Genomic DNA, 134,459 nt, shown 5'->3' on the forward strand with positions numbered 1-134,459 from the left:
ATTAGAACATACACCAAGTTTTTTTTACGCGGATTTTCCAATAAACGCGGCACCGCGTAAAAAAAGACCAGAGCAATATTACATCTCTCACTCCACATTTCAACGTAACTTAGCGCTTATGACGGAAATTAGAGCCGCACAATATTCTAGAATACGAAAAAAGGCACTTGTCCAAAAAAGTTACTCCTATACTCGCGTCGGTGTGTCAGACCGAAAGTGTTAAAAAAGTGGCACACGTCCCCATTGTACCAACACATGCGATACGCTAAACGATGACGAACGACGAATAACGAAACTTGAGAGAATCGCAAAGTCGCAGTGTTGATATTTTCTGAGAAATGAACGAATTATTGATTTCTCGATCTAACAGACCTATGCGCGAGTATAGGAGTGTTAAGCCTTGTCTATTACCTGCTTCAACGTTTTGAGGAAATTGGAGCATCAAATCATTAGAGTTTGGTAGTTTGACGAAATTTCGAGGGTTTGTCAAGGCCGCATTTATGTTTCACGAGTTCAATATGGAAGTCACGACACATCGATTTGAAGGTCAATTTTCTAGCTGCATCCAATCCTTTTCCAGCTTCTTCTGCTTCCTCAGAAAGTCTTTCACATCAAGACCAGTATCTGCGAATCGTTGCACTTGCAAACAACATGTTTCTCCGTTACATGGAATAAATGTTTGATACAGAAAATATGATAAAATAAAGACAGACCCCTCCCCTCTTCTCCCCTTAGACAGGGGGGGAGGAGTGTCTATTCACCATAGAAACGTATCGTGCCCCCTAAAATCTTCACATGCCAAATTTGGCTCCATGTGCTTGATTAGTTTTCGAGTTATGCAGAAATTTGTTTTTCATTTGTATGACAGCCCACCCTAAGAGAGGGGGAGGAGTGTTGAACCACCATAGAAACATTTATTGCATCCTAAAACCTCCACATGCCAAATTTGGTTTCGTTTGCTTGATTAGTTCTCGAGTTATGCAGAAATTTGCGTTCCAATTGTATGGAGGCCCCTTTAGAGAGAGGGGGGAGGAGTGTCGAATCGCCCTAGAAATGTTTCTTCCCCATAAAACCTTCACATGCCAAATTTAGTTCCGTTTGCTTGATTAGTTCTTGAATTATGCGGAAATGTATGCTCCATTTGTATGGCAGCCCCCCTCTCCCATCAGAGAGATGGGAGGAGTGTCTATTCGCCATAGAAACGTTTTGTATCCCCTAAAACCTTCGCATGCCAAATTTGGTATTTTCTTGATTAGTTTTCGAGTCATGCAGGAAATGCAGGAAACCACCGTAAAAACATTTATTGCGCCCTAAAACCTCCATATACCAAATTTGGTTTCGTTTGCTTGATTAATTCTCGAATAATGCAGAAATTTGTGTTTCATTTGTATGGCAGACCTCCCCCCCAAGAGAGGAGGGAGGAGTATTTAACCACCATAGAATCATTTGTTGCACCCTATACATGCCAAATTTCATTTCATTTGCTTGATTAATTCTCGAGTAACGCAGAAATTTGTGTTTCATTTGTATGGCAGCCCCTCCTTAGAAAGGGGGAGGGGTCTGATACTATCACGAAAACCTTCCCTGGCCCTAAAAACCCCTACATACCAATTTTCATGTAGTTCAGTAGTTTGCGAGTCCATGAGAATCGGATAGACAGAAATCCATTTATATATATATATATAGATATCAATTATGGGTGGGACGAAGTTCGCCGGGTCAGCTAGTTTGTTGATAAAAACGAATTTTGTTTCAAATGTTGGACATTTGCGGATATCTTATATTGTCAGTCTCCTCCCTTTCAAAAATTTCCACGTGGTATGTTCGACCATAACACCCACTCTTCTCCATCCATTAAAGCCATAGAACACCCCCCCCCCTCCTGCCTACTGGACGGTGCCTACACTCTTTGGTAATGATGCTTCTCCCACTTCTGATGATAAATCATTTATTTTTGGTATAAGTTATCTCAGAAGTTCAATTCAAGTGCGCACCTTTGCCCCCACTATGGGGAAAAGGTGCGCATTTGTCTTTTTGTATTAAAACAGGTATTTGTACAATCACAAACACAACTCGAGAAATGCTTGTACTACGTTTCGAAGGTAATATGGTCGGTGTTAAGTCAGAGGGGACCAAGTCGCAAAAATGAAAATTTCGAGTTATTGATTACATTTGGTTAAGCATTATGTAAGCTACATACCACATTTATCAGATTTGGAAAATCACGCATACAGCAGGAATAACGGATCGAAATTGTTATGATTGATCAACGAAAATCCCCCATAGTATGCAGTCAGAGCGGACCATGTACCATTTACCATGGCGAAATGGCTCTATATCATGTGCAGACAGAGTGGACCATGTGACAATCATTTTTAGTTTGAATTTAAACAATATCCAAGCACCGAATTCAAACCAAATTTCCTTGAAGCTTACAGATACCTTGTCGAAATGTGCTCGAACCCGTTAGTGTCAGATGTGCACATTCTGAGTATATTAAAAAATAAACTTGGTCCATTCCGATTGAACGGATCAGTGAAGAATGCTGGTCTTCAGTGTGAATGATCGCAAAATGTACTATTTCAGAGTACTATGTAGTGATTACAGTGAATTCAAATTTGACGATTCTATTGGCGAATACTGTCTAAGATGATTGAAAACTGGAAGTTTAGGCTTAACATGTTTGCCGTGCAATCATATTCATGCCAGCAGTAGATGGCAGAGACTATTATGCTGAACGCAGACAAATGTTTATGCAGTTCCAAACTCACAATCCTTCTCACTCTAATTTTCGTAGCAGCATGGCACACTTTGACTCACAACTGTTAATTGATTGAGAAATATTTCGAAATTGTTCAGTCAAAGTGAACCAACCCTTAAAAAATGCTTAATTTGGTTCAGTCAGAGTAGACCATGCACGTATAGGCAGCCAAATAACTGCCTTTTTTGGCATGATACTTGATGTTTTTTTACAACTATCATACATTGAAGTATTGCCAGAGAGTAGCTAACATTTCTGAGAACAATATTGCACGAAAAAGTTAAATGCTTCGAAAATTGCAGAGCATTAAATTTTATGTTCGTTTTTCTCAAAATTATAAAAATGTCACATGGTCCGGTCTGACTTAACACCGACCATATATAGTTACAATTTGGTAAGCAAACGGAATTCTATTTGCTTCTATTTCAAGAGTTATTGGACGACAACAGTTGGGTGCGCACCTTTGCCCCGCATTACTCTACTGAATGAGGTTTCTTTCGAAGCGTTTAAAACGCACGTTTTCGTGAGTTATCACAAATCGTTGCATTTTAATATTGATAATAAACAGTAAACCGCGTCTTTTTTGCATAAAATAAAAAAAAACTAATTTACACACCAACTATATCAAGTCCATGCGTAATAGTAAAGCAAAACTTGACGCTACCCGATGTTGATCTAATACTGCAGAAGATGAACCGTGTTAACATGCCGACGAAGGGTTGCCTTATGTTTGAACTGTGACAGACACTCCTGGCATTGGTAGGGAAAATCCTCCGCATGGATTTTGATGTGCTCCACCCAATGGTCCTGCTCGGGGAAGCTTTCGCTGCAAACCCGGCAGCGGTATTTTGTGAAAGTGAAACACGTCCTATTTCGGATGTGTCTCGCTAGCGACGGACCATGCTGGAACTGTTCCAGACAGTTCGGACACCGGTGGGGTCGACTGTGAGCGCGTGAATGCTCCTTCAAGGCACCCGTTGTTTTGAATGACTTTGGGCAGTAGCGACATTTGTGCATTCCGGTGCAGCCGCCAACGCCGATTCTTGGCACGAGTGGGGCAAGATTTGGGCGTTTTTGAGCGCTTGGTTGCTTTTTACCAAACCCGCCATCGGTGCCTGCATTTTTGGTGCATGGTTCTACTTGTTTGGTCTCCCCTATCTCGATTGCAGCATCAACTAACCTTCCATCGGTTGTCGTCGATTCGATTAGTTTCGACTTGATCAACTCGTCAACGCGCTTAGCTTGGAAGCGAAATCGATAAATCTCCGCCAGTGCTCGTTGACAATGCTGACAGATGGCACAGCCAGGTTCATTTTCTAGGGAGAGCTGAAACAATTAACACAAGCCGAACTTTAATTCGTGATTCATTTTCATTCTTGGGAAAAAATGAAACATGCACAGTTAGGGTAAGAAAATCGAGACAAATGGACAAGATAGTTGGGTATCTTAGATTAACATATGTAAAGAAAAGTTCAAACAAAAGTAATGTGAACAAATTTTCATACGAAAAAACAAATCAAATATCGAAAAACAAACAAACAACTCCAGTTGTGGATATGTTCCCCTACTAGAAATGGTGAGCAAATTGTGGCATCATCATTGTCGAACGCGCGTACGATAGTATCCGCGTGACCATGTGTAGGAGTGGATAAACACATGCGACATGACTTACCCTAACGTTAGTGCACTCAAATATCAGCTCCACGAACTGCGAAGCTCGTTGTTTGCAGCTTGCTTCGGCAGGGTCATCCTCAATGCTGCCATTCTCATCTGGCACCAGCTCAATCAGATTGTTCTTGGCCAAACAGAGCCGGCAGAATAACGTTGCTTCCGAAGGCCTGCAAATGATGAAAAACCAATCGATATCGATTTGATGATCCACTTAAAAACTAATCTCACAGTTCTAATTGTTCTAGCAAGTGCACACCATTCTGGAACATCTTATCAAGTGCAAAAAAATACGATGAAACGAAAAAACCGGCCGCTTTCAGTGATGGGTTTGCCTGTACACAAGACGGGTTTCACAATTCTACTAAGCTAGCAACAAAAGTACCGTCCGCTTCATCACTTCCTTTTCGGCGTTTTTGCTGATGTTGGTGGTGGCGTATGAGGCGCTTGTTTTCTGTGCCAGCCAGTCTCTGGTTTGTGTTTGTTTCTCGTTGATGTTTGTATACAAGCGACACCCCCTTGCCAGAACGCTCCACCGCCTACTTCGCATGTGTATGGCGGCCCACTGTCCTTTCAGCGGTTGTGATAAACAGCTGTACGCAGAACGCAGACAGATGGAGCGAAATGGGCACATGTTTGGTTTTTTTATATGTAGGATTACGTCTTTCGGGAACATATTTGGGGTACAAATTGAAAAACGAAAATCGATCGCATCGTGAAAAATGTCCAATTTCAAACGCTTATTGCTCAGTCAATTCGTGATAGATTGAAGAGATTTTTGTGTCAATCGATTTCGGCACTCCATAGCCATTTTTTACATTGAATAAAATAATGTAACTAAATATCGAACAATTGAAAATTTCTCAACCCCTATTCAAACGAAAATGCTGGTTTTGATTGGTGGAAATCGAAGGTACAAGTTTCCTGTGGTACTTACAATTATTGTTCGGTCGTATCTTGATAAATTCATGGGATTTTCGCATTAAACGATTTGGCAATCCATAATAATTCATTAGTGAAAATAAACAAAATTATATATTTTATGAAACTACACACTTCAAAATCAAGTTGCCTAGAGAAATCGGCATTGTAAATACATGGAAGTAGGGGGAGTTTTTGTTCCCAACGAAATGTGTTCCCTTACAGAGATTTCAAAAACAAGGTGCCTGGGGAAAATTTGCATTGTAAGGGAATCGTGGGTAATACGGACAGTGGGGGTAATATGGACAGGTGGTTGATTTGTATAGTTACATTTTGAATTTCAGATTTCTGTTAATGAGAACACCTTCTACATGTTATTCTATAATATTTAAGTCACCCTATGGCAATGAACACTGATCAAAAGTGGCAAAGGGAAACAAAAACCGCAAATCATACATGATTCCGCGTGTGGATGTAATTTTAGCTGCTTCGATAATTAAGCATTTTGAGTGGTGTAATATCAAAATTCAATTCGCTGATAGTTATATTTCGGTTTGTGAGTTAACAGAGAAGCGATATTGGGTATGTGCAGGAAAAGTAAATTCATTTTTTTGGGGGGAAAATTTAAATTATTGAAATAATTGTACTGGTGGGGTAAAACGGACAGTTGCCAGTGGGAGTGAGATAGACTGTAAAAAGTCTGTTTAATCTATTCCTAAGGAATGCCCTGCATCTATAAACGGAAATCAAATCGCCAAAGGTGGACTGTTTAGAAACTGACTGGAACCAAAAGCAAAATAGTTGAGGGTCTGTCCGTTTATACCGCTGAAAAGCACTTCTAGGTGAATTAATTCGATTTTTTCATCATTTAACGGACATTCGTGACGAGTTCAGACCTTGGTTGAATAAAATTATTCCTTTCGCGATCGATAAACCTTTACGCTTCATATCCTATAAACCTGTCGATTAGGGTGCCAATGAATGTATGGGAAAAATCGACCCTTAAATTTCAAAAAGTTACCCTATACAAATTGACACCACCTCGAAAAAAAATTAGTGGGTTATATCTATGATATAACCGCAAGGTTCACGTGGAACTACCTTAGCTTAGCAATCATTCGTTTGTATTGATTAAATTCTTGATTGAATGAAACAGTTTCCAAATTCAATTGAGTTCAATATATTTGCTCTGTGAGTGAAAAAAATGAAGAAATGCCGTGTAAAGTCAATTCATTTATTGTGATTGATTGTTCTTCGTTACAAGTAAATTTAATGACGGACCTTTTACGTTTGGTATGATGACTAGAACAAAATATATGTACGGAAGAATTATCAAACGTTTGATGAACCAGCCTAAGGCTGAAAATCTTTCCAATAAAGACAACAACAAAAATTATCAAACGATTATTTTATTTTACATTTCCTTCTGAAGTTTACATCCCAAAAGTGTACATACTTCTCGAATCTCGAATTTGCTTGAAACTGGGAAGTTCATTCGCTTCTATTGGCTGCACGATTTTCCCAGGTTCCTAAGTTTAGAAGATCATGTTAGGACAGACATATTCCACTCTGCACAAAGGCAAGCGAGGACAAAAGTACTCGCAGTTTGCATTTATTTGCAGAGCCGATTTCCCCAGAAACCTCGGTTTTGAAGTCTGTGTTAGGGAAACACATTTCAATCGGAACAAAAATACTCCCGATTTGTATGAATTCGCAATGCCGATTTCCCCACGCTTCATGGATTTGAAGTCTGTGTTAGGGAAACACATTCCAGTCGGAACAAAAATACCCCCGACTTGCATGAATTTGAAATACCGATTTCTCCAGGCACCTTGGTTTAGAAATCTCTATTAGGGAACACATTTCGGTGGGAACAAAAGCTCCCCCTACTTTCGTGTGTTCTTTTTCTTCTTTTTGGCTTTAAGAGGGTTTAAACTTTTCAGTTCACTCGCCTCTAGGCTCTTTCGTGTGCTTGCAATGCCGATTTCGCTGCTTGGTTTTAAAGTCTGTGTTAGGGAACATTTTTCGATGAGAACAAAAGTCCCCCTACTTTCATGTATTTGCAATGCCGATTTCCCCAAGGCTGCTTGGTTTTGATGGCTGTGTTAGGGAAACCGTAAATCGGGCCAATCAAAACGATGCAGTTAGGGCGTTTAGATAACGCCTAATATTTTACATTTATTCAATTGTTTATCTAATGAAAAACAACATTTTGTTAGTTGCGATAGATGCGTAGAAATATTCCCTATCAAGTGATGCAAACATCTCTCCTATCCAGTACGAAATGTTCGAGCTATAAGCATTCGAAATCTTTCATTTTTTTCTGCATGTTCTGTGTTTAGGTTTTCATTTTACCCTCCATATATTCCGGTTAGACGTAGTCCCACGTCAAAACACCCTATGCAAAATACCAGCTCAATAGGATTTAAGGGAGAGTGGCGCAAAGCGGTCAAAGTTAGAGTTTTTTGAAATTCGAAATCAGGAAATCAGAGTTTTCGACAAAAAAATGTTGATGCCAAATGTCTTAAAATGGTATGAATGGTATCGAGATCTAGTGTCATCTCAAAATTTGTTTTTTTCAAAAATCGGCACTCTGGGACTTTTCCGGAGTACGAAGTGAAAAGTATGGTTTTGGGTGCCAATAAAAATAGTTATTTCGATTTTTCATTCGGAAATTGCTACGAAATATTGATTAGCACGATATAACCCTATGCAAAATATTAGCTTCATTTTTTTTTTTTTTTATCTTCGCTTATTTTTTCGTCGGCCTATTTCCGCCACTTCAGTGCCAATCACCGACATCAGGGAGGCGACTCCACCTGTTCCTACCTATCAGACTCAACAACTCATGAGCCGGGCCAACTTCTTTTACTTCCCCTCCGAAGGAAGACGTAACCAGAGATTTTTCGCCTCAGAAAATCCCAACGACGCCAGCTGGGATTGAACCCGGGCCGATCGGATTGTGAGGCTGTTACGCTAACCACACAACCACTGGCGCCGTCTTAGCTTCATTTACTGGTGTCGTAGATGTTAAAATTTGAGTTTTTTGAAAAACGAAAAATCACCAGAAATAGGGGTTTAAAAAAATTGATGCCAAATGTCTCAAAATTGCATGACACGTCGAGATTTACAGTTATCTAAAAAAAATTTTTGTCAAAAATCGATTTTTCGACCAAAAAAACGACCAAGTGCCAAAAAAACATTTTTTTGACAAAAAAAAATTTCGAGATAACTGTAAATCTCGACTATTAATCGTCGATTAATTTAAATTAAAATTAAATAGAAATCATTAACCTGAACTGACCAGAGGTCCGTCCGGCGTTACGCGGGACAGTTCCGCATTTCAACAAAGTGTTCCGCGTTAGATTACGTCCTGCGAAACGTCCCGCATTTGGCAAAACAATTTCAGTATTACAATTTGATCATGTTGATTTTCTTAAATGGGTGAACCTCAAAAAAAATTTTATTTGGTAAACTGTTCAAGAGTGCTTCCAAAACATCCGAAGATTAACACGTTGAGGTGGTTTCATCGCGTCGACAGTGGACTTTTTGTTTAGAGAATTTCAACTGGGAACGACAGCAACAAAATTGAAAAATTATCTTTATAAAAGTCCCTATTGAACAAGAGACCGACGTGAGTCAGACGAAAAATCCGTTTTCGGTACCCTAGCTAGGTCGGAGCTCAACGATAAACCGGAAGAACTAGTGTATGCCGGACAGGAAGAGGCAAAGTGGTTTGATGAAGTATCGTAAATGAAGTGTCGGACGGCCTTACGGAAGTTGGTCGGAACATCAACCATGGTCGATGAAAAGATGGGTGTCTTCATGTGCTAATTCTTGAAAGAAATCTTCCAAAATTTTCTATCGTTCGCAGCTGGGGGATGTTGGGAAGGTTGGCGGTCTTCACTACAATGTTTATCTCCAGCTGATCCATCCTCCAGTGATGTTTTGGCATAGAGAGCTGCTGCCAGGTTCGGTCTAAAGACCACATCCCCTTTGCGTGATACTTCTTGATGAAAGTGGCATTTCATACTGTATATATTCGTTCACCTTTAGACACAAAGGAGGGGCGGCTTGAAGTTCGCCATCCAAAATTAGTACATTTGCGAATGGCATACGTTAACACTAAAATTGTTGGAAAAAGGATTGGAATTTTCGAGCATTCCATTCGGTAATTTGAAGAAAATGGTAGAACTCGAATCGTGACGCTCTAACTGAACGAAATTTTTCAGGCGTAAACAAAATCTGGACCACCGAAAAATCACAACTAATAATACAGATCAGGTTTAGTTGCAAGGACAAATTGTTAAGAAATTTCACGAAACATGAGACCATCTGGTCACTTTACATTAAACTATCCATATGTAAGGTCGTGTACATCAGTGGTCAGATAATTTGAAAGCCATGAAAAAAAACTAAATAGCAAGTGCCTGCCTCTCATTGACGAATTTCGGGAAGCTTTAGAGAATTACTACGAAAATCGCTTTCGCGGATCAACGGCTCGCCGATAATCGGAGTTCTACTGTGATTTAATAAAATCATGATAACCATACGATTAACCATTAGAAAAATATGCAAATTAAATAACCTAGGTTTTGACGTAGAACTATAACGAAATAAAGTAAACGTTAATAACTATTTTCACTGCGAACGAATTTTCATGATTTGCATACCAATCGATTTGGAAATTCTCTAAGATTTGTTTGATATGCTATTACAATTCGCTAATCTCCCTAATTGCCAAGTTTTGATTGGCCTGATTTACGGTTTCCCCATCACAGACTTCAAAATCGATGTATCTGTGGAAATCCGCTTTGCAAATATACATACAAGCCAGAGGTATTTTTGTTCCCACCGAGCTATGTTTCCCTAACACGGACCTCAAAATCAATGTGCCTGGGGGAATCCGCTTTGTCAAAACATGCAAGTCGGGGGTATTTTTGTTCCCACCGAGCTGTGTTCCGGGGGAATCCACTTTGCAAATACATCCAAGTCGGGGGTATTTTTGGTGTTGACTTTCGTGGTTCGAGAACTACGTAAACATAAGATGTGCAATAAATTCAGAGGGAAATGTAAAATACAAAGATCGTTTGACAATTCTTCCGTTCACATATTAGACTGTCAAAAAAGTCCTGCGATATTTCCGCGAGGTGTCGTTGTAAGCGCGTAGTTCTAGTTGTATTCATTGTATCGAGTCATACTATAGCTTGTTGGAAAGATATTTTTGCGCGCTATAATATAGTCCTTGACAGTGTTTTGTTTGGTTAAGTCGTTCGTGAGTTATAGTGTTGCAAATATGGAGCAAAATAAAGAGAAAATCCGACATACTTTACAGTACTACTATGACAAAGGCAAAAATGCATCTCAAGCTGCCAATAAAATTTGTGCAGTTTATGGACCCGATACAGTTTCCATTTCCACCGCACAACGATGGTTTCGTTCGTTTTCGTTTTCGTTCTGGTGTAGAGGTCGTCGAAGATGCGCCACGCTCCGGAAGGCCTGTCGTCGAAAAAATCGCTGAATTAGCCGAGAAAGACCGGCATAGTAGCAGCCGTAGCATCGGCCAAGAGCTGGGGATAAGTCATCAAACCGTTATTAACCATTTGAAGTAGCTTGGATTCACAAAGAAGCTCGATGTATGGGTGCCACACACGTTGACGCAAAAAAACATCTTTGACCGTATCGACGCATGTGAATCGCTGCTGAATCGCAACAAAATTGACCCGTTTCTGAAGCGGATGGTGACTGGCGATGAAAAGTGGGTCACTTACGACAACGTGAAGCGCAAACGGTCGTGGTCGAAGCCCGCTGAAGCGGCTCAGACGGTGGCCAAGCCCTCATTAACGGCCAGGAAGGTTCTGCTGTGTTTGGTGGGATTGTCAAGGAATAATCTATTATGAGCTGCTTCCCTATGGCCAAACGCTCAATTCGGACCTGTACTGCCAACAACTGGACCGCTTGAGGGTAGCACTCATGAAGAAGAGGCCATCTTTGATAAACAGAGGCCGCATTGTCTTCCATCAGGACAACGCCAGGCCACACACTTCTTTGGTGACGCGCCAGAAGCTCCGGGAGCTCGGATGGGAGGTTCTTTTGCATCCGCCGTATAGTCCGGACCTTGCACCAAGTGACTACCACCTGTTTTTGTCCATGGCGAACGAGCTAGGTAGTCAGAAGTCACAAAAGAGGCCTGTAAAAATTGGCTATCCGAGTTTTTTGCCAATAAGGAAGCGAGCTTCTATAACAGGGGTATTATGAAGTTGGCATCTCGTTGGGAACAAGTCATCGAACAAAACGGCGCATATTTGACTTAAAACAGATGATTGTAACTAATTTTATGAACGAATGAAAATTCAAAAAAAATACCGCATGACTTTTTTGAAAGCCTAATATTTTGGTATCCAGAATTTTGGGATATAGATGTACACAGCATTTATTTAGATACAACGTATATTTCATGGAAGTATGCTTTCAAACCCCCGTAGAATAGCTTACTGTTGCATGTTGTGGGGTTCGATTCTTATTGTAGCTTCGAGTGAAAAACGACTTGATTGTTTGACAACGCTCGATTCCAGGTAGGCTTGAAACAGCATGTGATCTCGAATCTTGATTTCCCAAACTTCCAGTTCTGGAACTTGACGTAGCCATTTCGAATCTTCAAAGCTTCAGAAAAAAAACAGCGATGAATAGGCCCATAACCTATTGTAGCTTCGAGTGAAAAACGACTTGATTGTTTGACGGTAACTAACGGAATGAAAATTTTATTTTCCTATATTGAGTCATGGCTTACTACACTACAATAATTCTATCTCAAGCGGAATATAGGAGCATAAGTGTTTATAGTTTGTGATCGATATTTGAGTGGCAGTACGAAATTCTGTTGCGGGTTGGCAGCGCTGTTCAATCGTATATTAATATATTATATATCTAATATGTAAATCTGCAGTCTGGTAGCGATATCCATATTATTCTCTATCAGTTTACCAGGTCAGGCCTACCAGTTTGCAATTGTTCGAAATTTTAAATGAAAAGTTTTACTACTGGATTAGTAACAACAACAAAAAAAGTTATTTCAAAAATGGTGGATTGCAAAATATAATTGCGTAGTTCTACGTCCAAAACGCGGTCGTGTCCTAGATACAATCCTTTTTTTTATCCCATCTGTTTATTTTTAATATTAGGCTCATCTAGCAATTGAGCTGTAACAGAGCCGAATTCATCGTGTACATTTTTCCCATGTTGTATATTACGCAGTAGCCATTTAGGCGTAAGAGTATTCCTATCTCATCGATACACATTTTTATCTATTACGCATTAGCCATTTAGGCGTTAGAGTATTTTGATTCATGAACGTAGTAGCTAGAATAACACACAAAGATGGCCAGTTGAGGGCCTTGAGTTATAAGCTCATGATTGTTCGCTTAGTAGCGAACACGCAAACAAATAGGCTACGAAGACCCCCAAAATAACCTAGGTTGAAAACTCCCCTTAAAATTCATCATGTTGCTAAAACTCGCACAAAGGATGTTCACAAAAATGTCCTGTTATTCGTGTCGCATCACTGGTCTGTCCAATTAGCTAGATGACGAGTTAGAGGCGAATCTCTGTATTTAGAATTCTTCCTGAATCAAATAAATTTTCTCTCATGACAAAACAAATTTGAGTCACCCCTCGTTCCAATGTTGTCATTTGGTTCGACATCTGTTTATCTGCTGCCAGATCAATATTTACAGTAACCGATTTCAAAGATATCGTTGGTCTTCGTATCTTTTCGGTATTCCTGGATCCGATGTCCTCCAGCAGAAGACGTGTGTTGGATCTTTACAAGCGGGTACGCGTATACTTTCTTCGATTGTCAGCCACACTTAACGCACAAAAGAACTATTATTACGATTCATCTTCTAGTTGCAATATCTCGGCCGTGAATATCCTGGGGGAGCGGATAAATTCCGACAGAAGTGCTATAATGCATTCAAACGACAGAGCACAGAAACCAACCCGGAAAAGATCGAAAAGGCAATCGGGCTTGGCGAATACGTGATTAAGGAAATCGAAGCGTTGTATAGTTTGAGAAAATATCGCGCTATGAAGAAACGATACTATGACCGTTGATGACGTGACCTTTGACGCCCTTTGGGGATATGATTGTGTTGTTGAGAATATTAATTTGGAAAATATATGAAAATCTACCTCTTTGATCGTTACCACGATTTTCCCATCTTTTATGACGCATCGAATTGCGGAAACGTATTGGGGAACTGGTACGAAGCACATCAAGAAAGGGTACTCTACTCGATTCACTCAAAGAATTTCGGCACAAAATATTCTTTCTATACTTCATTTTTCTAGAAGCCTCTACCGTTTATTCATCTAGCCGTAAAGCTGTATCTATCCACTAATATAGCGTATCTGTTACTTTCCCAATTGCTCTTACTTGATAGAGGGAGGTTGTTTTACAAATGGCAATTTCTTTCTATGGAAGTGTGTGGCGCAAAATGGACGACTCTGGCCAGCCAGAGTCGTACCACATATTGTGATTGTTGTATGAATCCCAAGTTTTTTCACCATCCCCCCAAACAAAAGAAAAAAAACTGCAGTTACAATGGATAAAAGTTTCAACTCTGTTACGTTTTCATCGCACTGTGTGTTTGTATCATGATAATAATCTCAGGTACTTCGATACGCCAAGTCGAGAGGAGCAGATCCAGTGTCCCTGTTGATTTTATGACTTCTCCTCAAATCACCTATATATAGACCGACCACAATTGGCCCACTTGAGATGGCTATCTTGATCTGTGTTTAAGGAAAATGGTAAAATTAAGCTACTTAACGATAACCAAACTGAGTAAAACAAAGATCACCAACTCAATCGTCAGAACAACCGAGAACGTAAAAACTAAATGGCAAATCAATTGTCTAACCTATCCAAATATCAACGCTAAACACAAACTCGAGACATGCAATTGCAATTTCAGAGAGCCCTTCTCATTTCGAAAACACACAAAACCTCAACTTAATTGCTCTCCATACTGCTGGTGCTGTCGCAGGAATTGCTGCTCGAGCTACACAAATCTGGAACCTCCGGCAGGAAACGATTGTAGCTAGCCTCTCGGTTGCGTGTTGTCTTCTGCACGAACGAACTCGAGCCCCTTCTGGCCTCCGGTGGTCGCTGCTGTCGAATCGAACCTCCCGTTGACTGGGGAAGAACCGATAGCAAATCCAATACGTTCTCCACCACAAAGTCCGGTCGAATGTGCTCGTCCAGGTCGTCGAGGGTTTTGTCGTGCATGAGCTGGAGATCCTTCGGTAGGGGTAGCCAAATAGTTGCACCCATTTTGGACTCAACGCCACCCTGGGTTGGACCATTTACAATTGTGTTTATGGGAAAAGGGAAAGAAAAAAAGCGAGAAAAAGACAGAAACGACCATTTTTGCAGGCCGGAAAAGAAAAAATTCACATTATACGCACGAATCTGGTAGAGTTTGGATTTGTATAACACACTGAATTAGGTGAATATAATATGATATTTCCTATGCTTTCATCCAAACGAGTATATTGAACGTTGAATTTTGGGTAAATGCGCAGGATTGAAACTTTCGTGATTATTATTCGAACCGTGCGCATTCCTACCAGTAGATGTTCAAATTTCAACATATGATGGAATCAAGGATTGTTATTACAACAGCACTCACTTACCACTACCGGCAAGAATCCTTCTAACGGGTGTGCGATCGCAAGCGTGTTCCGGTCGCATGATCCGTTTGTCTTCGATTTCTTCTACTCTAACAACTTTCAATTTTTAGCTTTTTTTTTTGTTGTTGTTTCTAACCACAACCTTTCAAACATGGATACATTTTTCTCGAATATGTGTGTGTTCAAGCTTTGCGTATGAGAGCGCTCGATGATTATTAAACGCACATATCACATGCTCAACTTTTGTCCATTTTCGACTCACCTGCACATCGGTTTCCAGCTTGTCACCGATCATGGCGCACTCCTCCGGCTGCACCCCTAGGTAGTGGCAGGCGGCGTTGAAGATGTTCCGATCGGGTTTGGCCCAGGGCAGATCGGCGGAAACTAGAATACAATCGAAAAAACGACTCAAAGCCAACCTGTCGATCTTCTCCCATTGGCCCGCCGAGGATCCATTGGAGATGATCCCTAGCAGATAGCGGTGTCGCAGGGTCTGCAGCATTGAGATGATGTCCGCACTGGGGGCGAGATATCGAGTGCGATAGTCGGTCCATCGGGAGTACAGCTGAAGAGCTAGATGCTTGTGGCTGACTGGTAGCGCATCCTTCCACATCTGGGTGCGCCACTGCGTGAGCGGAACGTCCGGATTGTCCGGACAACGTCGGTAGGAAGCTAGAAAAGTGGTGGAGCTTTCGGTTGCCAGCTCGCGGGGTAATCCGTGCTCGTTGTGAAGCAGGTCTGCAATCTGGTGAGAAATGGAAAATGAAGAAAAAAAATAGGTCTTCTAATAATTATTATTTCTGAGCATCCAAGCTCCAAGTATTACAATTCAATTTCATTGAACAAAGACAACCTAATGAACATAAACCGTGCACACGAGTGTGAAACGGCTGCGTTTAGGAATCAATTTTGCATACCAAATCCTAGTAAGCTTTGCCCGTCAAACGTCATTTGCATTGATATCGTTGAAATGTGATATCGTAATGCATCCGGACCAGTCTTGGTAATGGTTACCATCGTATCACTTATTATGGAGACGTATGTGCTGTGTCATTAATGAACATCATAACATGAACAGTCCGAGTACCGTCGACCTAAAAATGCCATATGACATTTCGGTTTTTTTTCCGTCTTATTGATTAGCTGTTCATCGTCCCGTATTTAAACAACAGTGTTCACGGGGAACGTTCACCGCTTGAAACGTTCATTCAACACATTCGCACTTGAAAGGGAATAGTTTGTCGGTTGCTTTGATCTAAACAATCCGTCTATATTTCATCCATCGTGTATGGATGTATAAGTGAGAAGGTAGATGTATGTGTGCAGCTACGCTTGAATGCAGAATAAAGAGAGAAGAAGAATGCATACCAACTGCAGTTTTAATGTCAAATGACATTAAAACTACAGTCAAAGTAGCCGGAATTAAAGGATGGTTATGGGCACGAATGGTAGAATGGAAATAGCATATTTTCACCGCTCTTCTGGGTACGTTCGCCAGAAAGAGAGAATATATAAACGTTCAATTGATTGTCGTGTTTGCGGATGTGCGTTTATTTCAGAGGTGACTGTTGGAACCGAGCAATGCTTTCTTGGTCACATTCGCAATACATATTGAGCTGTGACTCTCGCGCAAGAGCAGTATGTGATGGTTGAGAGAAATGTCGACCGTTTACAACACTGATCCGGACACTTAAGGGGCTGCCCACATATCACATGGACTACTTTATGAGGATAGGGGTTACGACTGGGAATAATGTCCACGTTGGCACGTAAATTTTCAAAAAGAATGCATTCACATCTACATTCAAAAATAATAAAAATCTGTTCTGGGTTTTCAAGAAATTTCTCACTTTTTCACACGCTCGCCTTCACCTATTCTATTATCAATATAAACCAATCTGAAAAGGACTGATTGTGTCATAGACATAGATAGACATTTTGTCAAGAAGATTTCCAACCCGAAAAAATCCTTGACCGATCGGGAATTGAACCCATTACTGTAACGATATTACTTCATTGAACGGTAAACAGTGTGTGCGAGAGACAGAACGATGGTATTGATAGATGACAAGTAAAGATACGCTTGGTGTATGTATTGCTGTACGATGCGGAGTTCATGCATGTCAACCCGGTCGAAGCAAATTAGTTACAGTCGAGCGAGCGATACGTTCGGACGCGAGTGCGAGAGTGCGGTTATTGAGTACGGTAGTGTACGGTGAACACAGAGTTTACAATTACCTATGTCCGTATCAGCCGTGAATTTACAAGAAATTTACAAGAAACATCCCGCCTTACGGGATTCTCAACTCGCATTCAGATCTGATGCAACTCATAAAAAATTATTTAACAAAGGATTTTACGAGTATTCCGATTGGGCTATCCCCAGCTACATTCCACTTCCAATTTGTAATCTCTTGTAATGAGGTTCATCTTAAATTGTTCATGTCTGTTTACGCGCGCGATACCCAAACTGTTGTAGACTTCGCAATTATTTTTTTAAATCTAATATCGACAATCTAACTATCTAATAAAACTGAAAACAAACTGAATACCATCATTATTATCTCTAGACAAAACAAAAAACAAGTAACAGAAAGCATTCAACATAAAAAGACAATAATATACCCGTCATAACTTCGTCAACATGCATACATTTATACTAACGTCAATTAACGAACAGTTCGCAAATCCGAATCATTCTTTAAAAATTCTCTACATATGTTTCGGAATATGCAGTATTTAATATACTGGCCGACTGACATTCATTGTAGGCATTCTTACATAAATCCTGGTGGAGTTAGTCTATCGCATCTCAATATCAGGCGCATGAATTCGTTCAGTAAAATTTGCATTCGTTGCAACTGTCTTTTGTTTGCTAGGAACACGGATCCACAATAATCAAAATGTGGAGCAATCAATGCAATCGTCAGCTTACTCTCAAAGGTCAAAAATCGATTTATCCTACAAAGCACTCCATATTGTTGGGCTGCTTTCTTTAATATATCTGTAATTAATATGTTCGTCAAAGTGCAGCATTTGGTCCAAAACAACGCCAAGATATTTGATTGATGATGCCCTTTACACAGATTCTCCATCTATATTTATATCAAATAGAACCAAATAGTACTTAACTTAACTTCCTTTTAAGGATGGCGTGAAATAAACGAAAAAGTACGTTTTTTTTATCCCATTTATTTATTTTAGGCTCATTAGCATTTTAGCGGTAACAGAGCCAAATTTTAATCGTGTACATGTCACATGGTTATCATATCTATAATTAGTACATTACACGGTTGCCATTCGCCAGTATTCCTTCTATACCATTACATATGGTACATTTACACAGTAGCCATTTAGGCGTAAGAGTTTTGTATCTGTTCTTCCATTATCCAAGTTAGACCGGACAGCGGAGACAGTTAATTGATCATTTTGTTATTTATAGAACAGTAGCCCGATGTTTCTTGCAGAGCAGAGCAGTTGTATGGATGAATCGATCTTATTTCGACCGTGGATCGATCTCCATCGCTGATGATTGTTGCGTGGACGTAGTTATTCTGTAACAACACAAAAATGGTCAATGAGGGCCCTGACATTTGAACTCACGATCGATCGCTTACTAAGCGAACGCGCAACCAATGTGGCTACGGAGACCCCCTAAAAAAGTACATTATTCACCATAGATCATGTTACACCACATAGGGGTTAAAAAAAACGCAAAAATTTCTTATTCCATATCCTATACAATATTTGCCAGCTGGTTATTTGGTTTGGGTTTCGTAAACAATCGACGCCATATTCAAATGGAAGATTTGCTGTGAGGGGCATTCGAATGTAATTTGAAATGTTATGAAAATTGACATGATTTTCGCCTGACAAAAACATTGATTAAATTACAGTAAAATAATTTCCTCAAATTATATTTCATACCTGTTGTCGCACTCAATGCGAAACTTCCAATGGAATCCTTTTCTTTATCCAATTTCATGATCAACGAGAATCGAACAATTCATTGAAGTTCCCCTCGGTTTTACTTGACGTTTTACATGCCGGGCCAGTTAAAACGCGAACGTCGATAACTGGTCTACCCTTTTCGCCCAGTTAGCGAATGTTTACTACTAGGAAATTTATAGTAAAAGGAAAATGTAAAAGATTAAGTAGGAGATCAATTGGACCCATAAACGTTCACTTAGCAAGAAAACGTGAATGTTTGAAGGTATTGATAACAAAACAAATCCATTTTGGGCGGAACGAAGTTTGCCGGGTCAACTAGTTATCAATACAAATAACAACAATAATACTTTCTACTAGAATATAAGTCATTCTTCTAACAAGTTGGTTCACGTAACACGACTTGTGCAGTTGCTTTTCAGGCCTCGTCAGCCCCCAAAATCAGTTTATGTCGACCTCTGGGAAACCGATATCAACCCCAAGGAGTCCTTTCTGAATAGCTTTTCCGATCTTATGAAGAATTCTAAAATTGACTTGATAATTGAATCGCTTCAAAACAACTATGCTTCGACGAGCGTGGAATCCGTGTATTGCCTTAAAGGTAGGCCAAGACCGTGGCTTCCGATGAAGCATATTTTTCATAGTATTGCAGTAAGTTTTATGTTTCAAACCAGTGTCTTTTCGTCAAGATAAAAGTAGATAATCTTCTGAGGCATGCAATCACAACAAAAAATGTAAACCACAGCACCTGCTTAGTTGGCCCAAAAGTGCAATTAAGGAACCTACGAATTTTGAGCAAAAATAGAAACAAAATCCTGGGGCGTGGGCGAACAAATATGAATGCGCTTGATTTTCTCCATACCAATGAAAATAAAACGATGACAAAACTTGTTTTTTGATCGCGTAGTCATCACACATTCGCAGTTCCTCTCATGCAACCAAGTACCCATTTCGCGTAGGAACGGATGCTCTTGTTTACTTGCTTTGTTCGTCCGTGGTCCGATTTTTCCACATGACAATTTGTTCTATTTCTGGTCATAACGCTCAGAGTCTAAAGATGATCTGTTTCTCTGATACATAGTTGGAGAGAGTGGTGTCCTCATTCTTTTCACCACCATAAAGATTTGACACGCGATGGAGGCAAATTGATCGTCGGTTCATCTCGCAGATAGCAGAATTCACTCGTGTTACTTACCACAACATGTTTCTCTTGATTTTTCGTGCGTCTTAGGAACTGTTCTGAGTGAAGATTAAAAATAGCATTTTCTCGGAGCATTGCGCTCCACACTTTTGCCGGCAAAACAACTATTGCTTGTTGCGCGCAAGATTTGTTATGTAGCGTTCGGGTAACTCCCTTAAGCGTTGCACACTTCCACGTCATGTGAAATGCACTAGCAGACTGCATGGTATGAATCTATGCGGAGCTTTGGTTTCCAATCCTAATCATATTGCCTTGATTTTCAGAATTTTAGCAACACAATTGTAAATAAAAACGATGAAGCGCAGTATATATAATGCGCTGCAGTCATACTTCGTAGTTTGTATATTTGCCCAAATAATCCAAGAGATTTAGTCTACAAATAACAACATGAAACACCCACCATTCATTTTATATCGACCGTCGCGCGGAGGCAGGAAAAAAGATGATCCCAAATAAAGCCGACTTAACTCAACCGAATGCATGATCCGCATGGCCCCCTTTTGCTATTAAGCCATGAACACAATTCGTGTGCAACATGGCGTAGGTGCCGTTGCTATTTTCCTTCTCCAAAAAAACAAACATTGGAGCAAAATACGGCATTCCGCCAAGCCAAAGTACGTGGGACAAGCAATAAAACCAACCCAAACGGAGTGAAGATCGGGAACGGGAAGCAAATGTGAACCATTTAAACCGAACCAACCTCGATTCGGCCTATTCGATGGAACGAGAGAAATTTTCTAAATATAACCCACCACACGACCGTCCCAAAGTTGGTTCATTCTTTAGTTGGAGCAGGAAAAATAAAACACAGGAAAAACGTGCATTTCGAAATGGGATGAGTGCGGTAAACACGCGCAGCGATTTGGGACGATTCGGACTGATTTCCAGTTCGGGATCGTGGTTGAAATTTCCCACAAAGAAAAACACACATACTTTTGAAATTGCTACCAGCTTTCCTGCTTTATTACATCCAAATACATTCACAAAAAAAACTTTGTATTGTTCACCACGCCCAGCGGTGTCGCGTGGATCCACTCAGTCGCACCAGAATCAGAAGAATATTATTTTAACAGACTATGTTTTAATCGCCAAACAGCTTCTTGCCGAGCTCCATCATCCGATGGTTGCGACAAACCTTGAGGGCATCCGCTTTCTTCAACACTGCAGCAACCGATGGGTTGGCATCCACCAGCTGCGACAGAAAGTCTTCGTAGGCCAATTTGACGTTCGGTGGTAGCGTACCGATTTTAACCTTCCGCAGCGTCTCGACTATTCCCTCTGCCCAGCCCGACTCGATGGCAAACTCGGATATCCATGGGATCAGCTTTATAATGCCGCTCATGGTTTGCATTCCCAGGAACCAAAGCTCCATCACCTCGAACCAGTACTCCTTGTAGGACATGGCCACGACCAACGCTTGGGGATCGTTCGATTCGTCGATACTGTACGCATCCCAGAGGAAGCGAATTGTCGTTTGGATGTAGCGACAGATGGAGAAATCGTTTTTCTTCACTTTGGTGGATTGCTGCTTGAGTAGAAGCAATCCCAGCACGGCCAGGTTCCCATGCATCACCAGATTTTCCGGGATGTCCTTCAACTCGGGTAAATTCTCGAAAATGAACCGAATCAGCTGATCGAAAACGGGACTCTCGTCGACCACTTTTGGCTCCAGTACGGTAATGTTCATGAAAATGTTGCACAACGAGACAATAGCTGTTCGGGAGTCTTTCATCTCTTCGAGCTGTTGTGGGGTCAACTCTGGATCGGGTTCATTCATGCGCCTGAGACGTTCCGCACGAGGAATGGGAGGTTTTTTGTAGTGAGCAATTGACCAGTGGAACAGCAGACAATCGTACAAGACCTGCTCTTCTTTCTCCTTGAGGAAAATTTTACGTGCATCCTCTTCCACCACGAGATGACACATTGCAGGTAAAGTGACACGGAGAACGTCGGCCGGGGCTTGCTCCAGTGTTGGTTCGGTTCTGGCCTTAATTCGATGATCGCGGGACTCGTAGAAGGAGCTATTCGCCAGCTGGAAGATAAATGGCAACAGTTTGAAGACCTGAGTTTTCAGCGCAGAGGTTTCCTGAGCCATCCAGGCACACAGAACTCGAACCATGGCACAGGCGAATGCTTTTTCCTTCGGTTGGAGCTTATCTTTTTTGGTGTCATTCGAAAGTTTAGTGAAAACAGACAAAACCGCAGTGAAGGCTCCCTTCAGTCCGGTGTATACTTGCTGCTTATCCTTCTGGTCCAACTCCAGCTGGTCGGTTGTCATGTAATTTATTGACAGTTCGAGAATGATGAAGCAAGCGGTGATGAGGTCCCCCTGAACTAGAACCTGGTTAAAACTCTTGTTGTCCATCTGCATGCGAACTTCGATGGCAGCTAGCTGCAGCAACAGAAGGAACATTTTCTTCGGGTTCTCCGTATCACTCAACACCCATTCTATGCCCAAAATTTCCAAAATATGAGCTGTCAATTTCAAGGTAGGATCACGTTGAGCCTTTCCAATCTTGCTTTTCAACACATCACTCACGCCCTTGTACAAACATTCAGGCCATATTTCACCCTCCACGGTTTTCGAGATCAGCTCCTTTCTGCACGTGAACAACAGCACCGAAATCATCTCTGCCAGCTCGAATTTCCGCTCGGCGTGATCTGTTTCAAAATCCAGCGAAACACGCTGCATCAACGCATGAAACAGCTTTGGATCTTCCTCCCAAGAACCCGGTCCAAACTGAGCGACCAGAGTTACGATCAGCGTCAGAGCTTCGTCAATCTGGAAACTCTGCTGGGTATAAATCTCAGCCATCTTCTTAATAACCCCATGTTCCTTCAGCGCCAGACGTCCAACCTCACTCCCAGCGATACTCTGCAGACAGTGGTACGCCTCGTTAATCACGATGAGATTGTCGTCGTACTCGTCATCATCACAAGTGGAGGCGATCTCCAGAAAAACCGGAATACTATCAAGCATGTCCTTGTGTGTCGCTAGCTCCTCATCTTCGCAGAAGCAGCTCAGTATCGAGAGCGCCACGCTTTGGTAGGCGGATGCATCCGGGCCATCCTTGCTTGTGAGCAGTCGTCGAACAAAGTCGAAGCCTATCGAATCGAACAGCAGCTTCTTGCCGGCTGCGTTACAATCTTTCCCCTTGATCAGCTTCGTAACCATAAACAGGGCGGCAAACTTCTCCGAATCATTTTTCGCTCCCTTCAGTATGATGGCACACTTCCGGATCGGATCACTTATTTGGTCCGACATTTCCACTTCCTTATATGGGACTTTTTCCGAATCAGTTCAGTTCTCCCAAAACGCTCGCAGTGTTCTGTGTGCCGCAAACCGTTCCGAATGCTTCCGCGAACAAATCTTGACTAATTTGCTCAGCTCACGTTCGAACGGTTGGGAGCAAATTTTCATCAGGCGGATGGAAAATGTTTTCCCTCTCCCACTGGCGGCAACTTGCACGAGCGAAAGCTTTCCCGCGGGAAGATGACTTTTTTCGATGTCCAGTCAAGAACGATTTCCGGTCAACTTAATTTTCTAGAATCTATCTCTCTTTGCGCGTGCACTTCTGCAATTTATAGTCGGGTGGATTTCTAATGAATGTGTGCATTTAAAAACGTTCCGGGAGCAATTTTGGTTTACAACGCACTTAGCCGGAAAAATCTTTGACACACGGCATGTGTTTTGGTTCAGAAATTTTGACATTTCTCCGCAGTGAGAATCGTGAGAATACGATTGCACTAACACTTCTATGTACTTCGTTCGTCAAGGTTCACGAATAGGATTGGGCGATCTTGGTTCGATTTTCAGAAGATCGATCTTTTCCATTTCGATTTTCGATTTTTTGGATCGATTCATTGTACCCTAAAAAATCGTAAAGATCGATCTTTTTCCTTCGATTTTTTCGATCTTAGAGTTTTTTTTGTTCAATGTACATCGATTTTAATCTCACCACCTGACAAATTTTAAAAACATGATTTGAACATTTGGATAGCTTTCGAGGATGCCAAAGTAGTGACAGTGAATAGCATCGGGCGAACTTGGATCGATATTTTGACGATCGATCTTTTCCTCCCCGATTTCCAATGGCATCTTTCCTATCTTTTTGATCGTAGGAAAAAAAATTGTAAATTTGTTTTTCAGTTTTTGATTCTCACCAAAAACCACAATTTCATAAACATCTTCCAAGGTTGTCAAATCACTGGTCGTAAATTTAGGAGAAGCAGTTTTGAAAGTTTGGTCATTAGAATACAAGTGTTCACAAGTTATATTTACACCATTAAATTCACTATATTGCCAGTGAAAATTGTGTCAAGATAGAATGGTTGACATCGGGTCCAGCTGAAGCGCTCTTTTCTAGAACTGAGACTACTTTCGACTAAATGCTAAATGGAGTATTGTCAGCGGAGATGAATATCAGTTGTTGAATTTCTAATAATAATTTTCAATTAATTTATTTAATTAAATGATGACGGTTCAGAATGAATGCATGGAAAATACAATTTTTCTGGGCTTTCAAACTTTTGTTTTTGACCTTCATTCTGAGAATCAAATTGAAATGCCTTTGGTGTTTGAATAGAAATGTGAAATGTTCATTTCACGTTTAAAGAAAATATAATACTTATATAAAACAAGTGAATAAATTGGAAAAAAGGCATTCGATTTTTCAAAAAATCAATTCAGCAAAGATCGATTCTTTGGTACCGATTTAATCAGTGAATCGATCCCTGCGCCGTTTAGAAAATCGATCCAGCAAGATCGATCTTTTTCTAAAGATCGCCCAATCCTATTCACGAATGTGCACGTGTAGGAAAATCAAACGAAAAAGAGCAGAAAAAATATTGTACCACAGAGAAAGACAAAATGGGTAAATAAATTTTGATTTTATGACCTTCCAAGAATTGTGAGTCTCTTTCTAATCGAAGGCAGATTGACAGTGGCTGTACTTGCCGTGAATGCTAAGTCGTTCAGAGCATACGAATTATTTAGAAAGAATCATCAACAGATAGCTTCCGATTGTCTCTGTACACAATTTTGCTATATGAATCATACCAGGAAAACGCTCAGAACATACCCAGAGCTATTTATAGGTATTTAATGCGCGACACATTCGAGTCGTTATCAGTCGCATGCCGTAGGAAGGAAAAAAAGTGGAAAAACTCACCTTGCTGCAGGCTTTTGCATCTCCTTTCCGAGTGGGTATAAGCGTATTGTCCAGGTCGAAGAAAATCGTCGTAATAGGTTTGTTGCACCTCTGGGGAGCGGTGCTGCTACCGAAGAGCTGCAATCCACCGTCCGCGATTCGTGACCCGAAAAGGGTCTTGCCGTATCTTTCGATCGTTTGTTTCGTTACCTCGTACTTGGTCGTCATTTTTGGCCGAAATTGTTGACTTCTAGAGCAAGAATGTAAATATAAAATCGTACTTTTCACAGCACCGAGCGTTTGATAGCGATTGTTATCAAATAGAAAGTGAGACTGTCTGCCAGTCTGCCGAGAGGAGGAGATAACTGTTGCCAGTTTGTTAAGGACCAGCTAGTGCTATTGCGCTATCTGTGAGCCAGATTTGGAACCACATATGAAATTGCAGTTTGGGTACCGCTGTATTAAAATTTGGTTTAAAAAATAATCTCAAACAATCTGCTCATATGTTTATTCGGAAAGGAGCTCCGTTTTAGTTTTTTTTTAAATTGGAAGACGATCTGAAAAAAATATGATTATGTTCCCCTACAAAGGTTTGTTACAATACGCGAGCTTGCTGATTCTATGGTATGTCAAATAGATTTCCAAGCCGAAAAAATCATTGTCCGCTCAGGATTGAACCCAATAATTATTTACTAGATCCTACCAAGGCGCGTAGCAGTATATCCTAAGGTGGGCCAACTTGCTAAAACCACTCTTCAGCCATCTTGGAAGTCTACTGTGTTTTGTTTGTAAACAAAACACAATACGTTTGTGCCCAAGCTCGCTCGTGATCAGTCTGTCTCTTTCACACTTCAAGGAAAAAATTCCCCTTCTGCTTTCTTCCGTACTGTTTTCATATACCGCTCCCCTAACCAACTTAGTGACGAAACGGCCTCACCTAGTACCATAGACCCGTCTTGGATCCTACTACACTCTCCCGAAAAATTGGTGGCATCGTCAACTCCAGATAGCAAAACCCCTCGTGCCATAATTTTATGGAACGATGGAATGAGCATTGCACTAAAATTCGGAGTCTAATTAATTTAAAAAAGTCACAAGAGGGTTGTGTCCGAGACACGACCACATAGTTGACGTAGGATTCCGTTAGGCTATCTGTTGATTTTGGATATGTTTTATGAATTACATCGTTAAACTCTTTGATAATGATTTGTGGCCCTGAAAAGGACCGTTTTGTTTGGTTGTTGGGTATTGTTTGTTCACTCCACCAGTGTTTACCGAGTGTTGATGACAGAAGGATGATAGACAGTCATTAGATGGTGCGTATCAGATAAAAGATACTGCCCTCTGTGATCCTAGACGAGATGCCTCCTGTGCTATATATGGATGAAATAAAAAATTTTAGATGTCTCTGTTAGGGAATACATTTCGGTAGGAACAAAAGCTGTCCCTACTTTCATGTATTTGCAATGCCGGTTTTCCCCAGGCAGCTTGGTTTTGATGGCTCTATTGAAAACATTTCGGTAGGAACAAAAGTTCCCCCTACTTTCATGAATTTGCAATGCCGTAGGCCCCAGGCAGCTTGGCTTTGATGTCTCTGTTAGGAAATACATTTCGGTAGGAACAAAAGCTCCCCCTACTTTCATGTATTTGCAATGTCGATTTCAGGCAATTTGGTTTTCATGTCTATGTTAGGGATTCGCCGCATGTGTCGTCAATTTCAACCAATCAGAAGTAACTATTTCCGTTAGCATAGGGATTAAGATTTTTCAATTGTTCGATAGTTAGTCTCATGACCTATATTATTTTCTTCAATATAAAAAATTGTTATGGAGTGCCATCAATCCATCATGAAATGACTGAGCAATAAGCGTTTGAAATTGGTCAATTTTCACGATGTGCTTGATTTTCGATTCTCAATTTTTACCCCAATATGTTCCCGGAATATGTAATCTCTACGTAATCGTAGCAACCGTGAATTTTGATAAATTGCTAGATCATTCTATAAGAAAAAAAAACGAAGAGAGCAGACAGAAAATTGAAGAGCTGAACAAATCTATAATTTTCAAGGGAGAAAAAACTGGATTTAATTAATTGTTCATGATTACAACTAAAATTGAATATTTTGAACTTTAGAAAAGTAATAGTCTGTGACAAGGAGAAATATCAGGAATTGTTTTATATCATACTAATTTAATAAAATTAGCTGAAAGCTGTTCACTGGAAAAAACTGCTTTGGGTCCAGTAACTAATCATCCGAATAGGTTTTTTTTTTTGGCAGACTTATCTCACTTCTTAACTAGGCGAACCTAGCCAGAATTTTCACCTGCCCCCGGGTTTCTGAATGCCAAAGGCGGACTAGGCTCTGCGGAATGCACGTATCTGCATGCTCGTGCTGTTTTAATCCTGACCGAGGAATTGTCGGACAATCGCGCAGGTGCTAAGGATGACCGACTTTTGGATGCCGGCCAATTCCTTCTCCATATTCAACACCTTCAGCGCTTCCAGAAGTGTCTTCGGGACAATTCCAGTTCCAGAGAGAACGACTGAAACAATTCTTGGGACCTCCCTTAGCCCCCACAGTTCCTTGAGCTCCACGGCCAATGGTCGGTACTTGCAGATTTTGCAACCTCCAGATTCTGGTTCAGTGGAATAGCGACATCGATGATGGTGACTTTGCGGTCACTCTTGTCGTAAACCATTATATCTGGGCGGTTGTGGTGGATCGAGAGGTCGGTCAGAACAGTGCGATCCCAGTACAGCTTGAAACGGTCATTTTCCAGGACAGGTGCAGGCAGGTACCGGTAGTTTGGTACGTTGTCTTCCAGTAGAGCACATTGGAGCGCCAGTTGTCGATGAACAATACGGGCCACGTTGTTGTGGCGCTCGGTGTTGGCTGTAGGCTGTAGTTGGCTAAAACGAGACAGCCTCCCATAATGTGCTCTATGTTTTCACCTGGTTGATGGCACATCCGGCAAATGTCATCAACGTCTTGATGCCAGACGTACCGCCTGCAGTTTCTCGTCGGCATTATCCTGTCCTGGATGGCTATCATGCCGACTTCTACTACTGAAGAGAGTTTACCACGCGTTAGCCACAGATTAGATGCGGCCTTGTCGACGTGTGGCCGGTCCAGTTGATGGGGGTGGGCACCATGCACTGAATTCTGCTTCCAAGCTGCAATCTTCTCTTCCACTGTCTGGATCGCCTCCTCATCAGAATAGGTATACATGCAGAATTTTTTGGTTAATATTACCAATGATTAGTTATACGGCGAAATATTAGTAAAATGTAAAAAGTTCCGGGGACCCTGAAATGATTGCATGGCTTGCAATACCAAGATGCAATGCCAGATGCACTTCAAGTGGAATATTGAGGGGAGGAAAGGAGAGAGATGCAATATAAATAAGCGCTTGCGACAGCTAACTTACTATGCAAGAGTGCAGTTTACTTCGCAAATATTCTTTTCTTGCTATCCTCCTTCGTTGTTTCTATTCTAGCGGCTGCATAAGTTGCCCGTTATTGGCAGCTCCGTTCGAGAAAACACAAAAATGGACAGAACAAATGTATGGGGAAATGGGAATGCCTCCAATTTTCATCAATTTAAACCTTATACAGACTATGGGATTGTAATGTATAGTACAGGGTTTTCCAACTTTAAATTCCGAAAGTAAATTGAAATAAAACACACTTAGAATCCGAATTTCGATGAAACTTTTATTTCAAATTAAAGTTTGGTTTATGCCATTATGTGTGAAATACAACATCATTCAAATGTCCACCTAGGGCTTCCTCGCACACCTTGATCCGGAACAGGTAATTTTCGATGACTTTTCGGCACATATGGGGCGGTATCTCGGTCATAACTTCACGAATGTTGTCTTTCAAATGTTCAAGAGTTTGCGGAGAGTTGGCATAGACACGGTCTTTCGCATAACCCCACAAAAAAAAGTCTAGCGGGTTCAAATCGCATGACGGCCAATTGGCATCACCAAAACGCGAAATTATGCGTCCCTCAAATTCGTTCGCAATATGGCCATGTTCGGTCGTGTTGTGTGGCACGTGGCGGTGTCCTGCTGAAACCACATGTCATCCGTATCCATATCTTCAATTTGTGGCAAAAAAAATCGGTTAACATGCGGCCATAGCGCTCACCATTCACAGTTACCGTCTCGCCGTCCTCATTTTCAAAAAAATATGGCCCGATGACTCCACCAGACCATAATGGGCACCAAACAGTGACTTTTGGCGGATGCAATGGCCTCTCAACAATCACGTGTGGATTTTCTGAGCCCCATATACGGAAATTTTGGGTGTTCACATTGCCACCGAGCTCGAAATGTGCCTCATCGCTGAAGAAAATTTGATGCGAAAATTCAGCATTTTGCTGCTGTTGTTCGTTTACCCAATCGACGTATGCCCGACGCATTCCATGGTCACCACGCTCTAATTTTTGTACCAGTTTGACTTTATATGGATGTAGGTGCAAGTCCAAATGCAAAATTCGCCACAATGATGTGTTTGACAAGCCCAATTGCTGAGCACACCGTGAACATTCTGGCCGTGAACATTCTGGTCATCCTCTACACTGGCAGCAACAGCAGCAATATTTTCGGCCGAACGCACATTACGATGATGCACAGGTTTCACAATATCCGCTACGGATCCAGTTTGTTCGAATTTACGCACTACATTAGCGATTGTGTGCTCTGTAGGCCGTCCATGACGACCAAAATCCGTCCGTAATGCTCGAAAAACATTTGCCGGTTTTTCATCATTACATTAGTATAGTTTAACAAAATTAACACGTTGTGCGATGCTAAAACGATCCAGCATCCAAAATGGCAGACATTCAACTAACGATATGACGCTTTGGTTGACAGCTATGTCAAACGGTTGTCAGCGCAGGGCTATATACTTTCGGAAGCCCGAAATGGAAAACCCTGTATATAAAACAAATCTTAGAAAATTTCCGATTCGATTGGTATGCAAATCATTAAAATCCGTTCGCAGCAAAAATAGTGATTAACGTTTACTTTATTTCATATAAACGTAACCTGTTTTCTGATTTGGCACCCTTAATGTAAGACGTAGTACTATATCAAAACACAATCATTACTACAAACAGCTACGATACACTACACAATTCTCACCATTATTCTCTTCCAGAACCAGCGTGTAAATACCTCTCCACCAAACACATTCAGGAAATACCACAAAGATGACTAGAGGCGAATGAACTGCAAAGTTTAAAGCCTCTTAAAAACAAAGAATCAATCAATCAACAAAGCTGACGAAGCCAAGGCGGCATTAAGGAAGTAGTACACTATGAACACCACCCTTAGAAAAATCCTCGGTCGAAAACTACCAAATACATTTGGTAATGCAAACAACACGCAGTATTTAACGAGAGGCATCTTCCGTGCATCACCATTCAACAAGCATCAAATACGCCTCTAACCGATGCACTCAGTTGCAGTCATACAAATGAAACAACGCGAGAATGACCGTTTATGAAAAAAAATATTGTTTCGGGCACAGAAAGATTCTGAAAATTTTACTCAGAGGAGATGCAATACTTATACGCTAGCGACAGCTAACTTACTATGCAAGAACGAAGTTTACTTCGCAAATATTCTCTTTTCGCTATCCTCCTTCGTTATTTCTATTCTAGCGGCTGCATAAGTTGCCCGTTATTGACAGCTCTGTTCGGGAAAGCACACAAATGTACAGAAGAAATGTGTCGGGAAATGGGAATGCTTGCAATTGAATAATCAATCAATTTAAACCATATAAGAACTATGGGAATGTAATATATAGCATATCAAACAAATCTCAGAAAATTTCCGATTCGATTGGTATGCAAATCGTTAAAATCCGTTCGCATAAAAAATAGTTCTCCTTCTTCTTGTATGGCGTTAACGTTCCCAGTGGAACTTTTACCGTCTCAATGTATACATTAAGTAGCGTCATTTATTAAAACTTAGTTGAGATTTCTTAAGCCGCCTTAAATGTATTCTGAGGGGCAAGCTCTAGAACACGCGTGACCACAGTGCAAGTCGGAGGAAATTTCTTCGACGAAAAATTCCCCCGACCAGAACGGGAATCGAACCCGAATACCCGACATCATAATGTGAGACGCTAACCACTCGGCCACGGGTGCACATCAAAAATAGTTACTAACGTTAACTTTATTTCATAAAAACTTGTTTTCTGATTTGACACCCTTAATGTAAGACGTAGTCCTACGTCAACATAGTCCCGGAACTTTTTGAATGCACTGTGTATGTCCATTGGACTAGCAATCAAACCTTAAGTAACTCAGAAAAATCCCGGTATAACCATCTATTGAACAAATAAATTTCCGAGTTATGTGCGATTCACATAGAACGTTACGGAAAAGAACTTCCACGTCTCTATCAATTCACATATGCAGTCTATGCTTGCAGCAGCACCGTCGCGTCAAATGTCAAACGAATTGTTCATTCATTATTTGTTTGACTCTTAATACGTAAGGAATACAAAAATACGTTATGGAGGGAGATAGAGGATACGTTTTGCGTTACGTAATCTATGAGAAGTACATGGTAATACGGGGCTTTGCCTACAACTCAGCTTAGTGTTCTTGGTGCACTTCAACAGTTCTTAATTGAGGGCTAATTATACCTTTCCGAAGCATCCAATCGTGCATTGTGTAGCAGGGCAAGCACAACGATACGCTTATTGATCCAGGGCTGCCGAAAGAATTTTCAACCACAAAAAGAAGTTAGACGGTGACGAGATTTGAACCTTTCCTTCCTATTTTTGTATGCCATTCATTACTTAGATTCATTACTTGCCCTTTTCATGGCTTCCGCTTTGTATTCCGCTGAACACCACGTTTACATTTCGGGGTCGTGTCCGGGTCGCAATCCGAATCAAAAGACATTCCGATTATGTTGAGTTGGGCATGCTTCTTGCGGCATCGATAACAATGAATGAAATTGTATACTTGTCGCAGTTCCACCCGTGGTGATAATTTGAAAAATTTGGGCTCATGGGGTATTTTCCCCTGTTGGGTGTGAACCACTGCGTCCATTACTTTGAACTATTGTGGTATACCCCATTTTTTTATACTACACTTCACGCTCATATACTGCTTATCGATGAAGGATTAGACTGAAAGTTATGGCGAGTTAGGTGTCAATCAGGAATACTCTGTTTGATAAAATATATAATACTGATCGGCGACGCAGACCAAATTTCCTTGGGCTCTAAAATAGCAAGGTGATGGAGTCTGCGTCTTGTTAGAGCTCAGCAGTCTGTGCCAGAGCATCCGCGGGATAATCGGAGACCGCCCGAAGACGAACGGTGACTGCCTGCTGATAAGCTGGCGGAAAATGTGCCGAGTGCTCAGCCCACTTGATCGTTAAACTGACGATTTCCGTGTTGCCAGAACTGAGCATGTCACACACGCAGTTACAGAGCAAATGTTCCGAGGTTTCGCTTTCGGTATTACAAAAGTGACAAATATCATCTTGGGCTAAACCTATATTTTTAAGATGGTATTTGCTCGGACAGTGTCCTGTTATAAGACCAGTGAATGTGCTGATTTCTTTCTTACTAAGGCTCAGCAATTGTTGAGTAATTTCAATAGTCGGCGTGTTAATTTTTTTCCTGATTAAGTTGTACATCCATCCAATTGGCAATCACTTCGCGGTCATCCCATTTCTTCAGCTTACACAGTCAGAAATTCCACAGCCCAGTGGAGGGTGTGAAAGGTGAAGGGTGAGCTTGAGCCGTTCCTGGCAAGTTGATCTGTTCGCTCGTTTCCCTCTTTACCGCAATGGTCAGGAATCCAGTACAGTTGTACCGAACTTATCTGACTTAATCGACAGACAATTTTTGAAGAACATATAAAAGCGTTTAGAACTTTAAGTGTCGCTTGATTGTCTGAGAATATGCAGATGTTAGCATATCTGTATTTTCTTCTGAGGCAGATATTTAAACATTCTATTATTGAAGCTATTTCTGCCTGAAAAACTGTTGGCCAGCTTCCCATAGCCACAGACATTTTTGTTCTGGGACCATGTACTCCGGCACCTGCTCTGTTCCCATTTTCGTGGGTTCCCATCAGTGTAGAACATGATTCATACATTACGAACACTGGACCCACCTTCATCCCATACTGAACAGGAAGGTTCGATTACATTATACAGAATGTCGTAATTTGTCCTAGGTTCCATCCAATCGCTCCTCAATAAATCGCTAACATATGTGGTTTCTCATACAAACGACTATCTGAAACCCCAATAAATGGGGTTCGTAGAACTTTTTTTTTTTAAATTTTGATAGTAGTTGTAGGTACCCCCATGGACTCAAAAACTGCCAAAAAGTCGATTTTGATAAAATAGGCGTTCATGGGGTTTCTGAAACAAACGATTCAAATACTTTAGGTAGAGAAACATACGTTGGCATGTTAGTAATATAGAATAGCGCGTAATTTTTGTAACTATTTCACTAAAATAATTATTTAAAATGAAGCTCGATATTGTCGATCCATATAATTCCTATGCAACTATCAATTTTGCTTGACCAACAGATTACTGATACATATGCGCTCTGCAAGTGCCCTATCGTGATTTAATCAACTATTCACGCCTACACATTCTTATCAGGCTGGTATCAACACAAAAATGTATGTTATTTGTATTTTTCACGCTAATAATAACACGCTACAGATGTTTATTGTTGTCGTTAGAAAGATATTTGAGTCGGTCGTGCCGTGCTGCCATTCTTCGAACCTTATCTTGAACAACTATAACAGCGGAACGAAGATCCGCAATTTTTTTCTAGACTATGAGCAAGTCCACGCTACCTGAGGAACACAGGGTACCCTGGCATCTCTGATTAAAGTGCGGAACAAAAACGAAATGAACTGGAAAATGTGTGAATTTTCGAACGACAAACAAAAAACATAAGAAAATAAGCTTCACTACACTATCGGTGCATCAGTCGTATCGTGCCAGTCAGACGAACACAACAACTCAGCTTCATCTCAGCACGCAGCTCCTCTCGTCATGGTGACAACGGACAGTGCTTCAAGTAAACAGAGCATACGTTTTTCTTCTCTTTTTGCTACTACTAGCGGAGGAAAGCATAGGCCGAGAATCAATTTTCGTCGAGTTATGCCCACGTTTGCCGAAATCCGAGTACACGTGCGCGTACGCATAAACGTTTAGTGCAGTACGAATATTTTTCGGACCATAGCAAAACTTTTGCCTGGTAGCATTCTTTTGGGAAACTTGCCTGTGTCGGGACAGATTGTTCAAGAGAGGTAAACGTGTGTCAGCTGAGCCGATAGAAAAACATATTGTCAGTGGATTGCAATCGTACCCGCTTGGTGAAGTTAGTAGTCGAAAGAGGATAACGAACAATTAAAAAAATCCATTGCTACTCGTAAGCAACTTTCCCTATTGACCGGTTGCCGACGGAGTCATGGTCAGCTGTGATTGGTTTCGTTACCACGGAACCTTACTGCTGCTTCAACAATCTCCGCCTTGAGTTTCTGCATGCCTCAAAAAGCTGGAAACCATGACCTATTTTCTGCACGCGTGTACATTTTCGCCGGTGCTCAGGAAGTGTTTATCATATCGTATTACAATCGTTCCGCGAGCGGATTGAATTTCATCTCTGATTAGATAACAGCAGCAAATGTGTGTTGATGATATGATAGCAGTGACGAAATTTTCACTTTTTGCGGTGAAATAATTTTCAAAGCATAGCGTTCATTTAACACATACAACGCAGATTCTTGGCAGTTAACAGTTTGTGAGCCAATAAAGCCGTTTGTATGTTTACCGTGGTGTTAGTCATACATGATGCAGTGACCACTCTGGGATATTTCGGATGTAAAATAATGATGCAACACATACAACATTTACAGATTCTCTCAGCGCGATGGATACCACCGATAAGGCCGTCTCCACGAATTCCATGGAATCTAGCGAGGATGATAAAGGTCTCGTGATGCGTCTAAACAACGCCGTAGCATTATCCAATACTTCGCCAAAAGTGGGCTCTTCTACCAATATGAACGGAAATGCTCCGTTCACCGGTTCGCCCTGGAAACGCAAACAACTTGTGGATGTTCATCCGAGTGGAAATCTGGATCTGAAGAAGTTGGGGATGCGTCGAAACTCCAGCTATGGAAAAATACCCTCCGAGAATCCAGAGGCGAAAGTACTTGTTCTCTACACCGGTGGAACGATTGGGATGATGCGCAACGAGAAGAATGGTAGGTGGTCGGTCCTGTTTGCACGAAGGTGATAAATAACCCAGAAAAATATTTACCCCTCATTTATGACGCTTTTGACGCGATTTTAAATTAGTAATAACGTATCGATAGCACGAACAGTCAACTGGTTCACCTCAAACTAAATGGAAATCTATTCGCATCTATTTTAGCACTCGAGCCACGTTCCAATGAATTCGTTCGCAAAATACGCACATACCCAAATATGCACGATGACGCGTACGCAACCAAACGCTACGGACCCGCAAAGAGTCTGGCACCACTCATATTACCTTACGTCGAAGGTCAACATCGACGGGTACTATATCAGATCTCGGAGTTCGAACCGCTGCTGGATTCTTCCAACATGGGAGTGTCCGATTGGGTTCGCATTGCCACCGATATTCAGCAGTCGTACGAGTTTTTCGATGGTTTCGTGATCCTTCACGGGACAGACACTCTGTCCTACACGGCGGCGGCGCTTTCCTTCATGTTTGAGAACCTCGGCAAGACTGTCATAATTACTGGTTCCCAAATTCCGATTTTTGAAACTCGAACCGATGGACAAGACAACTTTACCTCTGCCTTGATCCTGGCGGGAAATTATGTAATTCCAGAGGTTTGTGTTTTCTTCAACAGTCGTCTGTTCCGAGGCAATCGCACGATCAAGGTGAGCAGCGAATCGTTGGATGCTTTCAACTCGCCGAATGCGGCTCCACTGGCAAAGATGGGAATCAATGTGGAGGTCGATTATCGACTAATTTTCCGACCATGCACGGTTGAGAAGTTTAGTGTGCACACTCGGATGGATGAACATGTGGGCTTGTTGCGTCTGTTTCCAAGCATATCGACATCCACTGTGAAGGCATTTTTGCAGCCTCCGATGAGAGGAGTGGTTCTACAAACCTATGGCTCGGGAAACATCCCCACGAATCGGGCCGATTTAGTACAAGCGCTACGAGAGGCAACTGATCGCGGGGTACTGATTGTGAACTGCACCCAATGCAATGAGGGAGCGGTTTCTGGATTGTATGAAACCGGAAGGCAGCTGGAAGAAATCAACGTATTCCCAGGGTTCGATATGACGCCTGAGGCAGCGCTGGTCAAGCTGGCATATGTGCTGAGTAAGGAAGAATGGAATCACGAAAATAAGAAAACGGTACGTTGTCCAAACAGTAACTCAAACTCGTAATCGTACAACACCATGCAGATCTCTTTTCCGTTCTTTTGAAAGTCGAAAACAAGCTTTGAGGACATTATATTCAGATAAAATCATAGTGTCACATGAGACTTAAAAGGATTACTATCTGTTTTCAGAATAATGGTTTTTATTTCTCCAAGAATGGCGAATGTATGTGGTAATGTATGAAAATTAATTGGAACTCATATTCAGATTTCGAAGGCGTTGACCAATTTTTAAATTCCATTATTAGTATGCAACTATCTTTAGCCGACTTTTGGTCATTATCCACGTATTTTTTTGTGTATTCTGAAGGAATATTCATCCATTTTTCCATCAAGTGGTTTTTAAAATCGTTATTTTTATAAATTTGATGGTTTTTAAATTTTGTACAAAGATAACTTCCTTAGTTTTTTACTGGGATTGATGTCGAGAGATTGTGGAGGAATATCAATAACTTTTGGGCAATTGTAATGTAACCATATGCGAACTTTATATGCTTTGTGCTCTGAGTCATTGCCTTAGTAAAACTTGAATTCTCGATTACATCCCATTTTGTTGACACTTTGCTTCATATTCTATCAGGATGGTCAAGTAAACATTCTGATTCTATACACCATCGATGATAACTAAATTGCCCATACATGCACCTGTTGGATTAATCCGAATCAAGAAAAAGTATTTTACACCACAAAGTAAACTAGAAAAACTAATATCGAATTTATTCACGTGCGTTTCTCACTGTATCTATAGCGTGAATGAATTTAAGGTGAAGGTGGAAGCTAGCCACAAATGGCTGCCACAATGGCGCTCATTTCTTTCATCTCCCTCCCTCACCTCTCGCCCGAAAATCAATAATTTTGCGAAACAGTGTGAAGAAAATGATCGTTTTCGCACACTTCCCATCAAGTAATACCAACCAAACTCTAATCGATTACTCACAAGATATTAAATTTTCATCTGCTTTCGCACCGTATAGTGAAGAACGTCGGAAAACTCGAGCAAGTGCTCTGAAAGTTAAATTTTCGTTTTTCAATCTTCTGCAATGGTTTTGTTTGTATTGGTGGAAGCATCGTTATTTTTTCGACACTGATGCCAAACAACATCATCGAAACAGCTATAAAAACCTCTCAATAAAATGTTATTCCTGAGTCATAGCGTCCCATGTCATGAAAATCAATAGAATAAAATTGTGTTGATATCAATACAATTATTATTTTTACGTTTAATGGGTCTATAATGTAAGTTTTAGCAACTTTAACATTGGGTAAGAAAATTGTATTGCAGAGCTCGGAACACTGCCACGGCTGCCTATGCTTTCAAAAACAGTAAACGGAAAAGTATTAAATTCAATCTAAATGCCTCGGCCAACGAAGAGAAGGGTTAAGGCTTTCCAACGTGAATATGTGAAAACAATACGATCAACGAAGGAAAATATTAAGGAATTATCAACATCGAGTTACTATGCGGAAGAACTTGTTAATACCAAAAGAGCCCCAATTCGCATGTGTTATAAATTTGCTCATGTTACGCTCGCGTATCATCAGAATCATATGCAAATGCACCTTCTATATATATTTATATTTGCAATTGTTCATCGGAATATATCGTTCATACATTTTACTTTAGTATTGAATTGTTATTTGTTTTTTTTTTCAAATGTATTCAAAGACTCGTGTCAATGAAGCGCCACACAGTCTGATAAGTGAATTGATCTATTTACGTGTGCTTTGCTCTTCTCTCACAAACACTATTATCCCATTTTTACACGAGGGTTTACCTATACTACTACAATGGCTAGCTTCCACCTTCACCTTAACAAAGGAAAAGTCTTGATTCCAATGTATGTGTTATGACAGCGTTGCCGTTATTGCTGATGCACGGGGGTCGCACTGCTAATTTCTACACTCCTCCTCAGTGTGTACTCTTTCAATCCCTGGCTGCATTCCCAGCATTTCTGCAAAATGTCGAAGTTTCTGAGCCGCCAAAGGCTAGTTTAGTTAGTAAGTATATATGCCGCCATCGTGTCTGTTGAGCAGTATCTGATCTCGGCCTTCTTTTCTTCGCATGAATTTTTCACGAACTGTATTAATATGCTTGGATTTCCTTGTAACTCGCTCCGATTTAATCAAAGCGATGCAACTTTGGTTGTCCTCATGAAACACCGTCGCATTATGCTGCTCCTCGCCCAAGTTCTTTAGCAATGTTCTCAGACATATAACATCCTGCCATGCTACGCATAAAAAGACGTATCCCGCTTCCATTGAAGAGAGAATCACTGAACACTGTTTTCGATTTATCCACGAAATAGTCGCTCCACCAAACAGGAATGCAAAACCGGAAGTAGATTTTCGACTTGATATTTCGCCTGCCCAGTCCGCATCTGTGTAGCCAATCAGCTCTCCTACCTCACCGATTATTTTCAAAACTTGGCGCCAAGTAAGTAGCGTACTACCCTATTTAGCAGCCAGCCGGTCTATCTGTGAAGGACTGCTTACTCGTCTGCCTAATATAGAAGTGCTCACAGATATATCCAGCTGTGCATGTACTGCGCACCTACTAAGCTCCTATACTCTGATAGATCTTCAAATTTATCGATATATTCCTGCTTCAAGAATCCTTCATCCATTAGTGGTTTTGAAAATTTAGCGTTGATCATTCCAAATCGAGCAGCTATCTTTTCGATGTAGCCACTCAAGCTCTAACTGTAGTTTCATTTTTCTCGTATTATTTCCATGATCAAGAGATATTTCAATTCGCCAACATTCGTAATATCCAATTGTTCTTCTAATCCTTTCAAAATTAAACGAGTGGCTGTTTCATCGACACAGCCAAGAACGATGTCGTCGACATACACTAATAGATAGGCCATCTTGCCATTCATGGCTTTTGTATACAAATACGCGTCTGCCGTACTCTGGTGAAATCCCATTTGAATATGTTGTGTAGTCGATTATTTCGGCATCTGGCACTTTGTTTCAGGCCATAAATGCTACGCTTGAGTCGGCAAACTTGGGTCTCCTTTCCTTGTATCTCGAAGTTTGGAAGTTGATTCATATACATCTCCTCCTGGAGCTCGCCGCGTAAATATACAGCTTTCACGTCAAGATGTATAAGTGGAATGTTGTGCAAACTCGCAACTGCAAGTAACGCAAGGAAAGAGATTTTGCTTGTAACCGGGGCATACACTTCCTCGTAATCCACCCCGTGCTGCTGCGAGTAGCCTTGCGCTACCAGACGAGTCCTGTACTTTACTGCTTCTCCGAACCCATCACATTTTACCTTATACACTCATCTACTGTCTATTGCTTTTCTTCCGACAGGCAACTCTGTCAATTCCCACGTTCCATTTGTATCGTGGCCTGTAACTACGTTCCGTGGATTCTCCTTAACAAGACACACAACATTGGCTTCTAAATCGAAACGATTTGGCTTTTTGCCCTTATTGATTCGCGATGAATGACGCAATTTCGGAAGAAATCCTTCAAACACTATTTCACCGGATGCATCACCAAAAAAATCGTTCTCCGAAGCAGTATCATAGCTTCGTATCTGCAGCATTAGGTTGTAATGTTGCATCCAACGCATTTTGATCCTAGTTCAAACAATGAGCTTCATCATCTTGTTGATTTGGTGTTACAATGTCAATCATTTGAATTCTCGAGCGTAAATGAACTTATGTCTTCTAGATACAATATGTATTCAGGCCACTTGAAATTCTCCAAAATTTGAAGTTAAAGTCGCTTTGTTGATGAATTCATTCTATTTGAAAAAAGCAAGTGAATGATAGTTAAAAATTCATGGAAATATTATATCTCAAAAACCCACGTGCGCTATCATATGTCTTCACACATTTCATAATGTCTTCAAAATGTCTTCACAAAATCGAATGTCTTCACAATAAGTCAAATGTCTTCAAAATGAAGACATGCCTCAAACCTGGCACCTCTGGTCAACACGATGTGATGGAATCGAGTATTCAAGTTTTACCAAGACAGTGACCCAGAGCACAAAATATATGAAGTTCGCACATGGTTACATTACAATTGCTCAAAAGTTATTGATATTCCTCCACAATCTTCCGACATCAATCCCAGTAAAAAAAACTAACGAAGTTATCTGTGTATGAAATTTAGAAACCATCAAATTTCTGAAAATAACGATTTTAAAAAGCACTTGATAAAAAAAATGGATGAATATTCCTTCCGAATACACCATAAAACTCGTAGATAATGGCTAAAGACAGCTAAAGATAGTTGAAATGAACTAGGGATACCATACTAATGATTGCATTCTGACATTGATCAACGCCTTCGAAATCGAGTTGAGATGTCAACCAACGTACGAATATGAGTTTGAGTCAGTTTTCATACATTAGCACATACATTCGCCATTCTTAGAGAAATAAAAACCATTATTCTGAAAACAGATAGTGATCCTTTTAAGTCTCATGTGACACTAAGATTTTATCTGAATGAAATGTTCCGAAAGTTTGTTTTCGACTTTCAAAAGAAGGGAAAAGAGATCTGCATGGTGGCGTACGATTACGAGTTTGAGTCACTGTATATATGCCTTGTCCCTATCAGTTGGTCAAATCTGGTTTTTTGTTTGTTTGTAGTTGATGAAAAGCAATCTCCGTGGAGAGTTGACTCACGAGAAGACCCCTGAAATGCAAGAGTACGATTTGATTGATGCTGTCGCCAGAACGTTACATCTAAATTCAGTGAAGGAACTCAGTCAACTGAAGTCTTCCCTTTTTCCGGCGATGGTGAACTCAGCTGTTGTCTCTGGAGATATTGTTAAGGTTTGACAATCATTTTTTTTTCAAGCATCAAATACACTAAAATTAACACCTCTCAATAGCTCAATAATTTGAAAGGGTACGGTGCAAATCTGTCCGCGGAAAATTATGACCACAGAACAGCGCTCCACGTGGCTTGCTGTGAAGGAAACCTGGATGTCGTTCAGTTTCTTCTGCAGAACGGAGCCGCTGTGCATATTCGCGATCGCTATGAGCGGACTCCGCTGATGGACGCAATCCTGAACGATCACCATCAGATCATACGATTGCTGGTCAAATGTGGCGCTCATCTGACCGGCTCGATACGATCAATCGGTGATAGTCTGTGCAATGCAGCTGCCAGGCATTTGCTAACGCGGCTAGAGTCGTACCGAATCGCTGGTGCGGATTTATCCCAGGAGGATGCAAGTGGACGAACAGCTTTACACGTGGGCGCTATGTATGGAAATCTTGAAATCGTGCAATATCTAATCAAAAACTACGCTGACATTGATGCCGTGGATTACCTTGGGTTCACACCGCTGGACTATGCTGTGAAACTTAACTCACAACCTGTGATAGATTTTCTCCTGGCGAAGAATGCTAAGCTGGGTGAAGAACTGGCCGAAGAGACTAGACGACCCGTCCTCCACGATTCGATCGATGATTAGACTATAAAATTATCTATTTAACAATAAAATTATGTTATGTAAATCTACAATACAATTATGATTATCTACAACTACAACACAAATAATTGTTGCTCTCATGGAGTGATAACTAATTTTCAGGTTTCAATCCATTACCTAGAAATTGCTGCACAATTTGTGGACCGATCCGGCACGATGGAAACGATTGTTCACAGTTATAGTTCCTCCGGCCAGCGTTGATGGCATCTTCAATGGCCGTTCCATTCACAAAACTTAGCGCCCAATTTGCACTGCTCAGCCCGTTGATCACAACATCCATTCCGCTAGCTTTTTTCTCGTCCACATTACTCTTCGCTTCCTTAACGTACCAACAAATTGTGCGCTGGGTACAAGCGGTTGTATCGATGTCGAATTTGGAAAGACTTTGCTCAACCCCATCCCAGAGCGTCCAAATGACGTTCTCTGTGGGAATCGTTATTGTTGAAATTTAACCCGTCAAGCGAATATCTACTAACACTTACTTCGTTCTGCTCCTGGCCGTTCAGTGTTCTCCGTTCGCCCAAAATTGAACGGTCCGAAGGAAGTCGCCGGATTTTGACCGCTGAACGTTCGAGCAAAGCTTCCAATGAAAGCGCCTCCGATTGCCATGATTCCTGCTAAAGCAACAGCGCCTAGATTTACATTGACAAGTGGTCCCTGAAAACGATTTTTTTTTTCAATCGTGTGTTGCAGTAGATCGTAGAAATATATTTTTACCTTTATAAAAGAGCTCACTCCGTCCACCGATTTCTTCACCGGAATCGATAGGAAGGGAATGTTGAAGTCGATTTCGATCTATAATTTCCGGAAAACATTATGATCTCTTTCCATTTGTCCTCATTTTTCAACTATGTTCCTTCAAAACACAATACTGTACCTCAATATGATCATCTTTGGTTTGGAAGCTGATGAACTTTGGTTCTCGATTTCTCCTTCTGGAGCTCCTTACGAGCCGATCATGTGATCGACGATCTTCGCTGAGTGTGAGGAAATCGGCTCCACTGTCCACCGACATTGGCAGTTGGGAGCGATAGGACGTTTGCTCGTAACGATAATAATTGGAAGTAGAATTCCCGGTTGCCGCTGGTCCTGAAACGGTTTCGGAAAGGGCCACCAGTAGCCCAAACAGAATTACAACTCGGGCGGACACTTTACCTGTGAGCAACATGTTGTTAACAGTTGTAATGCATTTGCTAAACTGAGCGAAACGAAAACATGTTCCTGGGCTTGCCAATCCAATTCCGACCGACATTTCGGATTGGTGGAGAGGTGGCAGCTCGAGATGATGGATTTCGGATTGGAAGGATGTCGACATTAACCGTTGGTAACGTTCGATTTCGCGGCATGGAAGTGCAGAAGCGTAAGAACTGAACAAACTGTGTGCTCTAATTTGCAACGGTAGATTTATTTCCCTGACGTTGCATGCATTGTCTGTTGCATTGCAGTGAGCGTTTAAAATTATGTAATTGAATTTTGTCACTACAGGGAAACCCCCAAGGAGGAGACAACATTGGCTGACAATAGTATTGTTGCAAAATTGAGCGAAATGTGTTTCGTCGTTATGTTGATCTGTCCCTGTGCACATGTTTCGCACGCTTCACATTTGCGGAACCGTCGTCCGCGTTGAGACGTCTCGTAGAGTAAGATTGACGCCGACCGTTAAATTGGATGTGAAAATGTGATTATCTCATAGTCTAATTTGTGAAAACTGTCTTCGTATTAGAGATAAAGCGCTTATGATAATAGGATATGAATTATACACCATTCAGTGTAAAGCAAATTCAATTAAGTTTCAAAGAGAAATAGTGGCTTAAACTTAGCACGAGGTAAACTAAATGAAGTTTTTGCATCGACATAAGCGAAGTCAAAAACAATTTTGGGAAAACTTTCTATCTTTTCTATCGTTCTCGTATTCTCTTTAGGACTGAAACCATAGATGTGGGTAACTCAATAACCAATAGATGTCACCACCTTGTGCTGTCGCATATCAATGACATATACGTAATTGTCAGAAAGTACCAGGAATTTTTAAATAAACCAAAAAAGAGTTAAATTTCAGGCAAATTCATTGTATCGCCTTCAAAATATGATCCATCTGAAGCAATACACATGTGCCAACCCAGTTTTCCTTGCATCCCTGGTAGGCCGACGAAGGGATCGTCTTTAGTATCATCGTCTTATTCTTTCTGATCTCCTCGATCGACTAAAATGTCTTTCCACGAAGTGCACCTTCAACTTGGGCAAAAAAAAAAGTCGCACGGGGCCATATCAGGTGGATACGGTGCTTGTTCGATGGTTTTTATTTGATGCCCCTTGCGACGTCAGGCAGACACTAATGATCGGATGGCACTAAACCCTGACAGATGTCCGTTTTAAGGTAGTACCAACATAAAAAAAAAAATAAACCGGTTCCCACATGCACGGTACGTTTAAATAAAAAAAATCCCGATATTTTCTAATCACAGTGAATGTCATCTGAAATCAAATTGATTTGAAATTTGATCATGTATTGGAACTGCTTCCGAAGAATAGTATATGTTGCAATCGAATAACATTCATAGGGCGATCTTGGTCATAATATCGATATTTAGAAGATAGATCTTTTCCTCTCCGATTTCCGATTTTTTTATCGATTCATTATACTCCGAAAAATAGCGAAAATCGATCTTTTCTTTTAGATCTTTCCGATATTTTTGATCATAGATTTCTGACATAGGACTATGTCTTTGATTTCTATATAGGGGAGTCACTCTACGAAAAATGTAACGATTTATTAAGAGTTTTCAAACGCATATTACTCAAAATGGTTATTGCGACATATGTTGTGTTATATATCATTAGACAGGAAATTTATCCACAATTTTCTTTGCTTGAAACATGAACAGTGAATATAGTAAAAAAGTTAACAATTAAACGATTTAATTGGGTATGTTTTCTTTCGATTGTACTATCCACTCGCTTCCTCCCCGACGCAACGAGAAATCTTTTTGCTTGAATTCGGGCGTTAGCTCATAATGTGAGTTGATGCGTAAAATGAATTATTCTCCATTTACCGATAATAGGCATCCATTTTATATTTTATACCCTAAGGTAACAACATTCATATTCATGTTTTTATCGTGTTGGTCTCACTACTAACAATTTGTGTAATTGTGGTCCAACATGTCATAATATCGAATATGTTGTTTGGTTATGTAAAAATGCAATAAATGAATTTAAATGGCTGCTGATTTAGAAGATCGGAAGGGTATACCCACGTAAATCAGATTATGATTATGAGTAGTCGCGATCTTATAGGGTTATAAAGTTATTACCAACAATGTTCCGGACAACGTGGTAACGAAGGAGATAATGCTATTTTTATCTATAATATATTTTTGTACTCATAAGTTGATTTGACTCAGTCTTATATTTATGTAGGTCTTAACTATTTAGACTTGTGTTTAAAAATTATACATGGTGACTCTTTGTCTTCTTCTGCATGATTGAATAAACAGAAGGAAAGGGTAGTAGTGGCTTTAATGGTATTTTTGTGTACATTTTTGAACGATGCTGTCGGTAGATCATCAAAGCAGCAGACGGGCCGTTGTCCGTTCGAGCGAAACGTCTCCGAAAAATTTCTTGCAGTCGGTAGCAGATTACAGCATGTAGGTATATTTCACTTATTTTCCCTTTTTATTTCAGGTCATCAGAAAACCAAAACGTTCAGGTAGGTATTCAGACGCAATGTCGTATGCGGAAACGATGAAACGTCAGCCAGACGCGAGACAAACACATAATAATAACAAACGCATGTCTGACGAACGAGGGGTTTTTCGTTGTTGTAGTTCCTCCATTCTCAGATAGTTGGCGCTCCTTCGTGTTGTCACGAACAGATGCTATTCCGAATTCTACCACGTTAAGTCATCTAACCCGTTTAAAGGATACAAATACATACAGGAAACGGTTTTTCCAGGGCATCCATTTGATGTGTCAGAAGAGAAAAAAATACAGATTTGAACAATGAAAAACTCAATTTAAATGCAATTACTACACACAATCACAGTCCTATGTCAAGATCCCGTCCGTGTCCATAGGCGTAGTCCCATCATTTTTTTTGTAAATTTATTTTTCAGTGAACAATTATTTTAATCTCACCACAAACCATCAAATTTCATGAACATTGGATCCCTTTCAATGTTTCCAAATTAGTGGTCGTTAATTTAGAAGAAGCAATTTGTATGTTTGGTCATTACAAAACAAGTGATCACAAGTTATATGTACACCATCATATCCACTGGGCTGGCAGTGACAATTGTCACAAATAGGATGGTGACACCAGGTCTCGCTAGAGCGTTTTTTTTTCTAGAACTGGAACTACTAAAAAGATTTCGACAAAATGCCAAACGTATGTCACGGTTGGATTTTTTGGGAATAATGTCAACGGAGTTCTCGATGAATATCATTTGGTGAAATTCTAATAATAATTTTCAGATAATTTAATTAATTTAATTAATTTAATAATTCCATATCAGTACAAGATGAATGCTTACAAATACAAATACTAATTTTCTGGGCTTTAAAATTGATTTCATCTTTATGTTGAGAATCAAAATAAAATGTCTTTGATGTTAAAAATGTGAAACGTTTATTCCATGTTTAATGAAAGGACAACACATGACGTCTAGCCTCTTGCTGTAATCTACTTGACTATCACAAAGCACCATCTTTTAATGGATACGTGTCAAAATTTGACAGCAATTGGTCGATTGGTTCGTGAGTTTGTAACGTTTGGTGGAAAAAAATATGTTGAGAAAAAAAAATAATAAAAAAATAATTCAAAATTCAAAACATGCCATAAAAGATGTGGAGTTCCCAATTGAGGGTGGTCTTTGAATATGGCGAGAGTCACAGACTCGCTTGCAGAGGGCTCTGAATTCCGGAAAATGTCTACTGTATTACAATAGGTATTACGGGCGAATTCTAATTACAGCCACCTAGGCATACTCAGAGGTATGATCAAACCGAATTTGGAGTTCTTCGAGCATTTCTTTTGGGGAGCGGTTGGTTAACGGAACGTGCCTTGGTGATCATCGGTAGTTTAAAAAAAAACAGCTTAAAGTGTTCCGTTCGCGATTACGTTTAAGGATAATCAAGGAAAGCCTGTTCATCAGGCGGCTTATCTAGGACCTTGCTGTGGGCCGTCCGACCGATACTCGGTGCAACCGCAGTATCCCGCGGTCACATGATATCACATGATAAAGTGAAAGCAAAGGGGAAGGGAGAGAAGAAAGATAGAATATTGTAGAAAGTGTGGAAAATGTAAAGAAAATAGAAAGAAGTCAATTAGTCGAAATAGGGGTTTTCTAGTTGGAGAATCACGTTGATTAAATTTCCGTTTTACCGAAACAATCCCTTATCCGTTCGGAAGCTGGAATTCGGTTTTGGTTCGCGGTTGTCGGAAAAAAAATATAAAGGTGCTGACCATTCTGGTACATCCAGACACCGAAGGTTTCTGTAGTCCGAAGGTGGCAGTCCTGAAGGCCTGAACCGTTCGGGACCGTTTGATAGAGGGGCTCTACCATAGCCGGGCATTTAAAGCGACGGTGGTCTCTCTTCGGTGAGTGGCGTAAAAGCCACCTGGTTTTTAACCCCTCAACAAAAAAAAGGTTCGCCGACGGTTACAAGTTACAGCATTGAAAGTGAAGCAACTTTTGATATTGTGAAAAAAATGGAAAAATCACAAATCAATGAAAACGATGGCAAAATTGCATGAATTGAGCTTCGAATTGCTTCCGCATCCACTGTATTCTCCAGATCAGGCCCCCTGCGACTATTTTCTGTTCGCAGACCTGAAGAGAATGCTCGCTGGCAAGAAATTTAAGACCGATGTTTGTTTGCAGACGGACGATGTAGTGGCAAAATTATAATCCCCAGTTGCCGACCGACCGTTGAACATGTTGACATTTGTTTGAGGTGGGTATCAAAACAAACTTAAAGACAAAGGTAATGGACCCCTCTACTTGGCCGCAAGGGATTGAATTTCGCAAATTTGAGGACAATGGGACCTCACGGTATTTTCGGAACCAACGCCAATATCGTTAGCAAAAGAAACACAAATTTCTGCATATTTCGAGAACTAATCAAGCAAATGGAACTAAATTTGGAATATGGAGGTTTTAGGGGGCAATAAAAGTTTCTATGATGATTAGAACTGCAACCCCCCACCCCCCCGCCAAAGGGGGAATGGGGGTCTCTGGTTTTTATAACTCAAGAACTAATCAAATAAACGGAATCAAATTTGGCATGTGGAGGTTTTAGGGAGCATGAAATGTAAAAGGGGCTGCCATACACATGAAACTCTAATTTTTGCAAAACTTGAGAACTAATCAAACAAATGGAATTAAAATTGAAATGTGAGGATTTTACAGTACAAAAAATATTCCTATGATGGTATGACACTGCTCCCTTCCGTGGAAGGGGAAGGGGGGTCCCATAAAAATATCATACACATTTCAACCAACCATATTTGAACCAAACATGACAAATGGAAATTTTCGGAAAACACTGAAGGAAGATGGGAAAATGCGGAAAATTTAATTCCCATATGTATATCGTGATAAGCGTTGTTAGTCCATTTGATGTTTGATTTCCATATAAATAAAAATATATCGCCAAATGTGTTGGTAAGCGCAAAACTCGAGAAAGGAATCGTCCGGTTTGAGCTATCTTTATTTTATTACATTTTTATATCAAGCATGTATTTCATGAAACGAAGAAACATGTCATTTGCAAGAATCTTGAAGAATCTTGAACGAGAAATGTGAATGTTGTAATAACGAGTTTTGTTAGAAGTACTAGGAAACTTTTAGACAGGTTTTTTTACTGTTTCAGTCGGGCACTTGTTTGAGATATTTTTTCCTATTAATATTTTGAACGCGCATTTTATTCGTATGTTAATAATTGAACACGCAAAAATCTGGACATAAAAATTTTGTTGGGGTTTACGAATGCCTCCTATTTTCCATAGTTCAATGTAACAGGTATATATTAATGGGTATTATGATTTTTGTGAGGACATTGTTTCAGTACTCCGTCTAGGCCATTGCTCAAACTTTTCTTCACACACGGTCCATCATCTTTGCACAAGCCCTATTCCTAGTTGTTTGATTACCGAATTCCATTCCCGCTTGAATTCCTTCATATCAATTGCAGCACCACCATCTTTCTTCAGTATGTACATCGCATTTGATCCGGAGAAATTATCTTCTTGGGTACCACTGCAACGTAATTTTCGCCCTCATTCGTTGGAATTGGAGCAGTGGCAACTTGTCAAATCCGGTCAGAATAGGCAATCCACTTCATGCTGTTCCAGAAAAGCCAGTAGTCTTTTTCGAAGGCACTCCTGTTGGTAAATTTGCTGGTTCATGGTCCCAGAAGGAACAAAAGTTTCAAATTTCAGTCCTCAACTGCCTATTGCTTGCCATACAAAGGCTTTTCTGGAGAATTTTGACTTCTTGAACTTACATTCTTCTGGGGCACTCTTCCGGTCAACCGAGATATGAAATTTATGCCCAGGAATTTGATCGGAAATTGCCAGACAGAAGTTTCGTCGTCCATAAACACGCAATCATATTTTGTAAACAGATTATCGTACAATCCTCTCGAGCGCTTCTATATCTCCAAATTTCCAATTCAGTGCTATTCCTCCCTGTCTGGACGTAGAATTACTAATCATTTACCTTTTTCGTCGCTTCCCTCGATAACAGCTTCAGGTTCCGCTTGAAAAGACCCACTACTTTCGCATGTGTCTTAGAATGCACTGATTTGCCACGTCCAGGTTTCTGGGTGATAGGCTTACTTTCCAAAAAAGTTTTACTAGCTCTCGATCGGATAGACTGGGATTTTTGTTTCGAGAGTGTAGAATCGAACAGCGACGCGCTTGCTTCGGTGAAGCCATGATGTAAACAAATGAAATTATCCCAACAACCAATGCATACTTGGATTCCATACTCTTTCGGTTTGTTTCAGTGAGTTTTGAAGATTCAAAATATGCCTTTTTTGCTAATTCAGGCGTCCATTATGAGTGTTTAGTACATGGTCTAACTGTTAATTCAGACCTCTACTGTTCACAATTGGATAGAATACATGAAGCAATAAGGGAAAATAGCAGAATTCCATCATCTTCCATCATTGCAACGCAGGATCACAAACATATTTGACGACACGCCAAAAATTTAAGGAGCTTGATTGGGAAGTTTTGATGCATTCACCATATAGCCCGGACCTTACATCGACCAAATACTACCACCCGAAAAAGGCGAAATGTTATTCATAATTATGATATGATATTGGTCATTAGACGTGATTCAAATTGATTTTCGACATAGGAAAATTTCATTAAAACATATCAAAAAGTTGCAGGTACTCTTTGATTTACGAAATGAACTAAGAATTATGGTTTAAAACCCTAAAAAGTTCGACCAAGATTCCAAGATTGAAATTTAGTCAAGAAAAAGAATTATTAGATGATTATTAAATACCCCAACAGTAACACATTACGTATTGTCGCCTTGCCTTCAAATAGCTGATTTCCGAGCTGAAAAAGCAAAAGAGCAAAGCTTCTGAGCGAAAATAACACCCATCCAAAAGCAGAAACCCTAACTATTTCGTCATACCAGCAGCAGAAGCAGCAGCAATACCCAGTAACAATGCAAGAAGCAACAATACAACATTTTACACAACTTGAGGAAAATTGTCAACTCCCGCTAACAATCGCTTCGGGCGGGAGGGCGTAATTTAAATTAAACACTCACGTGGTTACGCTGTCCCCAACCAAACACGATATAAGTGCTGGTCGATTTCACGCAAGAAGGATTTTCTTGCTGTGTTGCTGCGGAGAGCTGCGAGCAAAACTTGCACTTTTGAGATAGTTCCTGAGAACACACACACACACACGCACATGCGTTAGTCCCACGAGGAAAACACAACATCAACAACATGCCTTTGCTGATGGACCTATTGTTCGGGCGTCACGATGTATGACATGATTTCCATATAAAACATGACTTGATTAGGAAGTTGAACTCATTCAAGTTAGTGCATTCCGTGTGTTTAAACATCATCTTTCGAGCGGTTCTGAGTGCAAGGATAAAGTATGCGAACGGATTTGGGGATTAGTTGTTAGAGACACTCTAACAAAAGTGCTTGATTTTTGTTCTATTCTAGAGAAGTGACCATGTTCAGGAAGATGTCAGTTTTGGTGGCAATCGCTCTCACTGGGCTACATTGTGCCTTCGCTCAAAGGTACTGATAAGTGATGTTTTAGTATGAACAATTCTCTAGAAAAATCAATTTAAGACATCTTCTAATAAGTAAAACTAACTTCGCTTTTCCAGTAATAACTGGCGTCGACCCAATGATACATATCAAGAGGCGACGGGAAACGATCGCACCCAAAGGCTTGGGTTGACAACCGGCTATGGAGGAGTTAATGGGTACGGTTACTCCAGTTCGGGAGTGGGTGGCTACGCTCCGCTGAAGATCGACCTCGGAGGTGTTGTCCTTGGTACACTGGTCGGCATCGGTGCCCTTCTGATTCTGCCTAAATTGGTGAACGTATTCGGAGGAGGGTATGGCGGGCACTATCGCAGTGCTGATAGCGATCTTACCGGTGTAACCGACATGCTGAACAAGGTGGACGACTTTCTGGCACAGAATAATATCGATTCGGGATCGTGCATGCAGAAAGCTATTTGCAGCTACGTAAGGTCGTCCGATTATCACGTGCAGGTTGGAACAGCTGACCAGATTGAGCACATGATTTTGGCTCTCTCAGAGTGAGTTTGCATAGATTCTATAAAACATTTTCCTTTGATATTTGGTTACTTTTCGACAGGAATTCTCTGGTTGATTACATGATCGATGGAACCGCCGTCAAGGATGCCATCAAGAACGGGAAGCAGCAATCAACGCGCTCTTGTGATGAATTGTACAAAACGTGTCCCTTGGATAGGCAATCCGCACTACAAGTGTTCAAGAAGATGTTTCCGCTGGGATCACAATAAACTCAGGCACAATTTCTTAAGAAAGACTTCTCCAACACCAATATCGTTTAATGATTGTGCCGTATGCAAATCCTCATCGAGAGATAAGAGACATCAAATTATTGAATTAAGCAGTTAACACCGGAGGAAAAAAATAAATGATACACAGCAACTCATTATGAATTAGCGCCATGCCTATTAAAAAACGAACAAACGGATAATACTGAAATTACACAACTGCTATAGAATTCTGTTCTCCACAAAGTCCCACTATCCTGAGGATGGTAAAATCAACACAAATCTCCCGCATCACTCGCGCAAAACAATTTCACCTTCACTAAGATGACTCACCTGCACGGCACGACGACACAAGCACCTTCCCGCTCCCCCGGATTGACCCTGGTCAACGGCCGAACACGAGTCCAAAATTTGTAAATTCTAAAATTAGAAAATTCCATCGCGCGCCAGTGTGTACATGATGAGGCGTATCCTAAACGGCGAAGAAAGCGAAAAATAAATCTAGTGAACAACAAAGAACGCATTAATTAGGACACTCACGTTTCGATGTTTTAAAATGTCGTCCAATTAATGGAATGCGTCCTCCTTTTAAAATTATAATTGAATACCGCCGCCAGGTGTTCTTGTTCCTATTACAAAAGGGACAATTTGAACTGAACTATTGAATGCTGCTATGCTTTATAGATTGATAGTTTCAACTCTCTTCAAACTATTATTTGCTTGTTTTGAATTGAAATGTTACCAACACAGTTGTCACGACACACATAACTAGTTCTTACAGTAAGTCAAACTGTTCATAATTAAATCCTTCTGTTGTAAATATTCAAAATTTGACAAATAAATGACAACCAAATTTAGATTTGAAGTGAAGTTTATTTGCGAATACGAAACTGCATTTGTGCGTAAAGCGAATAGGTGATTACATTTTAGAGAGAAATAAACACATAAAATATAAAAATAATGATCCATGATTAAAATTTCCGTTTGAAATGGATGTTATTTAACACGTTAAGCCCCGATTTTTTCTTGCTCCTCTTTCCATTCTGTATGCATCAAGAGCGTTTGCACAATATCAGTGTCGGTCCCAGTTCCCAAAAATACTTATTGTATTAATAGAAAATAATCAGCAATCCGACTAGAAAGTAGTCAAATTTTGTAAAACATCCGAAAACAAACCGTATATAGTTTTATTTTATTATTCTATGACAGTCAGTCCCAGTCAGTCAGCACTTTTCTACCAAAAAGCCCAACGTTGGCCCCTAGGGACCGACACTGGGCTAAACGTGTTAAAAGAGTTTAAAGTTTTCTGCAAGAAATCTTCAACAGTTTTTTTGCTGATAAGAATTCAACTACTTAGAAGAAGATCCAAATTACCTCATTGCAAACTTTTTTAGACTCAAGGTTCAGTTCCGACTATTTAGAAGATCCAGAAACAGACTTGTGCTCCCGTGGCCGAGTGGTTAGCGTCATAACTAACATGCCGGGTGTTCGGGTTCGATTCCCGTTCTGGTCGGGGGAATTTTTCGTCAAAGAAATTTCCTCCGACTTGCACTGTGATCACGCGTATTCTAGAGCTTGCCACTCAGAATGCATTCAAGGCGTGTTATTTGGCATAGAAATCTCAACTAAGTACTAATAAAAATGACGCAAGTAATACTACGTTGAGACGGTGAAGTTCCTCTAGGAACGTTAGTGTCATTGAAGAAGAAGAAGAAGAAACAGACTTGCTAGATATCTTATTGGAGTATATAAAATATGCTGCGACAGTCCGGAGCTAAAGAAGAGCGGCTTTGACATCCCCTTCTCGCTGATTATCAGTCACAGCAGCCTCTTCTTGGGGAACTTGGTGTGTGAAATAAACTTCACTTCGGAGCTCACTTCCTTCGTGAGGGAAGTAAAGTATGATGTGCCCGGCCAGTCGTTGCCATCTAAGATGAGATAGGTCTCGTCGTCCATCACAACCATCACGTAGCGATCCGCCGGGAAAATCGACTTGACCATCTTACTTTTTCACTGTTTGGCCGGTTTCACCGACCTCCCGGCCAAGCGCACGCAGCGATGTAGCCTCTTTTCCCTCGATCTTCCTCTTCACTATCCTTTGGAGCTTTTTCTCGCTCAGGGTTATCGGCCGTCCGGAACCGGGCTTTTTTTCGATGCTCTGATTGTTGTCGAATAGTGCCAAGATGTTATAAATGTCGGAACGGGCGTATCCGGCGTTCACAAAGTCCGTTTTCGATGCGGCGGGGTATCGTGCTTCGAACGCTCACACTTCTGAACGGAGTAGCTTCACTGTTTTCGTCATCATGGTTAGAGTTCGACTGATAGAGCTGCCATTTTTTTCCACTGACTCATGAGTTACTACAGTACGTGTGAAGGTAAACCCATGAAAAATCGGTAATATTTGTCCATTTTCTTAATGCAAACGTTATTAACGCTCAAATGAGGAATCGATTCGTTCTCGGAAATACCCAGCACAAATTATATCGCCTCTCCAACTCCCGACCATTTGAATAATCGATCGATAGAGGTATTAGTGAGGATTCGATAATAAAACTGCTGATATGTAGATATGGTTTAATGAGTGAACTTTTAGTATTTAATCGGAAATCCATTACATCTCAATACAGCTTCGCAACGTCTTGGTAGAGAATCGACAAGCTTCTGACATGTATCTACCAGAGCAGCATACCCAGCTTTTTGAATCGTGTTCCACTACTCGTCCCGGTTTTTGTGTTTTATATTCGTGATATTTCTCTTGATCTCGTTCCAAAGATTTTGTATTGGATTGAAGTCCGGAGACTGCGCTGGACAGTCCAGAACGTCAATTTATTTTTCAACGAGCCATTGTTTCACCTTTGTCGAGGTGTGTTTAGGATCGCTATCCTGTTGGAATCTCCATTTTAATGGCATTTCTTCCTCTGCATACGGTAGTATTACTTCATTCAAGATGCCGAGATATTTATTCTGTGTCATTATAGACTTTATTCAAAAAAGAGGTCCAACGCCATGCCATGAAAAAGTATCCCCATATTTTAAGGCGACCCCCGCCATGTTTGATGGTCTTCTACGTGTATTGTGAAGAGAACTCGTTATTTCTGGGACGTCTAACATAATGTCGGCTATCTGCACCGAAAAAATTTACTTTTGCTTCGTCACTCCATAGCACATTTCTGAAATAGCTGGCTCCATGTTATTTGAGATTCTCTGATTTCTTTCTGATACGAAAGGAGTTTTTCTGGCACCACGAGCACGGTATTTACAATCAATCAAGCGATTCCGGATTGTTCTAGTTGTCATTTCCAGTCTAAGTTCCTTTTTGATGGCTGTAGATGCAAGGAAAGGATCTTTTTTCACAAATTTCAGTATTCGGTGGTCATCCCTAGAACTAGTTTTCCTTTTCCGTCCTCGTGTCCCTGATATTTCAGGGCATTTGTAACCATACTCTGTGAGCAACCGATGGTTTTTGCCATTTCTTTAAAAGTTTTACTTTCATATCGCAGTTTTTAAATAAGCCTTCTTTCATCGAGACTACAATGTTTACCACGACCCATTGTCTATAAACAAGAAGCATAATTTTAAAGCCTACTTATGAAATATTAGTATATCAGTACAGACTTACTATTTTCATTCACAGAAAACCTTAGATCTATAACCAATTTGATTAAAAGTCAGGTCATGATGTATAGTATAGTAAAGCAACTATTATTTTTTCCACTCAAATACTGGTCAATGAAAGTTTACGTTCGCTCACGGTCAAAATAATATGAATTTTGACAGATAGCCTTGTTCCATTAATTATTCATAACATAAGCAATCTCACGCAGAGATGGCGTTTTAATATGCATTATATATGAGGTTATAATTCAGATGACTTTATAAGGAATGCTAACACCAATTACTTTTTCCACCACCAATTCACCTGGATCAACAGATGAAAGTCATTACAAGAGATAAAATAAAAATCCAAACAGTTTTTGCGATTTTCTTTATAAAATTATAAATGCGTCAAAATGACGCGTCCTTGTATTAAATAGAAAATATATGATTAGATATATAATTTTGTTTAAATGTTTGTTTTTTTTTTTAATTATTAAAACAAACTACCTGCTTAACCTATGGTCCTGTTTTCCAACATACAGGCACCGAACAATTTCATGCTCGGAATTGGAGCATCTTTTCGGATGAATTTTTGAAAACTCTCATCCAGGGTATCCAAACAGGCTTTTTCTTGAACCTCCGTTGTTCTCGTCCATGGGGCAGATTCAGAATGCTCTTAAGGAAATTATTCTGGATGCGTTAGAGTCTCAATCTGTGTTTCCGGGCTCAGACCTCCCAAACAGGAACCGTATACTCAATTGCAGGGTAAATTGTTTGTTTATAGATAGCCATCTGATTTATCAAACAATGTTAAGAATTACTGCTAATCAACGAGTCCAAAAACCAGAGCAGCATAATATCACATTTTGTGGTGATTTTCTGATTTTGGGACATAAAAATCAGATGACTAACTAGAAAAAGTCCTAAATAGACCATTTCTCTGGACCATATGATTTTTTTTAATACATCCTTCAGTATCTGGACCAATGGTCGTCAAAAATGTGCATCACTTTAAAATCGACTCTCGTATGATTTAGATCTTTCGACATTTTATTACAGCTGGCATACAAAGAGAGACACTTAATAAAATATACCCAATGCACATAGAAACGTGACAGTGTTCTCCCAACAAATTGTTCAACTTCCCAATTTAGCCATATTAGCAAAGCATTGCATATAACTCACCATTATCCCTAATTAGACCGGACACGTCATCTTGAAACAATCAAGCGGATAAACCTTCACGATCCTGTGTCTACCCTCGTCACCTAAGGGTTGTCTCACACTTGAATATATATCATCACACCACTCGTCACCGGATCGCCATCGAAATTAGAAGCATGGTCATCGTCGCAAAGCCAAATAACAATTCGCCCACGTGGCCATTGATCGGGTGGAGGGGTGGTATGATAAATGGCTCTGAAATAGTCAAACTGTCATTCTTCAAGCTGGGAGGTGAGAAGAACGATACTTTGTATACTCACTCTGCCGTCGTCACGGCCAGTGACGAGGATAGCGAAAATGTTAAAAATCAAGGTGCGCCAAGGTTAATCTGAAGACGCATTTTTGGGATGAGAGCAGAAGAATCGGGTGCATTTTAAACACAGCCAAAATAAACTGTTACCTTTTGGTTTGTTGTCTCTTTCTTGTGACCAGATGATAGAACGACACGAGATTGATGGGGTTTAATTCGAAAAGGTGATGCTTTCGAACCATTTGTTTGTTTTGGTTGCCTTTTCACCGAATGATACTTGCGTTTTGACGTGTTCCATTTGATTATGCCAGCCTACTGTGCAACATTTCATACCATTCACGTAAACGTAATATTTACGTGTTCGAACATCTGCCAACAGATATCAATTTGGTGGCGCCAATATGGAGACGCGTGATATTTTACTCGTGTGATCATTCACTAATTATGTACGATGGTGACGTTTCATATGTTTTACAATGCGATATACTCATTAACCGCAACTCATTCATTCAAATATTACACCGATAGTCGTGTGCAAACAGTTAAAAATATAAATGTAAAAAATTGAGAGCGTAGTTCAAATCCGTTATATCGATCATGAATTAAAAACAGCGAGATGAAATCAAAATAAACAAAAGTGTGTTCTAAAGAAAACTGTGTATTCGCGAATTGCATTCATTGCCGCAGGCAATGGAAATAAATTTCCACTGCGAATGTTCTTTCGACAGAGGAAGTGTAAGAAAAATCTGCGACAGTGAGAGGTTTTCTTTCGAGATCACCCACTTCACTAGAGGCAGAGGAAAAAAAGGAAGATGGGAAACGGACCGCTTTCCCTTTCTTGGGCGATCGAACGTGACGTCATGCTCTAGCCATCGGCGCCTGCTCAATCCAGCGTGTTCTACAGTGTTGGAAGTGTTGTGTTGGATTGCTCGGTTCCGATGGTCAATTATTGCATGCTTGTTCGGCAACACTTCCCCCTTCGCACGATTCACACATCCGTCGTCTTTCCCATAGCAAAACAACTAACCAACAAAAATTTATATTAATAGAACATTGAGAAAACACCGCCGATTTTCGTTTCAGGATCAACTGGTGGTAAGGTACCGCTAGGGAAGAGGTGAATCTCTCTTTCTGACACTTACACCGTATGTCGTTTCCCGTCTCTGTTGGCCACGAGCCAAAGCAGTGAGGGAGTGCTCGTCGGGAACGATCACCGAGGACCAAGCTGACGACAGAAACCGAGGTGTCCGGAGGTATATCGCTAGCCGCGGCGTGACCAGCCGCTCAGAACAACTTCGAACGGCGTCCGAGATAGGTCTCCGAGAACAGAACAAGTGGTGCCAAGTGATTATACCGAGCCCGCCCTTCTTACCCCAGTGAGAGTGTGTGTGCGCGAGCGAACGATAGCGAATCCTAGTAGTGTATAATCCAGCCTCTTCGAAAAAAAGCAACAACAGCCAAAGATCCAAAAATGGTCTACGATAGCGATTTCTACACTACCCGCCGGGTCGGTTCGTCCTACACCCGGCCAACGATTTCGTCCTACACCGTGACGGTGAGCAAATTCTTTCTTTTCTTTGACTTGAATGTCCTGAAGAAAACCTTCAATTTTGTCACAACTATCGTTCCTTATTCTATCGATCCTGCTATTTTGTGCGAGAAAAATGAAACACTTTTTTGCGTGTTTGTGTTGTGGAATTTTTGGAAAGGTGGAAAGTTGTTGGGAACATAGAATGTGATTTTTCCGCAATGAAAAACGTGTCGACAGAGTGCTAACAGTGGAGGGAGGAAAAAATAAGCGCCGGGTCAAAAATAACATTTTGATGCTGAAAATTCGAAAAATTAAAGAGAACAGAACAAATTGACCCACTACTGCGTGAATTATCGTTGCTGCTATGGGGGAAAATGTTAACTCGAAAATGAACTGTACATTTTAGTGCTGTAATAAAACGGGGAAAAAGTATGTGGGCCGTGTGAGTATGGTGGGTGTTTGAAGACCATTGGTAATAATTAAAATTGAGGTGAAGCATATTTTGCTATCTAGTGTAAGTCTGAAGAATTTGAAAACCGGATTCCAAATGATAAATAGTGAAATTGTGGGTGAAGTGATTGTTTTATCGCGTTGATCGCTTTGATATGTGTCAGTCAAAAATTACAACCAATAGGTAACAGAATTGTGCAATTGACTTTTTGAAGTGTTACAGAATGTAATTGCCAATGACGAAGACACGATTTTCTAGAAGCTAATTCACACAGTTTGGATGTCCCCTCGAGTAACAGTTCAAATGTTAACTAGTGTTAAGTCCATCGTTTAAATTTCCCATTCATGGGTTCCCAACAACTTAGAGAAAAAAGATCCAACAGTGAGAAGGATACCGAACAAACAAGTATAGACCTTGAATAAGTCCTTCCACTCCACAACAGCCACACAAAATAGTCATTTTATGTTTCACAACATTCATACATAGCCTAACTCCCTTCTATCTGCTGAAAAAATCTACATCCAGATCCAAACCACATCCAGAAATGTGAAACAATTTTTTTTAGTGTTGTTGTTGCAATAAGGGTGAGATGAACTGCAACCCGTGTAAATGAAATGAGTGTAAATTGCGTGTTGACTCGAATCACAATCGAAACACATAAATGAATTGTTTCACATGAACTGAAAACAACTGCCATTCACATTCGCGTAACTCTTAGGCCGTCATTTTCAGCTGCCGGGTCAAACAGATATAAGAAATTGAGACACGTTTGAACCTGTACGATATACAAAATGAGTTTAAGAATATCGCTGGGCATACGATTCAGATAGAGCGGAAAAGAAAATCGACGGGTTTTCAGAGGCAAATAATTTGAAATTGGTCGTTCGTGACGACATTAAATCAAAACCTGAAACCTCTTTTTTTTTTCACGAGAGAAACATTTTGAAGAAAACAGAGCAAAACAGAAGAAAGTGTAGCTGAAACAGGAAATGTGCGCCAAAATAACTCGACTACACGATGGAGGCGAGTGTCGTGCGCTAGAGAGATTATGAAAACGCTGATCTTCTGAACAATGAGTGCTGAACCGAAAATATCAGGAAACATCAGACGAGAGCGTAATCAATCAGAAGGATGTTGGCGGATTGCCAATTTCCTTCGTTTTGTGTCCGTATGAGACAATGTCAGCGCGACATCCGTTACCTCATGTGTGATTGGTTTCCTGTTGTATATTGCAAAATCAAGGTGAATGTCTGAGCTTAGGCGACGCGGTCTAAATTCATTTGTGCGACACGTGATAGAAGTACGCAACCATTTCGTATTTTCATTGAATAATTAACCTCTAGCTAGAGCCGTGGTATTTTTCCTTGGACGATGAGAATTTTCCTTATGCCATAACATGTCACATCCGTGCTATTCGCCATTTTCAATATGCATCAAGCGTACCGAACGTTTCCAAATTATATGCCACAGAACCTCCCACAAGAGAGTAAAATCTAATTTTAGCCAGCCCAGAAAGAAAAGATTCATTCATCGTGCAAAGAAGCAGCGTTACATATTCCTCTATAGCTCTTTCTCGAAAAGACAAACTCGGAGCAGACTGGGATTTTTTCCCAAATACTATTTTTGTTCGTTCACTCATATCCGTCCAGAGCAAGCGGAGGCCATTTGAAGCTCGATTTTGCGATTTACGCGATTTCGTATAGCTGTTTACATTCAGATGGTTGATTCAGGATCGCTAATTTTGATTTTTTGGACCCGCTAATACCGCTACCGAAACTAACTAACCTTCACCAAGCGATTCGATCTGTAAAAAAAATATCCCTGCTGTAAAACTCGCTCACAAACCTCTTCGAGTAGACTAAACTTCCGCCCCCTCAAGAGTTGGCCAGCTTTCCGACAAAACATCGAGGCAACAACCACACAAAAAAAACTCCTGTTTGTCTGCATTCTCTTCCAGAGACGTGGCGTCAACTGGGAGAAGGTGCCATTCGTACCGCGTCCCAGTTTGATTCCGGATCCGGTGACGGCGTTCGGTAAGAATCAACCCCGCAAGCAGCAACGGGTCTCCATTTTGGAAGCCATCAATCGTGAAGGAATCGAGCCGGATCCGAAAATTCTGGCCCGTCCAATCGATGAGTACCTTTCGCCACGCGATCGCAACCGAACGCGCATTCTTAACGAATCCATCCGGCAGGAGCATGCCCGAGCCAGCGGACATTCCGCCGACCGAGACAACGTTGATACGGTTCTGCGTCGACTGCACGGAGAGGCTCCCGTCAGGCATCAGCAGCGTCATGTAATCTTTTTCGAGCCCGGCTATGCTAGGACCTATCAGCGTTGAAAGAATGGCGTACTCGCATCAGCCCATTGTGGAACTAGCAGCCCCTATGAATAGGCGAAAACTAAAAGAACCAAACGACTAACGAAACTACTAACTAAACGAGTAGAACTAACAAGTAAATATAACAGATAACTAATAACGAAAATGACAGTTACACAAACACGTGAAATAGTATTAGATGGGTAGTAAAGGTGCCCGAGCACTCATTAGTTCAGTATTATTTTTATGTAAACTTTGCAGAGTACAAACCTGTTTCAATTTCTTAGCTGAATTTGTCGACATAGTGTTACGCGGATTGTCCCATTGTCCACCGAATTGTTCCGTTGCTATGCTCCATACTCCTCTTAGAATCTCGCAATCTTCAGAATTATTTTCCATTGTTGTTGTTTTTTTGTTTTGTTTTGTTACCTACTTCTGTATGTTGTATGTTGTTATTCGAACCCATTCACAGACCCCTCGCTATTCCACTTACACCACCACCGACATCGGTACGCCACGCCGCGACGAGTCGTACACTTACTCGAAAACCGTCCGCTCGGAGACAACGAGCACCGGTTCCGACCCATACTCGTCGCGCCCGTCCACTTCGAGCTACTCTTCGACCACGGAGCGCAACAGCCGTGGCGGCCCAGGCGGCTACTCGTACAATACCGAGCGCACCACCACCACCGGCGGTGGACCAGGTGGTTACAGCTATAGCTCGACCACTTCCGGTCGGCTGCCGCATGGAACCAGCTACAGACACTACTCGTACCGTGTCTAAGCAGGGATCACCTCTCGGTGCAGCACCCACCAAGTGCAGCCAGATGGTCGTGTTTGGCCTTACACACTGCTTCTCTTCTATTGTGCAACGTCGCGTCAATTTGAACAACAAACATTTACATTTTTATCACTAATACCAGTTAATTGAAACGAGAAAACTATCACACATATACATATACACGGGAAACTATCCCCAAAAATGTTCGAAAGAGAGAGCGAGAGAGAAATTGGAACATCTCTGCGTTGAGGCGAATCAAATTTACATAAAAATAACAAATCAAATAAACACACTCACACACATACATTATTGTATTCCCTATATGTAATCTGAATGCCTTTTTGTAATCTCAGTTTCTGGAAATAAAACAAGCAAATGAGCGCTTAATTCGCAAGGAAATGTTTTATTTGAACCGATACCACATATTTCACGTGTCACTAATTTCACATCTCACAAGGGTAGCTTACTCATTCACACCGCTAACACCCCCACCGAAACACTCTATCATATTTTTCCGCTTCTAATGTTCGATGGAATAAGGTACAAACCACCGACTAAAGATTCGCTGTCTCTGATTGATCTGTTTTTTGTAACTTGCTATCCCTCTAGTTACGAATGTTGTTATGTGGTTTACCGAAGTGAACGTCACAATCAATGTGCGGCCAATGTTAATTATTCTGTTCTGTTGCTTTCTTTCGAACAGACTCCGCTGCGATACTCTGGAGTGCCAAGAGTAAGTATAGATGCATCCAACGGGTCTGCTCCGGGACCGTTTCTGTATGTTTGTGTACGAATAACGTTTCTTTGTTTTCAAAAACATCTGTGAACTACCACCATGAAATCTACACGACAACACAGTTCGATACATTCACTACCACCACCTATCGCACCCCAATGCCATACGTTGCCCATAAGCGCGTTGTTCCGGTGACACGATTCTCCACCACACCGTCCCGAGTGATAGTCTCACCAGTCCGTGTGCTGGGTTCGCCCGTGCGTGTTCTAGGCTCACCGTTCCGTGTTCTCAATTCACCGGTTCGGGTTGTCACCTCGCCGGTGCGAACCGTGGTCCGGGCTGTCCGGTCACCGATTCGTGTCATCTCCTCACCGTCACGAGTTGTCACGATTCGTTCGTCCTATCTGCGCCCGTCGATCATTAACAAAGAGTTCGATCGTATTGAGCGTAAATATCGTGCCAGTCCCGTAAGTAGTGCCCTCGAGCAGTATTACAACTCGCCCACTTACTTGGTAAGAATCGATGTTTAGACACACCACAGGTTGACTAGGATAAGCGGCTCTGTCCCCCTATCGCATCTATCTGCTCTTTTTCTGGATGGCACCTTGCTGATTCTAACAAAAAAAAAACCATGAACCTTGGCGCTAAGCATTAACTCTCACCGTCTCTCTTCGGGAAATTTGACTGAATCTGCGCACTCATTCATCATTAATCATCCAAAACCAATAATGTCTATTGCTAACTGATTGTACCTTGCGTGTGATGACCTTGACCCACTTTTTCAACAGTTACTCAACTCGAAATGACATTTTACCGAAAAGAAAGTACGCACTCACGCATTCACGTATCGTCAAGACGCATTTGTCACTAATTGTCACAGTTGACAGAAAATCAAACCGTCATTTCCGTGACCGGAATGAATCGCACCAGAAAACAACTGCAACAGAAACGACCGCTCAGAAAAAAAATATGTAATAGGCTAGAAATCTTGTGGCGCGGGAAATACATGATGGGTGTAAATGCCTCACTGAAAAAAAGCGTAACTTCTATTTTTAAGTTATTCTGGGGACAATGTTCTAAGGACGAAATACCCATTTAGCGGGGATAAGGAATCGAGGCGACCCAAAGCGCCAAGATGACGCGATCTGAGTCCACCGCCGACCCGCCGTCGGAAGCGGCGGTGTCTCGCACGCAAACCCGTGTTCCACTGATGGCCTGGTGAGTTTGATACATAGGATACGATCCTTTAGCAAGGTCGTACATTTGTCTGATGCATTACGTTTGCCCGGCGCAAAATCATAATCAATACATACTCGCGCACGGTATCACAGACCGTCTTCTACCCATGATTAGGCTGACCAAACGTACCGTTTTAAACGGGACAGTATTGTTTTTTGGCCCATTTTTTATTGTTCCGTCTTTTTATCAATATGTACCATATTTTGAGTATAAAGGGGAAAAAATATGTCTGGTTGTAATACACGATTTGTTCGAAAATTCGTACCCCAAACTATGATTGCTTTCTACCAGAGATCGGAGCGTGACCTTTCAAACATTAAACGGTTTTGTTGGAAGAAACAATGTGTTATAAATGCAGGGAAAAATGCACGAGAGTAAAAACATCATCTGTTCCTCTCCGTTTCTACACGTGAATGATTTTATTTTTGACAGTACTGAAACATGGGAAGTTGCTTATGAGTTGTGATCTGAGTAAACTGGTATACAGTAAAGTCTTTAAAATTCGAACTTTATAACACAATGTTGTTGAAGTTGTTTTTATTTTTGATCATTTTATTTTATCAACGTGGAAGGGGAGAAGTAGTTAATTCAGGCAAAACATAATATGTTGAATTCATAAAACTTGTGAAAAAAAATTCGGTACTGCGTTGGAATACATAGAATAATGGAAGGCTAGTCTAAGAGAAACACAATAGAGTGTATGGATTGTATAAAAGTTCATTCCTAAATAATCAGATGTCCAAAATCAGTTGAAATAGATGAACACATTTTGTTTCACAAGTGAACAATGATTGAAAAAGTTATAATTTATGAGATAAAAATTTGTAACAAAGAATTAATGCCAGTTGCAAATCGGAAGATGTTTACAGAGATGGAAAACGAATTTTTAGAGTGTAAGAATTCGTGAAGCTAATGGATTACAGAGCAATTCCACGCCAAATCAGCCGGCCGTTGCCCCGATACTCTCCAATTTTTTTTAAAGTTCGTACGTGTGGTGGCAGGCACCAAAATCATTATTTTCATTATCAGATGACCGATTTGATTTACGACTGATATTTTATAAGAGCATATAATCAATGATAATTTTGGAAAAATAACATGAGAATATATTTTGAGTTATCAAAATTCCAATTTAGAACTCAATTTTTGGAGTAAGATTTTATAACGTTGTATTTAAAATGTTATTTTTCCCAAATAGTTCATTGCCTTCCGAACAATTTCGAGTAATGACTTTCTCGACGTAGGACTACAAAATTATTGCCGGCGAGGACCAAGCGTTGTGGAACAAACTTCCATCTCCAGTTTTCGCCGAAGAACACAGCTCTCACTCCAGGAAAATATCTTTCTTACATCCGGATTGGAATACGCTGCACTTTGAAGCCACCTTCAACCCGGAAACAATGCACAACATTCTCTGATTTTTTTTCATGTGGCGAAAGCTTGTTCTGTCTGAAGCCAACTGATATATTGGCTACCGGTGCTCCCATCGAACAAAACTGTACCACTGTTTGCTTTTTCTTCCATTATTCCTATGTATCGTGCAAAATCTCTGTAAAACCTCTCAACGTCAGGAAAAAACGTGCTTCGAATTTTCGTAAATTCACAACCTTTGAGGATTAGAGAATCACAATGTATACATCAAACAAAGCATAGAAAAGTTCCCATTCGTTTGTTGTGCAAACCAGTGTTGGAAAAAATCATCTTCGCTAAGATCAAATGCATTGATTTTCGGGCTAGGTTGCATCGAAAACCTATATATTCCAAACGAAAATTAAAATGTCAGATCCAGGCAACCATTGAATATGAGCAAATGAACTTTTGTCCTTCAATATGTTTTGATGTTTATTTTTTCCACCCAGTGTCATTTTCATCTTGATTATCGGAAACGTCAGAACTGAATTTCATTTCAGCCAAATGAATATCAGCTGTTATTAACTTCTAACCTGAGGCTGCTGTGTGCGGTTGGGTTTTGCAGTTGTCGGATGCCGTAATCGGAAATACCTTATGAAATTCCCGATGTCGCAAATGACTTGACGGTAGCTAAAACCACTCGTTGTATCCATTCTGCATATGCCGTTGCTACCGTCTCGCCAAATAAAATTTATTTTGAACTTAAATTCACTGCCAGAACGAATATCAATTCGGATGTGATGAATATCAATTTGTTGCTTTTGATATCCAAAGTATAAATAACAGCGAAGTTATGAACCCCACTCAATGTCGCATTCATTCATTATAGTAAATTTGCTCATGCAACAGCGATATGAACAAAATGAACTCGTTTGTTATTGTCATCAATATAATGAAGGCAGTGTGTTTCAAGCTGAAAAAAAGTCATTTACACTGGAACAAAATCATATTCGTTTCTCGTGAATATTTGTTGATATTCTAAGACACTGGTGCAAACCATTAAAATAAAATCGTAGCGAAAGTAGTTAGTAACGTTAACTTTTTACTTTTTACTTTTTACTTAACAATTTTACTGAAAGTCGTACTTCTACATAAAAAATGGTACAGGGTCGCGTCAAAATCATTGGTTTTGGCGTGAAATTGTCCTATATTTTATTTCTACCTGGTAGTACCGCACCTGTTATTTTATTTAAGGATTTTTTTCTGTCATGAACAATATATGGACAACGGAAAAGTGATGACTCAATGTTGAAACCATGGAAGTTATGATAATTGTCAAACATAACTTCTATCTGAAATGTAACAAATTTGATGATATAACTTCCAAAAATCATAATATCCTTCACAACGTTACTTCATCATCTAAATATTTCTTCGTTGAATTCCTAAAAAAAATATTATTTTGTTTTATACTCGGTTTTATTCACTCAAACATCAACAGTTATTTTTTTTTGGCTTACATGTCCCGTTTTTATTCTTAAACTATTTGGTCAGCCTACCCATGATGTTTTTCCCGCACCACAATATTTCTAGCCGACTATACTTTTTCTGAACGGTTGTTTCTGTTGTAGTTGTTCTCTGGTGCGATTTATTCCGGGAACCGTCACTTCATACAGAATGTGTTTGTCCATAATAATGCGTTTGCGTTAGATCAAACAAATCCAACTGCTGTTTTGGCACTGCTTCTAAACAAACGCTGCCAAAATGTCAAATTTTCACCTTTCCCGCGCTGAGCAATAACACTAACTTGCCTGTGGATCGTAGTTGGCTGGGATGGCAGCCTACTGCGGTCCATTGGTGGCACATCATAAACACGCGCAGCAGAGAACACAATCTCTTTTATTCCGCGCGGTGAGTGACGTGCGATTGCAAAGTTTATCAATTTATTCTTGAAGCCACCTCACTTTTTAACTTTTATTTGAAGCTCGAATCGATAACAAACAAGGACACGACTTCAAATCTCACTTAGTCACTTCAGTCATCTCTCGTCATTCGCCCCTCGGAATAATGGGGAATTCCTCTAATTATTCGGTTAATATTTAAATGCATCTAACGCAACCTTTAGGAATTTGAGGACGAGAAGCGCGAGATCCGCAACTCGAGTGCCCTGTTGCTTCGCCAACTGAACGATCCAGTACCGCGTATGCTGCCACCATCGATTTCCGCCGCCGAACCAAAGTATGGTCATCTATTTGTAACCATTTCCACACCACCCTACATTTGAAACTCTTGACCGTCCATTGCAGCCTCAAGAAGTGGGTGTATGACCCCTTCAGCCATCACAACAAGTACAACAGCGACACCTATGTGAAGAACACCATTACCGACCCACTGCGCAGTGTCGCCCGGGACATTGAAGCAATGGCTAGATACCACTCGCCGGCTTCCCGCTATGTCGGTAAGTGTCACCGAGCTCCACTTCCACTCTTCCGCAAAAGCCGAATTACTATTTTGATATTTTTCTTCACCACTATTCTTTACTATCGCTGCCGAGCTTTAATAATGATTAGTTTTGTTCTAGACCTATAAAAAAATATCATACATTCATGCTTAAGTAAAAACGAAAACCGTTACTATGATTGATCATCGATCAATCATCGCTCGCTGCACATCACATTTGTTATGAGAACGTCCGTTTGATAGTTTTGTTTCTTTTTTTTCTCATTATTTTATCCCTTTTGGTGATGCAACACATTCATTTTCTCCCAAAAATAACCCGTAATTTTGCACATCATTTGCCGCCTCAATCTCAACGATCCTGCGCACGCGGGTGTTCTGTTGAGAATGCTTTCCTTTTTCACCAACGCCGCCGCAAACCTCTGATACCAGAGTACGTACTGTTAGATGATATTCTCTGGCGTTACACGTACTACGTCGATGAAAATGGTTAGTATTGACATTTTGTTTTGTGAATTGTGATTTCACCGCATAAATAAATGCCGCTGGTGTCTCAAGCAACCAAGCCAAACGACTACTTGCTGACATGGCGCGTCTTATTTGTTCGTCCTGTTCGCCCTCACCAATTTTGGATAATCCTGTCAAAAGGAATATCGTCATCGGTGGTTAAAAACAACCCTCCAACCTGGGCTAATTCGTACGTAGGCTAATGGAAACCAGCTCCATCTTTTTGTTCTTTCCACAAGCAATGATTTCATGCTCTGCCCCAAAACTGTGATTAACCGAAAGAAAAGATAAAACTAAAAAACAGCTAGATATCGCAAAATCAAACGCACACACACATACAATCGAGAAGGCTAGTAAATTATCCGGGTCTCTTTCCGCTTTGAAAAGGCAAAAATCACTTGGCCAGTACGCGCATCATTGGATCGCAGGCGTACCCGAAGACCAAGCCGCGAGTCTATAACTATGACACGGCCCGGGTAGGCAAGGATGTCAATGTGATGTCCTACTATAAATCGAATCGTACCCAGGCAAAGGCTGACGTTGAGGAAGGTAAGCAAAAACGGTCCCAGCGTAAACTGGAACAGCAGGAAAATCAGAAAACCACCCACCATCAGCAGACAGAATCAATTCAACCACCGCAACAACCACAAGTATTAGAGGAATGTTAAAATGTGTGACACACGTTGAACGAATTGAAACAAAAAACAGAAAATATTCAAAATGTCAATCACTACCCTCACAGAATACAACAGATTCATGCCCACCTTGCATATAGAATACATTGCACCATATCAAGCTCGTCGAACCCCTAAACCCACCCCACCGATTGGCCCAGCTAGCTACCTCAGCCACGTGCGCCCTCTAATCTCACACACTGCCATTAAAATGTAAACGAAAATGGATGATTTTCAAACTGACTTCTAGTGGTAGTGTCATAACATGCTACCGCCCTGCTTCGCAGACGTTGTTGCATTCAACTGCATCATTCCGACCATATGTTTAAAAACATCATCTGTAATTATACATTCGCCGTGCTGACCTTGCAACCTTTTTATTCTTTCTGCCACTTCTTGGTGGTTGACTGAACCCTAACCGAGTGTGCGCACGCAACCAAAGCTGTTGTTTAACCTCGCTCAAAGTAAATTTGTATACCAAAGTTTTATCCGTTCTCCTTTTTTCTCTCTCTCGATTCACATCCAGATCGTTTTTACTACTATAAACCACGACCTCTCCTAGTAAGACTATACGCCTATCCCGTCTCATCGTTTTTCACCACCTATCGCGTGTAGATCGTAGGAAATGAACCCGGTTCAAACAAAAACCACAGAAATAAGTTGAACCGTCTTTCATCCTCAATCCACAAATTTCAGTAGTGAAACATTGATCATTTTCGGAAGGAAGAACATATACTTTGTTGAAGGTCATAAAAAACGCGAGAGCTTCCGAAACATCTTTTATCGAAAAAAAATATTCACTATGTTTATTGTTTCTCTCTTTTACCCCCACTGCGTTAGTAAACAAGAAAATCAAGAATTATCTTGAGAAGTACTACCTTAAGTATGCTTACAAAGTACCGGACGAATTTAGGGAATTTGTTCACCAATGAATCGCCACCCCGTACCACGAGAGTAGCGAGAGTGATTTGTATTAGATTTAAACAACGGTAAATGTCTGCCCCAACTCGCAGAATCGATTAACATGTAACGTAACTAACGTGATTGCTTTACTACTAGAAGCTCAAAATTGAAAATCATTTATTATCCCATAGACTGATCAGTACGTATCATAATAAACGACGAGTTTTGAGTTTCGACCATTCGACCAAGTCGCTAAAATGTTGCTTTCTCGACAATTCTTTCTCTCTTCCTCTATCTCTCATTGATTAATTGTTGTGCAGTCTACGCCCGCATCGCACGAAAACGGCAAAGAAGATTGCAAAGAGCCATGATCAGGGACGCAAAAAGTGCATTAGAAGATTACAAGTAATAAACTAAACAAAACATAAACCAAACAAAAAACATTTACACGACAAACATTCACAATACTTTTTTTCTATCCGTCTTAGTTATAGTAAGTTACCGCAGGAAACTACTACTCTTGAGGCTCATAAGAAACGCAAAGCGCTCACAGATGCTATACGAGAGATTGAACAAGAACAGGCCCAAGTAAATGTACGACAATTGAAAATACTCAAACAATACTCTTGCCCACACACACACTCAGTAATCGAAACCTCCAGTCATCCACCGAAACCTGTAATTGGCTGCGACTTCTTTCCCTATTCAGACGATTTAGATTTACTGTGTGTAGACCCTGCAATCCCCTCAGTTCGAGAAATATTTCCACCTGTCTAATCTATCAAAAATGTGTTCTTATCTATTGACCTCTCCACAGTAAAAATAAAAAATAACCTCTACCGTCAGCAGTTGTACCTTCCGCACACGCGAACCTTCCACAACATGTGCAATCCCAACCAACGGCGCATGTACAACGGCAAGTTCGTCTGGTTGAATTACAAAAGCTATAAGCCCTAAGACCTGGCCCAAATGTGGAAAGTATGTTTCCTTTTGCTTCTTGCCTCTCGAATCGCACATCGGATCGATCAAGGGTAAATCTCCGTGTCCCGTGGTTAACCTATTGTTCTAAGCAATCTTTTCGTCTCATTGTTGCTAACACTCTGACGGTGTGGAGTGCCTGCGTTCTTCCATGACGCAACCACAAATAATTCAGTGTAAACAAAGTCTCATAAGTCACGTTCAATTTGTGCATAACAAGCGCCAAAAAGTGACCTTGTCGCACGTTAGTGTATGAACAGAATTCCTTGGAGTTCTTGAGTAGGCGTTCGCAAGTTTTTCATTCACCCACCTGTCTGTCCCACCTGCAACGAAAACAACAACTTATTTCACCTCGGACTAATTCTCCGAAGTCGCTCGATCTACTGGTCGATTCATTCTGGTCGAAAATAGAACTTTCATCACGCTCTACTTGCGCACTCAGCTCATCCACCCGCCCACACACGTACAGGACATATTTGCGTGTTGGAAATCAGTATTTTGAACGATGGAAAAATATATACACTCGAAAAAAAAACGAAACTAGAAAATTAGAAAAGAAACGTTCGAATCTAAAACACAATTTTAACAGTAAATATTTTCCCCCTTTTTTCTCTGTCTCTCTCTCTGTTTCTTTCTTTCTCCCGATAATGTTTCTATGTGTTGTTCTAATTCCAGTCGGAACTGAGACTAAAACTAACGTTCGCAAATCGAAACTTGGGGACAAAAAGGGCATCTATAGTAGCGATATTAACTTGGCCGCTTGAGAAGCATAAACCAAAGCAAAAAAAAAGTCCTAAAAGCGCATAAAACCAAAAACCAAAGTAGGCGCCGCAGCCCTCCGAGCTAATCACTAAACTCCCATAATTTAAAAAAAAAATCTAAATTTCATGTGCCGCGCTTTTGCACACGCCGCGCATCATTTTCGTGCACACGAGCTGTCAAAAACGTGCGCGATCTTGGGGTGTTTATGTTTTTAATAAATGCCGACACAATCTGAAGCACAAAAAAAATCAATCGATGGGAGTCGCAGTCGTGAACTTGTAAATATTTCCAATTTTTTGCACACCCTAATTAAGCCTAACCATAAGCTGTGGATGCTCAAACTAATCCAAAACAACGACGTGCATTTTTATCTCTGTCTGCAAGAAAAACCTCCAACCGAACCGTACCGAACCGAATGTGGTGAGCGAAAGGAAACTCCACCAATGACTTTTGTTGTATTTCGTTGGCTTTGTCCATCCGACGTGTAGAGTAAAATTTGCTGACAAATTATCGTTTACATTATTTTTTAAGGCTAAAACACATTAACGTGCTAAATATATAGGTTGAAGCTTAAGTGATGGCCACCATGGCTCCGAGTACAGATTTTTATGTTCCATGCAGATGAAATATTTACAGTAGAGTTTATTTATGCAAAAGGCACAACAAGTGAAAGATAAACACCCAAAACCTCACTCATTCAGTGAATATGATTGAATCTCGAATGAAATGAACTGAGATGTTTTATTTACAAAACGGGAGACATTGAACCTACGATGACGTGAATTATTGTATTATGTGTAAAAGCGACCTTTCGCGAAGAAAATGATCAACAATAAAAAACAACCGTAGAAGCTCTTTTAATTTTACATTTCTCTTCCTGTAGTAACCACTTCCCTGATCCCAATGTTTTCTAGAAAACAAATAAAAAACAGATACGACTAGCACACCTTTAGCATGCAATTTCCCTGGATTCTCACTATCTTGGTCTTTAGGTGTACAAAGCATGCCATGAGAGGTACTGCACAGTGCCGCCTTCTGTACTTGTTTTTAAATAAATTGTTTTTTCGAACTTTCTTTACTTGGAAACAACGAATACGAACAATCTGCGAAACCAAAAATCTCCATTTCGTCTGAGTTAATTCCTACAAATCGACCGATGGTTGTGATTTCAAACAAAACCTGCTATTTGTTGTTTTACCACTATTAAAAGTAAGTAAACTTCCTTATTCATGATTATATATTTCGTGCTTATCTAACCCGTTATCATTATCACCTGCGAATGCAAACACTAATCATTACGCAACACCTCATTTACCTCGAATATGTATCCCTTTTGTGCCACTCGAGAGTAACTTGTTTGTTTTATTTTTTGCGATTTTATTTATGTTCGATTTGAACTCATAATAATTCGGTTACTTGTCAAACAGACAGACTTGATCTACAGCAAAAAAAAAACTCAGATATCAGTGAAAAGTTGTGGGTTTAAACACGTGGGTATTTGGAGCAACTTTGCATACTTGAATTATTCAAAAAACAATTAGACTACTTTTTGGAAAGGACCAAAACTTTTTTCTATATTTTTACAAACATTTATAACTCAAAAAATATAATACCTACAAAATTTTGATCAAAGGATGAAATTTAGGAAATTTTCATGAAATATGTCAAAAAAGTCCTGCGGTATTTCCGCGAGGTGTCGTTGTAAGCGCGTAGTTCTAGTTGTATTCATTGTATCGAGTCATACTATAGCTTGTTGGAAAGGTATTAAAGGTATAAAGGAAAGGTGAGTTGTAGTGTCGCAAATATGGAACAAAATAAAGAGAAAATCCGACATATTTTACAGTACTACTATGACAAAGGCAAAAATGCATCTCAAGCTGCCAATAAAATTTGTGCAGTTTATGGACCCGATACAGTTTCCATTTCCACCGCACAACGATGGTTTCAACGTTTTCGTTCTGGTGTAGAGGTCATCGAAGATGCGCCACGCTCCGGAAGGCCTGTCGTCGAAAATTGCGACAAAATCGCTGAATTAGCCGAGAAAGACCGGCATAGTAGCGGCCAAGAGCTGGGGATAAGTCATCAAACCGTTATTATCCATTTGAAGAAGCTTGGATTCACAAAGAAGCTCGATGTATGGGTGCCACACACGTTGACGCAAAAAAACATCTTTGACCGTATCGACGCATGTGAATCGCTGAATCGCAACAAAATCGACCCGTTTCTGAAGCGGATGGTGACTGGCGATGAAAAGTGGGTCACTTGCGACAACGTGAAGAGCAAACTGTCGTGGTCGAAGCCCGCTGAAGCGGCTCAGACGGTGGTCAAGCCCTCATTAACGGCCAGGAAGGTTCTGCTGTGTGTTTGGTGGGATTGTCAAGGAATAATCTATTATGAGCTGCTTCCCTATGGCCAAACGTTCAATTCGGACCTGTACTGCCAACAACTGGACCGCTTGAAGGTAGCACTCATGAAGAAGAGGCCATCTTTGATAAACAGAGGCCGCATTGTCTTCCATCAAGACAACGCCAAGCCACACACTTCTTTGGTGACGCGCCAGAAGCTCCGGGAGCTCGGATGGGAGGTTCTTTTGCATCCGCCGTATAGTCCGGACTTTGCACCAAGTGACTACCACCTGTTTTTGTCCATGGCGAACGAGCTAGGTAGTCAGAAGTAAGCCACAAAAGAGACCTGTGTAAATTGGCTATCCGAGTTTTTTTGCCAATAAGGAAGCGAGCTTCTATAACAGGGGTATTATGAAGTTGGCATCTCGTTGGGAACAAGTCATCGAACAAAACGGCGCATATTTGACTTAAAACAGATGATTGTAACTAATTTTATGAACAAATGAAAATTCAAAAAAAAAATACCGCAGGACTTTTTTGACAGCCTAATATATATAATAAAATATGCCAAAATTTAAAAAAATGTTTTCTCTAAAACGTATTTTTTTTAAATTCTCAGAAAAAATTTGAATAGCCCATACAATTTTCAACAATTCGTCCATACGTCGGGAGATGGGCACTTTTATATGGAATTTTATAAATTATCGCGGATTACGTGCTCTGCTACCTTTTTTTCTATTTATAAACATGTCAAGAACATGTCGAACGCGAGAATGTACGATACAACTCATAGTTTTTGAGATATAAATTATTAAAGTTTTCTCTTACTAAAATCGATACGCCCTTTTCAAAAATTACACTTAAGTAAAAAAAAACCCCAATTACTGTGGAAAACTCATATTTCCTCCAACCCAAACGGAATACAAACTTTCATTCGAATCAAAATTACATGTTTTTCAAATCTGCATTTTGAGGACGATTTCATTTGGAATTGCTCCTCAATGACCCATGTCTTTACACCCACATTTCACTGCTATCTGAGATGGTGCTACCAACTCCTAAAACGAGTTGGCATGAAATCCGTCACAGATATGAACGGTAAGAAGTAACCGAAGCCGGAACCGGGACAATCGATGCTCCTTAAATGCATTCCCATGGTGCCAACTAAACCTATCGCTCTTATCATACACGCACACATCCACAAACACAAACACGCATTCTCTTCCCCCACTTTCTTTTTCGTTCCAAACACGCTCATGCTCGAAGCAGAACACAAACGAAAAGCAAATCCCAACATCACCTCGCTCATTTGTCCTGATACCGAACTCTGTTTCTCATCCCCATGACTCGTTTCAACTTAAAACCTCGAAAATGGGCAATGGCTATGCAGTGAGATTAAATCCAGTCCGGCCGACGCGCAAGTTCAACAACCCGACGCTGTACGACGACCCGACCGACCCGAAGCTGAAGGACAAACAGGCCAAAATTGATCTGGTGTCCGAGCTGAACAAGGTTCGTTACGAGCCGATCAATCTGGAACGCGAGCGCATCAAGATGATCGACGAGGCGAAGAAGAAGGAGGAGGAATCGATCGAGCGCGAACGCAAGCGGCAGGAGGACAAGGCTCGCCAGGAGGAGGAAGCCCGCGTGGCGGCAGCGGAAGCCGAACGCAAGCGCAAGGAAGAGGAACGATTGGCCGAGGAAGCTCGGTTAGCGGAGGAGGCGCGTCTAGCCGAAGAAGCCCGCCTGGCGGAGGAAGCCAAGAAGGTGAAAGAACGTGCGGGTGGCTGTGGAGAAAGTACCCAAGATTACAATGAATCTTACATATTTCACAGGCTGAAGAGAAGAAAAAGAAGGCTGCCGAGAAGAAGCGTAAGCAGGAAGAAGAGGAGAAAAAGCGCAAACAGGAGGAAGAGGAACGCAAGCGCAAGGAGGAAGAGGAACGAAAACGGTATGTAGTGATGGCGTGATGTGATTCAATTTTCGAATTGAGAGTCTAAATTTTGATTGTCAAAATTATCTCGCAGATTGGAAGAAGAAGAACGCAAGCGAAAGGCTGAAGAGGAAAAAAAACGGTACGATTGGCACTAATGAACGGCATTACAAGTGTGCTCAAAATGGCGCCTAGGCTGCCATTTTGGGTGCACTGAAATGCATTTTTAATGTTTTTCTCAAAAAAACTTCAACTAGAATTCGGAATTACAAACAATAATTAATTTCAGTTTGGAGGAAGAAGAACGTAAGCGTAAAGAGGAAGAAGAAAAGAAACGGTGAGGAGCAATTCATTGCATATCCTAGAAATGACATATTTAAAGCATTTTCTATTGTTTCTCTAGATTGGAAGAGGAGGAACGCAAACGCAAGGAGGAAGAAGAGAAGAAACGGTTAGTATCTCACTGTGTTGTTTGCAATTGTAACATTTCAACTATGTACGGCGAGTTTTGCCAAAACACTGTGGTATAACACGACTTTGTCGCACGAGATACATCTCTGTGTGACGCAACGCAACAATAACAGTCGAAGATATTTGTGTGAGATGAACAAATATTTATTGTTTCATGATAAAATCCTTATTTCTGCCACAGTATGTGATACCATTTGCAAATTGATCTCCGAGTGAAACAATCCAAGTTTGGAGGTTTTACCCTTCAAACGAACACAGCACATCACCATGATTGCCCTACTAATCTTTACACAACTTTTGGTAAAAAAAACCTCACTGGTGTGTGGAACTCATTCAAATTAAAAAAGCTAATTAAAATTTGAACAACCCAAATGCATGAAGCTCGAGTCATTCGATACCTGTTCAGTTGTGGAATTTTTTTGCCACGGTTCGATTTGTTTCAAAGAAGTTATACTTGATGAAAGTCGTGGACCGAAAATTAATTTTGTACGCCCACTTCGAAAATCCGATGCGGTCAGGTTCAAAAATCGCTGAAAAATCGTTGAAATTGGTCAAATCGACCGTGTGTAGCATTTTCAAACATTTCCGTGAGCGGCATACTGTCGATCGGCAGGATCATAGCACGCCTCGTAGTGGAACTAAGGATCAAAGCTTGATTTGAAGGTGTTGAGAACGATTAGGGCAAACCCAGCTCCGTTTAGATTATGATATCGTCAAGAAATTCAATTTCAACCGAAGCACCGTCAGAAGAGTCCGTCTGCGAAAAGGATTTTGATCTCCAGATTCTGATTCAGGACACTGAATCAGATAGTCCGACAGAATTTCTATGGAAACCGAATCAAAAGCTCCCTTAATGTCCAGAAAACTGAAGCCAGTTGCTTCTTCTGCGCAAAATCGGTTGAATATCTGTGGAAAGCAACGCTAGACAATTTTTTGTTCCTTTGCTCTTAAAAAACCCAAATTGTGTACTTGATAGCGAATTTTTTGTCTCGATCCATTGATCGAGTCTTCGGAGGATCATTTTCTCCAACAATGTTCTAATGCACGAGAGCATAGCAATCGGACGATATGAGTAATGACCTGACGCTGGGGTGCTAGGGTTTTGAATTGTTATTACTTTGGCCTGTCTCCATTCAGGCGGAGCAATGTTGTTCCCTAGTAGGGAACTGAATAAGTCTAGCAAGCGTCTTTTCGCGATAGCGGGAAATTTTTTTGAGGAACAAATTTAATCATATCGCTTCCGGAAGAGACAATGGTGGAAGTTGAACTCTGTGTCAGAAGAAAGTCATGTCTCAGAAAGGGCGAATATATCACAATCATAATTTCGAAGTAAAAATTTGAACGAGCCTAGTTTAGGCACTAGACTACGACAGTTGCATTGTAGCACAGTGATATCTTCTACCACGTTAGTTGAATTATCCATCGAAAGATATTATTGATGCAAGGGGCCATGAAACAGTCAATTGCTTAAGATAAGACTTTAAAGATGAAAGCAAGGCAGAAATAAGGAAATAATGAATGAATGTTGAATGTGTCAGAAAAAAGCCATGTCTCAGAAAGGGCGAATATAGCTGAGGGGAAGCCTTCGGATTTGTTTTTTTACTATCACCCTTGGAATTAGACAATCTTCCGAGGGTAATTTTAGCTTTCTTACAGTGTACCGTTGGTGAAGAGAGTTTTCTTTTGATGATTCATCCTTTATTGAAGTTTCTGGTGCAGCCGTAGTATGCATCATCAGAATCAGAGTCCGATTCTTGTTATCTTCCAAAGATGCTGAATGCAGATGCCTTACATCCAGAATCTTTTCAAGATCTCCAACTGTTTATAAAACAACCCGACGCGCTTTTTTTTAAGTTCATTGACACTCAGACTCGCGTCGGTTACTACGCCTTCTATCTTCACCTCTTGATAAGGGATGTAAATGTGATACTTCCTGCTCAAAACTTCGTGGTAAACAATATTGTTAGCCCCATCAAAAGTCAGTGCTTCTACACACAGTTTATCCGGTCTTTCTTTATGTATCGAGACGCCCGGATAATTACGCAGCAAACCTCTTGATCAAAACATTATCAAGAGTTCTCAAAGTTTTTACCTTGGGCCGAAAGAAAACCAACCATGGTGCCTTCGAGGACGGTTGATAATAAAGCGTCGCGCAACTTTGGCATCAGCAGATGTAACCTTCTGCGCAACCGCCCATGAAAAAAATCAACACACTCGCGCAAAAACTCAACTTAAAACTAACTCAGACTAAAAACTAACTTAAACTAGAAAATAACTCAAACCTAAAATTTTCTTGAAAAAAAGAAAAATTATTTCTTAAAAAAAACTAATCTGATGAGTCAGAACAACTTGAACAACCTTATTCGGGAGCCATACAATGCCGCATGCTATGGTATAAACACAATAGCCTGACGGCTATTCAATTGTACTTCTCTGTTTGAACAGATGTGACGCTCAATGGAACCATTCAACGGGCTGCCGATCCAGCGTCGCCGGCAGTCTTCAGAATGCAACTCGGTACTGATGCGCAACAAGATTTTTGTATCCAGTTGAGCTCCCTCTCCTTGTGCACACATGTGCGCACGCACGCTCCGAAACACAGATGAAATGTTTGGTTGTCAACGCCGTTCTTACGCCCAGTTTTAAGCTGACTTTTACGCTGAAATTTGCGCCGTATTTCTATACTGCGCGCTTATATCTGGATTGCTCTCTCTGTTAGGGTTTTTTCTTCACACATGCGTATACTGTTCAAATTGGGGCGCACTGTTGTTTTTATGCTTCGCTTAGAACGAACGAAGACAAAGCGGACACTAGAATTTGATGTGTATGTGTGTGTGTGTGTATAGAATGAGACGCGTATCATACAAGTGAGAAGAAATGTTTAGTACACTCATACCTCGCTACACGGCCGCTCTTTATACGGCATTTCACTATAACGGCCCTCTTCAATTAAGGCATGTTTTCGATTTATGGTCTAAAATGTTTCGCTATAACGACAAAAAAACTATTTTCGACGTTGATATACAACTGATTCTTTATACGGCTTTATAACGATTCACTATAATCGAAAATATTTTTTTTTTTCAAACTTGGACTGTTCTACTTGAAAGAAGGGGCTTCGTATTCTATAATGTGGCGCAGAGAGCTTCAAATCTAATCGGGAAACAAAAGATTTTAATCGTTCATCTCACACAAATATCTTTGAGTGTTGTGGTTGCGTTGTGTCACACAAATATGTAACTCATGCGACAAATTCGTGTCGCACAACAGAATCTTGGCAAAACATTCCGTACAATCGCAGAAATATTGCACAAGCTAGGCGCGCAACTATTAACGCTCTTATCTTTTTCGCTAGCTTGGAAGAAGCTCGTCTGGCCGAGGAAGCCCGACTCGCCGAGGAAGCTCGCGTTGCCGACGAGATTCGACAAGCCGAAGAGAAGAAACGTAAGGAGGAAGAGGAGGCTCGCATAACCGAGGCACAGAAAATTCGCGAGGATGAACTCGCCCGATTGAATGAGTTGGAGAAGCAAGCCATTGAGGAGGATAACGAGGAACTGGCTCGTGAAATTGCCGAGCTAAAAGCTATCGCTCAGTCGGATGAGGAGCAGCTGAAGCGACAGGCCGCCAAGCTTGAGGATGTCCCTGCTGCTGCAGCAGATGCAGCGGAAGCTCCAGTTGAAGCTGTTGCAGCTGTTCCCGAAGAAGCCACCCCAGCTCCCGCTGCCAGCGAAGCCGAACCAGCCGCTCCAGTTGTAGCAGAGGAAAGCAAACCTGAGGAAAGTCCTGCTTCCGAACAGTAAACTCTAAGATCTTAGACTAAGGTTTATTAGAGTTAATCAAGGTGTTCCTGAAGCTATCAACCAAACCCAAAATACAACACATAGTTTGATCAGAAAACAACCAGAAAGAACATTTCAGTTGAAGATTGTATTTTTCCAGCTTGAATACGAATTCGACAAAAATCGCGAAATTACACCGAATCCCAAACGCTACTTTAGAAACTTTAGACATTCGTAAAGAATCGTAGAACCGTCAACTTGCTCGTTCCTACGAAAGCCGACAAAACAAGTAATGTTACGCTTCCAATTTCTATCAGTGCATTTTTCTCAGCTTTTACTTAAAAATACCCCACCCTGGAAAACTAAAAAAATATATATACATCTATTTGTCGAAATTTATTGGGAACATGTTACAATGAATACATAAATGCAACACATCTATTAAGTTGCTCTGTTAATTGAATAAATTAATTCTTAATCCAATTTGGTACTTCATTAACGATCCATGTTCACAGACTTGCCTCAATATCATTGATGAACTGTGGCGACTGAAACTCAATCGGTTCCTTGAACAGCTCGCTATCGAGGTCGTCATTTAGATGACGAATTTGGGCCAGTTTCTCCTCCAGAAGATCGCACGATTTCGTCAGAATGGGTTCCCATTTTGGCGGCGGTAGTTTGAATTCCTCCTGGAGTGGAATGGCATGTAGTTTAACGTCCGGTCCCAGCAGCATTGAAACCTGGTCAAACATATCGACCAGAGCGTTCGCGTCTTGCAGCAGCTCCGAGAATGCTTGCCGATGTGTGTCACTCCACGTGACGGTTTTCTTGTTCGGACGAGCTCTACGTGGGGTTATGGGCGACAAGCGCATATTCGCGAGACGAGATCCTATCACAAGGTCCTTGAATTCCGCCCAGGGTCGATCACCTTCACCAACAGTTCTCCGGGGCAGCTCACGGGCTACGTAATGATCGGATTCTTCATCGGAAAAGTCCAGATTTTGCCAAGAGTTGTAGGTGGGAGGCTCCAAAAATCTTGGCCTGTACAATTCAGGATCCTGAGATGACCCGGCTAGAAGGTCTGGAGTATTTTGCTCATTTATGGCATCGCTCCTGCTAGCAAATTGATTCTCCTCGATTGGTTTCACGTCTTCGTCAGCCGAATTTGACCACTCTCTGATCTTCATCAGCTCTTCAAAGCTGGAGGAATAATTCGTGTCCTCTAGAATGCTTGAAGAGATGGGTTCACTCCCTGCAGGTTCCAGAAATTTACGAAACGAAACAGCACTACGTGGCATCGCTGTTTGTGTGCCCACGTCTCGCGTGGGGTTTGTGTCCGTCATTTGTGCCACAGAATGTGTCAGAATAACTAAAACAGAGTACAATCAAAGCAAAGCCTACTGATCACGAATCACACAAACTCACGATTTCCAGCATTTCTCATCACCAAATTACCATCCGTGAGAATTTCCTCGTCCATCATTGGAATCAGATCTTTTTGTTCCTCTGTCGATGCGTCCCTCATCAACTTTGTACGCACCGGGTCCGTTTGGGCGGCCGCATTCACTCGACGCAACCGTCTGTGCGAGAGGAAAAATGCAAACTTAAATGCATTTCAACTTTTGACCTCATTTGCGATCTAAATGCTATTTTTAAATTTTACTCGTCGCTGTACGCAAGTGAGGTGTGCATGAAACAGGAGTATATACTTGGAAACGTCCAAAATTCTAGCCCGGAGGTCCATCTTCGATGCACCGCCGACCTTCGTTTGGGTGGCTGGACGCCACGGTGGACGCTCCTTAGCTTCTTCCTTCACAGCCTTCTTGGCAGGTTTTGCCGCATTCACCCTGAAAAAAACCCCACAAAGTACACCTATTATCAGTCAGGAGCTTCTAGCACACACTCCATCCACATCGAACCTCGCCAAAGCAACCGAATTTGCCACCGATGTGGCGATGGATTCGTCGCTGACGCTCAGCGTTTCGCTGGTGGTTTCCGATGAGGGAGATTTGCTCATTTCGTGCGATCCTGATTCCAGCACTAATTACATGAACTGATATGTTTCTCACGCCTTCAAGAGCAAACCATTACTGGACGGAACGGACAGCAATGAGTTCTTTCCTCTGTGTGTTTCGTTACAAGCGACATCGTCGCCTAGGTGAAAACCAATCAGGCAAATAACGAAATGGAGCACGTGAAGGGGATTAGAAACGATATAGTAATTATCGAAAAATCGATTCCTTTGCATTACGAGTAGGGCCGTTACACGTTGTTCTTCTTCCTGAAAAGCGCTAACGTCTCAGAGAGAACTTCGCTTTCTCATCTTTCTTCGCCATATCAACGGCGCCATTTTATAAGTACATATTAGATTGTGGTAAATAGTATTTTGGAGTCACAAGCTCAAAGATATGCAACTAGAACGTGAATCGAATCCGGAACTCTCACTACGATATGTGTGACTCAACATGCCACAGAGCCTTCACACATGAAAGGCGCAAATTGTGGAAGGAATGCACAGCATGTGACACGCCGAAGGCGGCAGAGGGGGTGTAACTTGTTGCACGGGGTTTCCGTTTTTGTTTTGTCATTGGGATGGAGTTGTTTTACCAGTGCCAATTTCGTTTGATCGATAGCTTTGTTTACGTTCAGGCAAACAAAAAAGTGTATGGAATTCAATGTCCATCAGAAAAAAATCAGCATGAGAATACATGAAAATTTCGCTACGAGCGTCGTCAATAGACGACATCAGGGTGATACTGCACTTCGATCACATCAGTGCGATATGCATACTTTTCGGCGCAGTGCAACCTTGTGAACGAGTGACCACTTGAGTTGATAGAAGTGGTCACTATTTATTCTCTTTTTCTTCCAAACCGGCCTACATATACAGTAAACCTATTTTTGTGCGGTTTTTTTGTGCGATTTTCTGTTCTTGTGTGTTTTTTTTTGTGCGGTATATGAAAAAAGCATATTTGACGAAGTTATCGTCCATTTAGTTTTTTTCGATGGTTTATATGCATTTCAGTGGAAAAAAAGCATATTTGCGTCTCAATTATCCGCTTATGAAATCATTCCCCTCGTCCCATAAAATGCTCTAAGTTTTTCTAAGTGTTTGCATGACATGATTTCTAACAGCAACACGTTTCGACATGCAACTAAAAGCACAAAATAGCAACGCGCAACCGAAAGGGCAGACTGTCCCATCGCAAAGCAAGGAACAAAAGTAAATTGAACAATGAACGGCGTGGATTTGAGTTATTTTCTTGGGTAAACTGACCAGACGTCCCGCATTTCAACGAAATGTCCCGCGTAAGATTACGTCCCGCAAAAGAAACGAAAATGTCCCGCGATATCAATATATTTCAATATTACAATTTGATCATGTTGATTTCATTAAATGCATGAATCTCAAAAAAAAAACTCTTCTCTGGCAGATTGTTCAAGAGAGCTTCCAATGCATCCAAAGATTAATACGTTGAGCTGGTTTCATCGCACCGACAGTGGACTTTTTGTTTAGAGAGTTTCAAATGGAAACGACAGGAACAAAATTAGAATATGTTTTTTTATAAAAGTCACCTATTGATCCGAAGGGAACAACGTGAGTCAGGCGAAAAGTTCATCTTTGGTCCCCTAGCTCGGACAGGGCTTAATGTGGTAAATAAGCCGGAAGAATTAGTGTATACGGGACAGGAAGAGGCAGGGTTGTTTGATGAAGTATCGTAAATGAAGCGCTTGGCGGCCTTACGGAAGTTGGCCGGAACCTCAACCATGGCCGATGAAAAGATGTATGTCGGCGTGTTCTTTTACCTTTTCGTGGCTTTGGTGGTCGGCTCTCTATTTTGGCCATTCGCTCGAAAGTTTTCTATCGGTCGCAGCTGGGGGATGTTGGGAAGGTTGGCGGTCTTCGCGACAATGTTTATCTCCAGCAGATCCATCCTCCAATGATCTTTTGGCATAAAGGGCAGATCCCAGGTTCGGCATGAAGACCACATTACCTCCACAACTTCCGGCAAGAATGACCTTCTTCGAGAACTTGATGTGGGTGATATATTCGTCGCCATCGTTTACCTGGGGAACGTAAAGTATTCGGTCCCCTGCCATTCGTTGTAGATAAGTACGTCTTGTCTTTCATTATGAGCACGAAAAGAAGTTTTTCATCAGTGGGAAACAAGGATGCAAAATTTCGAAAGAACATGTTGAAATCGAAAAGCAATTTTTATCAGTGCAAAATATCTCCACCGACATTCTTCACTTCTTTCTATCGCGGTGCCGCTGTGCCTATGACCGCTGGCTCACCATCTCGTTTGTTTTGATATAGTTTTCGTTCCATCAACAGAAATATCAGTTCATTCTCGATGTCAGTGAATGCTCAAGCCGAAAATATCACCTTTCATTGCGTTCTGGTGAAATTTTCGTTGGTCATACACCCATAAACTCAGCACTCAAATGTGCCGTTGCCCATCGATGTGTGTGCAATAAGCGGCACAAAAATGGGACCGGGGCTAGAAACATACCAGGAAAACATACACACGAACACGCGTTTAAACGTCTGACGCGGTGTCAGTGAGATGATATTTCCTTGTATGGAATTTTGTTCCCTTCCACTGTCAGCTGATCGAAGATGCGTATGAAAATTTCGGGCGTAAATTCTCAGTGAGACAGTGGAACGAATGAGTGTGGGGAATAATGCAAAAACCAAATGTTCCACGTGACGGAGTGTCGGTTGCATGGAATTAAGTTTGGTTCATTTGTCATGAACTGCAGGGGAATTGGTGGTTGATTTTGATGTTGTCTCAATATCTTGCGCTGTCAGTAAAGTGATTGTGAGATTTTGCAACTCTGGTGGGAAATAAGTTTTTCACTTCTTTCACCGGATTTCATTATCTTTTTTAGTTTGTTTTTATCGCTATCCGAAATTAGTCCATTTTTTATTGCATACGTTAACGCCGAAATCGATGAAAAATGCATTGGAATTTTCGAGTATTCCATTCGATAATTGGAAGAAAATTGTAGAATTTGAATCGTGCTTGCCAGACTTAAATGCTCTGACTGAGTGAGTGATTTTCAGGTGTAAACAAAATCCAAACCACCGAAAAATCACAACTGAGTGCAGATACTTGTAAGAAATAATACAGATCAGGTTTAATTGCAAGGACACATGTTAAGAGTTTCACGAATAAAGGAGACTCTCTAAACTATGGTTTATGTTCACATAATGTATATGCATAACATTTTGTTTTTTGTGTCCCGCGTTAGATCTCTGACCATCTGGTCACTTTATTCTTGGGGGAAACTTTTTTTATGCGGTCCCTATCTACCACACAAAAAAAGTTTTTTTCAAAATGTGTACCGAACACGATTTTTTAAAACTACTGGTGAAGTTTTGCACGATTTTTTTATGCGGTCCCTATCCCCCGCACAAAAAAAGGTTTGCCTGTACAACAAAAGATAAGTGTTACATCCTTTGGCCGCGACACAGACTTACAACACATTTGATGTCTTTCTCATTTTTCACTCAAGATTTTATAAAGGTTAAATACATAGAAATCCGAACATGGAAATCTTGTTGGAGTTTGGGATTCCGTTTTATTTCTCACCCGGCTGACCCGGTCCCATTAGAGAGGGGGGAGGAGTGTCTATTCACCATAGAAACGTTTCGTGCCCCCTAAAATCTTCACATGCCAAATTTGGCTCCATGTGCTTGATTAATTTTCGAGTTATGCAGAAATTTGTTTTTCATTTGTATGACAGTCCACCCTAAGAAAGGGGGTAGAGTGTCGAACCACCTTAGAAATGTTTCTTCCCCATAAAACCTCCACATGCCAAATTTAGTTCCGTTTACTTGATTAGTTCTTGAATTATGCGGAAAAGTATGCTTCATTTGTATGGCACCTCCCCTCCCCCCTCAGAGAGACGGGATGAGTGTCTATTCGACATAGAAAGGTTTTGTGTCCCCTAAAACCTTCGCATGCCATGCTCCGCATGGTATTTTCTTGATTAGTTTTCGAGTCATGCAGAAATTTGTCTTTCATTAGTATGGCAGCTTCCCCTTAGAGAAGGGGATGAGTGTCTAACCACCATCGAAACATTTACTGCACCCAAAAACCTCCATATGCCTAATTTGGTTTCATTTGTTTGATTAATTTTCGAGTGATTCAGAAATTTGTGTTTCAATTGTATGACAGCCCCTCCTAAGAGAGGGAAGGAGTATCTAACCACCATAGAATCCTTTATTGCACCCTAAAATCCCTTCAGATGCCAAATTTGGTTGCATTTGCTTGATTAATCCTCGAGTAATGAAAAAATTTGTGTTTCATTTGTATGGCAGCCCCCCTTAAAGAAGGGGGAGAGATCTCAAACTTTTATGAAAACCTTCCCCGGCCCCAAAAACCCCTACACACCTATTTTGATGTCGATCGGTTCAGTAGTTTCCGAGTCCATAAGAATCAGACAGACAGACATACTGAAATCCATTTGTATTTATATATATAACTGAATAATTGAAAAGTAATTTCAAATGTCGAAAATGCGATCGTATCCTTGACACAACCCCAATATTTTTTTTATTATTCTCAATCATTCATCAAAAATTGACCCACGTTTAGTGGGTTTCATATACTCGCTAACCGGATCTGAATTCAATGAACATAGTTTGTAATATATAACTAAAAGAAAGACATTTTTATAAACAAAAAATGGAAGGCGCTGTGAAAGTGGAAATGGATTTTCAGGCATAATAATGCATTCCTATATCTTCTATCTATATAAATAAAAATGTTGTTAAGGCAGTATTCTAGTCTAGAAATTTGAAAAAAAAAACATTTTTTTCTTCATTTTTCTTTAGTTCAGGCATTCAAGAATATACCCTAGAAAGGACTTATCGAAAACCCTATTATTTACCGAGTTAGAGCCATTTTAGTGATGCGGTATCCAACCTGGTACGGCCATAACAATGAACTTCAAACGCGTTTTTCTCGAAACTAGTATTTTCAAATTAGCGTCGCCGATATCTCAAGTTCTACTGAACTGATTCATGTCTAATCTATATAGATACAATCTTTAGCTATCGCATGAACCTCTAAAATATGATATCTGCAAAACTTTACTATTTTTAAAAAATCGGGACACGTAAGAAAAAACATTTTAAACCGCATTTTGTTTTTCAAGCGGCCGCCATTTTGCCAAAAAAGATGTTTTTGACTTGTCCGAGGATCATGCGATAGCGGCATCTTTACTGATTCAGAATCTGTTCGGTTTTTTGTTTCAGATAACCAGAAGTGCTGGAATCGTGTACGCCATGGCACAACTTTTTTTTGAACTTCCTCACTTCATCAACTTGTAACTATTCTAGTTATGAATAGTTTTTTCCCGTTCAATTTTTGTTTTATTGTTAAAAGATAAATGAACAAATAATGATATGATGGATCGTAAAAATACTCTTTGTTTCATTTTTACGGAGCTCGGAAAAACGTCCGAAATTCGTGTCTCTACACTAGAATATCTCCTTAAGCGCAAAACCCGAGAAAGGAATGGTCCGATTTGAGCCATCTTTCTTTTGATGTAGTCGTCACTACCCGCAGATCAATAAAGCGGAGAGAAAAATCAGATAATTCTCGGAAAACTCTGAAGGAAGTTCGGAAAATCGAATTCCCATATGTTCAACAATTGCATGATAAGCGTTGTTAGTCCATTCGATATTTGCGCTAAAGAAATTGATCTTTGTTCGAAAGTGAAAATGGATTTTCAAGCGAAATAATGCATTTCTATATCTTCTATCTATATCTGGGGTTCTCAAAGTGTTCGATATCGACCCCTTGAAGTCGATGTCGGTTTTCCAGACATAAGCCCGACATAAACGAAAACTGAGATTTTGATGGTCGACCAGGTCTAAAAATCAACCCCTATTAATTAACACAAGTTTTTGAAACTTCCAAGATACTGTAGAAGTTGTGTTACGTGAACCAACTTGTTTTAAGAATGACTATTATTTATGTAGAAAGTGTTATTTTTGTGACTTGTTTTAATACTCATTAATTACATTACAGTTTAATACTCATTAATTACATTAATTACATTTAATACTGACTTTTAAGTCTATTCATTGATGAGAAAATTAAGTCAAATTTTCTCACCTAACCAACCGCAATGTTTATGAATTGGTAAGTATTTTGTATGAATAAGATAACGATAAAATCTTTAAATAATATTGGATATAGGGGGGATGTTATCACTTCATTCTGGAAAAGTAGTCTCTTGCCCGAAATAGTTTGAGTATCGCTGATCTATATAAATGAAAATGGAAGGCCAAATGTGTTGGTAAGCGCAGAACCAGAGGAAGGAATGGTCCGATTTGAGCCGTCTTATGTTGTTGTATTCGTCTCTTTCCTTAGATCAATATAGCGGAGAGAAAAATCGAAAAGTTTCGGAAAACTCTGAAGGTCGGAGAATTGGCAAAATTGAATTTCCATATGTTCTCCAATTACATCATGATAAGCGTTGTTAGTCCATCCGGTATTTGCGCTAACGAAATTGCTTTTAGCTTGTTGTAGAATATTGAAACTCCTGCCATTCAGAGAAACGGTTAGCAATAGAAAATCCCTGCGAGTGGCGGCTCAATTCTACCAAAAGAACAAGAATTGGCTCAAAGGAAGGAAACTTTTACAAGTTAGACTCAATGCTTAAAATAGTCTAGTTGAAGGCCTGTATCTATAAAGGTCAACGTTTTTTGTTACCCTTGACATGCAAAGGATACGGATACTCAGTTTTAAACATATTCAAATCCCTCAAACAGAAAAAGCATAAAGGTACATACGAGACTTACCCAATGCATTCACTTATATTATTTCTTTCTCGTATTCTCTATCACATGGAAAGACTATGATTGGTACTACTCATGCCTGGAACTCATTCCACTCGCTTTTACTCGCAATAGAACGATAAACTTAACTTCACTCGCTCCTGCTTCAACTGCTTTCATAGAAAACAGCGAAATGCTTCAGCACTTCCTTGTCGTAATCGAGCAAGCTAGGCTTTCCAACCAAGTAACCGCACTCTGAATATAAATCCATTCGTGGTTTCCTGAACCACAGGTTCCGATCATTTTCGTTCGAGCCGTCCAAATTGAGTGTGTTCAACTGAAAAATGCTAAAGTGGAACCACTTACTATCGGTCTGAATGACCTGAACTGTTATTGGATGTGGGAGCGTTCCAACGTTGTCCTGATGCAGATAAAAAATAAACCACAAGTTAAAAAAGAATTCTTTCACTCAAATCACTGTTATCGCGTCTCACCCCATAGAGCTGCCTGGCACGAGCAGCAGCTACTGCAAAACCCTTTATCATGGCTCGGGAATCCTTTTGATCATCGGTTACGGGCGTTTCGAATAGATTGGCGACATCTTCCGGGGCACAATGAAGCAGCACTGTATGAGGATGAGAAAACTTGTACTCCCGACCAATGGGATACTCGTTCAACCACTCGTAGAAATTGGTTGTCGGGATACTGACGGTTTGGTTCAGTGGAAAAATATCCGGAAGAGATTGATCTTGTGGGCGATATATCGACTTGTCCAGTGGTGTGATTGGTGCTGCTGAGGTTACGAGTGTGTCCACCTTTAGGGAAAGTTGTATACGATCGAGATCTTTGGTCATGGGAACCAAGAAGCGGGTGTTTGCAATCACTTTCCGGGTAGATGTAACTGATTGCCCCGCCAGACGTTCACAATGAGTAACGAACTTAGACAACAATAGGCGGCTGCAAAGAAACATAAAATAATGTGGGGCTCTCTGCACAGTTATCGTAATATATACTTTCTGCGCTCGTTGGATATTCCATACTCCCGAGGCAATTTGTAGGCCGGTCGTTCGGGAACCTTCACTATGGGTCTTTTGACTTGTTCTGCATCGAAAACCAGCGCCGCTAGGATCGATTGTTGCATCGATCGGTCGAGCTGAGTTGGAACTTTTGCCCTATCCAGCCGTTCCTTCATTTTCAGTGGCAATTCGTCGTAGACCACCGTATTTAATAGAACCTGTGCCTGTCGCACACCTTCCAGCAGGACGTCTCGATCCCCATACAAATAGCATTCCTCCGGTTTATATAATGGATGGTTCTCATCCCGCTGCACCTCTGGCGGGAGCTGACCAATCACTTTCAAGCGTGGTAATGGTACTTTGTGATCTTTGATTAACTCGTTTGGATCGACCACTGGAATTCCGCGGGCCGCCAGTTCAACGTCCGCTCCCGTTTCCATTGGAACTCGTTTACCCTGGATAATCCAGTGCTTCTTGAAGTGGAATCCAATATGTTGTCGGAGCAAAACTGTACTTAAACGCATCTTGTTATGTTAACAATAGAATTACTTAATTTACAGCGTGAAATGTTTTGATTGAATCACACCGTATGTTGTTTGACAATTGACGAATCTACGTTAGATTTTCAACTAGATGGCGCAGCGAGTATAATGACGATGTTTTGTTTTTTTGGTATCAAGACGGGTCTATGGGGTCTATGGTACTAGGTGAGGCCGTTTCGTCACTAAGTTGGTTAGGGGAGCGGTATATGAAAACAGTACGGAAGAAAGCAGAAGGGGAATTATTTGCTTGTAGCTTGAAAGAGACAGACTGATCACGAGCGAGCTTCGCCACTAGCGTATTGTGTCTTGTTTACAAACAAAACACAGTAGACTTCCAAGATGGCTGAAGAGTCGTTTTAGCAAGTTGGCCCACCTTAGGATATACTTCTAGGCGCCTTGTTTGGTACGAAATTCGATTGAATTTTTTTTAATCAATTACCGTCCTGAATCATATTTCGGACACAAATAATATCTTGAAATGCTTAATGCCCTAATGATATATGTAACTAAAAAAAGAATATCACAATTGATTCTTTAGAATAACCCCCTGGATTCACTATCATTTTATATGAGAATTACATTTGAATTATAACATAGAAGGCAAAAATCTAACAGCACTTCCCATTATCGTTTGTGTTTGACACTCGCTTAACGTGAGCATATAGAAATTAATCGTTCATCAATATCTAAATTTCTCTCGTGTTTCATCAGTTCTCACCATCCATATGAGTTTGCTGTTATTGCTTGGTAAGTGTTTCGCAGTTGACGATAAAATATAATCAAGCATAATGAATTTTTTTTTCAAAAAATTACAAAATAAAGGGCCCAAAATTTGAATCTAATTTTTATCCTGCGATTCATATTATGGACAGTTAAGATTGATGATAATAGGGGATGAATGGTAAAGACGGACGCCTTAAGTAAACATTGATTTTTTTCGTGAATTTCACAAAAAAATATATATATCTATCTCACCACAAATTGATAGTCTAGTTCTAGTTTGTCTTTGAGGCAAAATGATGTATTCGGTATCTTTGAGAAAATAAGATTGAGTCGGGAAAGACGGACACTCGGCGGGAAAGATGGACACTTACTGAAAATTCAAGTTTTTGTACTCGATAAGGCGACTTAAAATAGGCTTTAAATCGATCAACAAGACTTAACTAAAATCACCTAGAAGGACTTGTAATTTTTCTCATTTTTTAATGTCTAAAAAAGCTTCCGGCATTCGGAATGACAAATTTGGATTACGTTCCAAAAACCGCTCTGCTGATTCGTTCATCTGGTTGTAATTTGTAATTGCAAACGGAGTTAGTGGGCATTTCTTAAAAACGGAGGAGGAGATAATCAAATGGTTTTCAATACAAAATTCCTTTCCCTTCGATGAGGTGTCCGTCTTACGTAAAAATGAGAAAACTTCACCGCTGATTCGATAAGCTGGAAGAAAAATGATGGTAAAACACTTACGTAACGAAAAATACCCTAAAAAAGTACTCGATAACAATGAGTACCTTATTTTCTGCAGACGAAAATTTACATCAAGCTGCTTTTTGTAGATTACTTTTTTGTTTTTATTTATAGTTTTAACAGAAGACCAGCTAGGTGTACACAGTAAGTGTCGAAGGTATTGATACACCGTATTGCAAGTTTGTACATCGTTAGAATTTAAAATAAAAATGTAATTTATCAATCATATATAGATGTCCATATTTCCCGACTTTCTCCTACAATGTGAGTTTTCAGCTTTATTATGGATGCAAAGCGTAGATTTATATAACGCACCAATATAATTCGAAATCTCAAATACAATAAAAATGAATTCTACACATAATTTATATATAAATAAAAACATAAAAATTATAATGCACATGTTTTTCAATTACAGACCAGAAGATTGATATGAAGGAAGTTGAATAATTAGTGAACTATATGCAACTGGATGAACTTCTAACAGAAGAAACGTTGAATTCTCCCTATGTTACCGCGTATCCTGGTAACTCATCAACTCACGGTAAAAGTGAGCCTCACGTTACTCCTGCAGTGGTCACAAGCGAGTTCTGGGATAAGTTGTATAACGAAGTAGAACCTGCAAAGAAGTTGATTGAAATGACGAAGCGCCAAAAACATGAGGAAAGGAAAAGGAAAACTGAATTGAAACAGAAAGAAAAAGTTGAGGAAGCGGATGAAGCAGAAAGATAAACTTGAAGAACTGAAAAAGGCAAAAACAGCTGCAAATTCACGAATTAAGAAAGCGAAATTAGTTCAACAGGATAATGACAAAATAGATGAAACTATGTAACAAAAATGAAGAATCAAGTTTCAAGCTATGTGGATAACCTTGAATTATTTTATTACTTTGAAATCACGAATAGATGCAGACCAATTCTGCTGAATATAATTTACAACTTTTCGGTCCAATTCGGGATTACTTGGTCCGGGTTTTTGTCCATCTATGCTGAGATTTTTAAAAGAACACTCATTCCCGTACTTTGCGACGATTCGTAAAGAAAAATTCGGTAAGAAAATCATCATTTTACAATGTGGTATGTATATTATGAAGAATGGCTTGGTATAAATGTTGTAACTTTAATTTTTTTTTGACGTAGGACTACGTCTTACATTAAGGGTGCCAAATCAGAAAACAGTTCACGTTTTTATGAAATAAAGTTAACATTATAACTATTTTTGCTGCGAACGGATTTTAATGATTTGCATACCAATCGAATCGCAAATTTTCTAAGATTTGTTTTGTATTCTATACATTACAATCCCATAGTCTGTAGATTGTTTAAATTGATGAAAATTGAAAGCATTCCCATTTCCCCATACATTTGTTCTGTTCATTTGTGTGCTTTTCCGAACAGAGCTGTCAATAACGGGCAACTTATGCAGCCGCTAGAATAGAAACAAAGAAGGGGGATAGAGAAAAGAGAATATTTGCGAAGTAAACTACACCCTTGCATAGTGAGTACGATAGCTTACTTACTATGCAAGGTTGTAGTTTACTTTGTAGTTAGCGTTAGTTTGTTTTGCATCCCCTCTGAGGAAAATTGTCAGAATCTTTCTGTGCCCGAAACAACAAACGTCGCTATTCTGCTCGTTTTGTGTTTTGAGTTTCCCCTGGAGCTGTGAACGCTAACTGTATTTGTAAATAGCACACCTTCAATACTTTTAGTTGTCATTCGTATTTGCTCTCGTGCGCATCGGCTCTTTTCTGAAACTACAAGCTCCTAGCTTTGTTGACGGTTTTGACCGAGAGTCCAGAAACGATTTTTCATTAACGATCATTCTCGCGATGTTTCATTTTTATTGCTGCAACTGTGTGCATCTGTTAGACGCGTGTTTGATGCTTGTTGAATGGCGATGCACAAAAGATGCCTCTCGTTAACCCGTCCCCGGAACTTTTTTCAAAAGAATTATTTATGAAATTTTGAAGTATTCGCAAATAATATCCGAAATGATAAGTCAACACATCTCAAAAAAAAAAAATAGCGTAGTCCTACGTCTTAAGCGGTCAATGATATTAGCCAACTCAATGTGCTATCGATTTCATCACCATTACCCACAGTTTTAATATCCTGTATGCATTATCAAACTTAAAACTTCCGAAGATTATCTATGATTTTGGTCAAATCGCGTGTTGAAACCATCGAAAATATACAAAACTCTAACTTAAAGCTCTAACGTAGGTGTAGGTGTAAATCGAAATCGTGTTTTACGCAATCAAATAACAAGTTGCAAAAATTTTCATTCAAAACATCCTTCGAGCCTGCTATCCGTTAGAAAGTAATTTACCTCACATGTAGGACTGTTATCACCAGACGTCGACACTGTACATTTGTCATCGCGGACACACCTTATTCGGTGAATCCTCCTCATTGCCCGCAGCGTTATCTACGTGCGAACTAAGCGGGTTAAAATTTAAAAGACGCTACATTTTTTTTCGCTTTCTTCATTTCTGAAAACGGATTTTCGAAGTACATGAGTATGCCCGATCAGATATATAGATATATATATCTAGATACATAAATTATCTCTGTCAAAGTAAAGATTGCAAAACATTGTTCATGTTAATTTTGCACTCCATCGTCCCTTCGTCTCTTGGTGTACCGGAATGGTCTATAAGTCCGATGTTTCTTCCCAGGGCTGATTTCTTCTTCGTCGGACTGCGAATCATCCAGCGCTCCGAACTCTTCAATCGTTGGTAACTTCCTCATGTAGTCATCGTTAGGAGGCTCAATTTCGCTAGTGAACAGGCTATGTGGGTCATTATCGTCACCATTATCATCCTCGGAGTGTTCATTTTTTATGTCTATGTTTTCTATTTCTACTTCCTCTGCCATGATTGTTAATTGATCTGCGGTGATCAACTGGGTGTTTTGGTTGAGTTCATCATCACTTTCGCCGGTATCTCCCTCGTCCGTGAGTCGTTTTATTATAGTAATTTGTTCGTCCTGAAAATCTGTATCGGTCACAAGTTCCAAAGCGATGGTATTCTCATTCGAAACATCTGGGGATACACTTTTGACCGTGGAACAAGTTGCAGAGTTTTCCGTCGCCACCTCATAATCTCGCTTGCTTGCCGTAGGAGCATTCCCAACAAGAAACATTTGACGAAGTTTCAAGTCATTTGCGCGGAATTGACTCCTAATACGCTTGATGTAGTTTATCTTCGATAGACAAGTCACGCAAATCAATTGTGGTATTTTATCGTCAGGATTTATCTATCGTGAAACATGAATTTTCATAAAGAACAAAATGATAATTTAATTCATACCTCTATGCCAAAAATTTGGTAGATTTCTCTAACCGTTGGAATCTCAGGTTTATTCTGATAATGACATATACTTTCCATTCTATTATCGGACGTCTCCAGACAAAAGCGACAAACGTTGTGCAGCACTTTACACGAATCAATTTCTACTGCCACAACGAACTGATCCGGGACAGCTCCTCGAGACAAATGCTTTCCTTTAGCTGTAAAAAAATTATTACAGGTTCATTTGAGTTATTGTTACCATGAAATACCTGTTTTTGTGAATTGAGCTCCGGAGAAGTGCCGATCGCAAGCAATCAACTTCGAGGAGGACCACTCATCCTCCGGCACCGAAAGCCTCTCTATCCAAAGACGCCGCCGCTCAATATCTTTCTTTTGGGGGAACGGGTAGAATGAGGCACCACATCCGGGTTGCTGCATACAAAACGGAGCCCCGCAACGCATGACCATCACCAAATGAAAATATTTTTTCCTGTAAACAGAATTTCGATGTAGCCACCACGAAATGTTTATGTTTGGTGTTGATTCGATGCAATTGTTTTGACAACTCGTGTAGGGTGACCAGCTTCATTGGCCCCTAGACAATAACGAATGAAGACAAATATTTGTTCATAAATGCCAAAATAAGTGTTCCGGATTAAATTCTAACGTTCGAGTTGTTTTAAAGTATGCTTCTCAATAATATGGTGAAACTATTTCCAATACGAAGAGAAACTGTCACACATAATTTAATCTCTAGTTTAGAAATTGGAAATTGTACTTTGATCTTGACAACCGGTTTTGGCAATTTAGTACAAAATTAAGCTGTTTACGGGCAGTGGCAACTATATTGCCACCAACGTTTTTATTTTTTTCTCTTCTTTAATAATAAATTATCACTTCTAGCCTAAGACAAGATACGACAACTGGCTACTTACTCGAACAAGTGCGAGCAACAGGGATGTCGAACCACTCGAGATGTCAAGTTTCCAAATGATATAAAGTATCTAAGACAAATTTTTAACGTCATTAACATATGTTTTCGTATCATATATTCTATGAATAATTACATTTGAATGAAGTAAAGCAAAATTGTTGCGTATTTAACAACAAATTGTATTTTTCTGTTATGCTCTATCATGAAATTAGTGTGAGAATATACACCATAAGTACATTATGTCGGAGTGTATTTTTCAAATATTATTGGCAACCCTTTAAAATTGACTAATCAGCAGCTGATCCGAAAACTGGTCCGAAATCGATCCCCTATTGGCGATCTAACCTAGGTGTAGATTTGTAAATCTACACCTAGGCGGCGCTGCGGTGAAAGTGATGATGGTTTTAAATTTTGCCATGTGAGATTATGGAAGGTTTGTAGGTCTTTCCATAAATTACAATGTTATAATCATAAAAGATTATTTGATTGCGATGAGTTTGTAAGAAATTTAATTCTGCGCAATTTTATATATAGCATGTTATTTATTTACCTCTTTCAGTAGTGTGAAAACTATAAAAATGTTGACAATGGTTGAATTAAAGAAGGAAATTCGAGAGCACAATCAAACACAAGTAGAAAAATGCACGATTCCTGCATGTGAGAACTACCTTGGAAAGCCCGGAAGTAAAATATACGTGTTTTGTTTTTGAGTTTTAGGTTACATTAGCATCATTTTCTTAGTTCAAAAACAAAATCCAGATGTCTCACCGATCGTTTACGTTTTGCGTTAGATCGCCAATTGCCTGGTCTTGTCTTAGCTTTAAGGTAGGCTGACCAAATAGTTCATGATTAAAAACGGGACAGGCAAGCAAAAAAAAAACAAATAAACAGTGGGGCTGATTCTGATGCGCGAATGAGAAGTGACAGCTCGCAAAAACTGTATCACTCAATTTCCGAAGGCGACTGTGGTGAGATTTTTAGCTTGAATGAACTCTCATGAACACTCACTCAATTCTCGTGGGCGATTGCAATGGAAAAACATGCCATTTTGTGACTTTTGAAGTCGTATCCTCATTTGTTATCGACTAGTACCAGTAATGGTAGACAAAAATAGGATTAAGCTTTTCCAATGGACTTGAACGATCTCTAATCATTCGCCGTTCCAAACGGGCAATCACTACTCCAGATTCAAAGATGTAGTCATCATCTACATTGTGAGAATTTTCGGACAAAAATAGGCAATTTCGAATGCAATCCATTTAAACTGTGCATTTTGAAATAATTTATATTTATTATTAACACGTAGTCAGTTCAAGTATTTGGTACACTATTACTAATAACAAGAATATACATCATCTGCAGTCGTTATAACGCGGTACAACATTAAATTGAAAGTTTACAATAGTTGACCCTAACTGATACGAGAAACTCAATTCAGCATACCGTTTCCTTTCTCCAAAAACACAAATCAGACTTTCAAAAATTACGAAAAGCTACTTAAGTAGTTAAAAACCGTATATGTTTAATCAACTTCTTCCATGTGTAAGGCATCCTCGGTGTCATCCACTAGTGGAGGAGCATCTTCATCAGTAGTTGCGGATGGAGTATCATCCGTGCTTATCCATTTCAAGACCCAGCTTGACCATAAGGTAGATGCGAGATGCGTGCTCACCGGGCTCATCCAGTGAGAATCCAAACGATAACAGCGCAGTTTCGGACAGTGGAATGATACGATCCTTGACAGCTCTATCATTTTTATCGGCTCATTGTCTGTGAACAAAATTTAGCTTTTAAATTTATTTGAATGCGATAATAAATATATCTTACCTTGATGACTTTTATGTGAGGCGACAATAAAATTAATGTTCACTGTAATGTTATAAAGAATAGTCAACCTTCCGATAAACTTTTAGCAATAATTACGCAACAATCAGCACACTAAGTCAAAAAACGAATGCGGAATCAAAACACGGATACGAAATCAAAAGAATTGAAATAAGATACACTCATATTAATGCAAAGGGACTATGCAAAAACAGATTTGAAAATATATTTTTATTTGTTTTCTTATCCCAGTGATATTATTTATCATCAATTATAATAAGAGGAAAACATTTATAAAGATGGACGAAATTATTTCCTGTACATATTTGTAACAAGGAATGAAAATTTTTAAAATAAAAGAAATATATATTCATGAAACACATTGAATACATAGAGCCTTTGCAAAAACACAAGCTTTGACATATGTTTTAATGAACACTGCACCATTTGTAATTCATTGAGTATTTTACTCCAAAATGAACCTCTCACGTCAGGGCAATCGCCTTCGGCGATACGGTGACCTGGGTCATGTGACTTTGAGGAGTTCACTGTTGTCACATTCCATTCGCGCTGGAGAATCAGGCCCAGTATTTTTTAAGAACTTTATAAGGTGAATACAATCAAGAATGAAACCAAACAATCAAACATTCTCAGAGCTACGTGCTTTGTACTCTACAGCGAATATTTAGAAGACAAAGAAACATTGTGAAGGAGAGCATGATTTTTGATTCTTTTTCATAAAATGTGTTGAAACGTGACGAATTTCATGGTAAAATTGAAATGAACGTTCTGTTTGGCAGTACTCATAACTTTCCTAGTTTCCATGCAAACACTTTCCTGCCATGCAAACACTAAATTTAACCAGTAAGCTTCAAGAATTTCATACGTTCTAGAAATTCGATTCTCGTTGGTTGACATGGAACTTTTTCACCTTTTCACCTTTTTAACTCATTAATCATAGATCCTTCAAGCATTCTTTTATGAACTTTGAGGGAAAAAAATATTCGTCAGCTGTTCGGATGAATTTTCGAATATTTCGTGTGATACCCATCATTTTCTGTACAGTACTGCTGATAACCATATTTGCTACCTTGTTCTACCATTTGAACTGTTTTTTTTTGTTCAGCCGCATTCCTCAGGTTTGTCTTTGATAATTGGTCAAATTGCCATGAAACGAAATCCGGCATCCCGACTGTAATGACAGCTTGCCAAATCAGGCCAAAACTTGAACGGGCCTTTTTATGATCGAATGAATGGCAAAATCCTGTTCTGAAGACACGATTCCTTGTATTTTTTCCATTCATTCCAATGATGAGAGCCTTTGTCTTCTCTCCACAACTATTGATCTTTTGTCAAATCATCAACATACGGGCAAATTTATCGGCGTAAACAAATTTGAACCTGCTCGCAACGTCCCCTTTACGCTTGGCAAGGTAAAATTCGTTACCGGTTATTTATTAAAAATCCATTGTTACGTATGTTTCATCGTCCATCAAAACGCATCCTTTTTACTTGGTCCACACTTGCTCGTACAGCTTTCTTGCACGGATTTTAGCAACCAGGTTTTGTTTCAGCGTCCTGTTAGGGTGTTTGCTGGCATAATACGACCGCAAGCCTTGTCGCATACAAATTCGTCGATCTGTACTGTGGCTCGTCGTGAACTTTTTCGCCAAATCCTGCAAGGAGAGCCCAGAATCGTTGTGGACCGTTGCTCGTAGATTCTGGTCACATGTTCCACGTAAGGGTCTCCCGGTAACTTACGTACGATGAGTCGATTTAGGAATTTTCAGGAATTTTGTGATATTTCCTTTTGACCACGTTGGGTTGTCAACGTAAGTTTGCAAAATATTCGAATGTGTCCTTCAATCTTGATAGAATTTTTACTGCTGAATAAACAAACCATCCGGATCAAAATGCTGTCATTAGTTTCTCGATATGACAATTAGGGGCGCTGCAGTGAATGAAAATAAGCAACCAAATTTAAACTGAAGCATATTTTACTATTGTTTTTTTTTCAGTAGGTGTTATGACGTTCGAAAACACCAAGTGCTTGTGAGTGTTCTTCAAGCATTGTCCATGTCTCGTGCCCATAGATAACAACCGGTCGAATTAGGAATTTGTACATGGTACACTTCGTACGGGGTTGGAGTTTGTTGGATCTTAAAGATTTGCGGAGCCCTTAGTAGGCGCAACTTCGAATTTCACGGCTGTTGTCAGTTGTTTTCAACGAGCCAAGGCAGACAAATTAGTCTACATCTCGAGCTCTTCGCCGTCGATCACAACACTACTACCAAGAAGAACTCGGTTGCGGTCAGTCCCTCCTGTTAGCATGTATATAGTCTTAGACGCATTGATCCCAAGCCCATTCAGCTCTGTTTCGTGTTTTAGTCGGATGTACAAGTTGGCTACTGTCGCATGTGTTCTTCCGATTATGATCAGGTCATCGGCGAAGCTCATCAGAGATCCGACACCGTTCATCGTTGCCTGAATCAGTCTTGTCAGATTTCGGGGAAAGCCAGGTTCGTGCATGATTCTCCATAGCTGTCGTCGGTCGATTGTATCATATGCGGCCTTGAAATCAACGAAGATGTGATGCGTAGGGATCTGATACACTTTTGGCACTTTTGGAGGATCTGGCGCAGTGTAAAAATCTGGACCGTCTTCGTGCGACCGGGCATGAATCCGGTCTGATAATTTCCCACAAATCTACTTACTATTGGCGATAGACGGCGAAAGATCATCTGAGACAGAATTTTGTGGGCACCATTGAGAGTGATGACACAATAGTTCCCACAATCCAGCTTGTCACCTTTTTCATGGATGGGGCAAATCACCCAGTCCTTCTACTTCTCCAGTTGCTGTTCTGTGTATCAGATCATGACTATCAACCAGTGCATACACTCTACAAGTTTTCCCGGTCCTCCATTGAAGATCTACGTTACGAGGCCATCCTTACCAACTGCTTTGTGGTTCTTTAGCTGATTAATGACCTCCTTAACCTCACCCATCGTCGGGGGTGGTGCGTCGTCGTTGTTCACTGCACCGGTGTAGTCCTCATCAAGGCCATCTTGGTCTCCTTGTCTCCAGGTGACGCTTTTTTCCTGAAAGAGATGTGTTTACTGCCTTCGCTTCAGTCTGTATCGTTCCACGTTTTGTTAAGTTAGTCGTTGCAGCATGACTGCGCGTGCTGCATCCTTCTCGCTCAGAAGTGTTCGAAGGCACTCGAAGTCAAACCATTCCTTCCATTGACCTTGTTGTCTTTGTTGTGCTGCTTTCAGAATACTCCAGCATTCACCGAGAGGAGCAACATTCAGTTCATCTACCACCGGCAACGCAGCTTCAAGACGACGCGCGATTGGATTGGATCCTGCAGTCTTCGTCAATGGTACCATGGTAAGCGCTGATGACATGTGTTATTGACGAGTGACTGTTTAGAACAGTTTGACCATAGTGGTCAAGATCGATGTTTTCGCCACGATAGGTTCTGACCACGATGATGTTTGAGTAGTGCCGATCATCGATCCAGACGTGGTTTATATTTGTTTCCGTTTTCTGTAGTATAACGATATTGGATGCTGGAAAAGATGCAACTTATGGACATTTATAGCAATAACAGTAACCAAAATGGGATTTTACTGCCTGATGCACAAACCAAAACGAAGAAGTGTTCTAAAATATCAAAATTACAAGGGTGAATGAAAGCGATACAGTTATTACAAACAGCGTTCGGAATCATAGAGAAAGAAATAATTTTCACTGAAACTGTTCATTGTTTTACTCCTTCGTATAACGCATCGCATAGTTTTCGCTCACAATCACTCTAGTTTGGTTTAAGTATAATAAAAACCGCCAAATGCAGTAACTATCTGCTTGAATTACAAATGCATGAGTGTTAATTATTTTAATTTATTTTAATTTTTTCCTATCGTGTCCAGAGAATGTGCATACCTGGTGCAATGGTTTTGCCGTTAAAAATGCTGGAAATATAAATCAACTGCCAATTTCATCACCGAAACAAAAAAAAACAGAACAAATTTGCACTAACCAATGGTGGTCAACCCAGTTTGCCAGTTCTAAATAATAAACAGAAAAAAGGTCTCTAATAGACCTTGGAAATTTGGCTTTCCATGCTGTTTTCGATAGTTATCTTCCATTCATTACTAATTTAACGATTAATCTAATGCAATTTTTCCCAGTGACATTGGAATCTCATCTCTCGTTTATTTCCGCTACAATTGGAAATTATATTCGCTTCAAATTGTTTCGCCAAAATTGCAAATTCCACTAGAATTCGTGTTGGGTTTTCTTCTATTCTTCGTTCAGCAAAGGGCTTGTTAATATTGAACTATCGATAATTGATTCGGTTAAAACAGATCAGCCTTCAAGTGCGCTAACAACTAAAGAACCAAATACAATCAAGTGAACTCTAAACATTATTTTCTACAATGCTATTAACGCAGCGCTAGTGGAGATCATCAGCGCGCGACGATCGGAGGAGGAATTTTGCTTATTATTTGTCTGCAATAGGTAATATTTGTTTGATTATTATCTGTGCTCTTTCATTGTCTCAGTAAAAACAAAAAAAAAAGAAACACAAAATCGCTGATATTCCAGTTACAGATAGCATCACGCAGAAAGACACACCCTCTTATTCTTTATCGCTTTCTCTCTCTCGCAGTCGATGGTAACAGTTACCGAGAGTTTACTTATTCCGTTTCCCTTTGATCACCACCGGACGGTTCTTGATGAGACCTTTCCTTCGCTTGGAGGTCTTACGGGACACAAAGTCTCCAGCGGGGACGACACGATCTTCGGGCTTAAGCGCCGGTCGGTTGAATTCGTGCGGTTTCTTCACCCGATAAATGCGAACCAACCAATGCTCGCTGGTGTACGCTTCCTCCAAGTACGTCAGATCGAAATCTTTATTACCGATAACGGCATTTCGGGTACGATCGTAGCCAGCGGGACCCCTGCAGACAGGAGGAAAAAGAAACAAATGTAAAAACCATTTCAAAGTCTTAGTTCCGACAAAACCCATACCTATAATCCAATTTCAGTTCGCCAAACTTGTAGTAGCTCAGTTTGTACATCAAGCAGTTGAGAAGTGCCGGTGCGCCCTCCGCATCAATTCTAAACTCCCCTCGGTCGGTGAAATAGTCGCTTTCCCTTATGTCTTTCGGATGTTCCCCCTCGGCGATTCTCACCATCCACAGGAACTTATTGATGTCATCTCCGCTGTAACCGATAACGCCACCGAAGATAACCAGCACGTAGTCCACATCCAGCGAGGTCATGATCTCGTAAGCCTTATCCTCCGGTGAGGACATCGCCTTCCCCACTAAAGCGATGTGACTGTTGTTCCACGTATTATTGTCCACAAGTGTAGTTCGATTGGCCATTCCCGCTATCTGATAACCGTAGTCCCACCAAGACATGACACGAGCGTCCGGAGCAGTGTTTTGCCATAGCCAGTAGTAAGCTTCACGGAAATCATCCAAAATGTTGCGGGTGCTGGAATTCAAGAAAAAGGTTAATACGCCTCTAACGTCATGCGACTATTAGAGCCCCCGCAGACTGGGAACTTTTGTCGATCGATGGTTTGTACGGTACGGAGTGACATGTATATGCGCAACTTAACGGATTCAGTATCGGCCGATAAAAAAAAGTTTGATAGGCTTTACGATTGCATTCAAACTATTCTGTTGGCCAACTATCGGCCGACTGTATAATCAGTATTGGCTATCTTTGACTCTACTTAAACTCTTAAGCTGACGGCTCTCTATATTAGCATGTCCTAAAAAGAACCTAAAACTATTGAGAACCAGAGCAGTGGGCCCAAAGTCCCTAAAACAGAGGCGTCTCGTCCGCCTGCTCAAACTGTTCATAGGACAGGTAGACAATCTCAGAAAAAAAGTGTGTATTACTTCACATTTGTAACATGGATGAGGAATTATCGAAGGTTATTTTTTTTTGTTATTTTCATACTATCCCGAATATCCTTAGTTTATTTTCTATTTTGGGGGAACTCAATCCCACCGTGAAGAATGTAATCTGATAGCTTTACTTGATTACACTACCCAATCCGCACGCAACACAACCTTAACGCCACGAAATAAACAGTAATGACTACTGTGTTCAAACCCTTCATCTGAACCCGCAGTCATCCAAGCAGTGTTTGTGTATTTTCAAGTGCGACAGGGCAAACACTGTCAACTACGTATGAAACGATTACTACTACTAATGCGCCGCTTTGCGTAAAAATGACGTTTGAGGTTCAATGTTTTCTGCTGAACGAAACCGATGAAAACGATAGAAAATACACACCACCACTCTTCAGAGGTTGCTCGTGGTTGTCATCGTTCCTCTTTTTGTTTCTCTTTCTGCTCCTTTCTCCTCATTGAAATTTGAGAGAGACCACGAGACCGCGAAAGTATACAGCACCAAAAACTCCGGGCGAGCATGATGCAAATAAATAAACGAACAAATTCATTCATTATTTTTGTGGTTGTGATGGTGTTCTTTCGTTAATGTGTGGTTTTAATTCGAGCGTTTTTAAATATTTTGTTCATTCGACAACTTGAACCTGGTACATATAGTACACGTTTGCCTGCTTACGGAATGTCTAACCACCACAGAAACATTTATTGCACCCTAAAACCTCCACATGCCAAATTTCGTTTCATTTGCTTGATTAATTCTCGAGTAATGCAGAAATTTGTGTTTCATTTTTGTATGACAGCCCCCCTCAGAGAGGGTGGAGGGGTCTCAAACTATCATGAAAACCTTCTCCGGCCCCAAAAACTCCTACATACCAATTTTCATGTCGATCGGTTCAGTAGTTTCCGAGTCCATAAGAATCAGACAGACAGACAGACAGAAATCCATTTTTATATATATATATAGATTGTTTGATTACCTAACACATTATTCCTGACACTCACTTAACCATTTGTCGATGCATTTCCTGTTTATTCCACAAATAGGTACTATTATAATATAAAATCATCATCAGGCACAGTTTTCGTTCAATGTTTTTGCAATTTGGGAAAAAACCTCTTATTTCATCAAATAAAATAAAAAAAACCATGTGTTAAAGTACATTTTCATTCATAATTTTGATTTTGAAAGCATGTTTATTCCACCTGAATATCCACCATTATTTTCGCTTCCCAATGAAAGCAAACGAAGCTTAACTCTGTCTATGCGAATATACTCTTCAAAATCAGAATCCGAATTGGATTACGATTCCAATAATACAAAAGCAAAAGCAGCAGGTTTTCCATTTCCCTAGTCTTTATTTTTAGATTTTCCAAAACAATACTCGGAACTTGAAGTTCAGTATAGTTGTATTGGTGAACCCGAGTGCGAACCCAGCAGCTTTCGGGTTTAACCTAGTGCGAAACTAGGTTGAAACTGATTTAATAAAAAAACGTGTTCAGTTCTGATCGGATTCGGTCCCACCTATTGCTGAATGTATTCGATTTAGTGGAAGAAGTGAGGATTACCCTATACAAACATTTTTAGTTTGGATATCCACAAAATACGCCCCGAAGAAATCGATAGCTTAATTTCCTCAGAAATTGCAGATCTGTCAACTGATCAACTACTCACCCGTATTCTGGAAACCGATCGAGTCAAAATTACCCTAACGAATTGCAATTTTTTATTTTACAATCCGTTCGACTCTAGTCCAATCGAGTTGTAAAAATGTGCAGCATTGGCACGCAATTCGACATTGACAACATTGAGCTCTGTGTTCCATTTCTGTGAAGCAAAAATGATCACAAAAATTTCAAACTAAACTTAGATCTACATATCAAATATGTGTTCTATGTAACAAAGTAACAAATTGTCTGCAAGTGGAGAAAAATCATGAACGAAAATTGTGTCGGATGATTATTTTATATTATGGATAAAGTTGCACCAAATGAGAGGAAATTTATAGAAATAACGTTAAGTTAGGATCAGGGCTGGCTTCTACGTATTTAAACAATATCGAGTGATAATTTTCATTCAAATTTCAACCATTCAAAATTGCTTTCGGGTCTGCCAATCTAATACAGAGTAAATTGTTCCACGAATACAGATGAATCACTTTGACGTTTTCTTGCAAAAAGACGAGGTTGCCACATTTGCATAGAACTATTGAATTAGTGTCGAACGGATTTAAGAATTGAAAAATCGATTTCGATCAAATCGTGAAATTTGAAACCAATTGGATTCTGAAATGTGAATGACTATTCGATACTGTTATCACAAGCATGGTTCATGGCCCATGGAATGACAATGACGAAATAATACGGTTCCAAATAGAAAGGTATATCAGCCCCATTGAAGTTGCCTGGCGTATCGTTGGTTTCCCAATTCATTCAACAAGCACATAGGAATGAATGTCTCTAAGTATAAACCTGAATTAATCCACCTATGGTGAGATGTGACCTTTCTTATTTCATGTAATTTTAAATTATTACCGGTAGACTTTTTCTTTCAAACGAAAACTATTGCCTTCATGTTCATTGTTGGGCGTGGAGAAATGTCGATGCTTAACAAGTATTTGTTTCCAATTATCCATTTCCCGAAAAATCGAACATTTTCCAAAATCCGCAAAGTGCAAATATGCTGCGAAAAATTAATGGCTAGAGGGTTGGGAGGTTATTAATCTGTAAAATAGTCGTTCCACGTACTGATGATTTTCCCCAACTCCTCTACACATGAAATTCTACGGACCGCTATGGTTATTACGGTCAGAAATGTATCTTTTAAATAATATTGGCTAAATGAATTGATACTTACAAATATTCTCAATTGAAAATGCTGAAATAAATGAAAAAAACCTCCGTCTTCCAAAGTAAACAAACTAGAATGCGCTGCGGGGGTCAGATGTATTGGTATTGATCCAGTAGAAAAAAAAGTTCGTTATGGATAACGTTCGATTTTTCGAACACTCAATTTGCCCGGTTGTTATTTTTCTGTAGGGGGCTCAAACATACGGTTTTTGCCTTACATCACAATGTATATCAATTTTTTATCAAAGTTATACTGTAGAAAAGTTCATATATTTATTGTATTTTAATGGATTTTTTTTATTGAAATTGAAAACACCTTCCAAACATACTTGCTTGAATTTACTGCCTAATAAAGTTATACAAAATTGAATGAAGTTGATGGTAAGTGGTAGCTTATAAATTAAACTATCTTTTGGTGCAAAAACATTATCATTTGGATGCTTTTCAAAGGCATGAAAAATTATCAAAATTACTGTTCGATTTTTCGAATTCTTGGCACGAAATGGGTTAATGAAATACATTGGACATATAAACATCCGTTCAAATCGTTTCATTCCTTCTTCTTCATTGATCACATTCGATTAATTTTATAGATCGTTAAAACATTCAAACACACTTACTTAATACATTAGTTATGTTTTATTTAACACCTAACATATTCATTAGGAATAATTTATATGCCAGAACAACGTTTGCCGGGTCAGCTAGTTAAGACTATAAATAAAGCTATGAAAAAATGTACTTTTGACATGTGCATCTCCAACTAGACACATGCCATGCTAACCAACCGACTAATAACAGCTAAATTATGAGAATGGCTGCATTTAGAAGGAGATTGATAATGAGCTATTTTGTTTTAAATCACATCATGATTCATAATTTGTAGCTAAAAATAATTGTTAACAAAAATTCGAAGTTTCGAAAATTCATAAAAAAAATCGATGTTTCACAAAGTTCGTCAAAAATAGTTTTACCATCTTGGACTATTTTTTTTTTATTTTCTACATGACTTCTATTTTATATGAAAAAATGTAAAAAAAAATCAAAAATACATATTTTAGATATTGCAAATTAAAGTTTTTTTTCGTAAATAAAAAAAGAGAACTAATTTTTTTCTCAGTGTATATTTTTTCACATCTTAACATGAACACCTTATAAATCTTTCTAAGACACTATTTCGGTATGACTCATACTTTTGAGATATAAATTATCAAAAATGTCTCTTATTTTCAAAAGATACACTTGAGTTAAGAAAAATCCCAATTGCTGTGAAAAACTCAAATTTCATCCAACCCAAACGGAATACAAACATTCATTCGAATCAAAAATATATGTTTTTAAAATCTGCATTTTTCGGACGATTTCATTTGGAATTGCTCTATGTGCACATTACACCGATTCAGTATCAGCCGATAAAAAAGTTTGATATGCTTTGAAGTGCTCCCGTGGTCGAGTGGTTAGCGTCACACATTATCCTGCCGGGGGTTCGGGTTCGAATCCCGTTCTGGTCGGGAGATTTTTCGTCAAAGAAATTTCTTCCGACTTGCACTGTGGTCACGCGTATTCTAGAGCTCGCCACTCAGAATACATTAAAGGCGTGTTATTTGGCATAGAAATCTCAAATAAGTACTTATACAAAAATGACGCAAGTAATGCTACGTTGAGACGGCAAATGTTCCACTGGGAAAGTTAAAGCCATTCAAGAAGAAGAAAATGCTTTCCGATTGCATTCACTCTTTTCTGTTGTCCAACTATCGGCCGACTGTATAATCAGTACTGGCTATCTATGAGTTACGCACACGGCGATTGTTTATCGGCCGATAGTTGATCTTGCTCCTAGCTGTGGCGTTCGACACTCGTGTCGTATGAATATTGACGTAGGACTACGTCTAACCTTTCAATATAGGGGCCCATTTTAATATTTCGATGTGACAAAGTGTTCAGTTTTTGAACGTTAATACCTCTTTAGTTTAACGATGGATTTTGATTCCAAATACACGAATTAATAGGACATATCCTCAGCAATTTTTTGTATGCTCTACATTACTATTTTTCAGTTCATTTAAAGCTCAAATTGATGAAAATTGGAAGAAAGAGATCCCTACTTTCCCATACATTTTGTCTGCGCTACCGCAGCAAACAGCTATTCATTACAAGCAACCACAGGAACGGGCGAAACGTAAGGACAAGGTGAAGACGAGTGGGGAACGCAGAAGAGATTATGTATATAGGCGGTCGCTACAACGTACAAACCACGAACCAAACGCTGGAAAGATAGTTTGCGGATCAGCAGTTCGGTCGACTTCTGATAGCGACGAATTTCACGCAAAACGACGATTCCCGGTCGGTAACGATGTGGCTTCTCCACACCTCCTGTGGCTGGTGCACAGAAGGCAAAGCAAAGGAAGCGTCGGTTTTATACTGAGATAGAGTGGATTGTATACCCGACCTTTTCCACATTCTTTTCATTATATTTGTAGCTCAACTCGCATCATATTAAAGAGAGCGATGGTTGTGCTTGGCCTCACGGTGCTACTGACATTCAACCGAGACGTCATGTTTTCAGCGCCTTTCCGAAAGAGATTCATAGAAAATAAAGTTTTCCCTTACCACCGGATGAACAGCTTTTTTCAAAGCTAATATCGGTCCTAAATACAGCGTTACTCTTCAGCAACATTTCGTTTGGATACCAGAAAAGGAGGAGGCCGCCTATAAGCCCCCAACTGGAAGAACTGAAAGAACTGGAACCCCCAACTTAAGGAAGTTGGTCCGGTTAGATTGGCCGCTTGGACCGGCAGTTTTTACTGCCCCTTGTATATCCCGCTGTTCGCACCAATTTTCTCAGCATCGTTTTCCCGCTACTGACGCACGATTTTGGCGCCATTCGCCGATCTTCAGCCCGCATCAGAATAGGAGATGAGAAAGGAGCCTTGGAGGTCTCGCTGTCGGCGGTTCCGTGTTGGGCCACTTCACCTGGCCCCTCTGCTGTTTTATTCCCGGGCTTCAATCGCTGCCTGAAGATTTTTCATTCCCCCGCCACCCCGCTGCGCTTGGGTGGTGCTGACTGGAAGAGGCTTGTTTTGCTTTCGGTATGTGAAAAGAAAATTTTTCTTCTTTTGTGCAGGAGTTCAGCAAAAGCTAGGACGCCCAGAGGACATAGTTTAGAGATTTTTCCAGAACATATCCCAAACAAGTGATTGATATTTTAAACACTTTAGTGACATTTTTTATACACAAGTGACATTTTTTATACCCAAGTGAAATTCATTAAGTGATTTTCAGCAAGTGCTTTTCCGCCAGTGAATTTTCCATTGCTCTTCCACAAGTGTTTTTTTCCGCCAAGTGATTTCGGTGTTCGATTTGGTAGCTGCGTCAACATTGTCCCCCGCCGTTACTGTCCTCCGCCGTTTTCGTCTTCCCTGTTGTCGTCCGCCGACGTCCAACGTACTTAATATAAGCAATTTTTTTTTTCGCCTGGCTTTACTTCGGTACAGCCAGCCTTTTACCATAGCTTCCAGCAGCTCCGGCGCCGGAAGGCCAACCAACATTTACAATGGTGTTCCCACCACCTGCACTTCCCCCAGATGGACTGATCCCTTTGGAGAAAACTTACAAATTTTATTGCTAAGAGCAACTGAGGATAACATTTTTCCACCCAACCCTTTTGTTGTCTCGAAATCGATAGAAGGTGTGATCGGTGATAAATTCAAGGATGCTAAATGTATGTATGGGTATGAAGTCGTTAATCGACTTGACCCCTATTGAAATCATTTTCCATCCCGCCCTTAATCAACGCAAGTGTGTTGTTTCATGCCGGGATGTAGTTTTCATGCCAGAAGAAGATCTTCTTACTGAACTATCAGAATGTGATTGGTGTCAAAAGAATTATTAGATACGATACAATTAAAAAAACGCATAACATCAAAGGTTCTTTCCAGAACCACCAACATGTTCATAAAGAGTAAACAGTAAACTAATTAATTTTCCAGGTAGATAGGTAGGTATTGACGCAGCAGAAGAAAATAAAACAATATATTTTAAAATATATTTAACAAGGGCTGTCCCTTACACTGGTCGAAAAATTATTCTAGATTACCTTAACATGGGTTCCCTCTCATTGCTCGATTCCGGGGAATGAGAAAGCGGATTCGCTAGCTAAGGTGGGCGCTTCAGAAGGCACACTTTTTGAAAGGCAAATTGCTTATAACGATTTTTTTCACATTCCTCGTCAGGACACACTCGTTAGTTGGCAGCGCATGTGGAGTGAAGATGAGTTCGGTCGCTGGTTACACACGATTATCCCTAAGGTTTCGACGAAAGCTTGATTTAAGGGATTGAATGTAGGTCGTGATTTCATTCGCGTGATATCTCGGCTTATGTCCAATCACTAGTATCTACAACCTAATCGCGCATTTCTATCGCATTGGGCTCGCAGCAAACAATCTTTGTGATTGTGGCGATGGCTACCACGACATCGAGCATATTGTCTGGTCGTGTATCCGGTTCCATGCTGCTTGCTCTCAGCTCTCTAGAGCACTGAGAACAAAAGGCAGACAATCGGATATCCCCGTCCGGGATATCTTAGATAGCCGTGATCCTGATCTTCTGCTTCATCTATACCTGTTCCTCAGAAACGCCGATGTCAACGTTTAATGATGTTTCCTTCGTTGTGTCCCCGTTTCATATCCCTCCTATGCGATCGATAAACTTTTACTTAGTCGCGGCAATACATACACACACTCTTTACAGATGCACGGGCCAAAGGTTGTGCAGTCCACTGATCATTCAACAAGAGCCAAAGGTTGTACCGCTCATGACAACTCTACACGAGCTGATGTTTGCGCCGGCTAGTGACCATGCTATCCTGGATTCCTCGAGTCGAGAAGACGCACCACGCTAGATATGGGGTACAGACTAGGGGGCGTTGCTGATTAATGGTCAGATGCATCCCAAAAGGAAGTATCCCGTGTCGGGCACAGATACAGAGCATTGGAGACAGCAACATCACAATTACGAAAACACTTGTAATACTAACCTCGAGCCAACCGCGAGTAATCGGTTACATATTACTAACATAGTTATAAGGCAAACATTGTCGAAATATTGAACTCCCGGCCCCGTCAGGTTGACGCCATATGAGCCTTAATAAAAATATATATTTTGGATAAAAAAAAGGGCTGTCCCTTTTGTATAGTCCTACGTCACCCCGACATTACCCACTCGTCTTTTTTATAATGGAATCGCAATTCACAATCGTTGATTGTTCATTGAAGTTCATGGAAGCTGATTATGTGTATCCGTTAAAAAGCGAAACATTTTTTCGCGTATTCAAATAATTTAGAATGCTTTGTGTAGGCTTTTCCTCTAAATAATCTATTACTGAGAATGGGATACATAAGATACCCTCAGAATGTCTTCTTAATTTTTCTCCTCCGTTGTACGGAAGCAATAACAGTATTTCTGAACAATATTTTCATTGTGCAACCGTTTACTTCAACAGTCAAACATCAGTAAGTAGTTAAGTAGTAAATCGAATGAAAAAAGTCGGCGGCAGACTGTCTGTCTAGTTTGCGCTCTCTTCATCAACCCAACTGTTTGGTTGGCTCGGTGTGCGCCCTAGCAGCCCAATCCGATCAAACTATCGGTCGATTAAAAAAAGGTCTGCAGTCTGCGAGGGCTCTTATGCAATCACTTACCCATCGTTACTATTGTAGAAAGCGAGTACAATCGATGGACTGCTGTACGCATTAGACGTAACCCAGGTGCAGTGTACCGCAAACATCATCAGTAGCATAAGAATCGCCACAATCACGATACTCTTCAGATTCGATCCCATTCCAACATTCTGTTCCCCATGAGCACCATGTGATGAGCTGTCATGTTTTGGTCGGTGCTTCAGCTTTCCTGCCTGTAATTAGTTGCGGATTTGTTCAGCATCTCAACGCTCAATATGAATTTAACAATGTTTACCTTATCATACAATTGCTTCCTCTCGCCGGTGCCCTCTTCCTGTTCGGAATCATTGCCATCTTTGCTATTAGGAGACACATCCTCTTTTAGGAACACTTCCAACAATCCGGAGAAGGCCACGCCAGCGAGAATGCAAACAACCGGAGTTAGAGTCAACATCAGTCGAACCATCACGCCGGCAAAGTAGACCGCACTGATAGCGTACAGCACGACAAACACCCGCTCGTCGTTGATCTTCTTGATGCAGTACCACAATCCAACGGGGAATGTACACACCAGGATGTGCAGATCGAAGAAGAACGAGAACCACGTTGTTGGCTGATGTTCCGACACGGAAGCAATGATAGGTATGTGTATCTTCGCGTAACCTGTGTCCCACAGCGAATAGAAGCGGCCACTCCAAGGTGCAATCACTCCAAGCATGGTTAGCAAGACGACACCGGTAAACACGACTCCGGCAGCAGCCAAACCGCCGATGATGAAAAGTTTCTTGAATTCTTGCTTGGAGAGTACGGTTTGCAGATGTTTCAGTGCAGCGACAGCAAATAGCAGTAGGAATACCCCCGATGCGGCCATGTGTTCGCTGGTACGAATCGGTTGGAATCCGACGAAAGGTATTTGCATCGATAGGATCAACCCAAGGATGTAGAACGTTGTGTATGAGGTGAATAGTCGCGGAGAATACCGTCCCATGATAAGTAGAACAAACACATGCAGCGGAATCAGATTGATGATGAACACGTATCCACCCCAAGCTGAAACCATGTAGAAGTAGGATAGTGCAGCGCAAGCTGCCCAGTAGACGCTTCCAGTTTTGACCGATTTAACCCACAGATAGTACGTGAACTGCAGCGCAAAGATTGCGATACCCTCGTTATCGTAAGAACCCGCCACCGATCGACTGATGTATCCGGGGACGATCGCGATAAAACTCGCCGCGAATAGTCCTGCACCAGCGGACCACAATTCCTTGGTCAGCAGATACGTTGAGATCGCTGTTAGTCCGCTGAAAATAGGTGCCAGGAAGACGCAAATATCCCGAATGTGCACCGGGATGTTCAGCGTGTGCAGAAGCCAATGAATACCACCGGAGGTAATCATCAGTCCAGGGTACACCGTGCCACCGACGATACGACCTAGTGGATACCAGGCCGATTCGTCGAACCAATTCAGGAAATTGTAGAATCCATTTTCGACCATGTGTGCCGTTGCGCGATAGTTAAACCTGCGGAGAGACAGAAACAAACATTCTGAACAAGACTGAAACGCACGGAAAATTGGGAAACTAATTCAATGAAGCAATACAATAATGCATTATATATTCATCCGTTAATCGGCAACCGCAATTAGATTCATTAAATAACGTTAAATGCTACTGCCGTGAAACGTGAAAGGTACACGTAATCCAAATAGTTCTTCTTTCTCTTTTCGATTGGCAGTCACCGAGTGATCGGAGGAGTAGAACTAAAACAAACAACAATATGATGTTTCCCCATGTAACAACTCACCAAGGATCAAACTCATGGATAATGCTCTCGAATCGTATTACCGCAAACAGGCGGCTGGAGAACCCACAGAGCCATGCCAGCAGCAACACGGCAAACGTAATCAGACTCGAGTAACCGGCCGTTTTCCGGTAGTTTATCTTCGCCGGACGAATCATTTTTTCATTCATTCTTTCTTTCCCTCTTCCTCCGTATATCACACACACTCAAAGTGCACCTTTCTGCACCAGAACCCTTCCCCGACTTTATCGAATCGTTTTTTGAGACTTTTCGCCGGATTGGCTTGAAAGGTTCTCACTCCCGGTTGCGATCGACAATTCTCACCAGATATTGTTGCCTTTTTCGACTATCTTCAATTAGATTAGATACATTCTGTAAGCCGATTTTGACTCGGCACTCCGCGAGACGAGCACTACCTTTTGAATGGACAGTGAAAAAAGCGACAAGATTGTAGTGGTCGGCAAAACGCGACGATAATGACACGTAGTTGCTTGCCAAACAGATGAGCAGGGTTGAACGGAAACCTGGTTTTGTAAAGGGTGTCGCTTCTTACTTGGAGAAAAGAAAAACGGGCTTACTTCGAGCATTGAAACAATTTTAGAATTTTAGACTGCAGACTGACTTATCGACCGATAGTTCGGTCGGCTTCTTAATCAGTACAGAGAGGTATGCATGTGCGCACATTACACCGATTAAGTTGGGTCGGTTTTTGCACCAGTAGGCCGATCCGACCAAACTGTCGGCTGAAAAAAAGTCTGTAATGTGCGGGGCTGAGTGGTGCCTCGGTATGTCGAATTAGAGGTAACTTACTATTTATGACTAATTTTCAGATAAATACTACCAATAATTTGTTTTTTTTTGCCGGACGAATAAAGAGCGAATACACATACAGCGTCAGCGTCACCATCCCGTCAAGTATTCTCTTGGACTTATTTTGCCGACGTCAAAGTTGCCGTTGATGCTGTATTTCCACGTTTGCTCGATCTCGTACGGCTTCAACAAAGGACCTTTCCGATTATTCTGCGACCACTGCCAAATTCACAACTCCGTCGAACATTTTCTGTGTGGTTGCCCCAAATATGACGATCTGTGAAATCTTTACGGAATCAGCGGGAGCGTACGAGAAATCTTAAGTGATGACCCAGGGAGAGGAGCATCACTTTTCTGCTATTTAATAGATTCCGAACTATTTTTCAGGGTCTATCGAATGCACAATGGATCAGCCACGAAGATCCTTGTTCCTTCCCCTCCACGATGAAGGGGAAAAAGAACACCTCGGCATTTTCAACGGTACGGCTTACTCTCCACTGGCCTGGAGCCGTGGTCTGAGGACATCATTACCATCTGGTCCAGCAAGCAGCAATTGGAGAAAACCCAGTGTTTTTGTTTAGTTATTTGAAAAATGCTCAATGTGTCTTTTTTCTCGTTGGTATTTCAAGGTCAAATTTAAGCAGTCATTTTATGTTTAATGTTTTATGCACATTTTTTTTATCCCATTTATTCATTTTTTAGGCTCATTAGCATTTCAGCTGTGACAGAGCCGAGTTTTAATCATGTACATGTACATATGTTTATGTTTCTATAAATTGTAAATTACACAGTAGCCATTTTTAGGCGTTAGGTTTTTCTGTTCCATTACATTATGGTAAATTACACAGTAGGGTAGGGTATTCTTTCTGTTCTTCCATTGCTCAGCAGACCGGACAGCGGAGACAGTTGATATTGATCATTGTTGGGTTATTTATAGAACAGCAGCCCGATGTTTCTTGCAGAGCAGAGCAGTTGTATGTATGAATCGATCTTATTTCGACCGTGGATCGATCTCCATCGCTGATGATGGTTGCTTGGATGTAGTTATTCTATAACAACACAAAGATGGTCAATTGAGGGTCCTGAGTTTGAACTCACGATCGATCGCTTAGTAAGCGAACGCGTAACCAAGTGGCTACCAAGACCCCCATTTATGTACATTTAATGTAAGTTGTTTGTACCTTGCGGTAATGTCTACTGTCGTCACTACAGAGGCGAACCAACCCAGGAGGCTGAAAGCCTCTCAAATAAAGAATTTAAAAATATACGATTTCCATCAAACGATATTTGACGTTTCATTGCTTTACGTTGACTTTACGGTGACAGAACGTTGTATATGTAGCGCACTTTATTCGTACAGATTCCGGTTGATCGTATTAAGCTGAGTTTACAAGGTTAGGAGAGCGTCAAAGATAGTAATTGATTTTCAGGCGGAGTGAACACGTTTTTAAAATTAAAATTGTGAATGGAAATTAGTGGTGTAGCATGACCGGGTAACACCCGGGGCTGGTTACTAGGGCGTCACCCCTCCAATGATAATTGGTTTTCGTTTTCGAATGAAAAATCAAATGCATCGAATACAAGAAACAATTTACTATCTTATTAGACAGGACAAACAGGAAATCACAAAATCATCACGCGATGGTTACTGGGACTGACAGTTACAAAGTAATAAAATTAATAAACTATGGTTTATTTTTTGATGTCGAAATGTGACTCAAATAAATCTTGTCAAATAAATACATTTGCGAGATGAGGCCGATACTGATATCGACAAGTGCTTCCCGTTAAGTACGCTTTCGCTCTCTCGTTGTGTGCTCAATGAATGCGCAGCAATAACGGTACGGGACTCCACGTGTTAAACCTGTCTGCCCCATCGGTGAACGCAAATTTTTAAATAATTTCAACTCTGATAAGCCTTTTTTCAAGATGCCCCTGAAACGTACATGGTTAGAAACAGTTTTGATATCAGGAGTCCTGGTATCTCTAGCAAAAGCTGGCTTTTCGAAACTTCGTAGTTGCCAGTTTGTCAAATCGATTTTTTCAGTTCGCTGTCAGGTAGTCATAACATGTGTCGAGCTTGATTTGCTTCAAAAATTCAGGGTTCTTCATTAGACGATTTTGACTGTTCTTATAATTCCCGATGAAAATATCCAATACACTCCAACGTTCTCTCCTCTATCGTGTGCCCTGAACCGGAAGATCTTTCACCTGGCTTGCTCATCTTATGAGGAATTCTCCTTTCAGTAGCAAAATTTTCATCGTTGGATTTTAATAAAATCTTTTGAATGGTCATTTCGAATAGACTGTTTCTTTCAACAGCGAGAATAATTACCAGTGCATTGAGTCTGATCACAACGTTACTCAGAGACGGTCCTATGGTTTGCAAATGTTCTGCGCTAGATCTACTTCATGAAGTACAACGCATCAGAAGTACATATTACACAGAAGTATTAAATCACAAACTGCTGGCAGGAGGGACTGTGCACATGATCCAGTATTTGAGTCGCACAAAGCTCCAGTGGCTGTGATCAACCCATAAATTGGTTTAACTGCATTTTAATGAGCACTTCATCGAGTTTGCGACAGTAAAAAGGTTTTTATTTAGCGTCTAAACTATCAAACACAACGAACAAGTTTTCAGTCTGAGTTATTAATTTAAGAGAAAGTCAATGAAAAGAACGTTTACCAAGTGCTTTGATTTGGTTTGTTCATGCTACCCACCACCAACCGTCTATGGCGCTGCGCACAGTACAACTACAGCCATGTACAGCGCTAAAACAGTACAACGCTAGTACAGTTGTATGACTGTCATAATACTTATGATAGACATACAACTGTACTGACGTTGTATTTCGAAAATTGTATGTCTGTCACCATGCACAGCGCTAGATCCATGCAAGCAATTTGGTACAATCGCTGTATCTGTACTGACCTGTTTCACCGTTGTAAATGGCTACAGTTGTACTGTGCGCAGCGCCATAAACGGTTAGTGGTGGATAGCATGAATCAACCGAATCAAAACACTTGGTAAACATTCCTCTCAACGCTAGTACAGTTTTCAGAAGCAATTTTCGTACAACATTTTTTCACCACCTGCAAAAGAAGTGTTTTTCATTTCAATAGAACTCGATACGGAGAAGTTTATTTTCATACATCATTTTATTTTAAAACGTGTTCATTCTTCCTAAAAATCAATTACTACACATCTTCGGCGCTCCCCGAATTCTTAAAACGAAGCTCAATGCCGTCTACACTGAGAGAAATAATTAGTAAATATAACGAATTTTTTGGTAAATACTACCAATCTATAGTCATTTTCGACCGTACTAATAAACACATATGTCAAGCAGAACAATGATTCGGAAGCCCAATATCGGCTACATTTTCTCGCCGAAAATGCACGTATCAGAATTATATCCTTATTATACCTCCGTATTGCCTTATAGGAACAATGAAAATGGTTAATACTAGAGATGTGCCATCCGCTCATGAGCTGTTCCGAAGAATCGACTCTTTGAAGTGAGTTGACGCGGAACAGCTCGCAAAAAAAATCAAACAGCTCTTCAGCTCACTTTGATGATGATGAAGGAGAGAAAAGAGCTGTAGAATTGAAGAGAGTGTGTGAGCTGTAAGATTCAAATGAACTGACCGTCTCTCGCTCTTCGTGTTAAGACATCAGTTTAGTTTCATTTGTCCCTCGTCTTTTCAACTGTTATATTCGCGTTGACGGCATTGAGCTTTGTTTACCAGTTTAGGGGGCGCCAAAAATAATAATTGGCTCTCAGGCAGAATGAACACGTTTTTAAAATTCAAATTATTAATGAAAATTAACTTCTGTGTATCAAATGAGTATTCTATTTCAATGAAAAACACTTTGTTTGCAGGCGGTGCAAAAATCTCATAAGATTTTTTTTTTTTTGAAGAAAACTTTCTATTGTAATGTAAAGCCTCAGTAAAAATGTCGGAAATGTTGTACTCGCCGAGTCTGTTGTAAATAATAGTCTGGAATACGTGTTTCAAGTAATTAATAATATGGTGTGAAAAATTTCATTTGAATTTTAACATTTTTAAACTGGCTTCGTGGCTATCGAGTTTGGGACCCAAATTGAAAGTCGGCACTGACAACTGAGCTGAAGAGCTGTTCATAAAGAACAGCTCATTTAGATGAGCTGATATGATCAGAGCTGTTCATCATGATGAGCTGATTTGCACACCTCTAGTTAATACGCGCTTTTCTCACCAATTTTCAGATATGACAATATCCAAGCTTACTAATGTTATCGAGTAAAATATACTAATATCTGGTAGGGATGCGGGTTTGTTGACAATATGTACAAAAAATTTGTACATTCTACTAATTTTTCATTACCAAATGTATTTAGTAGTTTTCGACCGAGGATTTTTCTAAGGGTACGCGAATTCCGCTAAAAAGTTCATTGAAAACGAAAAATCACAATTTTTAATGCAACCGATAAATTAACATAAAAATTACGTGTATACGTTTTGTGTGTAATAAATTATCCAACTGATGTCTGCTGTTACATTTTTTGTCTCTCATTCATCGTTCGCGCGCCAAAAGCTTCAAACATCTTCGAACGATTCACAAGCATTAAATGCAAATCGACGGATTTCTTTGTTGTGTTGTGTGTAGTTTCGATTCGGAAAGCAGGCTTTCGCGAACTAAACTAATCTAGTTCTAACAAAATTGACCTAAAGTTTCAATAGGGAACGAACGAGAATGGATGGTTTCGATGATGTTGGAGTGTTTTTCTCCGATAACTTTGGTGACGATGGCCAACAGCAGCAGAATTCGAACCAAATCAATCTGCAGCAAATCAAGAGGAAATACCGCGAGTTTATCCGGACGTTTTGCGAAGCCAACTTCAGCTACAAGTACCGCGACACATTGAAACGAAACTATTTACTGGGCCGTTATTATCTCGAGGTGGAAATCGAAGACTTGGCCGGTTTCGATGAAACATTGGCGGACAAGCTGTACAAGCAACCGACGGAGCATTTGCAAATCTTCGAGGAAGCTGCTCGCGAGGTGGCTGACGAGATCACCTTTCCGAGACCGGAAGAGGAAGCAGTCGTTCACGATATTCAAATTCTGCTAACCTCCGGTGCCAATCCGACCAACATTCGGGACCTGAAGTCGGAGTGTGTCTCACGGCTGGTCAAGGTTGGCGGAATTATAATATCTGCTTCGGGGATCAAGGCTAAGGCCACCAGAATTTCCATTCAGTGTCGATCTTGTAACACTGTTATTTCGAACTTGTCCGTAAATCCTGGCTTGGAAGGTTATCAGCTGCCGAGGAAATGCACATCGGATCAAGCGGGAAGACCCAGATGTCCTTTGGACCCTTTCTTCATCATGCCAGACAAGTGTTTGTGTGTTGATTTCCAGGTAGGTTTATGAATAATGATTGCGCGATCGGACACTAATACACAAATGGTTGTTTCAGGTGTTGAAAATGCAGGAGCTGCCGGATTTCATTCCACAAGGTGAAATTCCTCGTCATATGCAGTTGTTCTGCGATCGCAGTTTATGCGAGCGTGTTGTGCCAGGGAACCGTGTTCTCATTCACGGCATCTTTTCGATTCGTAAAATTGGCAGGCCAAGTAAGCAAGATGGGCGAGAGAAAGCGATTATTGGGGTGAGGGCCCCCTATATGAGGGTGGTTGGTATAACTGTCGATACGGAAGGAATGGGCGCTATATCCAGATTTAACAATATTACCACTGAAGAGGAATCGATGTTCCGAAAAATGGCAGCGAATCCCAATATTTATGATAGTTTGGGTGAAAGTCTAGCGCCGAGTATTTTCGGTTCACAAGACATAAAGAAGGCCATTGTATGTATGCTGTTTGGAGGTTCCAGAAAACGAATGCCTGATGGTTTGACACGTCGTGGAGATATTAATATTCTTTTGCTTGGTGATCCTGGTACAGCAAAGTCACAGCTGCTGAAATTCGTGGAGAAAGTTGCTCCCATTGCAGTTTACACCTCTGGCAAGGGTTCCAGTGCGGCTGGTTTAACGGCATCCGTTATGCGTGATCCAGCGACCAGAAACTTCGTCATGGAAGGCGGTGCGATGGTGCTGGCCGATGGTGGCGTAGTTTGTATAGACGAGTTTGATAAAATGAAAGAGGATGATCGAGTGGCAATTCATGAAGCCATGGAACAGCAAACGATCTCCATCGCAAAAGCGGGAATTACGACCACCTTGAACTCGAGATGTTCAGTTTTGGCTGCAGCTAATTCAATTTTCGGTCGGTGGGACGACACTAAGGGCGAAGAGAATATCGACTTCATGCCTACGATTCTTTCGCGTTTTGATATGATTTTCATCGTGAAAGACGTACACGATCAAGCTCGTGACATCACCCTGGCCAAACATGTAATGAACGTGCACATGAACGCCAACAAAGCCACAATCGACAAGCAGGAGGGTGAAATACCCATGGCTATGTTCAAAAAATACATCAACTACTGCCGCAACCATTGCGGACCTCGTCTCAACGAAGAAGCCGCTGACAAACTGAAATCTCGATACGTTCTGATGCGAAGCGGTGCCGGGGAGCAGGAACGCATGTCGGATAAGCGGCTCTCAATCCCAATCACAGTCCGTCAACTGGAAGCCATCATTCGAATCTCGGAATCGCTGGCCAAAATGCAACTGCAACCATTCGCAACGGAGGCCCACGTCACGGAAGCCCTTCGACTCTTCCAGGTTTCGACACTGGACGCAGCCATGTCCGGATCACTGGCCGGAGCGGAGGGATTCACCACCGAGGAGGACACCGAAATGCTGAACCGAATAGAGAAGCAGCTGAAGCGTCGTTTCGCCATCGGATCGCAGGTATCCGAACAGAATATCATCCAGGACTTTGCGAGGCAGAAATATCCGGAACGGTCAGTGCTCAAGGTGCTCCATACCATGATTAGGCGGGGTGAGTTGCAGCATCGCATGCAGCGGAAGATGCTCTACAGACTGTCGTGAGAGAACCATTTTTCTTTTTATCCATTTTTAATCTTGTTTGATTTTTTTGCGATTGAAAGTGATTTCATGTTTTCTTTACAATAAAATATTGTCAACCAATTGAAGTTCTAATAAATTAATGTTTTGATAACCAAAAACCCAGAATTTTTCATTGGAAATATATTTGCCATGTCTTCATCAGACCTCTATCAAAGAAGTGCTAAACACATCGATGTGTGCTCCTTTGCCTTCTGTAGAGTTTAGATAATTTGGTGATCTACAACGCATTCAATAGCCAATACTGAAATGAAGTTTTTACTATAGACGAATTTCATGCCAATTCGTCTTAGATGTGGGCAGCACCATCTAAGATAGTGAAACGTTGTGGGTGTAAAGACATGGGTCATTTAAGCAACTTTGCATACTTGAAGTATTCGAAAAACAATTAGTCTACTTTTTGGGAAAAACAATTTTTTTTCTTAATAACTTAAAAACAATGATACCTACAAAATTATTGTGAAAGGATGAAATGTAGGAAATTGTTTATAAAACAAAAAAATACAAGAAAAAAATTTGGAAAAAAACTTCGCTGACAAAAAAGCTATTTTAAAAATAAAATTTTTTTCACATATTCACATATTTCACATATCACATATAATTTTTTCACATATATATATATAAATATATATATATATATATATATATATATATATATATATATATATATATATATATATATATATATATATATATATATATATATATATATATATATATATATATATATATATATATATATATATATATATATATATATATATATATATATATATATATATCGGAAGATGGGCACTTTTACAGGGAAAAAGTTTTTCGAACAACAACTTTTTATAAAAATACAACTTATCCTAATTTTGTTCAAAGTCAAGACAGCGATATAGTGTATTCGACAAAGTTTTAGATCTCGTTAAAATATAGACTTTTGTCGAAGACATCAACTTTCTATCTTTTATATTTTTTGGAATATGTCATTTTTGTATGAAACTCCTGAAAAAAAAAAAAATTTGCTCGTAACATTTTTGTGTGTAAATTCTCACGTTTCTAAATAGAGAAAGGTTAGCAGCATTAGTTAGCATTTATTCAAATAATGCGATAATTTATACAAAAAAAATGTTACGAATTGAACATTAATAGCATTTTTTCAAAGAAAAACATGAAAAAGTTGTTGTTCGAAAAACTTTTTCCATGTAAATGTGCCCATCGTCCGATGTATGGAAAACCTGTTGGAAATTTTAAAGGCTATTTATATCTATTTCTTTCAGAATTTTGAAAGCACATGTTTTCGAGAAAAATGAATTTTAATTTAAAAATTTTCTTTTTTCAATGAAATTTTTTTCCAAAAAATTTTTTGATAATTTTTAGTGAAAACCAAAATAATTTTCTACATTCCATTCTTCGACTAAAATTTTGTAGGTCTGATATTTTGTTGTAGGTTTTTTTTTATAAATTTGGAGTTTTTTCAACTTTTTTTTCAAAAAATCTTAATTTAAAAACTATAACATCTACAAATAGATGGTCAGAGAATGAAATGTAGGAAACTACTTAGGTTTTCATTAAAAATTATCAAAAAAATTTTTGGAAAAAAATTTCATTGAAAAAAAAATTTTGAAAATTAAAATTCATTTTCCTCGAAAACATATGCTTACAAAATTCTGAAAAAAAATTGATATAAATAGCCCTTAGAATTTCCAACAAGTTTTCCGTACATCGGACGATGGACACATTTACATGGAAAAGTTTTTCAAACAACAACTTTTTAATTTTTTTCTTTGAAAAAAAAGTCACAGGAGGGTTGTGTCCAAGACACGACCGCATAGCTGACGTAGGATTCCGTTAGACTATCTGTTGATTTTGGATATGTTTGAAGATTTACATCTTTAAACTCTTTAATAATGAGTTGGTGGGCCAGAAAAGGGCCGTTTTGTTTGGTTGTTGGGTATTGTACGTTAACTCCACCAGTGTTCACCGAGTGATGATGGCTGAAGGATGTCAAATAGTCGTTAGATGGTGCGTATCGATTATCTTTTACCGAACTGGAACGAGATATGCTGAAAACCGCCCTCTGCGATCCTAGACGAGATACCTCCTGTGTTATGTATGGATGAAATAAAGAAAAAAACTCACCAATGTAATATAAGATAATTACCAATCCAATACCGAACACAATCATAATTTTTTCTCATCAGTAAAAACATGTTACTTTAATTTAGAGAATACATATTTGGAATGGAAAAGGTAATGTTCTTTTATAATTTTTAATTTCTTTAAGTGTTTATTCAACCCAATTCGAATTTTAATTGGAATAACAACACCTAATACTATATATAGAGGATATGGGAAATCACTTTTTTCTAATATTTATTAATTTTTCCAATTTTTCTCGCCGTATGAACTTTCCTTGAGTGAAAATGAACACAACAAAACAGACAGCTTAAACCAAACGACTTGTTTTCGAGCGAGAACGCACCTTGGTTTTTGATTTTAGTAAATTAAAATAAATCGTTTCATATATGAAGTCATTTTTAACACAACTGCTTCCATATACAATTTTACACTTACACTTGGTGCTAAATTGTTCACAATAAACGATCGGTCATTGATATGAAATTTCACGAAGCAACCCCCGACTTGCATATATTTGCAATGTCGATTTCCCCCAGGCAGCTTGGTTTTGATGTCTCTGTTAGGGACCCGCCGCATGTGTTGTCAATTTCGACCAATCAGAATGTTTTGGTTTTGGTGGGTATTTCCGTTAGGATAGGCGATGAGATTTTTCAATTGTTTGATAGTTAGTTTCATGACGTATATTATTTTCTTCAATAAAAAAGTTGTTATGGAGTACCGAAATCAATTGACGCAAAAATTTCATCAATCCATCATGAAATGACTGAGTAATAAGCGTTTGAAATTGGACAATTTTCACGATGCAATCGATTTTCGGTTTTCAATTTGTACCCCAATATGTTCCCGAAAGACGTAATCCTACGTCAAAATATTAATCGGCCTGATTCTACGCGGCGTGTGAGGCGAGATGATAATTGTCACATCACCATCACGCAACTCTCCTCACTCTATTCCTACAGTCGTATCGGGTGCCGTGAGAGGATGAATAGCAATTGACAAGGTATTCATTCTGCTGGTTGCCAAATCAGATCAGAGATGCCACATTCGCACAAATGTCTACGAATTTGCCGACATTTAACTTTTGTCACAACCTTTTATTCCTGCTGTAGGCTGATTAAAATAGTGACAAAACATTATTGGTTCCAAATGATAAACGAAACTGGCCAGTTTTGCAGACACTAGCACATATTTACAGATATTTCAGATTTTCATCGCATAAATTGGAGAAAAAAAACATCTGGCATCCCAGAATTTTATTTATTTCGCTCAGAGAGATCAGACCATTTGTTTAGGATTTAGTTCGCCCAACAAGCAGACGGAAACGGCTATTTGCATCCTGCAGAGTTTTACGCTTTCGTTTGTTTTGATCATAATTGCTGCTGCTCCCTGCGTACTCAGTGTTTAATTGTTGTTCCGGCTCCGGCTCCGACGTTTAACACGGCTTCTGGAATGGATATGTAGTTCGGTGTTGATGGCTCGCTACTAGATAGATTAAATATAACACCCATGTATAGATATATTGTAGAAAAAATTAATTGATTTCATATAATGGAAGGATTTCCGGAGTGTTCATTCGCCCGATTGTGAGATAACATACTCACCACCGCTTTTATAAGAAATAAAAACTGCTTGCAATGCGTCACAGGCATTGTGAAAATTGAATATAAATAGAATATATTGATACAATACCATTACTATTGGGTTATTTACGACCAGAAACGATGCTTACTTTCCATTTTTGATAAGTTTTCATGCGCTGTCGACACCTCAAGACATATCGACGATTGTCACCTAGAAATCCCAATTCATGTGACAATCGTCACGTAGATTTGAGAGCGGGAATACGGTGAGAGTTCATTCGAGTGAGATTTCTCACGGCATACGCCTGGTGGAATCGCGTGACATACGTGACAATTGTCATCTCACCTCACACGCCATGCAGAATCAGGCCGAATGTTTAATTCGTAATATTTTGATGTATAAATTATCGCAATTTACATGCTCTGCTAACTTTTCTCTATTTGGAATGATGTCAAGAATATGTCAAACGTGAGAATTTACACACAAAAATGTTACGAGCAAAACATTATTTTTTTTCAGGAGTCTTCATACAAAAATGACTTATATTCCAAAAACTATAACAGATAGAAATTTGACGTCTTCGACAGAAGCTCACATTTTAATAAGAGCTAAAACTTTATCGAACACACTATATCGCTATCTTGACTTTAAAAAAATTAGGATTAGTTGTATTTTTTTAATTTTATTATATATTATATAAATTATATATTTTTTAAAATATAAAACATAAAAATATAAAAAAGTTGTTAGAAAAACTTTTTCCCTGTAAAAGTGCCCATCTTCCGATGTATGGACGATTTGTTAAAAATTTTAAGGGCTATTCATATGTATATTTTTGGAAATTTAAAATAATTTTTAAAATAATTTTTTTTTCAGCAAAATTTTTTCGTAAAAATTTAAACAATTTCCTACATTTCATCCTTTGACATGAATTTTGTAGATATCATAGTTTTTAAGTTATTAATTTTTGTAAAAATTCAAGAAAAAATTTAGGCTTTTTCCAAAAAGTTGTCTAATTATTTTTCGAATATTTCAAGTATGCAAAGTTGCTTAAATGACCCATGTCTTTACACCCACAACGTTTCACTGCTATCTGAGATGGTGCTGCCAACGGCCAGTCGAATTGGCGTGAAATTCGTCTATAGTAGGAGTGAAAGGATGCTGGAACATTTTAATAGCAGCAATGTACAACACAACAGGGACCGTCATCAGGTATGAACAACGAGGACAACGGAACGAAATGGTTTGACGACGAGTGCCGAGCGCTCATGAGCGAGAAGAATGCAGCACGGGCAGCCATGCTTCAAAGAGGGACTCCACAAAACGTGGAACGATACCGACTGAAGCGAAGACAGCAAACACATCTCTTTCGGGGAAGAAAGCGCCGCCTGGAAGAGAAAGAGTGTGACAAGATGGAGGTTTGAAGACATTATTAAATATGTGAAAACATTTCAGTATGATATTGTACGTGGGTTTTTGAGAGATATCATTTCCATGAAATTGTAACTACTGACCGGAAATATCGTCAAAAAAGTAGGGCTTTTGTCTCAGTGTCGTTCGCCATCTTTATTATTATCAATGCCACTTGTTTACTTTTGTTCTTAGTAATCAACGGAGACTTTCGTTCCGGGGTTATTCATTTGCTTTTTTCAAACTTTTTCAAGTAGCAAATCAACAATCATATAGAGTGAATTCATCAACAAAGCGACTTTTATTTCAAATTCTGGAGAACTTCAAGCTGTCTGAATACATAGTCTCTAGAACACATTAGTTCATTTGCGCTTGAAAATATTTTTTTTTTTTATCTGTATTATAGTGATTTTCAACTCATTCGGCTGGTTCGTCACTTTTTACTTCCATTTTCGGAAGAATGTCGGGAGTGAGAATTGAACTCGTGACCTTTAGCGTGAGAGGCATGGATGTTACCACTATGCCAGATCGCCTCCACCGCTTGAAAATTCGAATGATTGTGACATTGTATTTGTTTTATTTTGTGTCTATACTATACAATAGATTAACCTAGTTCTTTCAAACGACCACTTCACTCCGACCACTAGTTTTGCGGTTACATACCGTTTCAATAATTAGTTTCATGAATATGGTTTGAGTTACAAACGAAACTTCGAAGCTGAAATAAACAAATTGAGTTCACAGTTCAGAGTTCCGTTTTTGTGGGAGGACTGGGGATATATTCAATCAACGGTTTATCAAACCAATTCTCATTTCTATTCTTTGTTCACATTTATTGAAATAAACTTCAAAACCTCGAGATAAGTTCAATGAAATGCGCTATATAACAATAGCAATTAGAATAAACATTGAATAAGCTGTCAAACTTTGTTCAAAAGTATGTGATGAATTTTAGTTTCCTCCGATATGATTGTGGAGACATTTGAAGACATTTTTTCGTATCATGTGAAGACGTTTGAAAAAAATACCTGGTAGGTGGGAACTACCGTGCAATCTCGATCTTGAATGGTGCCTACAAATTTCCTCAACTGTTTCAGATTCTCTTTCGCCGTCTATCGCCAATGGGAAGTAGATTTGTAGGAAGTTATAAGGACTGATTCATGCCCGGTTGCTCGACGACGGACCAGACTTTTACACTGCGGCAAATCTTCCAAAAGTGCCGCGAGTATCAAGTCTCACATCTCCGTTGATTTCAAGACCGTATATGACACAATCGACCGACGACAGCTATGGAGAATCATGGACGAACACGGCTTTCCTCGAAAGCTGACAAGACTGATTCAGGCAACGAAAAACGGTGCGGTGCAGTGTGCGGATTTCAGGCGATCTGTCGGAATCGTTTAAGACTCACAAGGGACTTCGACAAGGCGATGGACTCTACTGTCTGATCTTCAACGTGGCGCTGGAAGGTGTTACGCGGAGAACGGACTTCAACATGTGGGGCAAGATTTTCAACAAGTCTAGTCAGATTATCTGCTTCGCCGATAACGAGGACATAATCGAAAGAACACATGCGACGGTAGCGGACTTGTAACGTTTGCATTAAAGAAAAAGAACTTTTTTCGGATGGTGATAAAAAAACTTAGACAGATAATTGATAATTGTACTATAAATTTCCCCGTTCACGGCTAGTCCGGAGCTAGAGAAGAAGCTAGCGGCTTTGACACCCCCTTCTCGCTGATTATCAGTCACAGCAGCACCTTCTTGGGGAACTTGTTGTGTGAAATAAACTTCACTTCGGATCTCACTTCCTTCGTGGGGGAAGTAAAATACGAAGTGCCCTGCCATTCATTGCCATCCACGGTGAGATAGGTCTCGTCGTCCATCACCACCGCCACGTCGCGATTCGCCGGGAAAATCGACTTGACCATCTTATTCAGCCGCTACCGCTGTGTCATTGCCTGCATCTCCGAGACCAGTGGACGGGTTACTCATGGGTTACGATGATTGATGCTGCATGGGTAGTTTCATCAGTGCGTGTGAAGGTAAACCCATGAAAAATCGTCAATTTTTGTCCATTTTCAATGCAAACGTTATACCCGACTGAAACACGAAGTAGAGCTGATTGGGCTTGGGATCAATGCGTCTAAGACTAAATACATGCTAGAAGGAGGGACTGATCGCAACAGCATTCTTGGTAGTAGTGTTGCGATCGACGGCGATGAGCTCGAGGTGGTAGAGGAATTTGTTTAACTTGGCCCGTTGATAACAACTGACAACGACAAAAACCGTGAAACTCGAAGACGCATAATCAATGAAAGTACGCCACAATTATCATGACGAAGTATTAAACTTTCCAACTCCCGGAAAGAAGTGCCCACACATCTCTAGTAGAGAGCATAGCTTGGAGAATCGTGAAGAAACAGGGACAATATTTCTCACTGCATCACCGATGGAATGAACAAAAAAAAACAAAACACATTGATGCTCACGAGAGACCTCTCAACAAATGGTGCGTGTTTAGATAGGCTTAGTTCGATCAGAAAGACATTCTATCAGATTAGCAAACGAAAAGGCAGTTTCACATGGTTATAATTCGAATGGAAATAATAACATGATGTATTTTTAATGTGTAAAACACGTGGTTCTAACTCTCACTAAATCCTTTATTAATACATTTCCTGCTATTTCCATAAGAACTGATCATTATTATATAAAATTGTTTACGAATACAGTTTTTGGTAAATATGTTTCCCAATTTCTGAAAAAAAACGTGTTCCTCGCATATACGAATACGGAAAAGTAAGTTTTCACTCATAAATTTTATTTTAAAAATGTTATTCCACCTGAAAAATTCATTATGATTTTAATTTCATAACAGAACACGAAGTTCAATGCCGTCAGCGCGAATTAAGTTCATAAACATTGAGAATAATGTTGCGATATCTTTTTTCACTTACTCCAAAAATTTACATCAATAATGACAGCTTTAGTGCTCTCGTGGCCGAGTGGTTAGCGTCATACTTAACATGCCGGGGGTTCGGGTTCAATTCCCGTTCTAGTCGGGGAAATTTTTCGTCAAAGAAATTTCCTCCGATTTGCACTGTGGTCACGCGTATTCTAGAGTTTGCCACTCAGAATGCATTCAAGGCGTGTTATTTGGCATAGAAATCTCAACTAAGCACTAACAAAAATGACGCAAGTAATACTACGTTGAGACGGCGAGTTCCTGAGTTCCTCTAGGAACGTGAGTGCCAATTAAGAAGAAGAAGAATGACAGCGTTACACAGACAGCAGATTTTATACCATAATATAAAAGCACATATGATTCAAAAACTATATGAGAATATTAAAATATGTAGTCAAGGACAAACTTCTAGAATTAGTTCTATAAGGGCAATGCCTCTTCATATCTTTTCGACAACACGACAAATTATTTTAAAGTCTGGCTGGGACAAAATTCCTCACTCAATATTATCACAGATTCAGGTCCCTGCAAAGTTCTTTCAGGGGGAAATAAATTACACTCGATGGACAGTATTTCCCATGAGAAAGAAAACATGTTCTGGGAGGATAGAACAAAACAAACTTATAAAATTAAATAAATGTATGTCTGCCTATAAAAATGATACTTTTATTTTCCTAACTTACGAACTTTCCGGACAACCCAATATGGATTATCCTGATTTCTTCCTGATTTATTTTCATTCTTCCTGATTTTAGAAAATTGTAGTTGGCAACCCTGCTCACGACGATATAATTATTACTTGTTTTCGATAAGTACAGTCAACCCTCCTATAACGCGGTTTCCATATAACGCGGTGATGATATTGCGACAGCCCTCCTATAACGCGGTACTCTTATAGCGCGGTTTCCGTTCAACCACGTCTTATCAGTTCTTTTCGTGCAACCAATGTATGATTTTAACTGAATATGTTTATATAAACATTCAAGATAATTTCTTAGTCGTTTACGACATCGGTTTCAGGCAAGCTTTGGCTTAGAGGATATGATTCGCAAGTCAAGATGTACTGCAAAATTTGCTGTCATTGCCAAACCTATCGAACTACTCGGTGAGTTCAAGGCAGATCTATGGAAAAAGTGCGCCCGTTTGGTTATTAACACATTGCGGACAGCTCACGAGATTTCTCGTGTTTCGCGTTCCGTTTGCTACGGATGGATCACGAAATAACCAGTGTTTTCTACACTTGAAGGTTAAATCTTTGGTTTCCCAAGAATCTAACAAGGCCTACCGATGCCTCGCCTTCGTCTCATCCACATCGACGGAAACGATCTCATTCGTGGAATCTGAACAAATGAAGCGTTCAAGTTTGCTCCAAAACGTGCGGTCCTTAATGTGTTAGGCTGGGTTAGACGAGCGGTAGAAAACAGTACGGCAGAAAGTGGAAGAGGGTTTATCTGAAATGTTAAAGAGAAAGGATGATCACAAGAGTTTGAATGAATTCTGCACTTTCTCATTATTTAAGTAGTATTCAGCTGCTACTAGTATTTTATTCGAAGATAAACGTTTGCAACATGAACTGTTGTAGAGTTCACAAATGTACACAAGCGTATTTTGTTTTGTATTCAAAAAATCGGTATACTTTTAAAATGGTTACAGAAATGCAGATTGAGTATGCGAAGCCACTTCTTTAACTTCAGCATCATCAATGTTTTTATCAGAGAAGAACACCCGAATTCAGTTTTGAAATTTCAACATTTAAATGAAAATTTTTAGCTTAGTTTTGACGTAGAACTACGTCTTTGATTCTATATAAGAGGGTCACTCTACGAAAAATGTAACGTTTTTTAAGAGTTATCAAATGCATACTACGCAGAATCTTTCTTACGATATATGTTATAATATATACCTTTTGACAGAAAATTTATCCAGCATTTTTTTCGCCTGAGACATCAACAATGGAAATAATTAAACAAGTGTATAATTTAACAAAAGAAGAGGTTCGCTGATTGGGCCGAAAAATCAATACACTTATCGAAATTTACTCACTAACTGGGCTGCAAAAGCATCATTGATACATCACTGCTTCACATCTCAGTTAACGTACGCCCTGTTATAGATAAGTCCAGTTGAAGATAGCCAGTTAGGGAATGACTTCTGTATATGACGGGGTGATGGACACCATAAGCGAGTGTCTTCCGGACTGCGGCAACATGGGCTATTGTACAGCGAAAAATGATATCAATACTAGGAGGATGGCAGCGATTATCATGCGAGGATCTATTGAGATCGGCATTACATCACATCACAAAAATGAAACGAAATGAAATATTAATCTTCATGACTCATATTCATAATTCTCAATGACTCAATTCCTTCTATGATAGATTGAGAAGTAGAACCAATACGACTTGATTGTGATAATCTGCAAACGAACATTATTCCACCGAAAAAGCTACTTTTCAGGGCTACTATTTAGAGTTTCAAAAGAATTTAACTAACATATTTCTGAACAATGAAAAGAATTACATTAAAAAAAAACAACTGTTCTGGACAATTAGAGTCCTACGTCAAACTTCCGTCCGTGCCCCTAGGCTCAGACCCATCTACTTTTTATTTTATTTTTTTATCATTTCCTTTTATGATCTCTTATTGGTCTCCATACTACGAATGTTGTGATTTGTACTCATTCTGATTTTTTTTATAGCGCGGTTTCCTTACAACACGGTAGATGGTTTCCATACAACGCGCTACGGATTAGCCTGGTTTGTATGCAAAATCCGAGTTTCTTATAGCGCGGTTTTCATATAACGCGGTACGCACTCACCGCGTTATAGGAGGGTTGACTGCAGTGTTGCTAATGGTCACCATCGTATGACTGTTCATGGAGACGTATGTGCTGTGTCATTAATGAACATCATAAAATGAACAGTCAAACAACCGTCGAACTAAAAATGTCATATGACATTTCGGCTTTTTTTCGTCCTATACATTATGGGCACCTTACACGATCAAACTGATTGACAATAAGTGTCTTCAATATCGTGACAGCTAGGCTTTCGACATCCGATCTAACCTCAATCAATATTTTGCCACCTTACACGGTCAATATCGCCCTCAACCCGAGACAACGAAAATATCCGCGATGGCTAGTGGTAACATTCGAGTTTGGGATCCAAACTATTCTCCATCAGATTAGAAGGCTAAAAGGCAATTTTCAATTGGTAAAATTTGAATGAAAATATATACTTGGTATTATTTAATTAGTTGAAGCGCGTAGTCCTAACTCTAACTTAACCTATATTCTATGAATTTTCAGATATTCCTACTAAAATTTATTATTATTATATAACGTCAGTTTCAGATACAATTTTTGTATGGGATTTTCTCACCACTTGCAGAAAAAAAGTGATTTGCATTCACATAGAATACTAATTTGATTTGGAAAAGTTAATTTTCATTCATAATTTACACTTTAAAACTCGTTTTTCCTTTTCAAAAACACATCATAATACTCGCTTCACAAATACAGACTGATCCTTTCAGTTTCAGGGATGCCAAATTATTTTAGATTGTGAAAATATATGCAAATTATATTATCTGCAAGCAAATGTTTTTATTCGATAAATAAGACTATGACAGTAGAACCCCGATTATCTGTATCTGTATCTATTTCTGTATTGATAAAACATAGTTTCTATGTTTAAAAATCATCCCGACTATTCACGGATAATCGGGATTCTACTGTAACTTGAATTAATACGTGATGTTTTTTCACCTGTGATTTTCCCAGATCTTCTC

General features: G+C 40.0%; 13 protein-coding genes and 1 long non-coding RNA gene across 27 annotated transcripts; 6 read left to right on the forward strand and 8 right to left on the reverse strand.

The window, feature by feature from the left end:
* Window positions 1-3,279: 3,279 nt before the first annotated feature.
* LOC129762294 (zinc finger protein 775-like) lies at window positions 3,280-4,933 on the reverse strand. Its single transcript, XM_055760436.1, has 3 exons — window positions 4,661-4,933; window positions 4,434-4,599; window positions 3,280-4,087 (listed from the first exon to the last, which is right to left on the reverse strand). The coding sequence occupies exons 1-3, from the start codon at window positions 4,699-4,701 to the stop codon at window positions 3,437-3,439; spliced, it is 858 nt and encodes a 285-aa protein (XP_055616411.1). The 5' UTR covers window positions 4,702-4,933; the 3' UTR covers window positions 3,280-3,436.
* Window positions 4,934-13,034: 8,101 nt separating this feature from the next.
* On the forward strand, window positions 13,035-13,560 carry LOC129763411 (electron transfer flavoprotein regulatory factor 1). Its single transcript, XM_055762451.1, has 2 exons — window positions 13,035-13,181; window positions 13,256-13,560. The coding sequence occupies exons 1-2, from the start codon at window positions 13,140-13,142 to the stop codon at window positions 13,460-13,462; spliced, it is 249 nt and encodes an 82-aa protein (XP_055618426.1). The 5' UTR covers window positions 13,035-13,139; the 3' UTR covers window positions 13,463-13,560.
* A 387-nt stretch (window positions 13,561-13,947) lies between these two features.
* LOC129763390 (N-acylneuraminate-9-phosphatase) lies at window positions 13,948-25,694 on the reverse strand. Of its 2 annotated transcripts, none has more exons than XM_055762416.1 (3): window positions 25,364-25,694; window positions 15,306-15,788; window positions 13,948-14,702 (listed from the first exon to the last, which is right to left on the reverse strand). In XM_055762416.1, exons 1-3 carry the CDS (start codon window positions 25,568-25,570, stop codon window positions 14,364-14,366), a joined length of 1,029 nt encoding a protein of 342 aa, XP_055618391.1. In that variant the 5' UTR covers window positions 25,571-25,694; the 3' UTR covers window positions 13,948-14,363. The 2 variants fall into 2 exon arrangements, with proteins under 2 accessions (XP_055618391.1, XP_055618380.1); XM_055762405.1 differs by lacking the exon at window positions 25,364-25,694 and adding an exon at window positions 20,187-20,411.
* LOC129763369 (L-asparaginase) lies at window positions 17,205-42,325 on the forward strand. 5 transcript variants are annotated; one of them, XM_055762395.1, is made up of 5 exons: window positions 17,205-17,248; window positions 35,265-35,615; window positions 35,786-36,771; window positions 41,411-41,596; window positions 41,656-42,325. In XM_055762395.1, the coding sequence occupies exons 2-5, from the start codon at window positions 35,279-35,281 to the stop codon at window positions 42,241-42,243; spliced, it is 2,097 nt and encodes a 698-aa protein (XP_055618370.1). In that variant the 5' UTR covers window positions 17,205-17,248; window positions 35,265-35,278; the 3' UTR covers window positions 42,244-42,325. The 5 variants fall into 5 exon arrangements, with proteins under 5 accessions (XP_055618370.1, XP_055618360.1, XP_055618336.1 ...); XM_055762385.1 differs by having other exon boundaries at window positions 17,209-17,285; XM_055762361.1 differs by lacking the exon at window positions 17,205-17,248 and adding an exon at window positions 32,219-34,423 and having other exon boundaries at window positions 41,656-42,324.
* LOC129763362 (neurochondrin homolog) lies at window positions 21,126-23,900 on the reverse strand. The gene has a single exon (XM_055762349.1). It carries the CDS (start codon window positions 23,455-23,457, stop codon window positions 21,274-21,276), a length of 2,184 nt encoding a protein of 727 aa, XP_055618324.1. The 5' UTR covers window positions 23,458-23,900; the 3' UTR covers window positions 21,126-21,273.
* Window positions 42,250-50,026, reverse strand: LOC129763399 (uncharacterized). The gene is made up of 5 exons (XM_055762427.1): window positions 49,983-50,026; window positions 43,139-43,350; window positions 42,979-43,056; window positions 42,744-42,918; window positions 42,250-42,684 (listed from the first exon to the last, which is right to left on the reverse strand). Exons 2-5 carry the CDS (start codon window positions 43,274-43,276, stop codon window positions 42,353-42,355), a joined length of 723 nt encoding a protein of 240 aa, XP_055618402.1. The 5' UTR covers window positions 43,277-43,350; window positions 49,983-50,026; the 3' UTR covers window positions 42,250-42,352.
* A 1,319-nt stretch (window positions 50,027-51,345) lies between these two features.
* On the forward strand, window positions 51,346-53,055 carry LOC129763404 (uncharacterized). Its single transcript, XM_055762440.1, has 4 exons — window positions 51,346-51,395; window positions 51,469-51,546; window positions 51,639-52,079; window positions 52,139-53,055. The coding sequence occupies exons 2-4, from the start codon at window positions 51,479-51,481 to the stop codon at window positions 52,305-52,307; spliced, it is 678 nt and encodes a 225-aa protein (XP_055618415.1). The 5' UTR covers window positions 51,346-51,395; window positions 51,469-51,478; the 3' UTR covers window positions 52,308-53,055.
* Window positions 53,056-58,580: 5,525 nt separating this feature from the next.
* LOC129781798 (uncharacterized protein CG45076) lies at window positions 58,581-81,075 on the forward strand. 8 transcript variants are annotated; one of them, XM_055789378.1, is made up of 13 exons: window positions 58,581-58,930; window positions 63,162-63,191; window positions 63,317-63,706; window positions 67,909-68,021; window positions 68,090-68,241; window positions 68,673-68,729; window positions 69,135-69,296; window positions 75,800-76,176; window positions 76,245-76,360; window positions 76,437-76,484; window positions 76,632-76,679; window positions 76,746-76,793; window positions 80,169-81,075. In XM_055789378.1, exons 1-13 carry the CDS (start codon window positions 58,847-58,849, stop codon window positions 80,611-80,613), a joined length of 2,070 nt encoding a protein of 689 aa, XP_055645353.1. In that variant the 5' UTR covers window positions 58,581-58,846; the 3' UTR covers window positions 80,614-81,075. The 8 variants fall into 8 exon arrangements, with proteins under 8 accessions (XP_055645353.1, XP_055645392.1, XP_055645456.1 ...); XM_055789417.1 differs by having other exon boundaries at window positions 75,815-76,176; XM_055789481.1 differs by having other exon boundaries at window positions 63,317-63,661.
* On the forward strand, window positions 70,417-70,918 carry LOC129782529 (uncharacterized). Its single transcript, XR_008744615.1, has 2 exons — window positions 70,417-70,729; window positions 70,813-70,918. It is a non-coding gene; the product is annotated as an uncharacterized LOC129782529 (long non-coding RNA).
* LOC129782511 (uncharacterized) lies at window positions 80,970-82,754 on the reverse strand. Its single transcript, XM_055789656.1, has 4 exons — window positions 82,512-82,754; window positions 82,302-82,439; window positions 82,018-82,172; window positions 80,970-81,961 (listed from the first exon to the last, which is right to left on the reverse strand). Exons 1-4 carry the CDS (start codon window positions 82,607-82,609, stop codon window positions 81,102-81,104), a joined length of 1,251 nt encoding a protein of 416 aa, XP_055645631.1. The 5' UTR covers window positions 82,610-82,754; the 3' UTR covers window positions 80,970-81,101.
* Window positions 82,755-89,473: 6,719 nt separating this feature from the next.
* Window positions 89,474-91,031, reverse strand: LOC129778546 (39S ribosomal protein L37, mitochondrial). Its single transcript, XM_055785517.1, has 3 exons — window positions 90,403-91,031; window positions 89,884-90,346; window positions 89,474-89,810 (listed from the first exon to the last, which is right to left on the reverse strand). Exons 1-3 carry the CDS (start codon window positions 90,927-90,929, stop codon window positions 89,556-89,558), a joined length of 1,245 nt encoding a protein of 414 aa, XP_055641492.1. The 5' UTR covers window positions 90,930-91,031; the 3' UTR covers window positions 89,474-89,555.
* Window positions 91,032-92,676: 1,645 nt separating this feature from the next.
* Window positions 92,677-96,248, reverse strand: LOC129778069 (uncharacterized). Of its 2 annotated transcripts, XR_008743364.1 has the most exons (4): window positions 95,976-96,248; window positions 95,725-95,924; window positions 94,743-95,671; window positions 92,709-93,033 (listed from the first exon to the last, which is right to left on the reverse strand). XR_008743364.1 is itself a non-coding variant. In XM_055784726.1 (3 exons), the coding sequence occupies exons 1-3, from the start codon at window positions 96,172-96,174 to the stop codon at window positions 95,018-95,020; spliced, it is 1,053 nt and encodes a 350-aa protein (XP_055640701.1). In that variant the 5' UTR covers window positions 96,175-96,248; the 3' UTR covers window positions 92,677-95,017. The 2 variants fall into 2 exon arrangements, 1 of the variants encoding a protein (XP_055640701.1); XM_055784726.1 differs by having other exon boundaries at window positions 92,677-95,671.
* Window positions 96,249-102,369: 6,121 nt separating this feature from the next.
* On the reverse strand, window positions 102,370-115,201 carry LOC129762223 (dolichyl-diphosphooligosaccharide--protein glycosyltransferase subunit STT3B). Its single transcript, XM_055760285.1, has 5 exons — window positions 114,729-115,201; window positions 113,221-114,445; window positions 112,947-113,158; window positions 103,505-103,975; window positions 102,370-103,434 (listed from the first exon to the last, which is right to left on the reverse strand). The coding sequence occupies exons 1-5, from the start codon at window positions 114,893-114,895 to the stop codon at window positions 103,167-103,169; spliced, it is 2,343 nt and encodes a 780-aa protein (XP_055616260.1). The 5' UTR covers window positions 114,896-115,201; the 3' UTR covers window positions 102,370-103,166.
* A 4,894-nt stretch (window positions 115,202-120,095) lies between these two features.
* LOC129774742 (DNA replication licensing factor Mcm5) lies at window positions 120,096-122,665 on the forward strand. The gene is made up of 2 exons (XM_055778675.1): window positions 120,096-120,945; window positions 121,004-122,665. Exons 1-2 carry the CDS (start codon window positions 120,277-120,279, stop codon window positions 122,540-122,542), a joined length of 2,208 nt encoding a protein of 735 aa, XP_055634650.1. The 5' UTR covers window positions 120,096-120,276; the 3' UTR covers window positions 122,543-122,665.
* The last annotated feature ends 11,794 nt before the right edge of the window (window positions 122,666-134,459 follow it).

Source organism: Toxorhynchites rutilus, chromosome 1 (genome assembly GCF_029784135.1).
Source record: "Toxorhynchites rutilus septentrionalis strain SRP chromosome 1, ASM2978413v1, whole genome shotgun sequence".
Classification (NCBI taxonomy): domain Eukaryota; kingdom Metazoa; phylum Arthropoda; class Insecta; order Diptera; family Culicidae; genus Toxorhynchites; species Toxorhynchites rutilus.

What these genes read in the sequence shown, in the direction of transcription:
- LOC129762294 (XM_055760436.1), bottom strand. Translation starts at nt 4,701, where the DNA reads ATGTTCCAGAATGGTGTGCACTTGCTAGAACAATTAGAACT. An exon ending in TTGCTAGAACAATTAGAACT is followed by an intron (nt 4,600 to 4,660) that starts GTGAGATTAGTT and finishes CATCATTTGCAG; the next exon opens with GCCTTCGGAAGCAACGTTAT. An exon ending in TTGAGTGCACTAACGTTAGG is followed by an intron (nt 4,088 to 4,433) that starts GTAAGTCATGTC and finishes TAATTGTTTCAG; the next exon opens with CTCTCCCTAGAAAATGAACC.
- LOC129763411 (XM_055762451.1), top strand. Translation starts at nt 13,140, where the DNA reads ATGTCCTCCAGCAGAAGACGTGTGTTGGATCTTTACAAGCGG. An exon ending in TGTTGGATCTTTACAAGCGG is followed by an intron (nt 13,182 to 13,255) that starts GTACGCGTATAC and finishes TTCATCTTCTAG; the next exon opens with TTGCAATATCTCGGCCGTGA.
- LOC129763390 (XM_055762405.1), bottom strand. Translation starts at nt 20,396, where the DNA reads ATGCAGTCTGCTAGTGCATTTCACATGACGTGGAAGTGTGCAACGCTT. An exon ending in ATCAAGAGAAACATGTTGTG is followed by an intron (nt 15,789 to 20,186) that starts GTAAGTAACACG and finishes ATTTCTCACCAG; the next exon opens with ATTGCAGACCTGCTTCACAA. An exon ending in AGCTGGAAACCGATGTGCAG is followed by an intron (nt 14,703 to 15,305) that starts GTGAGTCGAAAA and finishes GGTCCAACCCAG; the next exon opens with GGTGGCGTTGAGTCCAAAAT.
- LOC129763362 (XM_055762349.1), bottom strand. Translation starts at nt 23,457, where the DNA reads ATGTCGGACCAAATAAGTGATCCGATCCGGAAGTGTGCCATCATACTG.
- LOC129763369 (XM_055762361.1), top strand. Translation starts at nt 34,399, where the DNA reads ATGGTGACAACGGACAGTGCTTCAA. An exon ending in GACAACGGACAGTGCTTCAA is followed by an intron (nt 34,424 to 35,264) that starts GTAAACAGAGCA and finishes CAACATTTACAG; the next exon opens with ATTCTCTCAGCGCGATGGAT. An exon ending in ATCACGAAAATAAGAAAACG is followed by an intron (nt 36,772 to 41,410) that starts GTACGTTGTCCA and finishes GTTTGTTTGTAG; the next exon opens with TTGATGAAAAGCAATCTCCG.
- LOC129763399 (XM_055762427.1), bottom strand. Translation starts at nt 43,276, where the DNA reads ATGTCGGTGGACAGTGGAGCCGATTTCCTCACACTCAGCGAAGATCGT. An exon ending in GAGTGAGCTCTTTTATAAAG is followed by an intron (nt 42,919 to 42,978) that starts GTAAAAATATAT and finishes AATCGTTTTCAG; the next exon opens with GGACCACTTGTCAATGTAAA. An exon ending in ACGGCCAGGAGCAGAACGAA is followed by an intron (nt 42,685 to 42,743) that starts GTAAGTGTTAGT and finishes CGATTCCCACAG; the next exon opens with AGAACGTCATTTGGACGCTC.
- LOC129763404 (XM_055762440.1), top strand. Translation starts at nt 51,479, where the DNA reads ATGTTCAGGAAGATGTCAGTTTTGGTGGCAATCGCTCTCACTGGGCTA. An exon ending in CATTGTGCCTTCGCTCAAAG is followed by an intron (nt 51,547 to 51,638) that starts GTACTGATAAGT and finishes TCGCTTTTCCAG; the next exon opens with TAATAACTGGCGTCGACCCA. An exon ending in ATGATTTTGGCTCTCTCAGA is followed by an intron (nt 52,080 to 52,138) that starts GTGAGTTTGCAT and finishes ACTTTTCGACAG; the next exon opens with GAATTCTCTGGTTGATTACA.
- LOC129781798 (XM_055789378.1), top strand. Translation starts at nt 58,847, where the DNA reads ATGGTCTACGATAGCGATTTCTACACTACCCGCCGGGTCGGTTCGTCC. An exon ending in TTTCGTCCTACACCGTGACG is followed by an intron (nt 58,931 to 63,161) that starts GTGAGCAAATTC and finishes TCTTTCGAACAG; the next exon opens with ACTCCGCTGCGATACTCTGG. An exon ending in GATACTCTGGAGTGCCAAGA is followed by an intron (nt 63,192 to 63,316) that starts GTAAGTATAGAT and finishes ACGACAACACAG; the next exon opens with TTCGATACATTCACTACCAC.
- LOC129782511 (XM_055789656.1), bottom strand. Translation starts at nt 82,609, where the DNA reads ATGAGCAAATCTCCCTCATCGGAAACCACCAGCGAAACGCTGAGCGTC. An exon ending in AATTCGGTTGCTTTGGCGAG is followed by an intron (nt 82,440 to 82,511) that starts GTTCGATGTGGA and finishes GGTTTTTTTCAG; the next exon opens with GGTGAATGCGGCAAAACCTG. An exon ending in AGAATTTTGGACGTTTCCAA is followed by an intron (nt 82,173 to 82,301) that starts GTATATACTCCT and finishes CCTCTCGCACAG; the next exon opens with ACGGTTGCGTCGAGTGAATG.
- LOC129778546 (XM_055785517.1), bottom strand. Translation starts at nt 90,929, where the DNA reads ATGCGTTTAAGTACAGTTTTGCTCCGACAACATATTGGATTCCACTTC. An exon ending in ATATCCAACGAGCGCAGAAA is followed by an intron (nt 90,347 to 90,402) that starts GTATATATTACG and finishes GTTTCTTTGCAG; the next exon opens with CCGCCTATTGTTGTCTAAGT. An exon ending in GTGCCAGGCAGCTCTATGGG is followed by an intron (nt 89,811 to 89,883) that starts GTGAGACGCGAT and finishes TATCTGCATCAG; the next exon opens with GACAACGTTGGAACGCTCCC.
- LOC129778069 (XM_055784726.1), bottom strand. Translation starts at nt 96,174, where the DNA reads ATGGTCATGCGTTGCGGGGCTCCGTTTTGTATGCAGCAACCCGGATGT. An exon ending in AGCTCAATTCACAAAAACAG is followed by an intron (nt 95,925 to 95,975) that starts GTATTTCATGGT and finishes ATTTTTTTACAG; the next exon opens with CTAAAGGAAAGCATTTGTCT. An exon ending in ACCAAATTTTTGGCATAGAG is followed by an intron (nt 95,672 to 95,724) that starts GTATGAATTAAA and finishes GTTTCACGATAG; the next exon opens with ATAAATCCTGACGATAAAAT.
- LOC129762223 (XM_055760285.1), bottom strand. Translation starts at nt 114,895, where the DNA reads ATGAATGAAAAAATGATTCGTCCGGCGAAGATAAACTACCGGAAAACG. An exon ending in ATCCATGAGTTTGATCCTTG is followed by an intron (nt 114,446 to 114,728) that starts GTGAGTTGTTAC and finishes GTCTCTCCGCAG; the next exon opens with GTTTAACTATCGCGCAACGG. An exon ending in GAACTGAAATTGGATTATAG is followed by an intron (nt 103,435 to 103,504) that starts GTATGGGTTTTG and finishes TCCTGTCTGCAG; the next exon opens with GGGTCCCGCTGGCTACGATC.
- LOC129774742 (XM_055778675.1), top strand. Translation starts at nt 120,277, where the DNA reads ATGGATGGTTTCGATGATGTTGGAGTGTTTTTCTCCGATAACTTTGGT. An exon ending in GTTTGTGTGTTGATTTCCAG is followed by an intron (nt 120,946 to 121,003) that starts GTAGGTTTATGA and finishes TGGTTGTTTCAG; the next exon opens with GTGTTGAAAATGCAGGAGCT.